Here is a 144179-nt window from a genome sequence, read left to right as displayed (position 1 = left end):
AGCCCGATGTGTGACTCCTGTGGATGCGAGGAGACCATCTATTACCTATTGTGTACCTGCCCTCGCTACGATGTCCAACGCCTCTCTCTGGGGGCAACTTTACGCCAACTGGACTCGAGACCATTCACCGAGTCAAAGATACTCGGACCGTGGCCACACCCGTCACTGGCTCGAAAAGCGATTCGTGCACTAGTGCAATACTTGAAGTGCATCGGCTTAAGAGACCGTTTGTAGTGTCCTTGTGTATGGTGTCCCTCCCACACGTACTCAGTGCTTACTCTCTCCCTTTCTTCCTCTTTCTATTCCTCTTTCCCCCGCCCCCAGTGTAGGGTAGTGAACCGGATGCTGTTCTGGTTGACCTCCCTGCCTTTCCTATCCTTGTTTTCTCTCTCTTACCGAATGGCCACAAGCTCTGCAGCGGTTGATGTAGAATTATGGTCTAAAACGAAACTTCGAGTCATCCGATGGGCGTGTATCGCCACACCACAGCTGCTGTCGATGCCTTTGGTGACACGGATTTTTCAGCGTACACATGAGCACATGTCTGGTATTGTGACCAGATGTATGGCAGAGCAAGTTGCTGCTGTCCCATAACGGGAACCAATGATTTATTGTTTGTTATTTTATTGTACTTTCAAGACCGAAGTATTACAGAGGGGAGTGTTAAAAATCATACTCAAGTAAATAACACAGCAGCAAGAAATCGTTAGTTATTACAGCAAAATTGATTGGTTAGTTCTATCCGGAAGTGATGATGTCTGGTAAGGCCGAATGAAACTTTGAGTTGTCCTTGATTGCAACAACTGCGCAGGCAAGGTGGTTCCATTTCTGAGACGTCCTAGGAATTAGTGATTCGTCACAGGTTCTGGTGCGGCATTTAATGATTCCAACCTTATGGCTATGATCAATGCGAGAGAACCTGTAGGTAGGAGATGACATAAGATTATCGCGCAGGTAGGAGTTGTGGAAATATAGTTCGTGAAATAAAGCAAGGCGAAAGCACTTACGCCGGGCTGAGAGAGTAGCAAATAGCAAATAATTTTTCATGGCGGGTACGCTTGATGTGCAGTTGTAATTGCTATGAATGAAACGCGCGGCACTGTTATGGGTTAGTTCAAGTGATTGAATAAGGGTTTCGAAATGCGGGTCCTAGATGGATGAGGAGTACTCCATTTTACTCCTAATAAGCGTTTGAATTGTATAAGATTAATTTTAATGATGTAGGAGCAGAAGAATAATTTTGGCGAAGATAACCTACCATGCGGTTAGTATTGTTAATTACCTTATCGACGTGCAACGACCAGGAAAGTGACGAGGTTATGTGGACGCCTAGGTATTTATAGGAGGTTACGACCTCTAGGGGAGTATCATTGGCGTAATAGTTCGGCGGAGAAATATTGCTGCGAGTTTTTATTTAGTATTTTTTTATTTAGTATGCCGGAGACATGCAGGCACGCTGAAGGTTGAGCCATCACCCACGGTGGTTTCATGGGGTGATATGGAAGGGCGTCGCCTGATGCTATGTGGGGTTGGTGGCCGCGGAGTGCATTTGTGAAGCTCCTGTCCGGCCACTCATGCAGAATCGACGTGAATGGATGGCGATGGTGTCGTGTGAGTAAGCATAAATACACACGAAGTGGTTTGTGGGACCCGGGTAGCGATAATAGGCAGACGCGGGCTTCCTCAATCGTGCCTTCTTTAGAGGCACGCCGTGACAGGCCAAGGCATATTTTGAGTGCCTGCGCTTGAACGCTCTCTAATGTACGTAAGCAGGAAATGCTTAGTTTGAGAGTATCGGGAGGCTGTAGCGAATGTAGCCTACGAATAGAGTGGGCCGTATTTCACGCCTGCTACGAAGCGATGAACCTGGCAAAACAAGAGGAAATTTTTGCTTCAGCATATTAACATGCCTCGACCATGACAAACCGCGCGCTCAATGATAGTGCCCAGTAATCTGTGGTGGGAGACATAAGGTATCACAACACCGTTAATGGAGAACGAGTAGAGGCAGGCAGATTTGCGCGTAAATGCAACCACAGCGCATTTTTCAGCAGCTAAGAGCAAACCCGGTCGCCGTAGGTATTGTGAAGTAGATGACACAACACGTTGAATCCTCGCAGGCAGTTGTAAGCGTGTCGAGCCAGAAGCCCAGATACACATGTCATCAGCACATGCACTGATGTGGATGTGAGCTGTAAGCTCACTCACCAGTGGGCCAATCAGCGCCACATTAAATAAGGTTGGGCTAAGAACTCCACCCTGAGGAACTCCACGGCATACCTGATGACGAGTAGTCTCTCCGTCAGGCATGGACATGTAAACGAAGCGGCCGCTGAGGTAGCTCATAATCCACAGGTAGAGTCAGCCGCCAACGTCCAAGTCGTCTAGGGCATCGAGAATGGCTTCGTGAAGGACGTTATCGTAGGCCGCTTTGATGTCAGCGGCATCGAGTCGGCGTCTAGGGTTTTCATGTTCCACTGTCGTTACCAGGTCGATGACGCTGTCAATCGAACAACGACCCCACCGATCCCTGTCATCATGTCTCGACAAAGATAATTCCTCTCCAGAAACCATTCGAGCCTCGCCAGCACCATTTGTTCCACAGAGAACGAAATCGCTCACGTGCACAGCGGTAAACACATTCTTGCGCCAGAACAAGCGTTACTTGCGAAAGTGCGCTTCTCGGCGCAGTGAAAATGGCGTTACCTCATGAACCCTTAAAATACGCTCTGGGCTTCCTTTGCCCCACCAATAAGGACGTATGCACCAGCAAAGCGTTAACAACAACGCATCAGAACTTACCCACGACTTGCGTTGTCTAATTCCTCTACTAAAGCTATAGGCTAAACGCCATTTAAATGTCACCAATTTATGGACATAAATCGTGTGACGCTTTCCTTTCAGTATTTTCTCTTTTTCTAGTTCTTCCTAAAGGTTTGAGAAGTGGGCGAGTATGTGGCCGTGTTTGGCGAGTGTCTTCATTTGAATTTCGGAAATCTTAATCTAACTCCTTCAAATATAAGAATATGACGTTCGTTAAACGTACCGCGTTCATGCGAGTATACTTTACACAACGAACTAGGCGCACAACTACAACCTCGGGCATACGCATACTTATGTTGTTGAAGAAACACGCGTATGCTCCGTTGGTTCTTCGCCGGATAATACCCGAAAATTCAGTGCGTGGCCGATTCCCCACGCCTCACGCTCTCGGGAGCGCTAACTTGTGTATAACCAAATGCACTTGCCACTTAAAAGGACATCACAGAGGAAAGTAATTTGAGCTGTATCTGTAAATCACCCTTTTGCGATACCAAAGATGCAATTGACACCGCGAAACGAGGCTTGATAATTCAGAAGCGGCACAAAAAACGATATACAGCTGGCGACGCCTTTAAGCTTTCGCACCAGTACGCCGTGACGTCATGGATTCTGAAAGCGTCTGCACGGACCTAGTTAATTTTTTTATTGGTAAAGATATAGGCTGCATAATATTGTTAAATAAGCCGAATAGTGAACTTAGCATGCCCGGAAAACCTTTTATTTAGCCCTCACAACGGCCTAAAGCACGCAAATATATCGGGACACCTGTGACGCCACACTCACGTACCGGAGCTTTAGGTGGGGGAGTGGGATTGAAGTTGAAGCTTATTTCAGGCGCCCGGAAAAAAAATTGACCTTGATGTTTATTGTTCTAATAACCAACATGTTACCGTGAAATTAAGAGAAGTGTCTATTTTAAGGAATAATTTATCAGTCTAAACTGATTTAGTGTATCTGTTTAGTAACCTTTAAGCGTATCTGCCGAGCAGAGCTTTCGTACCTCGCTTTCTGGTTACTTAGACGAAGAATGTTTTGACTACAACATAGAGTGGTTAACTGACGGGCTAATTCGTGAATCTTTGCAGTGTTCAGCGGCTCACCGTCATCAATGTTTTGCATCAGTATCTGCCTAAGTATACATGCATCCAGTGATTACTGTTGTACCACGTATGTGAGGATTCTGAAGATAAATTCGTTGCTTGCAGTGGGAAAGCTGAAGAGTAATGGTTTGCGGTCGGCTTTTACGTATTCGGTAATAAATGACTAAAGCACTTACTATGACACATGGTTTGCAGTTCTTGGTACAGGCTGGGCACTGGGAATATGGAGGCATTACTTATCGCACACAAAATGGCGGCCGCGTTGAAGCCAATTCTTGGACCGAACAAACAGCCTCTACCAATGTCTTTCGAGATTTTGTCTTGAAAGAACAATACTACAGCTTTTAACTTGTACGTGAATCTTTCTAGCCGCCTATGCCTTACTAGATTCGACGACGCACAGACGCTTGGAACCATGATTACCATTGGCTCACTTCCGGTCTCTAAAGTGGGTGCTCTGCTGACAGCCAACTGCCCAACATCGTAAAAAGTCACAGGCCTGCGTCGAACACGCTGCACAGTCGCAGCGTAAGCTTGAGGAGCGGCTGCATAAGGCCCATTTTCGGCAGCATGTACTAGAGGGTCATCGCGGTGATGTCTCTTCACGTTCTTTTCACGAGAATGATCTGAACTGTCCGCTCGACGTCGACGGCCAGCTGCGGCTTGTGCTGCTCTCTGCACAGCGGTCTGCTGAGCCGGACGTTGCTTGGTTGCAGTCGCACGCGCAGCTCTACACTCTAAAACAAGATTACACCATTTCGGTCGTATCTTGCCACACAACAATAAACATGATCTGTCTTGTCCACATTTCCTTTCTTTAACGCTGCGAGCCCGGTACTTCCCAGTAACGAACGGCATGCGCGTTATCAGCATGACATAGCATTCCCGACAGGAATGTAGCGGGCGCGGCGTTTTCAAGAAAGGAAACGCAAGCAAGGCAGATGACGATTATCGTTGTGTGGCAGATATACACCCCAAAGGGTGTGCCTTTGTCTTAGAGTGTACGATTCACTTCTTCAGCAGCGGTTCGCACCATAACGTGCACCGAAGACTAAACACAGGTATCCAGATTACGCGGCGCACACGTCGCACCCCTTGACCCGTGGCACGACACCATGCTGTTTGTGATGACGTTGATGACTTACTGGCATCGCCTTTGAAACGGGGCGATGACTTAGTCATTTAGCATGCTGGAGTTCACCAGAACCAGCTACATGCAGCATGCAACTGCTACATGCAATTGCTATACATGCAATTGCTAAATGCAACTGGATGGATGGATGTTATGAGTGTCCCCTTTGGAACGGGGCGGTGGGTTGCGCCACCAAGCTATTGCTACTATACTGCCTCGTGTCCTACATAGGTTAAACAATGAAAAAAGAAAAAAAAAACACTACGAACTACCACGCCCAATTTTTCTGATACCCTATTGCTAACTGTGCTTTTGTACGTCTCCTTCTTCTGTAGTTTCCCTGCTGTTCTTCCGCCAATCCTCCAATCGTCTCTTACTAATGTCTATTGCGGACATGTTTGCTTTACCTCAGCTCCCGCTGAACCCAAGGGCTTCAAGGAGGCCAGTGGTGCCTAAATCGACCACTGGGTAGACGTCTTCACATTCCAATAAGACATGCTCCATCGTTTCCCTAGCTTTACCGGAGCAAGCACATGCTTCTCATTTCTTCTTATATCTCGCTTTATCGGTGCTTGTTCTAAGGCATCCCGATCTCGCTTCGAAGAGTAATGAGCTTCCCTTTGAGTTATCATAAGTGGTTTCTTTCCCGATTTCATTTTTTTTTTCTTTTTAAGTAGTTACTCATGGCAGGTTTCTTTTCCATTGCCGCCACCCATGAGATTATTTCAGGCTCTCTGACTTTCCGCTTGCCCTTCTTTGTTGCTGTGTTGCCCACCCTACAGGCCGCATACTTGCTGGTAAGCTTCCTAGTTCTTTTCCTCCACTGTGAATCAATGTTTTTCCTGTACAGATACCTGAACACTCTCCCAGCCCATTTACTTTCTTCCATATTCCTCAGCCGTTCTTCATACTCAATTTTACTGAGAGCTTCCTTCACTTCAAAGCTAGTCCAGCCCATATCACCATGCACAGCTTCATTTGTAGTCCTCCCGTGAACGCCCAATGCGAGGCGACCCACTGACCTTTGGTTCCCGTCGAGCCCTGATTGTACCCCTGATTTAAAGCAAACAACCGCATTTCCAAAAGTAAGTCCTGGAACCATTACCCCTTTCCACATACCTCGTAGGACCTCGTATACCTATTGTATCCCCATAGCACTCTGTGCTTCATTATGGCTGCATTTCTCTTCCCCTTGACTGTTATGATTTTTTCCTGTGCTTCCATATATCCATTGCCTTTGTTTATCCATATACCAAGGTATTTATATTCTGTTACCCGAGGTATTTCTTGGCCCTGCATTGCCACTGTCTGGTCACTGTTATCATTGAATGCCATAACACCTGATATTCTAACACTAAATTTCAAACCTAAATTGTTGTCTTCCTGTCCACAGATATTAGCCAGATGTTGCAAATCACTTTGCTTGTTAGCTAGCAACAGAATGTCACCCACATCAAATAAACCTGGAAGATGCAGATCTACTAGTCTACTCGCCTGTTTGTATGAGAGATTAAACCCGAGACTACTTCCACTAGCACCATCTCCATCCTCACCATGTACACCATAAACAGCAGTGGGGATAAAGGGCATCCCTGCCTCAGTCCCTTGTTGGCATCAACTTTCTCATCGCTCCTCATCCCTTCCCATTCAACGCAAGTGGTATTTTCTAGGTAAATCTACCCCAAGAGCTGTAGACAATCGTCACCTAAGCCTTCCCCTTCCAGAATATCCCACAATATGTTGCGCTCTACGTTGACATAGGCTCCTGTAATGTCTTCAAAGGCCACATATAACGGTCTGCTTTCTACTTTTTATATTTCAATACAATGAGTAAGAACAAATAAGATATCATCTAATCGCCTAAATATTCTGAAGCCATACTAAAGTTCTCCCAAAATGCCATTATTCTCTGCCCATGCTTGAAACTTTAATTTGATAGCCGGCATTGCTAGCCTGTATATTACCAATGTAATAATCAACGGTCTATACGAGTGGATTATACCTCTCTCCCCTTTAGCTTTGTAAATTAAATTCATTCTACTTTGTCGCCAACTGTCTGGTATTCATCTATCTTTCATTAAAGTTTTTTCCACTGCTTTGACCAGAGCTTCCTTACTTTTTCGCCCTTGTGCATTAATGAGCCTCATGGGAACTTCGTCTAGCCCGTTGGCTGCGCACTTAGGAACAATTTCTTCTGGTTTTTTCCAGTTAAAATTTGTCAGCACCAGCTCCTTTTCCATCTAGTTCTCTTTCAAGCTCTCTTTTTCTTCAAGTAACCTCATTTCTTTGGAAAGATTCGGCTGTTATTTTTCAGATGTAATTTATTGCCGCTTCTCCTTTCAGTCTGTTTTCATCTTCGTCTAGGATATGTTATTTTATTGTTGTTGACTTCCTGCATGCCTTATAATTTTGTGTGGTTCCAAAATATTCTAGGTGCGGCCTTCTTTCTCAAGGTAGTCCTTTCACAAGGTAGACTTGTGATATGCGCGCCGACTAGCGTCAATACATGCAAACTTTGCATTGCAGTTGCGTTGTATTACACCAGGTGTCCCGACATGTGGCAGAATTGCTTAGATGTAGCAGTTGCATATTGCTGGACCTGGTTAACTCAAGCAGGCTAGGTGACTATTTTTCAACGCCCTGTATCAAAGGGGATGCCAGTAAATGATCATAATGATTATCATCGTCAACAACATTAGGGTATCGTGCCACGGCTCAAAGGATGTGATACGTGCGCCGCCTATATCCTCGGTACCTGTGTTTACACTTCGGTACAATTTACGGCGCGTTCTCGCAAGCTCCAAACCGCTGCTCCAGAAGCGAATCGTAGAGCCGTGGAACGCGCGCGGCTACAACCAGGCAACGTCAGGTACGGCGGAGCGCAGTGCGGGAAGCATCACAAGGCGTAGCCCGCCGTCGACGTCGAGCGGACAGTTCAGATCGTTCCCGCGAAAACGACGCAAAGAGGCTTCGCCGCGAAGACCCTCTAGTGCGTGCTGCTTACAATGGAGTTCCTATGGAGTCAGCCGCTGCTCCAGCTTACCCTGTGACTGTGCTGGATGTGCCGCGCAGGCCTGTGAATTCTTTCTCTTAACTTCAGCTACCACTGCCCCTGTTTGCTCTCTGATCCACACCGCTCTTTTCATCCCTCTTTCCATTAGGCCTAAGACTTTTCGTTCCCTTGCTTGTTTGGGCGGTCCTATATATGTTCTCAAGCTTCATTGTTAACCTCCAAGTTAGGTTGAAGAATGCAATGATTGTACACTATTCAAGGACAGCGGTGAGCTCTCGGTCATGATTTGGTGAATCCGGCCGTATGCACTCCGACAGATTCTCATTCTTCTGTAAATTTAGATCTCATGATCATGGTTCCTGGTGAGTAATTAACCAAGAAAACCTTACCGCTGTACACGCTCTAGAGGCTGACTGCCGATTATGAATTCTTCGTCGCTTGACAGATTATTCAACATTATCTATGTCTTCTGCATATTATTTCTCAACCTATATACTCAATCAATTGTTGCAATGTGTCCCCAGCATTGCTGAACAGGACAATGCTATCGGTAAGCTGAAGGTTGTTGAGATATTCGCCATTGATCACGCACTTAATCCTTCCTAGTCTAATAGCTTGAATAGTTTTTCTAAGCATGTCGTCATAGGCGGGAAGTTCATTTCTTTCTGGGGTCTAACCAGCTTTCCGAACACCATTCGTCAATGCATACATGACCTTTAATAACAGTTCCACTTGAAGAAACTTTGTGTGGCTTCGAAGAAGTGTTCCCTGGAGTAACGACTTTATATCAGTATTTACAAGACCTCACAGTAAGACGCAGTTCCATTTCACACAGCCTGTTTCATCTCCACAACCTGAATGCCCTCTCACCACCAACAGACTGGCGTCTCTCGGATGACCGATCCGACAAGCGGATTTAGTTGGACACGTTAGGGAGATATATTTGTTTTGTGCCTGTTAAGTCGCACAATTGCACATCAATGAAAAAAAAAAGCTACGCCTTGTGAAAGGTTTATTACACAAAGATACGATCAAGAAATATTTTCCTCGCACCGAACTCGGTTGTTTCTCGGTTGAGCTTCTTCAGATATTTCCTGTCAAGTTCGGAGTGTGTCCTTTACATGGATTTATACGGTAAGAATCTTCCTTCGCGTAACTCCGCTATCACTAACACGGCTTCACCTTCCCGGCGAAATTGCAGCCTTTTATTTCCTGTCTCTCTCTTTACTTATTTCCCCACCCCCCACCCCTTTTTTTTACAGGCTCAGTATAAGCTCTGCTGTGCATGACTGCTATTAAAGGATTTCGAGCGACTCCGGCTTGGCCTCATTTCTGTTACTGAGTGAAATATATATATTTATGACCGCTATATAATATATATATTTATGACAAGTGGCGATTCTTCCATCCCTAATCTATGTTGTAAATTATTAGAAGAGTTTTTTTTCGTGAGGTGCTGGCATTGCCTACTGGAAACAGAAACAATAGTGAGACACATATCATCCATGTGCATTTCACATGCCGTTGATAAAAGCTTCTGCCATAGGGGTCACTGGAGTCTGCAGGTTCTTTAAGGGCCAAAAAGCACGCAAAGCAATTTGAAACGAGGTTTGCACACAGCAAGATATTATTCTCTAGGCGTAGGCTATGCATACGATTAGAAAAAATTGATAGTTGGCTACTTCCTTCGATTAAAAAAAATATAATAAGCTTTGTCATGTGTGTATATTTAAATATAGTATCGGTGCGTATTGTTCACAGCGGAAATTTTTTTAAAATGTTAAAGGCAAGAATACGGATGAGATAGCCGCCGCGGGTGCTTCTAATGCGCTTGTCCTCCTTGTTTTTCGAGCTGCCTTCGCATGCGCGAAGGCAGCATCATACGACTCATAAGAGCCTTCGTCATTTCTCAAATAAAGTACACGGCAGCGTTTCACAACTGGACGTTAGCGGAAAGAAAAAAGCTCAACGCCCTCATACGAAAGGCGTACAAATGTCGTTGGGACTTGCGCCAGGAGTCAGCACCACCAAGTTCTTAGAACTAGGCTTACACAATACGCTCGAGAAACTCGTGGAGGCGCAACAAGTGCCCCCATTCGAGAGCCTATCCAAGACCCACCCGGGTAGACACGTGCTCGAAAAGCTCATCATCACATACCACCCGCAGCGTGGCATTAAAGTAGAAATTCCTAGAACCATACGGGAGGGGGGGGGGGGCGAACAACTATACGTACCCCCTTTGCCTCGTAACATGCACCCCCACCACTACACGGGGAGACGTAAAGCCAGGGCACAACACATGAACCAAAGTTACTCCAACAACAAGGACGCGGTCTTCACCGACGCAGCCCGTTATCGAGACAGGAAGAGTTTCGTGGCGGCAGTTGCGAGCCACCGAGGCAACCACCTCACGAGCGTCACCGTGCATACGGCACATGCCGAAGCGGCAGAGGAAGCGGCCATAGACCTGGCCCTCACACAAACCAAAGCGAGATACGTGATCTGCGATTCGCAAAAGGCAATTCGCAATTTCGCAAACGGGCGCATCTCGCAAGAGGCGTATCACATTACTCCAGCGACATCCTATACAACAGGGAGAGACCGACTTCGATAACCGAAGGCATTTGCTATGGATCCCAGCACACACTGGATTGAGCACCCCCAAGGAAGCAGCTCAACGCGTTTCTCGAGGCCTCACTCACCGAGCATCATCGGAGGAAGAGCCCCCGCGGGGTACTGCAAACGTCTGGGCGTGGGAGGATCGTATGACCAGGTTCCACGACATCACGACACACTACCAGTTACAAAGTCGCGTATACCCATTCCCTCACCTATATATGTTAGACAGGATGCAAGTAGTACACTTCAGATAACTACAAACAGATTCTTACAGAAACCCCCAGACTCATGCACGCCGTGTATCCAGACATGTACACTACAAACAGATGCACATCGTGTGGCGAGGTTGCCACACTTAATCACGTGTTATGGGAATGTCAGCACTTAACAAACAAGTCGGGCAATGCCGGTAAGAGGAACGACACTTTGTTCTTTTTGACGCGGAGACATACGTATTGGTTGCGGTCATAAGGCTGAACCATATGCAAAACATAGGTCAAGTCTTTGCCAATTTAAATGAGAACGTTGCTTCGTTGCTCGCATGTGGAAGAAGCAGGAACTTCATAACCAGGTATCTGTAAGGAGTTAATGCGTTCGGTTCGCAATTAACAAGTATAGGAAACCGGTTCTTCAAGAAAAATTGGCACAAATCCGAGATGCGGGACTTCAAGCCTCTGGAATTCCATTGAAAAATCGTCGCACTTCTAACTTGAGTGCGAAGAGAAAGGCTTGAGTTAGCCATGGTCCTTATTTTAGGCTTGCAAGTACTGGATTCAGTGCGTCCAATATTTGCAATGCGCATTGAGCTGTCGGCGTCTGCAGCTTGTTCAGTAGCATGCGAATCGTATTCATTAGTAATCGCACCATCACAAGCAATTACCGATCCTGTTCAGTCAATTTACCGGCAGGAGAAGCTCGGGGTAGATTACTTCCGTCGGCGTGCAGTGAATAGCCAGGTGGTTGCCGCTTTGGTAACGCAGGCCAGGCTTCGGTGCCCATATTCGTCTCAGTCCCCTTGTCCTTTGTAGGCATTTCTGATGTGCGTGGCCTGGGTGGCAGTGGAGGAGGTGACAGTGGACGCTGCACACGCGTCACCGACGCAGCTTTCCTTGTAGAACGTCGCCGATGGGAGCGTCGTTTCCTGATTTTAGCGGCGGCTTCTGGGTGAAAGTAATGATCTCTTGCCATTTCTTTTAAGTTAGCCATTTCTTTCTTAATTTTTGGGTAGTCCTTTGATGAAGCCTCCTAAGATTCCTGGCAGTTTGGACGCTTCATGACAGTGGCCGCACATTTATCCGCGGCGTGTGGCTCAGCGCGACGGAGGAACACTGTTCGTTCTCACAGACGCTGCTCACGTGGCCTAGTTTCATGCAGTTGGGGCACTGCAGAGGCTTCGGAATGAAAGGCCGGACAGGATGACTAAGTGGCGTATACCTTAACGTGGGACGGCAGGCAGATGCGCTTGAACAGAATGTTCACGCAACGTGGGTTGCCCAGGCGCAAGCCATCAACACTGACGTCATGATCACTCGCTGCTTTAACAAGAATCGGCAAGTCATTGCTGAGGATGGCGAGGTCTACGTCGTATATGACACCGGTGATGACATCAGGGCCCAGCGGGATGTGATAGCGCACCTGCATGCCATCAAGATATGTTACCTTGCGTATGGCGCTAAGAGCACCCGCATGCTGAACATCAACCGCCAGTACTTTTTTTGCGGGTGTCCATTCTAATGTACGTGATTTCGTTTGGCACTACGGTCTCCAGCTGAATCGGGAGAGATTGCCTATTAAGCCGCTTCATGTTACCGTTGGGTATCACAGCAGAAACAAGATGGTGTTGGTGTCGGGGCTCCACGTGGGCCCATCAGTTTGTGTACTGGAGGACGAAGAGGTACTGGTGTTCCTTCTCTTCGCCTTGCGGCTCCGCACAAGTTCGAAGTCTTCGTCTTGAGAAGGGTCCTTGCAGCTCAGCGAGTAGACATGGGTGTCCTCGCTGTCGCTGTCAGTCTGTAGCCCGATCCGCTTCCTGGAGGCGGCTGTCGCTGAAGCCACAGGTTCCGGCAGGCGCCCTGAACGGTCCACGTCCATCGCCACGGAACTAGGCGCTTCGACTGTTAGATACACCGGATATTTCACAGAAATAGCCGGAGGCAGAAAAACAACACTCCGCCAAGAGACACTTCGTCGTCGTCGTTGGAGAAATTCCCGCTACAGTAGTAAGCCTAACGTACCGCTTTTCCAACTACGCCCACTCTATCAGGTCCTATCCGACCTCATCTTTCCCTGTGCTACAAGAGTAGCGGCAATTTTCGGCATTCATCTTCAGTAGGCAACACGAGGAACGCTTAATGCTGGCGCACCAGCTATGTCCAGCGTTATAGAAACCAAAGCTATAGCGACTGCTTACCCAGACGCCAGTACCTACATCAGCGAGCATTTCGTTCTTTCGAAACAAAGACGCAAGGGAGAGCATATAACAGTAAGTGCTGGGCACTCATTCGTCGCGTCCCAAATCACCTCGCCACCCGTATCAACCATGTGAAGCCGCCAGGACTTGTGCACTAAAAACAAAAAATAATCCTGGGGTTTTAAGTGCCCAAACTACGATCTGATTAGGAGGCACGCCGTAGCGGGGAATTCTCTGAATTAATTTTGACCACCAAGGGTTCCTTAACATGCACCGAATGCACGGTACACGGGACGTTTATTTTTTCTCGCATTTCGCCCCTGTCAAAACGCAGCCACGGCAGCGGGAAAGTGATCCCGCGCCACCCACGGCGGGAAGCGTTAAAACCAGCGAGATCGCTGTAGTTCCCTTCCTAAAGTCTGTAACTGACACGTGCCACTTCAGATTGTTGTGCGTCGATTTTCGCTTCGATACATACCTGTCTCCCCTCCTGTCCCTTTAAATCTCTTTTCTTACTTGAAGGGTAGCAAACCAGACTTCTTTCTGGTTAACCTACTTCCCTTTGTTTCCCTTTCTCTGTCTATAGCATACAATTAAACAAGGACTCCACTTACTCTTCTCAACCACCCGCATGACTCACTCGCATGACTAACTCGCATGACTCACCCGCATGACTCGCCCACATGACTCGCCCAAATGACTCATCCTGAATGACTCATACTGAGTGACTCAACTCAACACATTTAAAATTTAACCACCCCTCTAGAGTTTGCTTCGGCTTTGCACGGTCAACTGTCCCGCATGAGCCACCAGCATGACTCAGGTGTCAGTCTGCTGAAAGCATGAGTCATCGCGCCGGTACTCTCATTCAGCCGAAATAACTATAGACCCTTGTATGAGGAAGGGGATGACTCATAAATTGTGAACGCTTCGCTTGACCTTTCAAGCTGGGGTACTTTCTTGTGTGGCCCAGTATGAGCATGACTCGGCTTTCCGCCCCCTCCCCTCTCTCTATCTATATTATCCGTTTATTCCCTTTTTCCCGTCCACTAGAGCAGGGTAACCAACCAGACGCATTTCTGGTTAACATTCCTGCCTTCTCTCTTTATTTCCTCCTCCTCCATAAGCATCACTGACCAGCGTTGCAAACTATATATCTCTAAGGAAGATTGTGCGAAAGAGAATTTATCCTTTCTTTTCTGCCACTTGGCAGTTTTATAGACCGTTTTTCAGTAGGCGCCGCCATATTGTGAACGCAGTGGCGCCACCTATGAGCAGCGTCATACTGGCTTGGGTGAAAGCGGTCTTTTGTATGGCAAGTATACGCTCGGCGGCAGGTTCTGGCGTTTGTTTTCGCGGTCGTGTGGTCTGTTTAGTATGACGTGCGTCTTCTACGTGGTAAACGGTTCTGTGAGACGTGTTGAAGTGGTTTAAGGCCTCATGGCCGGAATTCCTGCAGGCGTTGAGGTGGACGGAACACGCAGCGCGATGTGTGCGCGCATATTCGAGTCTACAATCAGCCTAGGAGATGAATTGTGTATTTCTGGGTGTTCCAGTCACTAATGTGACCTTATTGCAGTATTATCCTCTATTTCTAAGCTGCGGTTTAGGAGCCATGACACATACTTGACGATCATAACAGCGTGAGCGTGGGTACCGTTCTGCTACGATAGGAGCTGTGATGTTATACTCTGACAAGCGTTCAAACCGTTCGATGCAGGTTACATTGCCTGACTACTTGGTTCGATGGATGAGGTTTCCGCCCCTGAATAAAATAGTTTTGGCAAGTGATAGCAGCATACCTTACAGTCTGAATTACGCTTGTCCAGCAAAGAGACTGTTTACGAACTGCGCGAGCATCCTAAGCAGGGGTAGGTGCTAGATTACATATATATTTGTTCTATATACCGCATAGTCCAAGCATACCGCATCAGCGGTTATATATTTATAAACGTTGTGCGGCGTGACTATGCGAGGCCCTATTGCGGCTTTAGGCCGTTTTCTCTTGCTTTTTCGAGAAAGAGGATGATAACCGAATTTCTTTTTCGGTTGTGTTCGTTCCGTTTTCTACGACGCACTCACACGCATTACGGAAATTTTGTCCTCATAAATAGGCATCGCATTCTTTTTATGCGATCCCTCATATATTATGGCTGCATGCATTCCAAAAAGGCAATGCCGAAGCGCACAGCCTACATATGTACCGTGCTGGTTCACCAACCGCAGTGATCGCTGTGTTGAGCAGCGCCATCGGCCTCATGCAGAAAGGCTAGCGTAGACATATGGTAATGTGAAGCCTACTAGACTTGAAATGCGCGAGAACGATGCCGGTGCATCACAAATATTTGATTGCGCCTGCCGCTTAGATGTTTCGTGGTTGCCTTAGGTTGGCCGTGCACGAGCATGCGCTCTTATGCTTTATGTTTTACTCCCTACGCCAAGCGATCAGATATTGAGCTGATTTATCATCTCGGGCTGCTAATACAGAGACACCGGTTTTGTTCGTTGAATTAAAACCGATATAAGCAAAATAGTTCACAACACACACACCGCGACTGATAATGTGCGTACACCGCGGCTGATAAAACGCGTCACATTTTTACTCCTCCAAAAGATATTTCCGCCTACTGTAGCTACCGATGCACCGAAAGGCTTCTCTGACGACATTATATGAACGGACACGGCGTAAATTTCACAAAGTACCATCTAAAAGATCTCAAAATCGTTCCGCAGCACGCGACAGCAATACTTTCAAGCAGCGCCGCGCCGGATCGCCCAAGCCAGAGAGGAGGAAAGGCTATCCGCGCGCCCTATCCTCCTCGTCCGTTGAAACGGTCTATATGATGGACACGGCGAGTCACCAACTGTCCTACCCAGATCTTTGTTCGAAGCACACTTCCGCAATTGCTGGTTCCTTGTTGCGTTTTTTTTTTTGCTTACTTAGTTTCTATAGGTTTAGATTTCTTATGCGCCTTCCTGCTAGAACTTCTGTTGCCAGTAGTAAGCCAAACGTACCGCTTTTCTAACTACGCCCGTTCTACCAGGTCCTATCCGACCTCATCTTTCCCTGTGCTACAAGGGTAGCGGCAATTTTCGGCATTCATCCTCAGTAGGCGACACGGGGAACGCTTAATGCTGGCGCACCAGCTATGTCCAACTTTATAGAAACCAAAGCTATCGACTGCTCACCCAGACGCCAGTACCTACATCAGCGAACATTTCGTTTTTTTTTTTTCAAAACAAAGACGCAAGGGGGAGCATATAACAGTGAGTAGTGGGCACTCATTCTTCGCGTTCCAAATCACCATGACTCGCCACCCGTATCTACCATGTGAAACCAACAGGATTTGTGCACTAAAAAAAAAAGAAAATTAATCCTGGGGTTATAAGTGCCCAAACTACGATCTGATTAGGAGGCACGCCGTAGCGGGGAATTCTCTGGATTAATTTTGACCACCGAGGGTTCCTTAACATGCATCGAATGCACGGTACACGGGACGTTTCTTTTTTCTCGCATTTCGCCCCTGTCAAAACGCAGCCACGCCAGCGGGAATGTGATCCCGCGCCACCCACGGCGGGATGCGTTAAAACCAGCGAGATCGCTGTAGTTCCCTTCCTAAAGTCTGTAACTGAAATGTGCCGCTTCAGACTGTTGTGCGTCGATTTTCGCTTCGATACATACCTGTCTCCCTTCATGTCCCTTTAAATCTCTTTTCTTACGTTAAGGGTAGCAAACCAGACTTCTTTCTGGTAACCCTCCTTGCCTTTCCTTTGTTTCCCTTTCTCTGTCTCTAGCATACAATTAAACTAGGACTCCACTTACTCTTCTTAACCACCCACATGACTGGCCCACATTACTCATCCTGAATGACTCACCCTGAGTGACTCAACTCACCACGTTCAAAATTTAACCACCCCTCTATAGTTTGCTTCAGCTTTGCACGGTCAACTGTCCCGCATGAGTCACCAGCATGACTCAGGCGTCAGCCGGCTGAAAGCATGAGTCATCGCGCCGGTACTCTCATTCAGCCGAAATAACTATAGACCCTTGCATGAGGAAGGGGATGGCTCATAATTTGTGAACGCTTTGCTTGACCTTTCAAGCTCGGGTACCTTCTTGTGTGGCCCAGTATGAGCGTGACTCAGCTTTCCGCCCCCTCCCCTCTCTCTATCTATATTATCCGTTTATTCCCTTTTTCCCGTCCACTAGAGCAGGGTAACCAACCAGACGCATTTCTGGTTAACATCCCTGCCTTCTCTCTTTATTTCCTCCTCCTCCATAAGCATCACTGACCAGCGTTGCAAACTATATATCTCTAAGGAAGATTATGTGAAAGAGAATTTATCCATTCTTTTAATTCTGTCACTTGGCAGTTTTCTATGATGGACACGGCGAGTACCAACTGCCCTACCTAGATGTTTGTTCGAAGCACACTTCCGCAATTGCTGGTTCCGTGTTCCGTTTTTTTTTTTCGTTTACTTAGTTTCTATAGGTTCTATATGCGTCTTCCTGCAAGAACTTCTGTTGCCATCGTCGTGTTTGGGACACTACTGTCGAAGACACTGGTGGACAACGCAGGACTAACCGGAATTTAGCGGGCGCGCCACGCTGCCTTACCGAAGAGTGGGTGTCTCTATAGCGCGAAGGCATTCCGACTGCATAGTGCGTACGCGTCTTACTAGGTGGCGGCGCGCAAGTGATTTTGTTTTGTTCGTATTAACAAGACATTATGACTTGATTTGCCATAAAGTTTGCAAAAACAATGTATGGTAAAAGGTTGCTGGCAGGCAACTACACTACAGTATACAGTCTCATAAAAACTACAGGAAAGAGAAGTATTGAGTCAGCTTTCATGCTTAGCGACTATTCATTTTTCGCACGTCATGTAGCGCAAATTAAGCGATATAATAATACGCCGCTAAAAAAGAAAACATCGCAAGTTCAGAACACCGAGCGAGAAGTGAGTTACAATAGGTAAACGAGTGGTGGCGGAACGTTTTTCGTTTCCGGAAAGACCAGCATGCGTACAGCCAGTCCCAGCCCGGTCCGCGGCCCCGTGGTTCCAAGCCCGGGCCCGGTTCGGACCTGACTTTCATTACTAAGCTTAGCCAGAGCCCGCGAGTGCATGACCATGCCCGGCCTGCAAGCAAAAAGAGAATCTTTTTTTTTTTTTGCTTACAGATTGTATCGCATGTGTCAGTCTCACATTCTCGGGCTCTAGTTAGCTGTAGTGTGTATGAGCAATGGTGGTGGTGGTGGTGGTGGTGGTGGTGGTGGTGGTGGTGGTGGTGGTGGTGGTGGTGGTGGTGGTGATGTTGAAGCAGGCGGGGTTAGTCTGGCATACATAGCCGGCAATTGTTCCGCCTGATCCTCCTTCGAGTTGAGATCAGTGGTGTGTCACCAGGTGTCGATGAGCCCCGTGCCTCGCAGGAAGGCTATCAGCAGTCGTTGCGCTCTCTTCCTGAATGCCGCGAGCCCTCCGGGGAAAACAACGTCTTCAAAGGTCCTGTGCGTGAGGCCGCTTTTTTGTAAGTTGTCGACCATCGCTTTTCTTTCTGGATCAAACTGCGGGCATAGCCAAATGAAATGTTCGATGTCGCCTGTCACCACAGAAAACACAGAGTGGGAAAGCGCGAAGCCCAGTCTTGAATAACCAAGCTGGGGTGTACGCGGAGTCGGTCCTGATGCGGTATAAAAGCGTCGCTTGTTCGCGTGTAAATCCATGAGTCACACAGGATTCGTGTGGATTCTTGTACATTTCTCTAAAGTGAAGGCGGATTGCACCCTTAGGGTTTCGAAAAGCTTTTGGAGCTTTCACTTTTGGGACACATGTCAGCGCTAGGCGTGCAAGGGCGTCAGCTTCCTCGTTTCCATCAATTCCTACGTGTGATGGAATCCACTGAAACCTTATGTTAAATCCCTTGCTCGTTAGGTCATCTATCATTGCCAGAGACTGCCTTGTAAATTTCTCTAGAGGTAGGCCCCGATGTAATCTCTGTAATGCTGACTTGGAATCCGTCAGCACCACGACATCTCGTGCAGAAAAGGCCCGTAGTTTCCGCAAAGCCGCGGTGATTGTGGCGCTTTCTACTGTTGTAGAGGAAACTACGCGATCCAGTCGGCCAGACCATGACACGTCAAGGGATGGTATGCAGAATGCCGCTGCACAGCTATATGTGCGCACACGGAACCGTCTGTGTACACTTGTAGATGGCTTTGAAACACAGTACTCAAGTGGTCCAGCACTAAGAACTTGGCTTCGGCAGTTGAAATGGTGCGTTTCGTTGGTAGATGGGGTACATTGAGGCTGCAGGTGACGTCCGGAAAAGACCATGGCGGGTCAAGGTGACTTCGTTTAGGCCATTCCAATCCTAAAAATCGGAAGGTGTTCAGCGCCGCATGGAAAAGTGAGCGAGTTCTTAGCCGCCGGAGAAGCGCCGTGCCTGCGCGTGACTCGCCCAGCCTTAATAGCTGCGTCAGCAAGGCCTGAGATGCCAAGAGGCGGAGTGGAAGAGACTCTGCCTCATTAGTGACTTTCTTGTTTGAAGCCCCCGTTGGAACTCCCATCGCCAAGCGAAGTCCCTTTCTGTGCACTGCCTCCAAGCGCTCGAATTGACTCGATGATGGTGATATCAGAGGGAGCTGATAGAGAATGAAAGACCGCAATTTTCGTCTCTCCTATGGGAACATCAGTCATGATTGCCTGTTCTGTTAATTTTACACTGGTGCGCATTCACTTACCTTGACCGAATGATTTGATCCTATCAGATCATTGAGCATGCTAACACTATATATATATATATATATATATATATATATATATATATATATATATATATATATATATATATATATATATATATGTGCAGGCGAATTCACGAGCATACATTATCAAATAAACGCACAAGTTCGGAAGGGACACCCGTTGCGCCAGTGGCCCAAAAGAATATAATATTACGTAGAGTTGTAATAGCGTGATCGCAAAAGCTGTAACAGGGAAATGGTTTGAATAGCGGTTTCTTTGTGTAATTTATTGTTGCGTACACGGAGACAATGTTAGTGTTTGTCGAAAAGAACAAAAATTTGAACTTCATCTGCATTTCTGTTTTTTTTTTTTGCTAGATCCAGCTCCTTGCATGTGTCGGTTCAGTTTGGCACAGAATGCCTTGGACCATGCAATGCATAATGTTAGCATGTGCTCTAAAACAGAATTTCGGCCATTTAATGAGCGGGCCCGTGCTTTCGGGTCGGCCCCCGAGCCAGTGCAGTGCTCTAGTATGCACGGGAAAAAATATTTATTCGGAAAATTCAATTGTTCAATGCTGTCAAGTTTTTTTTTTCGTGTTCTTTCAATATTCTGACCATGAGTATGAGCCAACTCGCCCAGCTTTCTGTGCTTTTCTACTTAAGACATTTACGTTTGCTTTAAGACACTATTCTAGAACTCTCTAATGGCAGCGCGACACTGTAGACTTCTTAACGTCCTGTCAGCATACTGATGCATATGTTTTTAAACAGCATCCACAAGTGAACAACTTCTTAATTACTAGCCCAGAGCGTTGTCTGTCATTTTCCTCATTTTCCATTTGCATGCCATTGGGGCACTAAGGGTAGCACTTGCCTCTGTAACATGCCTGTATCAGCGACTACTTCCCATATTCCAGATCAATTCTCCGCAATGCGTGCATTATGGAGAACAAAAAATTCACAGCTGAAGCGCGTTAGATAGAAGCTATTGAATAAGATAATAATGCAGAATAAATTGAATTACGTTTCAACTGAAAAATAAAGCTTTTTTTTTTTGCAGTTGCTAAGCCACTGTGTAGAATTTAGGGCAACTTTCTGGGCCCCGTGCAACGTTGCCGACCGGGCGTATACGTGTCCCTTCGAGGTACCGGCCGCGTCCAATTACCTCCAGAGCAACTCATCTGCCCGGGAAACGAGCTCGAAAAACAAGGTCGATTCACCGATATCTAATCTAACTACACAGCTGTGGGAAACGAAGCGCACACACAGCTGTCGTGGCGACTCGCGGCGGTGTGCGGAATGCCTCAAAGGGGAAAGGGTGCTTGGAAACCGGCGCGGGTAGGTTTGCACGATGCACGAAAGACGAGCGTCCGCGGTGCTGTTTGCCGTGAGCCGCGGCCATTTCCCGCGCGTTTTCGCCCTTGTTTCCGGGTGCTGGTTCGCGAGGGGCCGTCGCGCGTGACGTCCGCGCCGGCGGCGTTGTCACGTCGCCACACAGAGCGAGGCGCCGCGGGGGCCCGTTCACACAAAGTGAATGCGCTGCTATCGGCACGTTGGTTGACAAACAGGAAACGACCGTCGGAGCCACGACGGTCCGCTCTCCGAGGATTCCAAGGTGCAACCCGGGGTGCAGGGTAGACAACCGCGAAATACAGTTTGTTAGCCGAGGTGCCCCCCCCCCCCTCCTCCCGTACCTCCCCTGGTTCTTTTTTGTTTCTTTAATACATGGTTGGCTAGGCGATGTCGACGCCTATAAGTGGCACCGACTGCTAATTTTCACAATAACTGAATACAAAATAACAAAAAAATTAAAACACTACATGAAGACGCACAAGGCAAGGTGGCACAGGAAGACATAAAGGCCTCACAAATGAGGGCGATTGGTCACGCCAATACACCCGATATCAGTTCACGTTGCTGCACTGTAAAACAGTTCACAGAAAGGCACGCTAAAAGGGGTCGCATACAAAAGAACATGTAGGGTCGTGCCATGGAAGAGCACGTGAAGTCCCGGCTTCTCCTGTTTCCGTAATGTCCTCAGGGGGCGGTCAGAAGAAGCGGTTGCGTTCAACCACGACATGAATTTACGAAGCATCTTTAGAGCTTAAAGGAATTTGAACTTTATTTCGCATTCATACAAGGGTAGGGTACACATGACAGGGACAGAGACTAAAAGCCACGTATGCGGCTTGGCTATGTCTGTGTCACCAACCGATGTTTTTTTTTTTTTGGCCACGCTTACCGAAATACGCGTTAATACAACGCATGAACTTGCATATAAGCACGTAGCACCTAACCCTAGCAAGACAATATACATATAAAATATTTATGTTGAGATAATGTGTAAGTTGAAACTTGTTTTTGCACAGCAGAAGACACTGACATGGATGCAGAGACATGCATTTCACACACCTTACAAAAAAAAAAAAAAACACCTAAATGCAAAGCTTACATCACTATTCGCTTAAGCGAATAGTGAACATCAATAGTGAATAGGGAACATCAACAGAATACACCAATAAATACTTTCGTGTGCAATTGCAGCTGAAAATCCACGCTGGTCACACATAAAACACACACGCACACATACGCACACATTCACACAGATGGAAGTATGAACGACAAGTTTGGGCACATAATTGAAAAGATAATAAATCTGTTTATTAGTGACGAGAGCTGGGCAATGATCGCAACGCATGGTGCAGCATTTGATTCCCATAGTTGGTTCTTCGAAAGTGGAATATGCCAAGTTTCTCTGTGACGTGTACTGCAACTTGCACATCATGGTAGTTATGCCAGGTACTCGACAAAATTAACGTTACTTTCTCTTACCGTTAAGAAATGTTTAGTGCAATTATATTATAGATGAATTTTATGGGCATTTGATCTAGTCTACAAAAAGAAGCATCAGGTGTGCGCGTCAAATGTAGAGATTGAAATGGCGTGGACGGCTTTATTTTGCAATAAAAAAGGAATGTTGGCGTCATAGCTGGTTAGGTAGCCCCGTACGAGATGATAATAGCTTACACAAAATAAAATGAGGGAATTATAAAGGACGAGCTTTGCTCTGAATGGTAGCAGGGAGCGTAGTCTTATTAGTACCCGACAACTCGAGCAAACTTGTTAGCAACGATGTTAACATGGCCACCCCACAATATGTTCTCTTACAAAATTACGCTTAAGTTTTCGCACAACCATGCGAAGGTTGCGGGATCGTTCCCCACCTGCGGCAATTCTTTTTTCATCCACTTTCATTTCCACTAATTTATCGTTTCTTTACTTCCTTCACTAAGCACAAGTAATTTCCCCTGTGTTGTCCTTGGTGTCAGTGCATGTAGGCTTCTTATGATATGACTAATAAAAACCGGGCCCCTTGGTTAACCCCCGTTCTTCTAGTTTATATATATATATATATATATATATATATATATATATATATATATATATATATATAGCACGAAGAATATGAAATGAATATATGAATATATGAATATGAAAGAAGCACGAATGCTGGGTTTCTGCTGGTGGGAAATCCACGGCAAGTTCATCATGCATAGAAGCCTGCCTAGTGAGTTCGTTGACATGTGGTATCTTATAGTAACGCTCGCGCGCATGTCTCGGGGGATAAAGGGGCGAGGTCGCGCGCGCAGAATCTTCGCTTCTACAAAAACGATGGGCTATCGAATCGGTCGAGCACGCTCCCCTAAGATTGGAGTTAAGCATCTATTCTACAGGCTGCGCGTAGCATCCGACCATGACCGAGATCATTCACCTCGCTTAAGAAGCCGCAGCGCCGAGCTCACTTAACCGACGTCTCGCGTTGCCGATCCTAGACAGCGAAACTGATTCCTCGGGCCTATTGTTTTCGTTATCGCCGGCGACGTTCTAACGTGTATCGTTTCCTGTCGACAGTATCGCCGTGAACAATTGATAAACGAGAAAACCGCATATTCTCGAATAGACAGAAAACAGAGTCCGTGTCAATCTACGGAGCGCGGGAAAAAAAAATCGTTTCGGTTTGTGCACGTTTACTGCATTGGAAAATGTAGTTGAACGAGGGTGCTCCACAACGAAAACTATCACAGTAACCGCGTACACTATATAAACCAGAATCTCTTACTCTGACACGCCTGTTTAGAGCAAGAGCGATTAATCTCTGCCCCGGCCGCCATTCAATTGTCTGCGCGCAGCTGGGCGAACATCGGCGGCAAGCACGCGAAAACGACAGGCTGAGCGTTATCGGTGTTCTTTCCGCCAATTTCCGTAGTTCCCTGAAAAGCTGACCACTTTAGGCGTTGCGAATTCTGGTCTGTAGATATAGCTCAACTGGAAGGGAAGACGCGCACGAGCGCCTGCTTTGTCAATCATGCCTTCCACTTCTGCACCGTCACGATGATGCGTTTGAAGTGCCGCCAACTGGCTCAGGGTACAATTCTCACCTGTTGTGCTGAGCCGACGCGGTTTGCTTAGGGGTCCTGCAAGAGCGTCATTCAGTCGCTTGCCGCCGCTTCGGTTCCAGCGCAACTTTTAAGAATGAAGAAGAATGAGGAAAAAATTTAACCTGTCTTTCTTCGAACCTTTATTTCTGCATTGGCGTGTTTCTTCTAAAAAAAAAAAATGTCGCTGCTGCCAGCGGCGGCAATTTTACAAAGGCAAAGGAGCGTCCACGCTCTTTTCCCTTTTTTTTTTCCAGGGTTTCGTCCAGTGTTTCGATTAGCTTTCAGTTGCCGCCTGTGATTCATGGCCGCGTGGTGTACGGGCATCTCGGAGCCTACGTCGCTTCAGTGTTCCACATTGGCAAGGCGGCTATAACGATGGCGTTCGCACTGCTAGTCTCACAGTCATCTCGGCTCTCAGCATTGGCCATTTCTTGACGCTCCGAATTCTAACCGATCTGCCGCTGCGCTGAGACCATCCTGAATCTTGCACGCATTCACCCTATCCTTGCTACAAACACCCGCCGTGGTGGCGTAGGGGCCTTGACCTTGCTATTTGAGGCTAAAGCTGGTTGCCTAAGGACAAAAAAACATATCGGAACCAATATTCGCAACAAGATGAGGCACGTGTATGCTGCAGCAAAAATGCGGAGATCACTGAGCGCATCCCAATGGAATGCGAAGGAATTCACCCAGCGAGACCTGTAAGTGTAACGTACGCCTTCCAGAAGCGCTTGAATTGAAAGAGTACGGAAGCATCAACCGGTCAGCAGTCCAGATAAGCAAGAGACGTTTAGAGTATTGCTGAAAAAAAAAAATAAAGCAATAGCGAAATATATATATATATATATATATATATATATATATATATATATATATATATATATATATATATATATATACTGCTCTTTAATGATGCTTGCAGTCAATAATGACCTTGTGCGTGTAATTCGAAGTGGGTGATGCAGTTCTTTTTATCGAGAAACGCATGAGTGACTGTACAACAATTAGGTGCTTATATATTTACTATGTGATTACGATGACTCATCATAATATGCACAGAGAGTCACTCTACCAACTTGAGTTGCTTTCAATAAAGTCTCCAGCAGCTTGGCATAAGGAGGAGAAATAAGCTTTACTTATAGAAATGAGCCGACGATAGAATTGTCAGAGCTTGGCATGAAATTATGTAAATTTCACACCTTCATCGACAGTCGATCGTAATTCAGGGCTGAAGTGGCTATAGCTACCGAGTCACAGCGGCATACGGTAGCAACCAAGGAATCATTTAATGAAGACGCAAATGACGAGGGTGACAAAGCATGTGTCGCGAAAGTGATAATGTAATCGGTCCTGCAGTCATGCAGTAGACTGGCGATTAATGTCGCTGCCGCGAAGTAAGTGCGTTCTTTTTTTTTTACTGGATAATTATACTCGATCAAAATGCTATGTTGTTGAACAGCAAAACCTCCTATTAAGAAAGACATGCCGTCGTTCCTGCATCGGAATGCGGCCGCGAGTCGAACCAGTGACCTGCTCGCACGGCAGAATGCCACAGGCAAGAAGTCATCGTGGCGTGGCATGTTTTTCTTGTGTGTTTTTTTTTTCGTGTGTGTCCTTTTTGTGTTTAACGTCAAGAAATACGCGAGATAGCAAACATGTGGAGGGAAAGAAAATCTAACTGTGATAAGCGAACATTTGCAAACACTGAGAGTACATCTCCCCCATGGTTGATTTTCTTTGCTTCTATCAACATTTGCATCGGGACTTTGCCTTTTTTTTTGCGAGCGACAAAAAACGAGTATCTGGCACATTCTTCAGACTCGAGCCCATCCTCGTGACCATAAAAAAAAAGATTGTCAGAGCATGAGTCATGGTGTGTGCCCTCTGTACACTATACGAGCATGGGGCTGAAACAACACGTATATACAAAAAGAAGCCCGGGTGCCGCCATGGCGAGCGAGCGAGAAACGCGTCGCGTGCGCGTGCAGTATTAGAGGCCACGCAAGTCCACTGACACGTGGTATCTTACACGAGTGGGCCGCGCACACGCCTGGGTCGACAAAGAGCGAGGCCATGCGCCCACGCAGGCATCCCTGCTTCCGCAAGATGGTGGGCCAATCGAATCGGACGATAGTGCAACCCGGGAAGGACGGACGGAGACGAGCCGTACTCTTCGACCGCGGAATAAACTCAACGTGTCCCGTCCGGAGCGAGGGCTCATTGTCGTGGGCCAGGCAGCCGCCATGCCCGCCGCTCGACCGGCACTGTGCTGGCGTTGCAGATCGGGGCACAACGGAGCCACTTTCCGCATCGGCCGCAAAGCTAAATTTTATTTGAATTAAATTCTGGGATTTTACGTTCACGGCGGTAAGCACGATGCGGAGGGCTTGCGGAGGGCTTCGGATTACTTTTGACCACGTGGGTTCATTATTTAGCACGCGCGCTGTGCACGGTGTACGCGAGTGTTAGATGCATTACGCCCCCGTAGTAATGCGGCACGTGGTCGAAGCCGCGACCTCGAGCTCAGCCGCGCAACGCGATCGCCATTGAGCTATAGTCTTAATCCGCTTAAATTGTGAGCGTATAGTTGGCAGGAAGGCTGAATATTCGTCAATGGACACGGAACGTATCTACGCGTACACGCTCGAATAAGGACAACGCTCGCGTGAAGCCGCGCTGCCGACATTGCAGCCTAAAATGAAAAAAAAAAGAACGAGAAAAGTGAATTTTCGTAAAATCAGGCGTGTTTTCGTGCGGAGCTAGTGAAGGTAAACGTCAGACAGCTTACGATGCTGAGTTGAAACTGAAGGCTGTGGCGCACGCCGAGCAACACGGCAAGCGTGCAGCCGGCCACAGATTCGACGTTGGTGGCAAAAAAGAAAAAGAAAAGAAATGCGCACGTTGATGGCTCGCACTGAAAAGTGAGCTCATAGAAACAACTATGAAGTGCACTATGAAAACGATGTTGTTCGAGCTTGTGGTACAACGTGATCACGGGTATTAAAGACAGGTTACAAAAAACTGTCCAGAATGGCGCACTTGGGACCGCGCCTCATCAAGAAAGCGAAAAAAGAAAGAAAGAAAAAAAACTACGGCCCGTACACGTGTGTATACGGTATACAAATAGCACAAAATTTCGTTTGCCCCACACATGTGACTTCGTTTATAAATTATCTAAGCAAGCGTGGGCCAAGTAGGCAAGATCGGTCACAGTATAACCGCGCGTAATACACTTAAGCAATAGAAAATATGCCGCGTGCGAGTGGGCGCTTTGAGTTCTGACGGGTTTAGTTTCGCGTATTGTACCACGAAATGAACTGCCACCCACATCGGTCAACCTTCCATTCTTCTCATTTACAAGTGACCACAGAACGTCTTGGCGGTACAGCAAAGGCATCATTCCGTCACACGCCCCAACACTTCGGATACGCCGCCAGCTATGTGGACAAAAAGGACGTTGCAAACTGACAATGGCGGGAGGGACGCATTCCTTGCCTGGTACTCTGGGCCAGGTGCTTCAGCAGGAGAACCTCTTCCCTTCACACTTCTCTCTTTTCATCCCTTTATTCCCTCTTCCCCAGTGCAGGGTAGCAAATTAGACGTGCCCCCGGTTAACCTCTCTGCCCTTGCTTGCCCCTCTTTTTCTCACACAGCCCCATTTCCTTCATCGGCGCCTTTGCCGCCTTTCTTCTCGGAAGACTCTCAAAGGCGAGCGCCGGCATGTAGACAAAGGCCAAGGGCTGTCCGAGGGTGGGTGCTTGTTTCCCTCGCCATTAGTCCACGCCTTCCAGTCCCTGGTGATTTGATTGGCTTTCGCGTGCCACGAGTGATTCATCGCCGCCTGGTTCGCTGGCGTCGCCGACCACCATTCGCCTACGTCACCGAGCTCTTCACTGGTGAAAGGGCAATAAACACTGACGCTCGCACTGCCCATTTCCCAGTCATATCGGCTCTTGGCGGAGATCAGCCCTTGTGTTGAGTTTCTCAGCTCGAACCAATTTGCAGTTTTTGCCACGTCCATCTGCCCGAGCTGTTGTAGCGTGCGTTTTGTGCAGCAGAGATCCCTGAACATCGAAGACGCCGGCTCGCTGTCTTCTGGACAACGCCGTCTGCCCGATTTCGCACGGAGAACGTGAGTCCCATTTGCTCTTATATGAAAACGTGCTGACGATCAAGATGTGCCGTCGCGGTGATTTGACAGCGTATATCCAATCTCGTATATGAGCGGTTCGATAATTTGAACGTTTATAGGATGTTTGCTGCTGGTAGCCGATCAACTTGATTTGATAGCCTTTGCTAATGCTTCGATAGCACGGTGTATGATCATACTGATATGCGTCTCGGGATTTGTACGTGTGCTCACGAAACGCGAAACGACTGTTAAGGAAGTGTGCAAGAATCGCGCACGCCCGCTAGCAAGATTTGTTTCAGAAGCATCAACATATAGGTCCAGGCACAGGGAACTCGCAAAACGTTGTTTCGTGTTTACTGATGCGCTTCACGAATCACATGCTCAGTTTTAAATTCTATAATCCTAATATGCTCATTGCGAATGTCCAGAACTGTTCTCTCGTTGATGGCCTTATGTCCTCACTTACGTCCATGGATAAGTGGAAACTTTAACGAGACGCTCATGACGAGGCGACTAGATCCGAGTCTACCACTCTGGCGACTCCGTCAGCTGGCCAGCAATGCGTGCACAGAAAGCAAGAAACAAAATATTTTTCTTTCTGCACTGCTCATGCAATTCAGCATTGAATGACTTGCCGCGTATTCATTTTGTAAACTTAAATTTATTCTCCCAGCACCATGTCAACAGTGCTAGTGTTCGACAAGTGTCGTTACATGGTAATCATTACAAGCCACCGTGCAAGCTCGCACACCAACCAACGTATACGTACACGGAAATAACAAAGACATTACCTTCTCTCATCATCACCATGTAGAGACAGAGCCTTTATTGGTAGGAAAGACAGGTAGGCCTGAGCTACCGCGCTCTAGTCTGCTACTCTGCACTGGGCAAGATGGAAGGGTAGCGAAAGTACGGGGGTGGATGGCTATGACAAGTGAAGTGGTGAGTGCTTATGTACATCAGACGGCTGACCCCACTAGAGCCGCTCGTTTAATTTCGTGTCACGTAGAAACTTCAACAGCGCTTTATATGTCCAGCCATTGAAGTTGCAGTGCCAGGCCATGGACCGAGAATAGCGTCCTGCGACAGTGGTCGCCTGCCAACACTGGCTAGGAAATGATCTAACCTCCTTCGCTCCGGCATGTATGCTGGGAAGTCGCATATTATGTAATAAAGCGTTTGGCTCGTCAGACAGTGTTCACAATCAGGGCTGTTCGACTGGCCGGTGAAGTATGCGTAGAGGTGTGTGAAAGCGAGAGACTATGTAAAATTTACACGGAGCGTATGGCTATAGGCGAAGGCTAGAGCCAGTCGCCGAGTGCTCGTCGTACCCTGTTTGCTTTTCACGACGTTGATTGAGGACTATGTATGTATAGCTCAAGCTTACTGAGCAATTCGCTGAACACAACAGAACGCCGTGTATAGTTTAATGTGCACAAGGAGTACATAGCCTGCCCCTTAGTATCCGGCTGCGGGCTTAGGCGGTGGAAATTGATCTTGTCATAAATACCTGCCCTGTCATAATTTTTGCGTGCAAGAGTTCACTATCTCGTCAACCGCCATCACGTCAAGTTTCCGTCAAAAGTTTGTGGGACACCGATGCTGCGAAAATGTTTTAAAACTTTCATGCAGCCAGCAAAACTGTACATTATTGCGTTAGTCTGAACATAGTCACGAACAGAAGTGCAGAGAGCAAATTTGAATTTCATGGTTACGCGTTCAGGCTTAGAACCACCAGAACATTTTTAGCCTTTCCTCAAATCCGCCATCGTGGAAACTCTTGACGCTGACTTCACGTGTCCGGCCGAGGAGGCTGAGCGTTCAGCGAATAGTTCGAGAACCGTCAAGCTGCAAAAGACCGTGTTCCATATAAAAACGACTGTTAGCAATGTTCATCCCAGGTATGCCGAAAGACACGTCTGATTCCGAATGAACCGTCCATATTCCTCCATCTGTGACGAAAGGGCATCACGAAACATTACTGCACGCATGACCGTGGCCTCCGAGACTGACGACTCGAAGGCCACGCTATGGCGCCTATACGTTACATTAGATCGGCGGGACAGTGAAGAGGCCTAAGAGTCGGCTGCCTACGCGGCTTCATTCTCAAGGAGTGACCACGCCTAATTCTGTTTAACTGGTAGTCCTCGCACGGAAGCCCGCGTATTTATTATGAGAGTTTCTCGTCTTCCGAAGCGTGTTATTGTTATGTTGTGCGACAGCGTCCGACAACGTCGCGTTTTATTGAGCAGATGTTATATACTCTGTTGCAGTTTAATCTTCGCTTCTATTTGAGAACGTCCGTGAAATAAACCACAAGAAGAATTTCGCTTATTTTGTTGAACTGAGGTTGCCTCTGGAGCGGAAGGACTTAACGATTTTATTTCAATGCTATTCATTTTCGCGCTTCGTCAGGTCCGAGTGTCGATCCGTCCGTTTTATTATCTGGATATTATCTGGATAAGCTGGCTGTGATAAGCGACGATACCATGAAGATAATAGAATCAAACAGGAGGAATTTGTAAAATATATCAACAGAGGTCCGTGGAATTTTTTTTTCTTTTGCGAAATGACACCGAAGTGTAGGCCCTTGCGTGGAGCATTTTCACTAGTGCTAATATAGTTGCAAAGACATCCCGAATTACTCTACGTGGGTTTGTACGACGAACTGTCCTTCTGCATCCCCACACCCGTCTGACAAAGGGTTCGGGAGTGCGTGCTGCTGCCGTTAGTAGTATTAAACACTAATTCGAATCGACCTAATTGGAATGTGTCAGCTACGTAGGAAACGAAAGTGTTAGTGTGACTCGTTAGGCTGACCCCAAGGAGCAAACAAATATTCCCGAAAATTAGTGTTTAGAACTGAGCTATAAGAGGTTCCATTGTGATGTTGGCTTCAACAGAGGACCGTATACTATAAGTGTGTCATGGTCTCGTCGGCGCGAGTGTGTGCAACACTGCCCCAGTAGTATAGCGTCTATGGCGAGGTTAGCGTCTATAGCGTCTATGGCGGCACATGGCAGCTAGCGCAGCAATGTGCCGAATAGCGGAGATCGATGGGAAGCCGCCGATTCACTAACGGACGCAAGCGCCACCATTTTGCTGCGCGTGTTCAAAAAAATAGATTTTGCACTCACCGCTGCACTGTTCTTGCTCAAATTTTGCAGAACGATCGCATTTTGTTGTCGACTTCGTTTAGTATAACACTTGGCACGATTAGTCACCTGTGTTTTTTTTTTTTAAGAAAGATGAGAAACTGTTTTCACCTATGCGAAAAATGGCGTCTGAAAAGCCGGCCCTGGCACAGACTTGTGTCGCCGCCTGCCGGCAGCAGCAGGAAGGAGCCGCTTCACAGACGAGACGGCATATTGAAATCGGCCGATTTCGCGGCAGCAGCTCCTTCCTGCTGCTGCCGGCAGGCGGCGACACAAGTCTGGGCCAGGGCCGCTTTTCAGACGCCATTTTTCTCATATGCGAAAACTGTTTCTCTATTTTCGTCTTAAAAACAGGCGACTAATCGTGACAAGTGTCATACTAAACGAAGTCGACAACAAAATGCGATCGTTCTGCAAAATTTGAGCAAGAACAGTGCAGCGGTGAGTGCAAAATCTCTTTCTGAACTTTAACTGCACCAATTTTTTTAAAGATTGCTTGTGGCTAATATCGCAATTCTAAAAGCTTGATTGAAATTACTCGATGAGGCCGCCATTACTTCTATGAGAAATGAAAATGCATAATTGAATAAAAACCATTATTACAGAAATTATCTTTTTATCTAATTATTTTACGGAACGTATTTCGACCTATGAATTTAGCTAGTGAGCTTGAAAGGCATATCGACTTCTAACGTATTTCGTGGATTTCACCGGTTCTAGGTTATGCGACGTCAAAGTTGCGGTAAAAGATGCCCTGTTGTTTCACTGACTTCTTTTTAAAGAAAATACTGTTTTAATGCATTCAGGCACGAAAGTAACTGGAATGCCAATGCATTTGGTCGGACATGTTGAAAATTAATATCTCGAAACTAGTGTAGTTCTGAGAATTCATTCCAAGTGGATATCGCCTTGCAAACCCGCTAGCTACAACTCGCAGGTTCAAATATGTGCCGTAACGGAATTAATTAAAAACTTAATTATCGTAATTATGGTAATTCTTCAATTAGGTATTTTGATTTCTCGTGGAAGTAATGGCCGCCTCATCGAGAAATATAGATAAAGGATTGGAACCGGGCTAACTGCCACAGGCAATAAAAAAAATGGCTGTGGCTTAGGTAAGGTTAAGCCCAGGATGCGAAGCATACTAGCCTTTATTTTAGTTGTTGAACCACTGTTTAGCCTGGTGAACTGCTGTTGCTTGGCTATATTTGGTTCGGCTAGACGAAGAAACAACTCATGCATTACTTCTTCGCCTTCAAGAGTGGAACGCGACAGCGTTCCCGTCGACCCGCCAAGGGGTGTAAGACAATGGGCTACAGGGCAGCGACTACGCGCCCCGCATTGGACGCGGTGAGCGTCGAGCAAAGCAGCGTTCGGCGCGGCAACGAAATGTGCGCCTGAGCAAGAGACGCACGCCTTAGAAACAGCGCGTTTCTAAGGCAACACCGCATTCACTAGAGGCGCTTTTGTACCGCTTTGAAGCGTTGTACTCGTGGCTCAGTGGTAGCGTCTCCGTCCCACACTCCGGAGACCCTGGTTCGATTCCCACCCAGCCCGTCTTGCAAGAGTTGAGCCAAAGCCACTTCTCCTCTGTCGTGACGTCACGGTGTCACGTGATTTCATGGTCACCGCCGCGCCTGAGGAGCTGGGTTGAGCCCTCCACTTCTCCTCTGTCGTGACGTCACGGTGTCACGTGATTTCATGGTCACCGCCGCGCCTGAGGAGCTGGGTTGAGCCCTCCACTTCTCCTCTGTCGTGACGTCACGGTGTCACGTGATTTCATGGTCACCGCCGCGCCTGAGGAGCTGGGTTGAGCCCTCGTAATATGCTTCGCATAAAACAATTGTGCAGATAAAAAAAAATGAAAAAAGAAACCGCCCTGTGTATGGCTCCGCGCACCACGAGCAACTACAGCCCTCCCTCGGCCTCGCCAAGAAGCATCGCTGTTCTTGGTTGCCGTGCCTAAAACGTAAAAGGTGGAATGCGTTCACACAAGTAGATGGAGGGGCATTATTAGCCTTGCCATGTTCGCGACGGAGAGCGAACCTATCAAACTTTCAGGTCAATGCCACGGCGAGAAAGATGTAGCGAAGGCTTTCTGGGCCGGTATTTTGCAGCGATGCCTTTTCCGATACTATTCTTTTTCAGACTTTTCGCGCTTGGCCAGTGGTCAGAGCGACGGTCTGCCCACATTATCAACGGGATCGGGCGGCTGTGTGTGGTGGATGATAAGAATAGCATAGAATAATGCATAAGGCATCGCTACAAAATAGCGGCCCTGCTCGCGTGTTTTTCTTTCGCTTCTCGGGGGGCCTGGAAGAAAGCGCGGGAAATGGTTGTGGGAGGGAGCCACCTAGTCCGCAGTTGCCGCGCTGCATGTTTGTATCGAACAGAACGTGAGGTAGCTGTATAGCGGCACGCATAGAAATCTATTAGGCGGCTATTTCGTCGAGAGCGACCTGGGCCGATTGCTTTGTAAGAAAACACGTTGACTGCAGTGAAGAAGACCGAATAAAGAGGCCAAGTATGGCGAAGGGACGACGTCGCGCTCGCAACTTGAAATCGAAGACAACGAAGACGAAAATTATGGTACAAAGAAAGACGATTGCTCACACGTCACCGATTGGATATCAAATCCTAAGTGGGGGCAAAAAATTCATAGCTGATATGTGTTTTTTTTTTCATTGTTAGCAAATACGTCAAAACCTGCGTCTGGAGCTGCAGCGTAAATTGTATATGGCTGTGCAATAGTGGAAGCCGTAGATATCCCTCAAATATCGGTAGACCAGCGCCGCACACCAACTCCGTGAAGGGCAGCGAATGCTATGGGTCGCGTCAGTCAACCGTGCAGACCTGGCAACCAGGAGGGCTTCTCCGTCGTCCTCCCTCTGAGCAACGCTGAGTTAATGGAAGCTTCATGCAAGGATCAGTGGCGCACAGAGGGTGATTCGTGCTTCCTTCATAAGAGCACACAATTAGCTGTTTCTAGTTAAAGAAATTTCAGTTTAGTAAAATTTGTTAAAATTGGGCAGTATGTATTCGACCAGCGCAACCTCGGCAACGTAGCAGGGCTGGCAATTGTATAGTTTTCTTGTGAGTAGAGCCTTTATACAGCACCCAAGCAGACGACGCATGCGCCTGGTGGTTGTCGCTATGACGTAAGTCCCAGCACGGCCGCCTCCGATATATTTCAGTGCGCCGCGGGCACGCCTTGTAAGCCACTCTAGCCTTTTGGAAGTAATGCCGCAGTGGCGCGCATTCTACATCATGTGTCACTTCCGGTGATCGGTTATGGCGACGTTTCTTTTTCTTTTCTTTTTAGGTTAGCAAAAAGCGCCTATTTGAGCAAGCTTTTCATGACGCTTCTGCTCGTATTTCAAACGACAAATTTTGCACGGACACTTCTCCATAGCTACACTATATTGAACTAGCTCTTTTCTTATACAGCCCAAAATTTTGTTGCAGTTGGCATATAATGATTAACCCTGGCCTCTTCAGTGCGAGATGTTGATGAGACGAAATGCCTGCTGAGTGTTGCGCAAATGCTCTAGGGGCAGCCCAAAATACAAGAATCCTTGAACAGTGTTTTAGAGAACATGTCACTTATATCCGTGCTCACACAATGCCGAAATGTTGTTTTGAATTCCGCCAGGCGTTCCGTTTAAAATTAACGTGCGGTACATCTCCGCGAGATTTCAAATGCAGTATTCAGTACCTTCAGTGCATTGTGTGCAAGTCCTTCAATCTCCAACTGTATAACCGCTCTTCCACCACCGCTTTTTGAGAAAAGAGAAATCGCAGAGTCACGTTCCCCCTGAGTCAATTACATTTTTTTTTTCGACCGTTTAACTCTTAAGGCCACAAGTTCACTACGCGCGAGTATAGTCATGCTGCCAACATGGCTGCCGCCCTGCTACCCGCGGTATCGCACCGACGCCATCAACCCCCTCCCCATTTTTTTCTGACCTCGTTTCCTTTTTCGTTGTCTTGTCTGCTTTTCTTTGTCTCTTTTTTCTTTCTCTCCGCGAAGTCGGACAGTGCCGTGCGGCGGCAAGTTTGTAAAATCAAAGACCCCCCCCCCCCCCCTTGTCCTAGCTCGTTTCCCCCTTTCTTTTTTCTCTTCGCCCTCGAATCTCGAGTGATTCGGGGTCGGCTGCCACGAGTGAGTCATCGACGCTTCCGCAACACTAGTCGCCATTTGCATGCCTACGTCACTCTACTATCTCACAGTCGCGCGCACTCACCATCATTCTCGTAGTCGTTTCGGCTCTCAGCGGACGTTTTGGAGCTGCGAGCCGTTTGGCCAGTAGGGTTCCATGGTGTCTTCTGCGCAGTCGCGGTGCAGTTGTTTCGGCCGCACTTTGTCGTCAATTTTCTCGATGGTGCACTGAAGCCATGCTGTACAGTTGTGTGTAGTGCGTTGCCCGGTAGCAAAGACTCCTTCACGAGCAGTCTCAAAGCAGCAAGGCGCCGAAGACGTCGTCTTCTTGCTGTCCACTGCGACCGTCGTCGCCTCCTCTACAACGCCGTCTGCCTTGGGGGCCCACCCACGATGTGAGTTCTTTCGCCCTTATATGCGAACACGCCGATATCGGGATGCGCTGAATGTGCGATTTCACCACTGAAATCGCAGCTTATAGAGTGTTCGATTATATACGTGTTTACAAGATGTTTGCATATGACGGCCGAGGAGCTTGATATGATATAGTCCTCGTGTGTGCTCAACACGCGCAAATCTACGCTGGATAGCTTGTCCGTATACTTCGATAGTGCGCTGTGTGTTTTCCCCATTTAGATGCTTGTATAATCTGTACGTTTCTGTGTCTGTCTTCCCAATTATTTTCTCCGCTGACTCTTCAATTATAACGCAGGCGATCGGGCAGCCATGATTGCGCACCTTGGAAACTATCAATCTTGACCCACAGAAAGCACGAAATACAGTGTAGCAGCTTCAATTGTTGGGAAAATCGGTGGACACTCGATATAAGCATAGCCGAACGCAATACGCAATAGAAGCCCCCGCATCGTCCCTTCAACCCTTGTTCTCGTCTCCTGCTTCTCGTTCACGTTTGCTTGAATAAGGATCAAGGTGTCTATGCATGTTCCAGTGCCCAGTTTCTGCAAAACTCGTCGGAATATTCGTACCACTTCGTGTTTGGATATGTTAATCATTCTCCTCGACGGGATGCCCGAATGAGTTGGATTTGCGCAGTTCTCACCATGCGATGACCATTTATTGGGGCACTCACTACAGGCACGCACGCTTGTCCACGGAAGCCCGCGAGGATGACACGCAACCTAAACTTTCTGGCTACATGTGCTAGTATTTAGAGTGGCCCCACTAATGGCCTTGCTTAGTGTGTGCCTAGTTTCGTTTACCGGCCGCCGAATTAGGTCACACGATTAGGCAGCCAAGAGAAGTGGGCTATTGCAACGGTCCGTGTTTCGAAATTATAAATCAATAAATAAGGGGTCGAGTGTACGCCGTCTCGTCAACTGGAGGAATGCAGCTATACTCGTCAATTTGAGAGTAAACGGCGGGAAGTGCTCCTGCCAGACGATTGACGTTAGACCCGGCGTCCTTTGAACGTGCCAGGATTGAAAAAAGAGCCGCCGCCGGTGGTCGTTCTCTCTTTCCAAGACGACAGCGCCGTCGGGGCTGCGCCATATTCCGTCTCCTAAAAGATGCCCAACCGAGGTAATTCCGGTTGGGGTACGAAAAACTGCGACGCTGAAGAAAAGACGCACGTTTGGGTCGTAGCGCTTTGTGCCTGATGTAAATATTAAAAATGATGAAGTACAAAGGTTCCAATGCACTTGAAAACGTTCTAAAATAAATGCGTCGTTCTAAAATGTGCGTCGCGCACGCCGCGAGCTCCAGTGCGCTTGCCAAAATCGAAATCACGTGGCCTGCGTCCTGCGCGGTAATTGTTTAATTCTGTCTCGTCGGTCTTGTCAGTCTTGTGGCGCGGTAGTTTGCAATTTACCGGGGCGTATATATACCGGGTGTTTCAACGAACACTTTCAAAAATTTTTAGAGGTTGCCTGTGGCAGACAGCACAATTCTGATCCATGAGCTGGTCTATACTCGAAGAGGCGGACATTACTTGCGCAAGAAATTGAAATGCATAAACCACTAATTACCAACATTCACCAATTATGTTTTTAAATAACTAACGTATGGTACATATTGCAATTTACAAATTCCAACCGTGGAGTTCGCAAGGCGGATCCACTTGGAACGAACCAGTTTCGAGATATTAATTCCCGAACATTGCGCAGAAATGCATTGGCGTTCAAGTTATTTTCTGAACGAAACGTCGTTTTATGCATTCGAGCACAAAAGTAACTGGAATGCCAATGCATTCCTGCGCAAAGTTCGAGAATTAATATCTTGAAACTGGTGCCGTTCTGAGAATTTGCAAGTGGATCGGCCTTGCGATCTCCACGGCTAGACTCTGTAAATTGCAGTATGACTCATAAGGTAATTAGTTAAACAGTAATTAGTGCAATTTTGGTAATTAGTCGATCATGCGTTTCATTTTTTTTTTTGTAAGTACTGTCCGCCGCTTCGGGTTGACCACCCAGTTGATGAACTTGAATTGTGCTATCTGCCACACTCAACCTTCAGAAAACGGAAAGTGTTCGCTGAAACACCCTGTATATACACTGCGTGCCACTTACGTCGTTTGTTATAAATGTCATCTGGCTGCGCGGCCTGTGCTGCATTGACGAGCATTGCTGCGAATCGTGTGTGCATTTCGTGTGACAGATACTCCGCTGATATTGCCCCGTGCACGTAACTGCGATTTCCTCCGGACGGGCACTATGCTTGCCCCATCCGGGGACGAGGTTAGCTTCTACTGGCAGTGCCTTCGGGATGTTTCCGTCTCTGCCAGAGACGCTGTCGTGTTGCAGAGTGAGTTTGCCAGCGAAGAGAACGCTTCCGAGTTGGGTGCTGCTACTTCGTGCTGTACAGTTCAGTACAGAACATCTCTGCCATCTTTACTTTATATTGAAAATTGCTGATGACATTGCCCTGTTTCCATTTCACTGCATGCAAAGGTTCCTGGCAAAGCTTTGAAGTTCTTTGCATAATACGGTTTCATATAGTCTTCTGCGTATTACAGTAATAATTTGCGGGGAAAAATACGCAACGTGTTGCGGCAAAGGGGAAAGGAGCGACTTCGAAATGTATTACGATCTAAAAGATGTGCAGAAACCATCAACGATGATTGTTCATGTGAGCAAATAGCCCGAACGAACGAGTGAGCGAACGTTTTCTTTGTTGTGTCCGACCACAGATAATTGCATTTCATGTACAAATCAGCTTCCAAAGATGAGCATTATATCATGGTTAATTAAGGACTTCTACGCACTTTCCCAAAGCTTTTAATTTGATTCAAGCAGAAGTCATGTACAATGACTAATCAAACCGCTGCCCTTTCTTGTTTTTTTTTTTTTTTTTTTTTTTTTACTGGCTGTTTCTCACTTCGTGAAAGATTACTAGGCCGTGTTAGGCTTTCATACGGGGCGCGCAAGATCGACGAAATAAAGGGCTCCAATCACCGCAGCTTCGTCTCACATAGTTCCGAAGGCCTGCCAGTGCACTTATGAGGCGTGTCGGTGCTTGTGCTGCAAGAGGAGACGGTGGGTGCGCGCTTGTACAATTATCGAACGCATACTATGTCCCATGACAGTGGCCTTCACTGTTGTCATGCTTCACCGCAATACATTAAGTATGCTTCACGGCGTAGCAAGCCTGTGCTGCGGCAAAGCTGACATTAACAAACCGAATTATACAGCGTTTCTTAGACCCTTGCGAAGTTTCCTTCTCATTTCAAGTTGCTCCCATTCTTTACCGCTTTTTCAAAAACATGTTATTCTGCATGCATGTGCTCATATGACTGCATTGTGCGGTCGCGCGGCGCACTATGAAAAAAAAAGTATATGATCAACAATTCAGTTGAACCCACATCTTGCAACTTCCGTCAGTAACTCGCCCTCATGGAAAGTAAGATAACCATTTTGATTTTTTCTCGCAGTAGAGGTTTTAAAACTCCCAAATGCAATTGATGCGCGGGTTCTGCGGGTGTGGGTGCAGGAAGTGCGCGACGCCAGAAGAGCGATAAGCGCGAGACGCGTTTCATTTGCGACAGCCACCACGAGATGGCAGCCGCAACGCTACTGCCGAACGTATGGCTAATGTCTGTGGACAGGAAGGCGATAAGTTAGGTCTGAAATTTAGCGTTCAAAAATCAGGTGTTATGGTATTCAATGAAAACAGCGAACAAACAGGGACAATACAGGGCCAGGAAGTACCTCGCGTAAAATAATATAAATACCTTGGTATATGGAGAAACGATGGCAATATATATATGTAGAAACATAGCATCAACGATAAGAGTGAAGGGGAAGAGAAATGCGGTTATCATGAAACACATAGCGCTATGGGGATACAATAGGTATTAAGTGCCCCGGGCTATGTGAAAAGGTGTAATGCTTCCAGGATTTACATTCGGAAATGTGGTTGTTTGCTTGGAATGAGGGGTACAATCAGTACTAGATGACAACCAAAGGTCAGTGGGACGCCTCGCTTTGGGATCTCACGGGGAGAGTACAATTGAAGCTGTGCAGGGTGATATGGGCTTGACAAGTTTAGAAGTGAGGGCAGCTCAACGTAAAATTTATTATGAAGAACGACTGAGCGATATTGCAGTAACTAAATGGGTTGGAAAGTGTTCAGTTATTTGTACAGGAATAACATTGCTTCACAGAGGAGGAAAGGAACTAGGAAGCTTACCAACCAGTAGGCGGCCTGTATTGTGAGCAACACAGTAACAAAGAACGTCAAGCGGAAAGTCAGAGAGGCTGAGATAGTCTCATGGGTGGCGGCAATGGAAAAGAAACCTGCCATGAGTAAACACTTAAAAGGAAAAAAAAAACGAAATCGGAAAAGAAGCAGTTTATGATAACTCAAAGGGAATCTCATTACTTTTCGAAGCGAGATCAGGATCTTTTAGAACACGCCTATAAAGCGAGATATAAGAAGGAAGAATAAGCAAAAGCGTACTGCGGTAAAACTAGGGAAACTATGGAGCGTGTTTTATTAGAATGTGAAAACGTCTGCCCAGTGGTCGATTTAGATACCACTGGCCTCGTTGAGGCCCTTGAGTACAGCGAGAGCAGTAGTAAAGGAAACATGTCCGCAATATGGATTAGTAAGAGGCGATTGCAGGAATGGTGGAAGAAAAGTAGGGAAACGACAAAAAACGGAGACGTACAAAAGCAAAGTTCGCAATATAGGGATCGGAAAATTTAGTTGTGGGAGTTGACAGTGGTTTTGTTTTAATATAGGTAGGTCATAAGGAAGTATAATAGCAAGAGCTTGGTGGCTCAAGCCAGCCCCTTGCTCCAAAGGGGACGCTCATAAAATCCATCCATCCATCCATCCATCCTAAAGCTTAAAGGGGCCTTGGACCACTTTTTATCGAAGTGTAGAAATGCATTTGAAGTGAAAATAGGCTGTTTCAGAAATGCTTTGCTGCATAAAGTACTTCGATGCGTTCAGCAGAAGCGGAGTTATTGGTGACCAAACACGGATTCCGCTGTGCTCCCGTTCCTTCTTCAATGCGTTGCACTGCGATGGATACGGTGCAGTCGGGAGTGCTCACAACGCTCCGCCTTCGAAATGTCACAGTGGCGCGCAGTTCAAATTTCATTTTGTATGTTAACGTTTAATCGTTTCCATACATAGCAGTCAACGCTGCGGAAGCTACGCAAGCGGTTCGGGCAGGAACAGTTGCCACTCCGCACGTCCCGTCCATGCTTCGCTGCGCGCCAACAGCGTTCGCTCGAGCGAGCATGCACGTGAGGCTTCTCGCGGCGGGTTGCAAACGAAAAACCCGGAAAGAACAATAAAAATAAAAGTGATCTAATACAACGCTATAGCAGCCGTAGTGTTTTCTTCTAAAGATTAAAACTCGCTTCATTCAATACTGGGCGTATATAAGGAAACATTTGCACACAACTGCGATCAAAAAACATCGACCTATATCCAAGTGCGAACGTAGCCACTGCAATAACTCCCTCTAGCCTCTACAGCAACGTTTATAAACGTTGCTCTACAGTGTTGACTGCTCTGTATGGAACGGAGTACACGCACCATGATTTCCGCCTTCGGTGCGTATACGGCGCGCTAAACATAAGCCAAACCCAGGCCAAACGCGTTGTCCTCAGCGAGCCGCAGTGCGCTTAGCCAGTGGACTCGTGGCGGCATCCCACGGCGGTCGCGGTATCTACGCCATGTAGCCGACCGCAGGTTGATGCCAGCTATCGGCCAATAGCAGCCGTCTAAGGGAATGACGAAATAGCGCGTCTAAAAGAGAGTGAGGACAGGGCCTGCTGTTGAAAAGAGAGCGTTTGGGAGAAAGGTGGCTTCGCGATCCGTTTGCAAGCTGCGTACGGCAGCACAACTTGTCTGAGATGTTCACAGCAGCATGTCCCACCCGCGGACTATGTTATTTCACCAAGCCCGAGGGGCGGTTCAGGGCCCCTTTAATAAACGTAAGTCAGCGTAAGGCTTTTTTTGTTGTATCATTCATCATAAAGAAGCAATGTTATTCTTTTTGCAAGCAGCGTTAGCAGTAATTACCGTGTTTGTAGCAAATCAGCTTTTCTTTCTTCTTTTTTATATAACGAACCGGCGCTCCCGAGCTTTTTAGGAGACATAACGACGCGACGGGGCTACTCTGGTGATCAAATAACTTTCACCCTCCCGCCACAGCACTGCATCCTCTGTTTAGGTGGCGAAGGTCATTCTTGTGTTGACGAATTCTTTCCAGGAAGCTCTTTCCGCCGCTCAAAGAAAGCCGAAAGAATTTGCTAATCCCCGCACATCCAGAAGAATCAACGCAGTAATCCGTGACCCTAATAGGATGAGCGGTTATTATACAAATGCATTCATTCACCGCGCCCTCCGCTGTTGTGCCCGGCGGCCGTTCAGAGGGGAAGTGCAGTTGTCACGCTTCACGCTACGATTCGTCACACCTGTCAGCAGCCCAAATTAACCTGTCCACGCCGGAGTTAAGGTCCGTGCAAAGCTACGATTCTTGTCACCTGTCAGCCGCACAAACTGGCATGACCACGCCGGCGATAGGAGCCAGCGTGCGTTTCCCCTACCTTCCCTGTTTGTGCCCAGTGATGTGCGTGCGTTTCCGACCTGGTGCACCGAAAGGAGCACCAGCTCACCGATAACATCGGCGCACCGGAAGGTGAACCAGCTCACCGACACCGGGATTGGTCTTCTGACGCCGGATTGGTGGAAACCATGAACAATGACGACGCAGGCATAAAAAGCGGATCCGGATGGCTGAGGAGGACGCTCGGAAACTAACATGCGGGAATGAACCCTGTCTTTCAGATCGACCTAACAGAGGTGAAAATATACGGCGAGGGGGTGAAGTGAGGATGGAAAGGGCTTTGTAATCAGACTTCTTCCTGGTGACCTGGAAGCCTGACCTGGCTACCTTCCTGGTGTTACTATCAGCAGATACGTATTTCCTGCTTCTCTCCTTGCGTTCTTGTCTCTGCCTATGCGCTGTTTCCATCCCGATGTGAATCAGTGTTGATAATTACGAGAAAAATAGAATGCATGCATTTTCCACTTTCGTCCCATGAAGGGCCGTGCATAGTTCGGCATGCGAGTTTCTATACTAACGGAGCAGAAACGCATGGTACGCGACAATTCGCTGAAAATTTCGTTCATATTGCGGGATTATTATATTACCGGGGTCCATATTAACGAGACATGACTGCGCAACTACGGCAGATGAGGGATTTTTTTTTTATCCTCGAGGAAAGCTGTGCATCGAAGGGCCGGCTACACAGGCAGCCTAAGTAGCAGTGATTCGTCATCTCGGTCACACAGATTCATCCCATTCCTTAATATGTTATTCACTATATTTGCAACGAAATTGCTGCACACGTCTTCCCTCTACAGTTACACATTTTGCCGCATGAACGGAGCGCAGTGCGTTAGAAACGCCCAGTTGCGTTTCCGACAGCTGATTGCACAGCGTAGCAGGGCAGAAGCGGTAATGGTTTCGCAATCGTGCGCTTTTGCTGGGGTAAAGTGCGGCGCGCCGCCGAAAGCGCCACCTCGTTTCTCTAGAGTAAACTGCTGCCCTTTCTCCGCGTGGGCGCCGCCATGTTTGATCACATGGTTAGGCGTCCGCTGCTCGCCTCAGCTGGCCTCCGCCGCCCCTTTTTGCAACGGGCGCACATGACACAGGTGTGGCGTTTGTCGCCGACAACGACTGCGTGAACGGCATGAAACTTTGGCCAAAGCTTTAGAAGAAATGCAAATTTCGCATGTCCATGCTTCTGAGCTCATTACATCTTGTCCAGATTCTGTGAGCACTACCGTGTACGGGGTGTGCATAATATATAGAAGGTAGGGCTGCAAATTTAAAGCCAGTTCGTGTGGGAGTACCGCACGGAAGCATCCTAGGGTCTATGCTTTATTGTAGTTATATTATAATGACTTAGTTGCTGTTCTCAATAATGTAAACTTCGTCATGCACGCGGACGACGCAACTATTAAGGTTATTGCACCGAGCTTCGATGAGCTTATCAGTATCGCGAATCAGGCACTAGTAAAACCGTCCATCTGCTCTAACCCAAATTCACTTGGTATAATCATTAAGAAAATGACAGCGGTTCCCTTCAGACCGAAAAGTCGTAATGTCGCTACAGACTTAATTAACTTTATAATCCTATTATTCCGATTGTGTCTACTGTAAATTGTCTTGGGGTTATGTTGGTCGAACATCATATGTCGTGGAACACGCATATGGATTTTAGTCACTGCTAAAATATAATGTGTGAGGGGAATTTTGCGCAGGTTAAAATTTTTTCTCTTTAAAAGCACCGAGCTTCTCTATATGTCCTTACTTCTCCGTCAAGTTAACTATTGTCATCTTAATTGTTTGGGATACAGCGACTCTTACTAATGCCACGACATTAGATAGAATACAAGAGAGAAGGCCGTCCGTAGTGTTCTGGATGTTTCCCACGACATCCCTACACGCCCCCTTCAAGAAAGAAAAAAAAGAGAGAAAGAAAGGAAAAAAGCAAGGAAAGAAAGTTTACTTTGTATGCCTGATATTTAGGAGCAAACATTAATTCGCCGGTATAAGACAGGTATTAACAGAAATAATAATACTTTAAACACCATCTCGAACTTAACACACGGAGATAAGAAGCGAAATAATACACGCAGTTGCGAACTCTGGAAGATGTCACGTGTAAGGACTAACTATACTGACTAAATGCCGTGCTTTAGGTTACCGCTTTGTCTTAACAGAATGAAAGAACGCCGCTTATATGTCATCGCTGCAGCAAATATGCACCTTGAAGCGCGTCATTCATTTAGAAGAGCGAACAGCACTCCAGTAAGCTTTCGCCTGTTCGCTTGTACACTGACAGTCATCGTCGATGGTTCTCCCACAATTTTTTTGCCGTGCTTGTGTTTCGCGGAATATAGTAGAAAGTTCGTCGACTGTCGTTCCCGGATTAGCGAAAGGCGTAGTCGGTGACCGGACGCCTTCTGTTTGCGCCTTGTGCCTGCATCCGGGCAGGTCACCGCAAAGTGTTGGTCGATCCCACAGATCCCGTAATTGGCGGGGAGGCCCGTGTTTCCCTTCGAATCTCGCACGAACGCGAGGCCAGGGCTTGGCTGCCGTCGCGGCTGTAAACGCGGCGCGTTCTTTGTGGGGCAGGATGTCTCGCGCGGAAGTTGGGTCAGGGTCTGAGCGCGAGAGGGACGCCCCCGTCTCCGCTAATTTGCGGCGTCCCGCCGCCGGTGGCGGCAGCGCGCGTAACTTCCGGTTCCGTTCGGGAGCGCGCGTGCCCCTGGCTCCGCTGTGTCCGGTAGGTGCGACGGGGCAAACATTTGGACACCGCCTCTCGAAAGAGTTCGATTGCGCATGGTGCGGTCTACGAGAACGTGCCCGGAAGCATCCCAATTGCATGCGACGTTGCACGGCTGTATGTCGCCGATCATGACGCGAAGTGACTCGTATTTCCTATTGCTGTCGATTGTTTCCCAAGTCAGAGGCTATGGTGATTGACCCTCAGCCCAACGGTGTCCGGTGGCCGTCGGGGCAATACGATTGTGCTTTGACATGCTCTTGACTGATACCGGATCGTCTCGAATGCCTGAAGGCGATCGACTGGAGACGAACACACGCCTTTCCAGTATGTTGGGACTGAATGATCGCATGCGGTGGCCACCCGCGAGCGGCTGCTTTTGATCGGTGTGTTGGCCTTACTTTTCAATCTTGACAAATATGTGCTCACATGGCAGCGCAAAGGGAGTAATAGTCGATTAGGTTTATTCGGTTGTGAAAACATTGCCGCGGACGACGTCGTTCGAGGCTTTGTATAGGGCCGATAAAAATAAGCATTTCTTTGACATATACCAAGATATATCAGACCGATTTGTTGATATAATCCTAACCCGATTCACAATATTGGCATTCGAAGGCTGCAGTGCAGCAACAGGATCGTGAGAATTAGAGAAAGGTGAACAGGCCGCTGAGTTACTTTAGCCGCCCGATACACCTCCACGTTTTAGTAATGGCTAGTGCGCTGAAATCACCGTCCTTGAAGCACGTGTATGTGTGTTGCGATATAGCTATATTGTTAGTTTCGGTTAGTTACTTTTCAAATTGTGCAATCCCTTAAAGACACTTTCACCGTACCTCTTATCCGCAGTGCCTTACTAGTCTCAATATAATCGCAATACTTTTGCATTATAAGCTTCAATTGGCCAACACTATTGACGCGGCCGCTGTGTCCACGTGATCCCTGACGCCACGTCACGCCGACGGTGGCGCTAGCTACTTCACTGACGGAGCTCGCCCCCAATAGCTGAAAGGGTAATGTCGGCATGTTGCCTGTTTAGCTATAGGAAACAAGCCTTTTTAGCTTAAATCTACGACCTCCGGAAACAAGTCCGGCCAACACCGAAGCGACGAGCCTTCGTGCTCGCCGTCTTCCTTGCGGATTCTAGGAACTCAGCAACTCTCGAACGGTGCAGCGTTCTTTCAACCCATTCACGTGGATGGGTGAAAAATTTTGGGCGTTCCTCTTTCCGCGAAAACGTCGTGCAGGCACCTTTTTTTCGTTCGAGGCCGCACCGCGACTGCTCCTCGAACTTATCTCTCCCTCTTTCAGTGTCCATTCTTGCCTTCGTTCACTCCGGACGTCGTCTTCGACAGCGCCGAGTCACGCTCCCTAAAGAGTTGCTGAAAGTATAGGTCTTCTTCACAGTCACTGTCTCACTCTTTGACAGTGCCCGCCTGACGAGCGGCCTGTTGCTGTGATGTGAATTAGCCCCGTCATTGTCGGTCCGCGGCGGCCCGTGTCATGTGAGAGACGGCGAGCAGAAAGGAATAGCGGCGGCGGTGTCACCACTTTCCGAATGTTAGCTTCGCGGGTGGTCTTTGCAGCATTAGAATTTTGACGGTCGCACTGTGCTGGGTGACAGAAGGAGCGCTCGGCCGAGTCCTTCTTAAGCTCGCCTGCGCGTGAAAGCCCTTTACGACATGTGACGAGGAAATGGAGCTTTAGCGGACACCTTCTGCGGTAAGCGAACGTCGCTCTCTTGCATAGTGGTTTTGTCAGGTATTCGTGTAAATATTCTTTCATCCTATAAGGGATGAAGGGTTGAATCTTTCTTTCGTTCTATAGGGTATGAAGAACGCTAGGGGGTTAATGCTATAATGCCACGCAGTTACGTTCCCTGTATCTTTGTGTGTCGCGCCTTCATTTTATCGTACGAAACAATGCACCTCACTGCTATCAGCAACCCCTACTGGTCCAAAAGGTGATAGATAAAGGCCTGGTGAAAAAAAAACGAGCTTATGTACTACCTTATCTATGGAGTTCTCGGGGCTATAGCACCCCTTTGATTTCAGCGTTATCACGACTATGCGCTGCAACTGTTGTAGCTGTACTGTGGGGTTGAGGACGCCTTTAGTCACATCGTGCCACCGATATCGCGCGCGCTATTTAGGATGCCATGGTCGCACAATAGGGATTTATGAATTCCTCGCTGTGGAAGGTACGTTCTGACGATCCGGCCGCAGTTTTGTTTACAGTTAATACGAACCGCCGCAGCCTCCTGTTAAACAACCATACCGTTCCTGCCTTGGTATTTCGTTACTCTCCTTTGGTTTCACGTCAAGTGAAGTCAACGGTAGTATCGATTCATACTCCATTGTCATGTCCAGCTACCACACAGCATTAGAGGACTATAGGGAATGCAGTACGGGATAGATTCCTCATTGCTGTATAGTTGCGCATTGTACACTATTGGTCGCATCTATTGATACTCGGGGCTCAGTATGTAGAACGTAATGACACAAGGGTAAAAAACAAAGGGGGGGGGGTGAGGGGTTTGACGGGGAGTGTCCACGGTCATCGAGTTAGATGTGTTCATGTTTACTTGTGCGCGCGTGACACCGTGTTCGGTAATTTAGTTAGCGAATGTTTACAAGCTTGTACGCCCGACAAAACTACTACCCTTACTTCGTATAGCCGTCCAATAATTTGATATCGCAACTAACTCTTCGCTGCGACATTTTTGTTATCGATCGTAGGGAAACGAAAACAATCGCCAGCCATTTATCGAATTGTTCTAGCACTGTGGGAGGCAGCACTCTGCAAGACGCTGTATACGCAACATGGCTGGCAAGGCGTGCGACAGCTGCTGATCACGCACGTGTACGGCGGCAGCCGAAAGGGACATGGAAAATGACTGAGAAGTGCCGAGGAAACTGGTTTAGCAATGCTATTGTGGGCATCGACCCCTTCAAGGAATCGCCACCTTGCACGGAGCGGCGGAGGTGTGTCGCATTGATGTACCCATTTAGTATAACCAGCGCTTTAGTATAACCAGTATAACCAGTGCCACGCCGCCTGTGGCTCGGCGTGGCATTCGTGAACTCCTATTCATTCCGCATTGGAATGGCCGGCAGCCCTACTTGCGGCACCTGCGGCTGCGAGGAGACGATTGAGCACCTCCTTTGTGACTGTCCCAGCTACAATGTGCCAAGAACAGTGCTCGTAACCGCGCTCGAAAAACTGGACAATCGCCCCTTTACAGAGCAGAAAGCTCTAGGACACTGATCCAGACGGGCTTCGGCACTCAAGGCCTTAAGGGCTTTGCTGAAGTTTTTATGGACATGCGAATTGTGCGATCGCCTTTGAGTGTTGTATCGCGTAGTATCGCGTTACTGCGTGAATTTCCTTTTTTAACGCGATAGCGTTAAGGAGCTCGTGTCGCAGAAAAGCCGGTGTCGTCGGCGTCGGTGTCGGCGTCGGGTGTCGACGTCGGTGTCGGCGTTTGCGGCGTTGACCGTGAGCGATAAATCACGGCAGGCGCTTCATAAATAAAAAGCAACTTCCAAGATTGGCCCGGTGGGAATCGAACCAGGGTCTCCGGAGTGTGAGACGGAGACGCTACCACTCAGCCACGAGTTCGATGCTTCTAAGCGGTGCAAACGCGCCTCTAGTGAATGCGGTGTTGCCTTCGAAACGAGCCGTGGAAAGTTATACTGCGGTGTATATCGGTAATTATGAACATGTAACGTACAGGAGTCACAATTACACGAGTTGCGAAGTGCGTTTCCGCTGCATTTCTTCTGCGCTTTCCGCACACGCAGAGCCATCTTGCGGCAAACACAGAAGACCCCCTCCTCTCAATGTACGGCGCTGCCCCGACAGGAGGCGCGCCGCGCGCGCATTGGGACCGCTGCCAGGCGCGTCGCGGGACTCCCTCTCCCCTGACGACGCTTCGCCGTGCTCCCGGTTTAGATTACTATCTATCTCTCTGCCCGTGCCGATCACGACGTTTGGCTGGCGTAGATCGTTTCCCCCTCAGAGACATCGAGTTCTTTGGTTCGTTCCGTTTGCTCAGGCGCACGTTTCGTTGCCGCGCCGAACGCTGCGTTGCTCGACGCTCACCGCGTGATAGGTGGGCGCTAAGTCCGATGCGGGGCGCATCGTAAGTGATCGCTGTGCCTTAGCGCATTGTCTTATACCCCTTGGCGGGTCAACGGGAACGCTGTCGCGTCCCACTCTTGAAGGCGAAGCTTAAGCGTCCTCCAAATTTTTTTTCTCCTCTTCTTCTTCTTTCTCCTTTTATTCCCTTTACCCCTTTCCCCAGCACAGGGCAGCCAGCCGGTACTTACACTGGCTAACCTCCCTGTCTTTCCTCCTCTTTGTCTCTCTCTCTCGCGTAAAAGGGAAGGAGGGACAAGGACGACAGCGCTGTTTTCGCTCCTCTCCTGTGCCGCTCAAAGCCGTTGAATACTTTCCCGTCGGGTGGGCACTAAGTGGCCCAAGCGGCAGATACCAAATCTTTGCCTTTGTGTGGGTGGCAAGCGAAAGAAAGGCGCCACGGTTTGAAGGGGTGGGGATGCAAAGCAAAGCGAGTTGGGTGGAGGGATAAGTGGTGGCCCTCCCCAGTCGTCGTTTTTTTTCCCGAGCTGGGATAGCGGAAGCGGTTAAAAGCCGCTCGCTTTGCGAAGACACCTGATGCGCCGAAGGGCGAAGCGTTTGCTCGCGGAAGGTGACGTGCTGTACCTTCAGCCCCTACCCCGTCGTCCACACACACGCACACACAACCGAGAACCCGTGGGAAGTCGCACCGGCCTCCAGTGGAGCCGAGACACGCGCGCATCCTCGACTGCGCGTAAAAGCGCGCAGTGCAGCGAGAGTTACGAGCGTATTGTTGTTGTCTGCAAGCGCAGAAATAGTTGTACGGGGTCATGGCTGACAGTGCTCCTTGCTGCAGTTCACATCCTCCGTTGCCTTAGGTGACACGGTTAGATGTACGAGCAAATGCCTGAGAGGCGCCGACTCTTAGGGCAGCACAGCTGCGTCATAATAATAAAACTAATAATATAAAGCAAGACCTTTAACACGGTGTCACGAATGTGATAATTATACTGCAGCGTAGCCAACCGGGCTCAATCCCGGTTAGCCTCCCCTGCCTTTCATTTATCCTTCCTCACTACGGACATTTCAACGCATCAGGAGAAGTCAATTTCATGTCAAACCTATACGTCGAGACGCAGCGTTCCCGACGCCAATTTTTTGAGCACGCTTAGGAAGCATTTAGCGTAGGCTATATAAAAAAAAATAAAGAAATCTATGCGCCTATCTACGGCGTAGCAAGGTGTTATTGCCTGCTGCCTTGCTACTGCCTTCGTTCGGTGTCCTGACGGACAAAACGCCTTCTGGGGTCGGCACAGACTGGGGGGGTGTGCCCGCGGGACAAGGAGGATTAACGGCGGGCGCGTGCTGAGTGCCGGAAGGGATGAGCCCATTTTTGCTTCAGAGTTGGCGCCGGGCCTTCTTTCTGCCGCGCGTGGCATGGAGCGGGTTCCTTTGTGTGGCTCTCGAGAGGCGTCTCGTTTCGAGTGTGGGTGTGCACGGAACGGGCCCGTGGCTGGCGCGTGCCGCTCACGCAGCCTGTGTGTGCACAGGAGATTGAAAAGCGAAAACAAAACATATCGCGAGAGCGGAGATTAGTGAACGCCCTACACCAACACAGCTATTTATGTTGAAAGGGGAAGAAGTACTCGGACGAAAAGATTAGGAACCTCCAGGAACACGAACAGAAAAGGGGGGGGGTAGAGAATGTTTCTTCTTCCCCCCCCCCCCCGACGCAGCGGACGCGTTCTTTTTGTGCTGTGGCTGACCCATGACCATTGCGTCAACCGCTTCCGTCGATCTAACCCCCCCCCCCCCCCATGCTTTAATATAACATACTTTAACACCATACTTTGATAATAACACCACCCACAAAGTTGAAACATCGTGCCACATCAAGGAAAATTATAGCGCCTTATTCGCATTTATTTCTGGCCATAGGGAGTGTACCGTTAAATTTTTAAAAATAATATTCCGTGGGCGTTGACCGCACGCCGGGCAAAATCGGTGGCGGTATCCGCGCCCGAAAGCGCGGAGGCGCAACGTGATTTCAAGTTCGAATGTGTTCGGCTGCGTCGCTCGCGCCACGAGCAGTGACTACAAAGGCTAGTATAGCCTTTGTAGGCTATATATGCGGCTATATCCGGCCTTTGTAGCGGCCTCGCGGCTACAAAGGCCGTTGACACGCCGTGCGGTCGGTTCTCTCCAGATATTACTAAAACATTACATTCGTACGGTCTTATAAAAGTAATACAAGAAAAGAACAATGATGTTTCCTGTGTGCAAATGGCTAGTATAATAATTAATAAATTAGTGGTCACCTTGCTGAACTGTCCGCGATTCAATAATGGTATCAGCACGACAAAACAACCTCACTGTATGCTTTGCGTTAGGTTTCTCGTGCTGAAACCAGAATTTCGAGACCCCGCGTTGCGCAAACGATCCTTGACTCAAACCTCTTCCCCCATTCCACCGAGTTGAGCACAGAGTCGTCCTTCGACTGAAGACGCTACCCTTTCAAGAATTGAGTGCCAAAAACCGCAGTGACTGTTTCTGCCGGAAGGGAGGGAGGAGGGGGGGGAGGGGTTGCCACCCTCTTCCGGCACTAATACTGAGTCCACCGGTTACAAGTGTTCGTTGAATACAATCATCATCGTCATCATCATTGTAGAGCTCTTGTATATCCACCCAAGGGGTCTATATACGGTATGGTCTCACTTGGACTTTATATATACAGTAACTTAGTATACTTCCTTGAGTTGAGGTGGGGGGCTGAATAGATGAACGTTCTAGAATACGGGGGTAGCAGAATGGAAATATAGGACTTAGTGGCGTTCTTGCTATCCTCCCCCTGTAGGAATGCAGCTGCTACGAGCCTATCGCTCGCGTACTCGGTAAATACTCTCATATACAGGTACTAATCAAATTGGCAGCGCGAGCAGCTGAACATTCAAGAGAAAGGCATAGCTTAACATCCTCCTCTTCTTTTCTACTTCTCGCTTTCTTTTTTTCTTCTTTCGTCATGTGGTTTCACGTGCCAAAACCACAATCTAATTGTGAGGCACGCCGTAGTGGCCGACTCCGGATTAATTTTGACCACCTTGGTTTTTTTAACATGGACCTAAATCTGAGTACGCGGGTGTTTTTGCATTTCGCCCTCATCGAAATGCGGCCGCCGTGGTCGGGATTTGACCCCGGGGCCTCGTGCTTAGCAGCGCAAAATCAAAGCCACTAGTAAGCAACCACGGTGGGCATCAACAAGTTTTGTAATTATGTGCGATGCATTCTAAACACCAGACCCGCAAGCGAATGATGCAATTATGGCGCAGTAATTGGCAGTCGCCGAGCAGTGATATACGAGTCATTAATCTTTGTATGCCACGCATGGGGTTATCGTGGCGTCGTAAGTGGAGTGCAAGTATGGAGTGTAGAGGTGACACGGAAGAGATATGCCATCGAGACGTGGCCTGTGCGACGGTCAAGGGCGAAGTGTGTGTTTGTTTTCTAATTTTTATGATGTTGCGAGCTCCTCCGCGCAACAATTTCCCATGCTCCCTCTCTGAGGCCGTCTGAAAACAAATAATTGCTGTAATTGATTAATTGGACGTGCAGATGCTTGAGGAGTCTGCTCGCGGGTGAAAATGCGGCTGTGACTTTATAACGCTGCATAACAGTAAGCCTGAGCGACTGCCTGCCAGTGCTCAAAAACGCGGAACCCAAAATACCACGCTATTCCTTTTGCGTGCTAACTTATAAATGGTATGCTAAATTTTGATGTTCGTGATGCCGTATACTGGCATGTAGACATGCGTATGCACTACGTGTGCGTGATTATAGTGTAGAACGCAGTATATCTATCTATCTATCTATCTATCTATCTATCTATCTATCTATCTATCTATCTATCTATCTATCTATCTATCTATCTATCTATCTATCTATCTATCTATCTATCTATCTATCTATCTATCTATCTATCTATCTATCTATCTATCTATCTATCTATCTATCTATCTATCTATCTATCTATCTATCTATCTATCTATCTATCTATCTATCTATCTATCTATCTATCTATCTATCTATCTATCTATCTATCTATCTATCTATCTATCTATCTATCTATCTATCTATCTATCTATCTATCTGTAATTCGTCTTCTTTCTCGCTAAAGTTACCTGTAACAATTGGATTATTCCGAGTGTTTTCTTTCTGCAAATTTCGTATGAACCTTCGGAAATTCAGCGCGCGTGTACTTTAGAGGAGGACGAATAGAACAGACGGAAAAACAGGGACGTTAGACAGTTTTCAGACCGGCTTAGAAATCAAACATAGTGACCCTGCAAGATTGTGGTGCATTTTATACTGTCAGCGAACTAACCCCCAAATGGATTCCACATGCATTCTCGCACCGCCGTGGTCGATGAATGTTGTCGCCGTTAACATTGACAAGGTGTGCGCTTGCGCATAAAACGTCAGTGCTTGCCGCAAGGGTCGAGTTGCACAATACCCCGTCGGCAACTCAATGGCGGTTTCAATGAGTTCGGTAACGGCCACGATTTCTCTATTGAACCCAAACGGATGCATCAAACAAAGGCGTCGTGCGCTTAGCTTTCACGAGTCACGTACACTGTAGAGTAGCACCACCAAACGGCGACGCAAGTAGGCCATAAATTGTGAGGAGTCATCAGCGCGGTCGTTATCTTAGCCTGTTCATTGCTTGCTGGCTCTTATCGAACACGATTCGTTTTTGTATTGTGGATGGAGTGCTTGAAATTTCATTCCTAGCATTGATTGTCACACGTCGGCTAATTCGCATGCCATGACGTCATCTGCATCAGCCCAGGTCACAACTATTATTTATTTTATTTTTCGTGGTTTGTCACTCAGAATAATAAATGAAAGTTATAGAAACGTTGTATAGTTCCCGCTGCGCGCTTTGTATAAGAGCTAATATATATGCGGCGTAATTCTGTCGTTGTTTATAAAGGTGTGTACATTCGCGTAATTTGGTGCAATTGGTGCAACGTTAAGCCACCATTGACGGCCGCTATGTGGTGATATATGCGTCATCAATCTATGTACACACACTATGCCCACTTATCTTGAAGGCAGATAGCGCGGTACGTGTGGCGACGAAGAGGGAAGCGCGAGTTAACGCTGCGTTAAACACGGAAGTGATGCGCGCGCAGAGCCGAAGCACTTGACGGCGAGAGCTTTCCATGCGAGGAAGCTGCGAATGAAAAATGTTAATAAGCAGAATCGACGAAAGAAGTAAAGAAAGGAAAAATACACACATAAATGAAGATACAGAGGGAGTTATACACCCCCGCATGGCTCATTTACGAGCACGTTTCGTTTCGTTTCGATTCCCTACCGCGGCAGCCCCATTCGGATTAGAGTCGAATGGAGCGAAATTGTTCGTGCGCCATTAGGTGCGCGTTCAAGAAACTCTAGCCAAATAAACCTTCCCACTGATCATTCGCTGGAAATGTTCCTGCAATCTGCCGGGTGTGCATATACGTCGCGTATAGACACGAGGAGATGTGAGGTTCAGCCAAGCGTACGTAGTCAGCCAAACACACCCAAGCAACGCAAATGTACATATATACCGGGTACTTTTTTTAAAATAACATTGTTACTTCATGGTGAACTTGCGATTGGTAGGCGCTTAATGATGACCTTCCTTGCGGAAGTTAGCATTACAGGCAATATACATTGCCGCGCATTTTCAGGTGAAGCTTGTATTCCCTCACTAGTGTCGGCGCCAGTGTTGCTTTCCCGTACGAAAAAGGAAATTGCTTGTCGGGCTGCGGATTCGAACCAACGACCTCCGGGCTTGCGAGACCACCACGCTAACGAATTCAGTCACTGTCGTTTTTTTTCTTTCTTTCGTGGTATTTATTACAGTAGCATTCAACCCAACTCACCAGTTGTGCATAGTCAGAGAATGGAGGGCACAATGAAAGTTGCACAGAAAAAGTAGCGTTCATACTGTGGGTGGAAACGTTGGTTCCACTTTAGAAGGGTGGTAAGGATAGGCACCTCACCAAAATGGGGTGCCAGTGCAGTTGTATATCGAGTGCATCATAAATATGTTTGGTGTAATTTCATCTGGATGAAATGTACCCTTGTAAGTACAACCGTTTCGGCGTTTCGGTCCATCTTCGCGTTTTTCACAGACTGTGCATTCCCATGAGAAAAAAACACATCGAAATGTGCATTACTATCAGAGGTCGGCAGCAGGTATCGCACAGTATGAGCGCTAATTTAAGTCTTTTTTTTAATGTCCGTCGGAGGACATGCCAAAATATGATGGCGTCGGTGGAGCTAATAAAACAATGTTCAGTGGTATCTGGCACAACACAAAGGCGACACTTTACAGAAAAGACGAAGATACTCTTTTTCTGTAGCCATGTTTTTACAGGTGTGGTTTCACTATGAAGTTTATCATCGGTCCATCATACGCGCCCTTTACAGCGAAGTCTTATATGCATGAAGAAGTAGACGCAGCGCGCCCTGCGCCCATCACAGGCGTCCCCTCCTCCGGAGGAGAAAAAGGGTGTTATCGCGCGTTCGGTCGCCTCCGGACCGCCGTTTCCTGCCAGTTGGGGACCGGCAGTCAGATGGGGAAGCCGCGTTTGGTTTGTTCTGCCGACGAGCAGGCTGCGTTGAAGGAACGGCAGCGGGAGCGGGCCGCGCGTCGTGCATTCGGCAGAAGAACAGGCGGCGGTTGATGAACGCCGTCGGGGAGTCGAGGCCTTACGACAACGAAGAGCCGCGGATCCCGAGCTTCGCTTGAACCCCTCTGCACAGCAGTGGAAGGGGAGTCAATTTTTTTTCTTTCAAAATTTCCCGTGATTGAAAGGTCGTAAGAAAGTTTGATTTGGCTTCACTTGCTTTGTAAATGGACGCTATAGTACAGCATGCAATTGTGAAACGAATAAACGATTTGGCGCGTGGAACAAAGCTTTAAACAAACACATGCGCTGTGTAGTCTTGAGAGGAGAAGGAAAGGGTGTTCCATGAGAAGGTAAAGCTCTCACTAAGGACTGAGCAATGAAGATATATGGCGCTGACAAGCATCTGAAAATTGCATAATGCGCGCAACATGTCAATCGAAAAAAAAGAAGCCAGCCTATACAGTCAGCCGTTTCGCTCAAAATACAAAGCAGTCACAATAGCATCTGTGAAATGATGAACTTGAGAAAATATGACAGCAGTATAATAACGAGTATTGTGGGGCGTTGTGATCCGGTTTAGGATTCGTGGTTCGGACTCGGGCGTCATACAGAGGGTCGCTTGCTTTCGCCACCGTGGCACCTGAAGCTTGGGAGCTGACCTGCGCTATAGCGGGGCGTGGTACTAAGTTCGCTAAACTACAACTGACTAAATTATACGAGGGAATATGATGACGGTGTGCCGGTCAATCATAATCGTCGAACTGTTCGCAAAAATTCAACCCATGACGTCGCACCGTTCTGCCTTATTCGGCCTCCGATAGTAAGCGACCAGCCCCGCATGCGACGGAACCACGAGGCGATTGGGAATCTGAAGTCGACGCTGTTCCCACGGAAGTCGTGGACGTTGGCCTCTTGCATCAATTAGCGGGCTCTCCGTGACGGTCAACTTGCAGCGAGTTGAGAAGTCTGACCTCGACGGTTATTAACGCTTCCACCAACCGGCGGTCGCTGTCGCCTCGAAGGAGCTTTGTTGACCCGTTGAACAGTTGGCGCCGTGCTCCGTCATATATATATACATATAGGCGGGCGCTAGTCAAGTGGTCGCTTTGTGGGAAGCATCCGCGGAATGCCCATTGCCGTTTTGAGAGACATAACAGGGGACAGAAGGGGCTTCACACCTTTCGAGGCATGAGTTGCATTTCGTAAAGAGAAAGTACAGGACGAGGAGTTTTATTAACGGTTACCAAATTAAGAACCTGTATAGAAGTTGTGGGTTCGTCTCCTCTGGAGACACGTTATCTTTTCGTCCACTTTCGCTTCCCTTTTCTTTATTATGTTCTACATTTCAGTTTCAACCACAGCTAATTTCGCCGATGCTTTCCTTGGCTTCGTTATCTGTTGGGTTTATATGGTCATGATTCATTAAAAAAAAAATCGAGCACCTCGGTTTCCCTTCTTGTCTCGTTCATTGATAGCGAGGGTACCGAATCGGAAAGCCTTGGTTTCATTAGGTAGTATACGGTGGTTCATTACCCACATGCCTGCTCTCCTAAGTTCACGTGTTACGTAGCACCATCGTGCAAAAAAGGATGTTCCACATTCACCCCCCATGGCCTTGACTGGCGCTGGCTAACATCCCCAGGGCCAAGCCTAGTAAAGATAAATACCAAAGTTAGTGGATGGATTGGTAGCAGTCGCCGTAGCAGAATTGGCGGTGCAACGCACGCCTATAATTAATGCTATAGGGTTACGGGTTCGGCTTCCACCGGCGGCACGTTATCTTTTCGTCTACTTTCTGTATCAAGGCGGCAAGTTGGGCCAGTTGGTTAATATTCACTCTAAGGTTCGTAACAGTGAAACACAAGATACAGACAAAATAAAAGTAAAAACGGCAACACAGCCCCGTGTTGTCGTTTTTATCTTCCTTTTGTCCGTGTTGTGCTGTTACGAACCCTACAATTGTCCAGTCTTATTTCCATTCTTTCCCCCCTACCCTCTATTATTTTCTACATTTCAATTTCAACCACGGTTAATTTTTTCGATGCTTTCTTTGGCTTCATAGTTTCCTGGCTTTATATTATTAATTATGAATCATCCATTGTTGTATGTTTGCTTGATCAACTGAACACATTCAAGCTGTGCAGGTTGAATTCGTGGCGAACGAATTCCCTATTTGAACTGTATCGCGGGCAGTCGCACAAAATATGGATAATAATTTCTTCATGGCCGCAGTGGTCTCAGGTTGCGGTGTCGGCCATCACTATGCCGAACGGATAGGCTTTGGTAAAAGCAATGCCCAAGCACGGTCCATACAAAAGCGCGGCGTCTCCACGGCGAAGCTTTGATGGGTCTCGAAGGCTTAATGTGGAATCAAGGGAGTACAGTCGGGAATTCCTGAAATGTGGCTCATTCCATTGAGACGTGCTGCACTGGCGAGCAAGCAGGCAGAGCTTCCGTGCTGCGTCAGTTCTAGAAAGTAGTATTGGTACGTCGTGGTCCTGAGTATGGGCTGAACGGGCAGCTTGATCGGCCCGTTCATTGCCGATAATACCGCAGTGACTTGGGAGCTATTGGAAAGATTTCATGGCCTGCATCACTTATATGGTGCAACGTCTCTGTAATCTGAAATACTAGCTGTTCTTGCGGTCCGTGTCGTAAAGGTGACAGTAGAAACTGCAGTGCCGCTTTCGAATCGCAGAATACCGTTCACTTGCATGGCTGTTCATTACCAATGTAATGAAGGGCAGTAAAGAGTGCTGCGAGCTCTGCTGCCGTCAGTGTTGTCGTGCGAGTCGTCTTAAATTTGATGGTTGCAAGTTTCGCTGGTATTATTAAAAGCGCAAATGAAGTATTAGGAGCAAACAAGTAATCTCTTCGCATGCACAGGCCTCTTCAGAGAGTGAAAATGATCGCTGTACAGCCTGTCAACTGTAGGCTAGCGAAGTGATGTAGCCTGCTCCACTACGTAAGTTCTGATGTATAATTTCCGTACCATGGCAGTGGGAGGGGGGGGGGAGAGGATTTATCGTACTTTTGCTACAATCTTATGCTTCTTTAGGCGAAGTTGACGTTGTGAAATATTAGAAAAGTATTCGGAAAATATTCGCATTTGCGAGTGGTGACTATTCGATTCGGTCTCCGAATCGAATAGGAAACTGTTCACGATTCACTACTTGAAGGTTGCGAATACTCGCGCACCCCTAGCTATTTCACACTCAACCAGTGTCAGCTGGATTGCTGCCAGTGCCTTCGTACGAGGAAAGAAGACCCTACGCACGATCGCGTTGCATTTTGTCGAGCCGTTGAGCGAGTCCAGGACGAATTCGACTCCGGTCCTGGCAACCGCGACCGGCGGCGGACTGCGCGGTTGCGATCCGCGCGTTGCCGCGGTGGGACGGGCGAGCCCGACGCGTCCCAGACCCTCCTCCCTTGACGACTCGTCTTGTTGACGTCCCTCGGAGGCGCCGTCCGAGTCGCGCTGGGACACAAGCGGGGGCTGCGGCGCGCGAAAGCTGATCCAGTCGCGGCGGCAACTTGTTTTCTTCCCATCTCTCTCTCTCTCTCTCGCTGGCTTTCTTTCTCATTTTCCGGATTTTCTTTTTTTATATTTCTGTCTCTCCACGTCGCGGGGCCCCTGCCTGCTTCCGTGGGCGGCGTATTACATCAGGTCCCGCGCTGGAGGGCCAGGCGCCGCCGCCGCACGATGGGAGGTGTCGGCCCGGGAAGGGACCTCCCCCGAACGGAGCCGAAAGGGCCTGCCTTCCAAACCGCCCGCTCCCGGTTCGTTCGCGTAATGTACCCCCTCGCGTTGCGGTCGCTCGGCGCCAGGGGGCGGCCGTTTCGAGAGGGGCCCGTCTCTCCTCGGAAAGAGTTTACCGTGTCGTCTTAGAATGCGATGTCGACTGTCCCTCGCCGACGGCGGCCGTGACTTCTGAGGAACTTGAGGGTGACAGCGACGCGCGAACTTTCGACCGGGGCGCGAATGTTGGAGGCGGTCTCCACGACCAGACGAAAGAAACGTTGTCTGCTGCACGAACGATCGAAAGAAAAGGACAATCCGTCACGTGTCTCTTCTGCGGCCCTTCCGTGCAAGAGGTCAGCGTCAGAAATCGGCGAGACGCGGTAAGTCAACCGTTGTGCACCAGGACTTGGGGACGTGCAGGAAATCTGCAGAAAGAAAGATGCACGTATACACTTTCTTGGAATTGTTTACTGGTCGGGTTCATCTATGGTACTTTGAGGAACAAATCAGCGCATAAATGTATTCAACACGCGGTGATGGTGTAATCTGTTTCCTCTGAATAAACGTCACTTCTTAGCACATGCGTTTGTCTTGCCAGCTTCACAGGTCTTTGTGTGTACTGCGCAGGTTTTCTCCTCCTAGTGAGAATTTGTCAGCTCAATTTATTTTCGTTCGGGTTAGGTGACGCAGTAGTCGTGAAGTGCGCACCCTGGTGGTCAATCGGGTTCCGTATTTCAACGACGGGAGGCTGACTTGATACGCACCATCGTTGTCTGCGGGGGTCTGCGTTCTTTTTTTCTCTTAGTTTGCAGACGCATTCGATAAAGCTGCAACTGCAGAAACGCCGACGTCCATTTTCATCCCTTACTCGCAAACGCCGATATTAGCCTCCGTTTACTTAATCCGCGGTCTTGTACGTCCACTAGGCATTGCTTTAGATGCAGGGCGCTTGACAGGCAGTTCAGTATAGCGGACTATCATATTGTGATTTAGGGATTATGCTTGTTAAGGAAAGTTCGCGGAGATCGTGTTCAACATATTCAGCAGCTACACTGTAGACCACAGATGCGACTGCCACTTTGACTTAGCTTCCTTCAACTCTTTGAATGGTGCATGACAATCCCGCGGAGTGTTAAGGTACTGCATTTTCTTCGTTATCTCAGAGGGCGAGAGAAGAGATAGAAGCTGTTTTGAACCATGATCAGAAAGCGGACATGCAAGATCGGCGTCGGATGCGGCTTTTCGCTGTCTGAAGTGTGCTTCTGGAGGCGCTATATATATATATATATATATATATATATATATATATATATATATATATATATATATATATATATATATATATATATATATATACCCATCGCCGACGGCTATGGCGAATTGTAACAGCCATGGAGGTTACTCACACTGGCGAGACCTCTCTCCGTACTCTCAAGTAGAAGCGTTTATGTCGCTGTCTTAACTTTGTTCACTATACAGGTGGCGTAGGTAAACGTTCGTCATCTTGGCATATAGATGGCCAGAATAAGATACTCACTCGGCAATATTTTTTGTGGCCTATGCACTCACTCACGCTCGATGCCTACTCACACTCATGGGCATCCTCTCTCGTTCATATATACTCGCCAAAACTCACTCGCATTCATACTCGCTTCAATTGGACGTGCCGGCACCCAACGCAAGCACGTGTTCAGTCGCGATAACCAGTGTTTAGTCACGGCCGTACAATCGCGTCCCGCCGCACTCGGCGACAGTGGCTCACGTTCATATCTGTGCACGCCCACTCAAACTCGCCGTCGCCAAGTTTCATCGATGCTCACATTAACCCGTAAAGTCACTGCCCTTCGTATACGCTACAACGTCCACTCGAACTCGCCTGCACTCATTCCCGTATACATACCCTTCGTCACTCATTCGCACTGGGTATATATACCCCACGTCTGTGAGGTCAGTGTGGACCAAGTATGATCAAGTGTGCACATGAGTGAGTTGGCTGACCAATATAGCCTATAGTCGTTTATAATTCTGATATATACATCTCGGTCGCTTCTAGTTTCCCAGGCAAAGTTGCAATAAAACTATTGGGCCGTCGTCGTTGCCGTCTAGCTTAATGTTCCGTAAGTCTATGGGTTCTACCACGATGAGTGTATATATACGAGACGCACCTGGGCCCGTATTCCCAAATTTTACGTTTGAAGTACTCTTTGCCCTTGGCCGGCAGTCTTCGCTAGTATGTATGTCCACCATTACTATACTGGCTGGCATTTCTTCTTATACGAGCATCGTAAGGACGACGGGCTTGTGCGGCCATCTGTGAATATTAATGCAATTTCTATGAGACCACACGCGTCAGCGAACTCGCCGCAATTCCTTCTTTCCTTCGCTCCTCTCTCTTCCTGTCTTCTTTGTTTTCCCCTTCCCCGGTGTAGGGTAGCCAACCGCACGTTATTCTGGTTAACCTCCCTGCCTTCTGCTTTTCTCATTCCAGCCCTCCTCCTTCTTACGAGCAATGTAGCATCGTGAGAGCTTTTTGTGAATACGGACGCAAAACTTTCCGGAAGAGCCCACCATAGTTTCCAAAGAGGTGTCAAATTTATTTCTCGTTAACCTGGGCGGTATATGACCTGTTGCTGTTTTGCTGACGCGCTTTATACTGACAATACAGCTACAGCCAGGATGAACCAGACTACTGCTAGCGCAACTATATATGCGTGACTTAGCTCGCTTTCGGACAATCGGCCTTTCGGACTATATGAAAACGATTTCTCACTTTTGCGCGCATTGACTTCAAGTTATAAACGGGGTCCGGAAACACCAAATTATTTTCGCGTCACCACTTTCGAATAGAGCTTATATATAACGCAATGTATCGGTTGCTATGGAGTTAGAAGATGATGCATGTCAACCTTCCCATGATGGCGGCTATCCAACTTCGTATCAAGCACGATCAGCGTGGTTAGGCAGAACGATCGGCAAAAAGAGCCACGCCTTAGAATTCGCATGCAGTGCATTGGTGGATATATACGATGGTTCGCGTTTCCTCCCTTCCTCCCACGGAGGCACGTGTTAATAGTCTGCGCAAAGTGTCATTCTCGAGGCGGGTTGCGGCTGCGTTTTGTGTATATATACGCGTATAATGGATTGGCCCCGCGGGTGGATAGACCGGGCGCGGGAGACTTATCGGGGATGCGGTCAGCTTCTCTCTGCACCAGCGGCAGTTCCCTTGCGTAGAGGGATCGCAACCCCCCAGATAACGTAATGGGCCATGCCTGTCGGGCACCGAATTCATCTTCGATTCGCGACAGGCGGGTGTCAGCGCGTTGCCCGCGCGGACACGTGAGACTGCATCTTCCGAGTGCTTCTTTTCGCAGTCCCCGAAGCGGCTCTTAAAAAGGGAGAATGAGAAATACAGGAACGAAGGAAGGGTGAGGGGTGTAATACAAGGGCGAGATTGATGTTGGACTTAGCTCTGCGGCTGGAGTAGATGTTACCGCCGCAAGCGGCCATGTGGCATAAAACGGGCATCTGCGGTTTAGCCTTATGAAGCAACGCTGTGAGGAGGAGGGATGAAATAACGTTTATTACTCGATCCCCATACGCAACTGACGCTCCACGTCCAGGCTTGTTGGTGGGGCGGGGACGACCGGGCTTAGAAACTGCTTTGCGAGCTGCGCCAAGAAGCGACCACTATATGTACGAGTTTAGAGTCGATCGCCTCAGTTTCCTTGGTAGGAACTTAAAACAGTACAATTTATGGACTCAGAGAGAGACGAGAGAGAGAGAAGAAAAGGAAAGGAGATGAAACTTGCGCACATCCAGCAGAAAGAAACAATAAGCGAGAGTGTGTGTATGTACCAGTTTCGCGCATACTTGAAAGTACACACCAAGTTGGCGTACGGCCACAGAAACCTGTCGAGTCTTGGTAAACTGTAGCAACGCACTTGTTGCTTTCTGTACCTGTTACGCGCACGCGATGGTTCAAGGATTTTCGCTTAAGAAAACGGCCTCGAGTCCAACCGATATAACGGTGACCGGTGAGGGTGGTGCTGTACGCTGTAACAGGAACAAATGAACAGCAGCTGCACTCTCAATTGTTGTTTTTTCGATCTCGCAGAAGCCGCACGTAGGTGTGTCATACATTCCAATGCGGAACGAATAAGCTTTGGTAAATGCCACTCCGATCCAGAGGCGGCACAAACGAGAGGGCATATCGGAGCGGAAACCTTGTGAAAGCAGTGGCAGCTTTAAAGAAGGTTGTGCGTGCATCATACCTCAAAGCCGGGTCACAAAATTTTCTTGCAGCATGTGGTCTCTGTTTCTTGCTTATTGCTGTAGTCTGAAAAGTTGGCCACAAAAGCTATAGTACACCAGTACGCCTAAAAAAAATTAAAATAAATGAAAAAGAACGTACCTAAAAAAAGGAAATCTGCATCTTAATAACAAAAGATTGGAGCATTTTACCGTTCGTTTGAAGATCTTCAGGTACTTTGAAGCGATGCTATAGCTTGAAGATTTTTCGCAACAATTATGATGTCTGGTCACTGCTAGCAATCTGGGCTTGGAACAATTATCCCTTTTTGTAGAATTCCCTTTTTTATACACTAGGCACAGTCGTCGCAGGACCACCTCGTGTATGATTTACCGGTCTTTATATACAGAGAAAGCTCGACCGCGGTTCTTTGTATGTAGGGATCCTCTGTATATTTCCGTCGTAGTGCAAGACAACGCTTCCTATCAGATCAGCGGAGCTCACAAGGTACACAGAAAGGTACTGTGACCGCAAACGTTTTCAGAGCACGGAAGCTGCGGAAAAGGACAAGCAGGGCGGTATTCATGCAGAAAGGTATGCGCTGATCTTTTCGATCACATGTGCACAGATGCACCGGTTTTCGTTTCGTTTTCTTCAATTTCGTGCTATAAGAAAACTTTAGCAGCTGGGGATATATAAATAAAAAGAAGTGTTCTGGCACGTAGCATGTTACGATTATTGTCATTGATTAACTTTGAGACAGTGTAGCGATACACTGTATTGCCACCACGAAACACGGCTTGGGGAAGGAAGACGGGAGTCAAAAGAGAAAGAGACAGAGACGTTGGTGATGAGGAGGAAGATGCACGGTAGCTTCAGTGAAGGGCAGTACACACCCAGCGACACATGGGTACCTGCTGAGTCCTAGCACAGGTTCACAGTGACACAATGAGGTCCTTTGAAGAGCGGGCACATACATGCACTCACACTATAGCCAGGGACCTAATTAAGTTGGTCCGATGGTCGGTTTCGAACAGGGTTCGCTCAGCGCAGTAGCCCCATGCTCATTTCATTTCAGCGTGGGCTATATGTACCGTGGGCTATAGGTACACCAATGGCCTAAGTTGGCGGTAAAACGGTAACAACACATAAAAGAAAGAAACGGTAGACACCAGAAAGTGTGTGAAATATCCCGAAAATGCTGATCGCAACAAAACGAATGGAAAAGTACACCAAATAAAGGCACGGAGCCTTGTGCGATGCAGACACTGCAGTGCAGCATTGAATCAGTGCATCTTATAGGGTATAGTCCTCTGGAACATTAGGCTTCAGTTTGGCCTCCCTGAGCACATTGTACAAGAAAAGCAATAAGAGGCGGGGATGTTAACCAGGTGGACGTCCGGTTAGCTGCCCTGCCTTTGGGGAGAGTGAATAAAATCGGAAAGAGAAAAGAGAAAGAAGGGGAGATCTAGACAGAACTGTTGCCGACGCTCTCTCTTCGTTTTTCGACAGCGACACGCAAGACCACAGTCCGCGGACCTTTGCTTCCGAAAACTGTCCTAATTGATCTCAGCCGGCTTGCCGCGTCCGGAAGAGTGGCGCGAAACGTCGTAACTGGAACAACGGCACGGGATGTTTTCGGTAGCCTCTTCCGTCTCGCAAGAGTACATAGCGAGAGTTTGGCGAAAGAACGGCTATATTGCAGGAAAGGAAGCGCGGCAACGCCTCCTAACAGCGACAGAGGGTGCGGAGTTTGCGTTTGCGCGGGCAAACAAGAGGCGGCTTTTCTAAATTTAGGATCGGCTTTTCCTTTATCTGTCCCCATGTGTTGACTGGGGAGGACGGGGGATCGAAGACGCTTCTTGCACGGGGAAATCCCTCATTTTCCGTCCGTTGCCAATGCCGCGTCAGCTATAAGTGGTGTGTTTGTGCGGGCTATCTTAAACGCTTCTCCTTGGAGCAGATACCTCCGTATCTGCCTGCCGGCATCCTGCGCCGCAGAGCCTCGCGATTCGCGCCGCAGCCGGTTGGCGGTGAGGCAAGGCGCGCATTGAACACGCCGTGTCGCTGGTACGAGGAGGTGTTCGATGACCTCTGCTGTCCTGAGGTTGGCGCAGTGAAGTTCACAGATATCCTTTTGAGAATAGGAGTGCCAAACGTACGTTTTATGGCCCCACAGAGATGAGCTTCGAAGCCACTGCGTATACGTGAGACGCAAACTGCGTTTGGGTTTTGCATCAGGCACACGCTATTTCACTGATTTAGCGGGAGCCCCAAAACCTGCCCCAAATGCTTGGAGTCAACCAACATGGGGGCACCCATCGAAGCGATGGCTTTAACCTAGCACCAAACTGGGGACGATTCGTGGTAGCGCGTAAGGTTCGTTTAGATAAGTGTACTCGTTATATGTAATCCGATTGCGTGCCCCAAATAAAAAAAAGAATGAAAAATAAAGGCAGGCAACATATTTAGTTGTATGGTTACCAACATATATGGTTACCAGTTGCACTATGTATACGTATCCGTATCTTCAAGAATGCCTTTTCTTTCACAATAATTTCGCCTGAGTTCACATATAGTTATTTATTTGTGCCTGTGTGTGTATGTGTATGTGTATGTGCGTGTGTGTGTGTGCGCGCGCGCGCGTGTGTGTGTTATCAGTTTTCATTCATCTCCTTGTTCATTCTTATACTCAAAAGCTTCTGAAATGCGACGTTGCCCCCCCCCCCCCCCCGCTCCCGCCCCATTTCCGTCTGAATAGCCAAGTTCTCATACATTCGACTTTGATGAAAAACGATATGATTCGTGAGCAGACGAGAAAAGAATTCAGATAAAGAGATTCTATTGATGAGCTCGAAAGATCATGTTGCGCACAGGCATCTTTTGTAGGAGAGGTAACGGATTGCTGCATACTTCTATAAAAGTGTGCGAGTCTCCATGAACCAGGTTTCAATAGGCCTAAGAAACATTGAAAAGGTGACTGCAAGCATAGTGACAAACTTCCAAACCTCCCATATAACCTGTTGTTTCAATTCTTTCTTTTTTCTTTTTTCGTTCTTCCAAAACATTCGCAATACGAAGCACACTCGCGCCCCCTGCGTAATCCATCAGGAGTTTAACGATGCGTCAATACTGAATAGATTTCATTCGTTAACCGGGTATGTGCGCTTCAGCGGGTATTGTTTAAAACGCCTGCACATAGCGCCGCGCTACAGCAGACGATGCAGCGACTCGCTGTTGTCGCGCGCATCGCCGCGTGGAAAATCCGGCGGCGTGTGACTCGGCGGCCGGCAACCGTTCGTGGCTCTTTTTTGTTCCTCCCCGTACATTTCCCGTTCCGCTGGCATCCGGCGAGCGCCGGAGAAGCAGGAACAGACGAGCGCTCGCAAGGCATCCGGCGGAATGCATGCGCCACGTGACCGCCGCGCAGTCTTGCGGCTATAGCTGTGTGCCGCGTATTGCGTCGCGCTCCACTGTCCGTTGCCAAGGGCTTCGAGGCGATCGACGGTTCTGCACTGTCAGACCTTGGGTACCAACGTTTCCATCGCCGCTGTGGCGCAGTGGCTATACATGGCCGCCGAGGACCAGGTCGCGGGTCCTTCCGCTCGACGCAAAGGTCGATATAGGGTCGCAGCGTGAAAATCGTCTGGTGTATATGGTGCGCTAAGGAACTTCGCGTGAGCAAAATAAGGCCCCTCTTCAGTACGCCGTTCCCCATATCCAAATGAGGTTGTCTACAGGATGTGTGCTCTGTGGCAACCTATAGGTTTATTTCTTTCGTACGCACTTCGTGCGCTATAGTTGGCGGACTGCCACACTTTGCTCTTCGCTTCACCATGCACGCATTTCAACTTGGCGGCATCTGCGCGTCGCCGTTCGCTTCACGCAGCGCATGCTTCGTGCGGGACGGGTTCGTAGCATTCTCTGCACTCGTCGGGACAGATAGTGCACAGCCCGTGCAGGTGCGGAAGAGGCCGGTTCTGAACGAGCAGGAAGTGGCACTGGACTAATGTGGACTATATGCGGCACTTCACGAAATGCACGACGATTTGAAGGGAAATTGCGTTTCCATCAGACTTCCGAACTATAAGCGAGGTTTTTTTTTAGCTATGTCGCTTGCATTAGTGCAAACGCATGACTTGGAAACAAATCGAACCAGTTGTAATGGAATCTGGCTGTTTGCACAGTGTCAGAATGCAAACTTATAGAGGCACTATCGAGGCCCCTAATGCTCCAAATCTGGGACGAGTGCTGTTTGCAGTTGCTTCTGAATTTCTTGTGGGCCAACAAGTTGAGAACTCGCAGCGTCGAATGAGAAGACATCGTATTCTGCTTACACCGCTAAACTAAAGCATGCTATCAAAATGATATGTCGCTTCGCTGCATAACATATTTCATGATGAACTTCAGACTTTCCGAGCTAGTTGTTGTCCCTGCTACTGGTACGAACAAAAGTACATTAGCGAGAATATTCCTGCTACTTAAGGCATTGATAACACTAACGCCGGGGCAAAATACAAAACTAACAAGGTCAAATGAAGCTTATAAGCGTATACCACTAATTTAATTAGGCACCTGCCTAAACCAAGTACACTCCGGAATTTGAAATACCAGCAGCGTAACTAAATATGTACAAAAAGAGCAGTGGTACACTGCCGGGAATAAGGAAGTCGTCCCGAGTGAAGTGTTTTGACAAACCAGCATGGTATCAGTCACCTCTTCCCAATGCGCAATATTATTATCCAAGTCGGCCTAGGATTCGCGCCGTCTGCTTCTTTCTGGAAACGATGCAATCATACATGCGGTACTCTCTTTCCACCGTGATGACCAGCATAAGGGTACACAACAAAAGTATTTCGACATCCGCCATTTTTCTTTTTCGGGCTTGTGTGCAGCGGCTTGAGGACAATCTGCGAACTGTCCGAGGCATTCAGCGCGTGCCGTGACAGAAGACCGTCCTTCGCTTCAACTCTGAATCTGGATCGGCTGTTTCTCGAGGCAGCCGCTAGGCGGCGAGCAATTAATCGGAGTTCCGATAGGAAAAGACGATTGCAGGTTTGGTGGCAGTGACGTGCAGGGAGACCACAAACAATGGAGGCGTAGAAAAACAACGTTCCCAATAGTGGTTCTGAAAGTTTGATGCTGGGAATTCTGCGTGTGTTTTTTTAAAGAATAGGTAGGACATTAGGCAAAATAATAACGAGAGCTTGGTGGCGCAACCTATCGCCCCGTTTCAAAGGGGCCACCTATAGCATTCATCCGTCCATCCATCGCGAATTAGCGGGCAAACAAAAAACTCCCTTCTAGGTGGCTGCAGCCACCGCATTTTGTGGAAGCGGTAATGACTTCTCAACTTGCTACGAGGTGACAGTCACGGAGAGCATGCTAATTGATACAAGGGGCCAACGTCAATGACTTCCGTGGGAATTGTGTCGACTTCAGGTTCCCTCATGGTTTGGTCATACGCGGGGTCGATTGCGCAACATCAAAGGTGAAGTCCAGCGAGTTAGTTGGGCGAAGTGCCGCGAACACTTCGAACCTTTCGATTGGCTGTGACAGAGTAATCTTAATTACCTCGTCTAGTGATCTAGGGAAAACGATGACTTAAAACTCGGATCCTTTGGGGCATTGTAGTGTCCCGAGGCATGTAGTGAGATCAGACACGTGAAGTGCTCCAACATGGAGTGTACTCCCATATCCACAGACGCATGCGAGTTGTAAATATGTAAACTAAAGCAATCGGTTCCTTCAAACTTCCCAATTTCATTTCCTTACCAACAAGCTATTCTCGACGATAGAGACGGACCACGGTATGGGTCCTCTCAGCTCAGCGCAACGCCCCGGTATAGCGCAGGCCAGCTATATGTTTCATGCACTCCGGCGGCTTAGGCAAGCCGACCTTATATTATGTGTGTCCGAATCGCGAACCTCAGAACCAGATCCCAACAGCCACATGGGTGGGCGTCTTTGCTTCCCGTTTTGCGCCTCAGCAGCATCATGTTTGGTCAGTACTGGGAAGGTGGTCACACCCTGATCACTGGTCGCTGGTGGATCGAAGTTTGGACGCTCGCTTGCGCTCTGTGCTCCGTGCGTTACCTCGCGAACTTATTTATAAACACAAAGACTGTCCATTAGTTAGAGATAGAGAGAGAGAGAAAGAGATAAAGAGGAAAGGCAGGGAGCTCATACAGATATATCGGTCTCCGGTTTGCTACCCTACACTGGGGATGGGAGATAGGGGTTATCAAGAGGACAGAGAGGAAAACGTTAAAAAACACGCACGCACGGAGGCTCACACACACACAAGAGGCGTTCCAGTTAAAGTCGTTCACACAGGCCCGTAGATCGCAAAAAACGCAATAGTGCTTGCACGGCCTTCTTCTGTGACGGGTAGGTCCTTTCGATGGTGTAAAATTCTTTTTTCTGATAGCGGTTGGTCGTCCAGCTGGTCAAGTTCGTGGCGAAGGCATTCCCTCTGTGGACTGTATGTACTGCGGGCAGGTGCACAAAATATGGTCAATTGATTCTTCGTGGCCGCAGTGGTCACTGGTTGCGGTGTCGGTCATCCCTAGGCGGAATGCATAGGATTTGGTAAAGGCAACGCCCAACCAATGTAGAAATAAAAGCGTGGCGTCTCTACGGCGAAGCTGTGATGGCACTCGAATACTTATTATAATGTGCGATCAAGTGAGTACAGTCGCGTATTTCTGTCCAGTAGAAATGCTGCTTGTGCTATGTACTCCAGCGTAGTTCCCGCTCCTCCACCTTCCTTCCCCGTTTGTGGTCAGCGAATGAACAAGTCCTAAACCAGAACCTGCAGGATCATGAGCGCGGTGCGCACACCGATAGATCTCGGAGGCTATGGTTTTACGCGCAACCCACGCACCCGCGTCGTTTTAGTGTACGCGCTCGCGCTGCCGATGGGCTCGCTATCAGCTGTTCGCTGCGGTAGCCTGGAATTCCGTTTCTGGGACGGCGTCAGCAACGCGAACAGGACCTGCAAGATTTGCGCTGAAAGCTGCCAACGCGGTCGCTCGCGGGAGCTCCGAAAACCGTGCCGCGAGCTTGCAGAGCTACTGCTGCTGCTTCTGCATTCAACGGCGACGCTGCTGATAGCAGCGTTCGACCCTGCTTGCCCTCCCTCCGGAGAGGGGCTGCGGGGCCCTAGGAGTCAGCAAATTTGACACTCTTCGAGAAACATAAGTCACCGGACTGACGCCGCAGAGCTGAGCGCGTACAGGGAGAGAGGCGGAAAACAGCGTGCGTACGCCGGGCCTTGGGCTCGAAACCGTGCTCGCTTGACCCCTGGAGCGACATACGTTCCCGCTCGAATGACGGCGAGGCAGGAACGAAGCAAACACTGCTAGTTGGCTATAAATTAACCCGTTGGCTTTTGGTGTTCGAGATGCAGCGACTCATCGCTACCATCCATCGCTTCCGGCTTTGATACACAGGGGAAGCTTTCTTTCCATGTTCACAGTCGTTCAGTCATGCAGCACTCGCGTTAAGAAACTCGACTGGAAATCCAATGAATGTCTCCCGTTGTTGTGGATGGAATCTCTTCGCTCATATTCATCCGCATCTCACCGCCGCACGTGGTTGAAAGAAAAAAAAATACTTTCGTAGACGTCTCGTGCGTTATGCTCGCATCTCTACGGTATAAATTCCGCAGTGCCTGCGATAGCGTTCAAATGCGGGCAATTAAAATAAATTGCAATTTCGCCACGCTGCCTTATTTAACAGGCGGTACAGTGCTGACGGCTAGGTCTGCGAAGTGGGAAGCGTTGTGCACGTCACGGCTTTAATGTTCTAAGAAACACATCTCGACTATGAGAAATGCAATGGCGGACGGCGGAACAACACACCGCCATGCTCACCGAAATCTCGCCCAAGGGGCAACTTTTCTATTCTCCTTTTGTACTAGAACCAGGTGACAGCGGGCTGAAATCGAACCGCTTACTTCGTGACCGTCAGTATAGAACGCCATATAGCTAAGTAGTCATCGGCTGCGGGGGCACAACGAGTCGCACGAATTCGCTGCCATGGCTTCAAACATTTTTAACACTAGTCGCCGTCATACTTAACTCGAACACTCCACGAATGCTTTTTTGCTTATCTGGTGGACGCTGGTGGTTTCTTGTGGGGAGTGCCTTGAATATGTTAACTGAATGCGTCTTCCTCCAAGACATTCGCTGTTCGCTTCTTACAACACGTGGTAAAGTTAAACCGCCCTGGGTGCGTCTTCGTTGTTCGCCTTAAGTCTTATACTGCTACAGCTGTACATGAATTCGCCATCTGCGCAAGTGCAGCTTCGTTCCGCAGCAAGCAGTAATTCATGACGTAGCCTTTTCTCTTTTCGAAATCGCACGAGCACCACAAAGCTTCTTCAGTCACGTCCGCCATTCTCGGGCGTCTGAAAAATTAGAAAAAGAAACCTTCAGTAATTTTCGTCTCTAGAGTTTTCCGTCTGCCTGAAGTTACCGCGCAAAGCATCTTAGTTTGCAAGAAAAAAAAGTACAAGTAAAGAAATTGAAGCGTGGCGCGCGTCTTGCGACACAAGCGGCTCGCGCTTCTCCATCGAAGGCACGGCTGTCACCGAAGCCGCACAACGCTACTGCTGACTCAAGATCGGTCCCCGAAACATCGCGACGCGGCCAATCACAGCCGTCGCTTCTCTTTGCACGAGCCGAGCCACCGGTGGCGACAAGGCCAGCCGGGCGCTGACACGCGGTTCAGCGTCTCGCCGACGATGCAGACACAGAGGTCCCGCTGAAAAAAAAAAAATCCGCGCGCTGCGCATGCCCGCTCCTTCGGTGCATCGTGCACACACCCACACACACAGACACGCGCGCGCACGCACACACACACCAAGCCACCGCCCCGCGCTTTTCCCAGCCTCCAGCAGTTCCTCCCAGTGGCCGTGGTTGCTAGCTTGTTAAAAACGCTTCCTCGCCGGCTCGGAGACGTCCGCTATACACGTCCGCCAGCCTCGCTTTTCCGCGGCTGCTGCTGCTGCCGAAACGAACGAACGGCAACGTCGAGCCGTGGTGGTGGTGGCACTCCCGGAACCCGACGACGACTTCGCGCTGTCGACCCGAGCACGCACACATCCGTCGGCTCCCGCTGCACTGTGCCGGCGCCGGAACCGCTCTCGCGGGGGGACCAGCGTGGCCCGAAGCCTTATATGCAAGGTAACCCGGCTTTTTGATTAGCGTCGCCTATCTTGTCTCTTCCCGTGGGTTATCAACGACAGTTCCGCCCGCCCACTGCCTTTGCCGGCAGCGTGCGAACCCTTCGGCGACGCGGGGCCGATATAAGGGGCTCGACGGGTTCGGCCTCTTAACGGCTGCGCCCCTATCAACCTCGGCGAGCGGGCGGTCCTCTCTCGGCCGTCGGTATCGGCCGGGACGGCCCGATAAAGAATGCGTGCCGCCGAGTTACGCGGTTACCCGTATTTTTAGCGTCCGATATTTATCGCTTCTCCCGTGGGTGTCGATGGCGCGCACCTCGGTCGAGCTCGGGAAATGTAGTTTTATCGTAGTTTTGTTGGCACGCTGCTGTCTGCATTAGGCCAGCTTGTACGCGGCCCCAGTGCGCTGGAAAAAAATATAATCGTCTTGGGCTTTCTGTTGTCGACGGGTATCATATACTTGATTGCGTATTCTTGAGGACTGTCTGGGGGAAACATTTTCTTGCGTTGTTCCTCCATAGCTCGTTGCCTTTATACTGGATATATTTCGGTGCAAAAGTGGTGGTTCAGCTTCGCGTTGCGCGCTTGGCCTTGCGACGTGTCTCTGCCCCTCGCAAATATTTTTGCCATAGTCGCAAGTACCCATATGCAGCATGAATTTCGAGCTAGTTCTAATGAGAACTTGTGGCGTTCATTTTTGTGGACATTGCTTTACTAGCGCGCAGGTTAAAGCATGTTCGTCGCAGCATTTGTGGTTGAGTTGATTGGTTCGATCGATTCGGTTGCATATTTGATTCGACGCAACGTAAGAGTCACCGAATAAACATGCCTGCTCGCTCTCCTGACTTGAAGGGACCCATGAATTGATCAATTTGGCTGAATTTCAGGCAGAACGTCTAAATCATAGAACGTGCAACATCTTGCGTTGGACAGTTCTTGGGAATAGACTGCAGTTTAAAACGAAGCCGTAGCGATGACGGGTGTGGCAGAATGCATTTCAGTAGAAGGATACATCGACCTCCCCCAAGTTTCTAGGCTCTGAAAAAGTACTGAAGGACTCTGGTACTGGGTCGCGGGGGGCTGGGATCGTGGCAAATGAAAGATGTGTAGAGCGGCAGGAACGTTGGCACCAACCCGCATGTTGGCTGGCTTTGGTTCTAGGCAGCTACGAGAAGCTTCAAGCTACTATAACTTATTTTAGCCAAAGCGATTAAGAACTTACTGATGGAAGTATTTTCTCTCACTACTATAGCGTGGCTTTAGAAAAGGCTTCCCTCAATCAACCACGAAGTTAACGACAACCGTCATTCACAGCATTGCAATTTTTCTTGACAGTAGCAGATAGGAAACGCTGGAAAAGATGAGGACGAAGGAGGAGTACACAACACGAGCGCCAACCTTGAACAAAATGGTTTATTTGAAACCGCGAGAATACCTATACATACATTGACGATGCCGTATACCTAGAACAAATGCAATGAGCAGGAATATGCCGTTTGTCCTACTTTTTCTTTTTTTGACGCGTACACACTATCAAAGCGCACACTGTACGCATACATAAATTATAGTTCTCTCTGAAAAAAAAAAGGGACGAAGTGCTTTGTGTGTCGATCAGGCCATGTCTTTTGAAAAAAGAAAAGAAAGAGGAAAAAAAAATGTTCGAACTCTCACGTGCTCGCAATTCTAGACACCCATCGCGTCCTTTACTTATATGATTACAACGGTTCAGTAATCTCATTTAGGCAACGGCTCATGTGTCTTTTTGTTTGTATCACGCTGTTTGTTTTTTGTTTTGTTGCTACTTCTTAGATTCGCCCTTAATAGTTTTTGTATTACCGTTTCCTTTGTATAACTTTGTATAACCTACGGTTCTTTTGTGACCACTCCCATCTACAATGCACTTGCGTTTGAGGGTATTTGGAATAAAATAATATACCGCTTGCCATATAGGAAAGAGGTGTCTGGTAAACAACTGCTCCCCTGCGGATCACCAGGCGTGTTCTGTGTCGTTCTTTTGCAGGAGTGTGTCTTGTCCTCTAGTGGATAGCTGACCTTACAAATTGGTTTCACCTTGCCTGGGACCGAAAAAAAAAAGAACATTAACGTGGGCGCGTTCCCGACCTGTGGAAGTAGAAATTTAGTGTCGGGATGGCGGGAAGCCTCGTTAACGTAACTACTAATTTGCGAGTTGCGCAGAGCTTGCACTTGCGTGCACGTGTCTATCGTATCGCTTGCTCCTCATTTTCGTATTATCATGTCTCCCGACCCAGTATGGTGTAGCCGACTCAATGCTCTAGGGATTGCCTCTGCATTCTCTAGCTCATTTCTATTTATTTTGAGCGTGAACGAGGTATTGCTAATAGTTGGAAGAGCAAAGGGCAAGTAAGGGTATGGCAAGAGTACTTCAGCCTGTACGTGTAGTGCAAGCTCGGTAGACAATAATGGTGAGAACGCTGCTGGAATAATTACCCTGCGCAGTTTGCGCGTATTGGATGTAGCGGGACGTGAAGTTACAGCGGCTGCAAACAGACTTATTAGGAGTGTTTTAAGTTGACTGCATAGTGCTCTATACCGTTACCGCTATAGTACGGTTGCCGCGCACGTACCCGATAGAGCTTAGCTAGAGCTTACCAAACTGGCGCATGGCCGAAACGGTGGTGATGATGTTGTACGGCTAGAAGTGCGCGCCTACTGAAGCGCTGCTTCAGGCGAGGAAAAAAAAACTTTTTAGTGTGCAAAAAGCGCTCTAACGTTGTCGATTTCTGGGTTTACCGTTTCTGTAAAAACACAACTTCCAATCGAGCATTGTATTTGCAAGCGATGCTCGAACGAAATTATGCGTCGGTTTTCCTGAAAAATGGAGGCAGACATTGGAGTCAGAGATGTTCTGACCTTGCCCATCCAGGAATGGAGGAAACGGGTGAGGCTGCTTTAACCCCTTCGGTTGATAAGAGCTACTGGCTTATCTCTTCGCAGCAGGCTCCGAAACGCTTCGGCCTTCCTAAACGACATTAACTGCGGCTATCTCCGCAAAGAACCTCCCGCTCGCTGTCATCCTAACTCTGTTCTGGTATTTTTAAGGGTGCGGGCCAAAGACGGGCCTAACTAGAATCGCCACAGCTCCGTTCCCGTTTCTTATCCCCCACCCCCCGCACTTGTACATGCAGAGCCCAGCGTTCGAGGAACCGATCCATAACCAGGCCGGCCTGTAGATGCGCAAGCTAGTGTCTTCCTCTCCGCAAGACTCCGAAGGCATGGCTGACAAGACCGGCAATCAACAGCAGCGGGAGACTTCCCCAGTGATAATGCAGTCATGGATAAAGGAAGAGCGCCTCGACGAGGAAGCCGCGGGCGGGTCTCCCGTCAGTTCCAACCAGCAAGGCACCCCTACCCACGCGCAGAATGACTATGCCTCGGGATCCCCGCCGCAGCCGCCGCAGCAGCAGCAGCGGCAAGGCGAGTACTCCCCAGTCTTGGGCACTTCTCCGGACGCGGGAAGCGGCAGCGGCGGTTCGTCGCCCCAGGCGCCCAACATCAAGCGCGAAGTCATCGAGCCCGACCAGCAGCAGCACAGCCCGGGCATGGCGGCTCCACGGAGCGTGGCTCAACCGTCGCCGCCCGTGTTCTACCCGGGCAAGTACGGCGGCAGCTTCGACGATGGTGGCTACTACCCGCCAGCCACGTCCCTGGCAAACTTGCACATCGTGGACGGTTCGGCGACGACCGTGCTCCGGTACCAGCCGCCCGCTTCCAGCGCGACCATGCAGGTGTCGCCGTCGCCGTACTACTCGCTTCCGGTGACCTCCACGATGCCCAGTTCTTCGGGGAACGGTTCGCGCGACGGCGCCCTTCTTGAAGAACAGAACGCCACCTATTCTCACCTGACCCCGGCCAGCACCGATCCCCTGGGCTACCCGCCCAGCAGCCCGTACAGCATGCAGTCGAAAGGCTACCAGCAGTACTCGCCCCCCGACTCCAACTCGTCCCCTAGCCCCGTCTTGCTGTCGCCGTCGAACAATACCATGTGGACGGCTTCGCCGCAGCCGTTGCACCATCACGACGACTTCGTTACGTCGTCCAAGCAGGTCAACAACGGGTTGGGCGCCTCTTCCTGCCGGATCCAACATTCGGCCCACCTCCAAAACCACCATAACCAGCAGCAGCAGCATCAACAGCAGCAACAGCACCAGCAACAGCAGCAGCACCAGCAACAGCAGCAGCAACACCAACAGCACCAACAGCAGCAACAGCAGCAGCAGCACCAACAGCTGCACCAGTCCCAGATGAGTCCTCCGAGGACACCGCAGAGTGGAACGGGTCAGCAGATGGGCAACACCTACTCGCACTTCCTCCAGGGAATGGAACACCATGTGGCACAGCACTCGGCCATGGTATGGAACCACGCCATGGATGCCGGTCACGGGGTCATGGCTGGCTTCCCTGCTTATGCCGCTCCCAATGACAAAAGGGGCATCGTCGGCGAGTACCGTGAGTGCACATTCACTTTCTTCCCGCTGTACTATAACGTCGATGCCAACTATGTAATCTGAATAGTTTATTGGGCTAGTTTGACAGTGCTACTCAAACCTAGACGACAAACAAGATATATATATACTCTCTCTCTGAAGCATGGCCAAATACAGAGCAGTAAACAAACAAAAAAAAGGTTCAGTTAAGTAATAAAGTAAAAAGCAAAAATTCGCACTGACTGTGGAGGTATGTATCGTTTTTATTCTGTTGACATGATTTCATAGGAGAGGTTCGCGTCCTTGGCAATAAAAAAAATGTCACAAGATGGGTCACAAGTCGGGCTTTTTTTGCATTCTCAATTATCATTGAAAGCTATGTGCAACTTCGTCGGACCTATCAGGGTGACTCGTGCTGTAGAACAGCCGTCTCAAGTGGTAGGGGTGATTTACTTGCTTCGGTAGCAACTCTACGAGTTTTGGATGACATTTAGATTCTGCTTCGACTGTTGCCCAGTTCGAATCAGCCTAGATAATTTAGAGGGCGATAACGTCTGATCACCGATTGGGCTGCGAGCGTGAGCATGATAGGACACTTGGGGAAACGGTAAACCAGGACGCATTAGTTAGTAATTAACGTGAAACTGTCGTTTGGCGAACCAAGAATGTGTTCAGCGGATTAGGTCGGAATTAAGGGAGTAAGTTCAATTCTCCTTCTGAAAACCCTGCGGCGATCACATTGTGGCGCGTGGACTTACGAATCCTTTCGCAAACATGCGTTGTCCTTTCGCAGAACATATTTGTGTGTTAAAGTGTCGATCATCTGTCTAATAACCACCAAGTAACTGTTCTTTTGTCAGATGCTTTCACAAAATGTGATTTAACAGCGAACTGATTAGAAGAATACGTTTAAATGGGTGCGCCAAGTATTTAACCTTTCTTCTGTTTTTTTTTTCTTTTTCTTTCTTTTTACCATGCAAACACTTCTCCCTCAGTAAAGCCTATGCTTGGCATATCAGGAGTGCCGTGTTGTACAGAAAGAGGGGGAATCGGGCACGTTGGAATGCGCAACATTAAAGGCTTCAACAGCAGTGCACAAGATCAGTATAAGTTGTAGGAAGGGACGCCACACGGCGCTTTCAACCGAAGGTTACTGAAGGAAAAACGAACATGATATAATGAATGTATCACATGGTCTCAACCCCCTTAGCGTACACAAATAATCGTTAGTAAAAAAAAAAGTTAACAATGCAGTTCAACAATGTAGTTCAGCTTGATGTACGACGACTTCTTTTAACGTACAATGTACAATGATTCGAATGCGAACATCGGAGAGAGTAGTTCATGCGCTGCACTGCGAAGAGCAAGATGCGCCAAGGATATCTGCGACCGGCCATCTCCGGTGTGTCAGAGACGCCGCTTGTGGCTCATCGCAGTCGGTCGCCAATACATCTCCGCGGCTTTTCCTTAGCGCTGGGCCGCGAAAAAAAAAAAAAAGTCCACGGGCTTCGTTGTTCGCATTTGAATCCTCATGCATAGTACCTTTGAAGGTACGTTAAATAGCAGTAATAAAAGGCTAGCATTTTAAAGGCAAGTACGACACAACAGAGCAAAACACAACACACACCACCAATCTGTCTTCGTTTTCTGCAGTGTTTACGGTCACAAGCCATGTTGCACCAACTTGCCCAATGTAGCACGCTTCAGCAGCGCTCGAGTGTTAGTTCATCACTATTTATTATTCGTTTAACGTGAAAGCGTAGATTTTTTTTTAATTATGGGGTTTACGCGCCAAAACCACTTTCTGATTATGAGGCACGCCGTAGTGGAGGACTCCGAAAATTTCGACCACCTGGGGTTCTTTAACGTGCACCTAAATCTAAGTACACGGTTGTTTTCGCATTTCGCCCCCATCGAAATGCGGCCGCCGTGGCCGGGATTCGATCCCGCGACCTCGTGCTCAGCAGCCTGACACCATAGCCATGAAAGCGTTGATTGACAGTGCAGGAAAGCAGGACCACAGTTGCCCTTTCTTTTCGAAATTCGCGCCTAATCCTCGGTACCCTTTAGTCAGTGTGACGTTGCGTATTTCAATGTATCTGTTCGCTTTAAAAAAAATTGTTGCTGAGCTAGTTGGTTCATGACTTGACGACAAAAGTGTACGGCGTTAAACAGCCGAGGACGAAGTGAGACATAAACGACATAGACGAATGTGTCGTTTGTGTACGGCCATCTCTGTGTCACTTAGTCATCGTCGGCTTAGCGCCGTACCTTTTGTCCCTATGCTCTTCGTAGTTGGGCCGTTTGACGCGTAGTAGTAGTAAGTGATTTTGGAATGAGAAAAGAAGAGATAAGTGTAGTACCGTAACTGTCTCTCGCTTAGGAGGTCACCTCACCAGTACTGCATGAGGGAGGGGTAATGGGAATAAAAGGAGTGTCGAGAAATAAAAGTCCGAGCACATGAGAGGTTACTGAAATTTCAAGTTGTCGTGTACTGCAACCCTTCCTTATGCTTGTTATGCTTGTTATTGGTGTAGCATCGCGTGTCGTAAAAAGTGGCGTAAAAAAAAGGTTTCATAAGAGAGCCCGAAAGGATCTAGGGCTCTAAAAGAGTATAGCGTCCTCGCCACGCCCCGTGTGCTGGTTGTAAATGTTTTGGGTTTGTGCAGAGCACGGCATTTGCTCAAAGTGGCATCATATGCTTCACGTCGTCAAACATGGTGACACCCATCATACAGGATGTTTCACGTAACTTGAACCAATTATATAAAAAAAAAGTGGTATCCGCAGCTGGATGAAACGAACGGCGTGTGGTTTGCCGCCACGTGGCGCTGCTTAAGAGTATTTTTTTAACATTACACTTAACTAAGATTTATTCTGCAAAATTTTTAATATTCACATTAGGGCCAACTGCCTTTCGTTGAGTTGTAGAGGGAGTTCCGAAATTATCGATCCATATTGTTTTGTGGCAACGTACATGCTGCGTGGAAATTTTTTTCGGCGTTTAAGAAAGCCCGCGAAATATGAAATGAAACCACGTGACTGCGCGCGTGCGCTATCATATTACAGCGCTCTCTACCGTGCGTCTATAGTCTGTCGCTTATCAGGGACGACGGCGCCTCCTTTCCGTGAGCCACCGCCAAAGATGCTGACGCACTGTGAAGCTGATGCCCAGATCCGGAGCCGCCGACTTCGCCACGGTCCGCGCGCACGGTTCTTTCGCACGAAACGCGGTTGAGAGCGCTGCAATACGATAGCGCATGATCGCAGTCACGTGGTTTCATATTTCGTGGGCTTTAAACGCCGAAAAAAATCACCCCGTAGCATCTACGCGGCTACAAAAAAAAACAAAAAATGACCAGGCTTAGCTTGGTTAAGCCAAGAATGCGTTGCATATTGCGCGAGTTGGGGCCCAGCTTTTCCTCCGGCTGTCGCGACGTCACGTCACGTGGTTGCGCTAAAGGTCAATGGTGGCTGCCCGGCCGCGCCCAAGGGCTGAACTGAGTGATTGCAACATGCAACGCATAAAAATAGAAGCAACTTAATAACAAACATAGCAAACTTAAGAGAATAGACCCATATATGAGACGCGCAGCAATGAACAATGGCTCATACCCTCAATAGTGGCTGCCCGAAGGCACCCAAGGGCTGAACTGAGTGATTGCAATATGCAACCCATAAAATTGGATTGGTCGTTTCTGAATCATTTCTACAACGCATCGAAACGCACTTGGCCCTAAAGTGAACATTAGAAATTTTGCACAATTCATCGTAGTTATTGAACTTATTAAACGCAATACAAGAAAGATACTCTAAGGAGCGCCACATGACGGCAACCCATGTCGTTGGTTTCATTCAGCTGCGTCTAGCCACTTAAAAAAAAAATTTGGTTCAGGTTACGTGAAACACTCTGTATACTTGTTCTCATTGAAAGTCATCAAAAGAGACTTATTAAAGATCTCCTGTATTAGGAGCTAGGGCAATTCTTTCGTGTCTGCTTAATTACTCGAAGCGCTTGATATTACTTGCACAAGTCACACTGAAATGTTGTGTAATTATTAAATTTACTAATTCGCAATTCCTTTTAACGCACATGTCCAAATTGTGAAATTCAAGCAGAGCTGTGATAAAGTAATATCGAATTTTCAGAAATCATGTGTTTAGCGTCGGTGTCGAGGAATATGTTTTCAATTTCTGCGGTGGTATGCACTGATGTTCCAGTTAGCCCTTACCAATACTGTGGTAAAACACTGTTGTGATAAGTCGTCAACTGGTGGAACAGCGTAGTTATCCACGGATTTCGGGGGCGCATCTTTAGAAAATAGCGTTAAGCATGTGATTTTATTGCGATAGCAAATATATGGACACGCACCTTCGTTGGCGTCGCCGTGATGTTTCGTAGGCTATGGTGTTGGGCTGCTGAGCACGAGGTCGCGGGATCGAATCCCGGCCATGGCGGCTGCATTTCGATGGGGGCGAAATGCGAAAACACCCGTGTACTTAGATTTAGGTGCACGTTAAAGAACCCCATGGTGGTCGAAATTTCCGGAGTCCTCCACTACGGCGTGCCTCATAATCAGAAAGTGGTTTTGGCACGTAAAACCCCATAACTTTTTTTTTGATGTTTCGTATATAAAGTCCAAGGGCGATAACATCTTCGCCGCGCGCCGTATGCTGTATGTACGATTGAAAGCGTGCGAGTGGGAGCCGATGATGGTGACTCAATCTTGCGCGTGCAAGGAAGGAAAGCGGGTAGCAAGCGCACCATCTTCCGCCGTGCGCAAGGCACCGGAGGGATGGGAGGGAGGGGGCGGGGCGTTCTATTTTGGCGGCGGCTATGTATGGCGCGGCCGCGTGAGCCCCATCTCGAAGGCGATCTGTAATGGGAACAGAGTGCGCCGACTACTGATAGCTTCGTGTGCGCGTTGTTCTCGCCGCTTAGTTCGCAGCACGAAGGTCAATGCGCTCGCTGCTGCTGCCGCGCTCCCTCACTCGAGCGTTTTGACAGCGTGTGCGCGCGATCATCGAGTGAGACGCGTTCATGTTGACTTGTACGCGCGTGACGCCATGCTAGTTAATTTAGTCAGCCGGTGAATGTTTAGAAATTTATACGCCCTATAGAACTATCCTTACTTATAGCTGCCTACAAATTTGCTATCGCAATCGATTGGTAGCCTTTCAGGCGGAGCTGTGACTCCCCTCCCCCCTTTTAAACGTATGTACGTTCATTACCGCTCATCTTCAGTTCCGTCATTGAGATTAGCGTCAAGGTTTATAATTACCAAGTTAATTAATGTAACTTTGCCAGTCAGCTTGTTACGTCACACTGTAGTTCTCGCTCCGATACATGACCACGTGGCTCTTGGAGAAATCCAGCCGATGCGTCAGAATTCCCCGCCGTAGTGGCTCAGCTGGCTATGGCGCTGCGCTTCTGAGCTGGACGTGGTGAGTTCGATACCAGGGCGCGACGGCCGCGTTTTGATGCGAGCGTTTTTCACCGCAGTTGTAGTGGTGGTGGTGGAATCGTAGAGCCTGCGACTCGTATGCGGGATGTACGTACTAGGTTTGAATTTTTATGTCGTCGCAAACCCACTTGTTCCCGGTATCACAATCCCGGCACCACCGGGATTATGTTTTTATTTATATATATAAAAAATCGTCTCACATTCAATATTGTAATTGTTATCTGCTCAGTCAACGTGAGTTACCTATCTTGAATTGCAATGACCGGCGACTCTTCAAAGCGTTCGCTACACCATTGTGTGCACTGCGCTCAGATGTGTTTCGAAACAGAAACACTGGTGCATGGAGCGCGCGTTCGCGTGAATTCTGATATATATATATATATAGTGGGCGAGCGGTGCGTGCTCCGGCCGTCCGGCGCCTAATCTGGGTCGTTCGCGACGGTGTTTATTGCACTGGGCCGATGTATCTGCAGACAGTCGATAAGGCACGATACGGGGGGCTTGCAGGCTAGCTCGCGGGCGCGCTGATAAGGCGCACGTATACGCCCGAAGCCTTGGCGCGCTCGCGCGCGCGCAGAGACTCGCATCCGTTCCTTACGAGAAGGCACGCCGCGTCGCAACGCCCGTCAAACCGCAGTAGCAGCGGCGGCAGCAGCAGCGGTGGCACAGGGATCCATGTTTCATCTCAAGCAACGGTTGGTGCAGCGAGGAGGTACGGCCGAATGACGGGCTCTCTTTCTCGCGTTTTATTGTGATTTTGTTTTTTTCTTCCTTCGTTTCCCGGAGTCGTGTGTCGCAATCGGCATGGCGACCCGTGGGGGGTGCGTTATCTTTGCAGTGCAGCGTTCCTTCCCGTGCTGTGTGTGTGCCGTTCGAGTCGCGCAAAGCGCGCGTGCCGGTGGAAGCGACGATGCTAGGAGAGTCGTCGTATGTAGCGCAAGCTTTGCGAAACTCTGTGCGAGCGTTTCGTTAGCGAAACGGTTCCACTTATTGTGCGGCGCGTGCCTCTGGGGTTTTCGTGGGCTCGTCCCAATTAGCCTCGCACTGTGGAGTATACTCGCGGCCGGCATTCGCAGCAAAAGAAAAATCCGAGGGCTGACTGCAAGCGACCACCGCAGCGGTGATCGTATCGTTATCGTGCCGATTGTTATCGTGAGTGGCGGGCGCCATAGTGCCAGCCAATGAGGGAACGTCGTCACGCAAGCGTTTTCGAGATTGCGCGTCCCGGTTCGTTGCGGCCCGCTATTGCTACTATTTAAGCTATGTAGAGTGTACCGTTATGTTACGCTAAACGTTTGACACCTCGACGCGATATCGCTTACAATCGCAGTTCGGCGAAGAAGGCGTGTGATAGCGTGCCCGATATGAACTGGATTGCAGTTTTAATGCCACCTGCTTTCCGAATGCACTAGAAATGGAGTTGTATGTGTCTATAAGGGTACCGCCTAGCAAGTTGCTGTTTTCCCAGTGCAGCACGCGAAAGAGCGAAAGGAAACCATAGAATATGGGGACAACTATAATAATTAAAGGTAGGAAAACGTTGACATCTCAAGAAAATTCGGCTTTAATTTCAGTATCTGCATTTCGAAGTCATCGGAAGTCCTCAATACAGAAAAGAATTTCAACGCTTTAAGACCGACACGTGAATCTTTCTCGCCTGAAAAAAAAAAAAAATGCCGCGGCATTTTTTTTTTTCCATAACCTGGTTGCAATAACTTTTAGACAAACTAGGATATCTTTTTTTTTCTTTCTGTGAAGCTTCGCTTGTAATCAATATCAGCTCCCCGCAGTGACCGATATTTGCCCAAACCTTGTCGGGGGAAAATGCAGAGGACCGAGTGTAGTTCGCTTAAGGGCAATTCTACGCTTGTCTCCTGCGCATATAACGGGCTTCGCACACGTATCTCCTTCTCTGTCTAACCCTCAAGAAGGCAGCGCCCAGAGATACACAGTTGTTATTCCAAAGCTCTCTGCGCTTCGTTATCTCGTAACCGATATGGCAGCGGTCTTGAAAGCGCTGCCCACAGGATGGCCGTCACGAGCCGCGGTCGTCCAGTGCGATTGAACTGCGATAAGTGCTCGAGGGACGCGGTGCATTTTGCTCTTATTTCGTCGCAGTGCGATGTGATAAAGGCGCGTGTCGATCTTGCATCTCGACCGATGCTTCTCGAGTGGAGGGTGGAACAGATTCGGATTCATCTGATCACTGCGGTTAAGAAGTGCGGACGGAGGGGATGTCCTGGGATGAATTGCGCCGACCATGGCCGCTAGGTAACCGATGATTATTGCCCATGCCTGGGAGTTTCTTGAGACTTGCAAGCTTCATCTTCCAGAAAGTTGCCGAAGGAAACGACGCCGATTCTTCCGTAATGTCGGCATGTTCACGTCTCTTAGTCTGTCGGCTGTCGTATTGTAGGTCGCCGTATATCCTTCTGATACCCGGAAGCAACAACGCCGTCATAATCTCATTGCAAGTCAGTTCTTTTTTACTGACTTGTATGTTACGAACGCGAAATAAAATTTTTTTTACATATCCCGTTTATAAATGAAAAAATAATACCTCCTGGCATGCATATAGACAAAGCGACGATCTCGTCGTGTTCGATATGGTGAAAATCGCTTTTGTTCACATAAACAGCTGGATGGAGATGCAACATCGTGCGGGACACGTTACCGTGAGTTAAGTTTTTTGATTGTTGTGTTCTTTTCTCCTTGAAGTCGACCAAAGTCTCTTCAAGGTGTTTATCGGCGTTGATGAAGCAGGAGGCAGGTTGGAGGTAACAAAACTTGAAGATATATTGCAACGGAAATATTTACACAGTCAAATACAGAGTTAGCAAAAGAACACTGATACAAAACACACAAGTAAACAGCGCCTTACTCTTCTACTTTTCTTAAGTTAGAGCCTAGGACAACTGTCATTACATACGACCAACCGAGTCTCACTGTTCTACCACTAAGTGGTTACGGCCCAGACTAGCGTTGCATCGTACGGAGTCTTACTGTTCTATCAGGTTTAGTGATTACAGCCTAGACTGAGGAACAAGCACCTCGTCTCGGTTGTTATAGGGGAAAGAGACAAAGAAAAAGGGCGGTAGGGTCGTTAGCCCATCCCACGGACGCAATTTCCAATGAGAGTTGACAGTTTCTTAAGCCACAACCCAAAGGGATGGGCTTACTCTCATAAGTGAATCTATTGGAAAACCACCCTGTTTTCCCACTTCCCACATCTTCCTCTCCCCCTCCTATTTCCACGTGGTCAGTGACGGCCTCGTCAAACACGCCAGGCCTGCATGATTTATTGAGGCCATCTCGCACCTCAGCGGCGTTTCTAGCCAGCAAGGGTGGCTCGGGCGCTGGTGTCCCAACACCGCGTACCGTAGCCCCCCTCAGGGTTTTTCCTGGTAGAAAACTAATTACCGCTGGCGGCATCCGGACTCGGGTGCTCTTCAAACGACGCCGCGCCCCTCTCTACGGCGCGCACTGCATGCTGTAACACGACACAAAGCGGGCTCTCCCCAGCGCTCAAAACAAGATGCACGTGGCTGCCGTCCGAATGCGTAGGGGGGTGAACCCCCCGCTCCGTACGCGCCAGACGTGGTCAACCTTGCTGGCAGCTGCGTCTCTAATTAGCAGGGGACTCAAGAGCCGGCGCCACAACGTCGCGTATACAACCTTTGTCCGCTCGAGCTTTGTCCGCGTGGCCCTATTATGACCATCGGCGGAATGTCAACAAAGCCCGCGTAAAAGCATTTTCTCCGAGTCCCGCGCCCCCCGCGGCGGCGCGCGCCTCGGCTCGTCACCCAACACCACGCGGGCCGTCCGACCCCTCAACCACAGAAACGATTGCCGCCTGAGGCGCTGGGGGGTTAGACGCTTCCCTATTCACAAAACGCACGGGCCACTCGCGGCACTTCAAAAGTACATACAAAACAATCATGCAGCCCTCCGCCGTCCATTCTGCGTGTTCGAGAGATGAGCGGCCTAACACGTTCCCCCTAAAGAGTATACTGGGCTGATTTTCGCTCAGTGATACGATAAATCACTGCCGCGATTACGTAATGAACATTCTAACCACACCCTAGCCTAATTACATCACAACAACAAACACTTTCATATAACAAAGCAAGAAGAGAGTAAAAAGAAATACACAATACATGTCATCAAACTATCAAGCACACGATTGCAGTTCCAAACTGTAAGAGCACTCTAGTGTCTCTGGGTCTTGAATCGGCACTCACAAAGTCCGCAATATACAGCGCCAAGTGAGCAGGAACATTCACGCCCATCCAGTTGGCATGGCAGTATAGTATTACGCTGGCTTCCATGAGCTGTTGTGAAGCCTGGACAAAGCATCCGCGTTACCATTACTGACACCCTTCCGATGTCGCACTGACACGTGATATCGCTGTAAAGCCAGCGCCCATCTTGTCAATTTTGCCCCGTGTGGAGTCGAAGTTGTAAGGTACGACAATGGATTGTGGTCGGAAACAACGTTTATCTCGGCACCAAAAAGCCAGTAGTCAAACTTCTTTAAGGCCCATATAATAGCAAACGCTTCCCTCTCAATTGTCGACCATCGCGTCTGAGTCGGCGTGAAGCGGTGGCTGGCAAAGGCATTAGGCCTCTCCTTTCCATCGGCTGTCATTTGCGCCAAACAAGCGCCCGCCGCCGTAGCTGATGCGTCTGTGAAAAGCCAGTAGGGCTCAGATGGGTCCGGAGTGCTGAGCGCAACGGCCTCGCACAGGGACTGTTTCAGTGTCTCAAATGCCGTCTGAGCTTCCTCTGACCAGGGTATGCTATTGGGTACCCCTTTCTTTGTTAACCGCATGAGCGGGCTCGCCACCTCTGCATATTCTCGGACGCACTCGCGATAGTAGCCGCACAGTCCTAGCAGGATGCGTATCTCCTTTTTAGTGCGCGGTGTCGCTACATTCTTAATTGCAGCTATTTTCTCTTCGTGTTCTGGGGTTGAGAATCTTGGTGCGCAACCTAATTTCTCGAGCATCGACTGTGTGAGCTGTGATTTGAAATTAGTGCCCTGGTCGGAACAGATCATTTCCGGAACGCCAGTGCGACTAAAAATTTCAATCAACGCGTCGCAAGTCGCCTTAGCTGTCAAAGAGCGCAGTGGGACAACCTCTGGCCACCTTGTGCAAATGTCCACCAAGCATAGCGCGTACCTATGGCCTCTCGCTGACGGTGTGTCTAAGGGTCCAATGATATCCACGTTGACAATTTGAAAAGGGTGCTCTGGCCTAGTGAGAGGAGTTATAGGCACTCGGTCCGTGCGACGCCTGTCAGAGCGAATTTGACAATCATGGCATGAGCGACAATGCTCTAATACCTCCTTCTCCATGCCAGGCCAAAAAAAATTATACCTAATGCGCGCTTTAGTTTTCTTCGGGCCTAGGTGCCCTCCGCATAGTGACTCGTGAGCCAAATGCATCACCTCACTGCGCTTGTCTTTCGGAACAACTAGTTGTCTCACTCGGGTGCCTACTACTGAGTCCCAGTGGTATAAGAGTCCATCAGAGACGAACATGCCGGATTTCCCACTCCGAGCATCTTCCCACCCTTTCTTTAAAGTAGCGTCAGCTAGCTGCAATCTGCGGAACTCTTCTCTTTGGCTTATTGACGCATCCCTCTCGTCACCAATTACCTCAACTTCCCCAGAAACACCTTCCTCCTCCAAAGTAACGTTGCAGGCCACTACCTCGGCTTTCTCATTTGATCGCTCTATCCTCTGAGTAGGCTCGGCCGGTGCTACAATGGATTCCAGAGAGCTGCTGGCCCTGAATAAATGTTCCCAATCTTCCTTGGTCAACAAACAATCTGTGCCCTCGACGAGCTCATTAGTCAACGCGCAGAGTAGGTCAATGTTCTGGGGCTCCGCCGCCATTTGCGGGCTATTTAACTTTACCGGCAACGTTGCTAGCTTTGCCTCGATAGTTTTACCAAATGCAGACACCAATCTTATTGTGCCTGATGGCTCCACGATACTTTTCGGAAGGAGACTCTCGCGTATGACAGTTATTTCACTTCCCGTATCTAGAATCGCATCTGTGGATACGTTTCCGCATGAGATAGGGATCAACTGCAGGTTAGTCATGCCTTCGCCTTTGTGTTTCAAGGCCTCTACCTTTGCAGTGAGGACTCCATTCGGTATCTCACTTCCCGTCTCGTGGGCTATCGACGCCCTTTGTGCCCTCTGCCTTGGCTCGATAGCCTTCTTTGGCTGATTTTCCTTGTCACTAGACATCGGGCAATCCTTAGCGAAATGGCCTGAGCTGTGACATACGTGGCACCTGAGGGCGCTTTTCCCTACGCGTGTCTGCCTTTGCCCCATCTCTGCCACTGATGACTTTGAGGCGTATCCTTTGCCTTTGGCTTGTTCCAAAGTTTGTAGTACTTTGGCAATCTCAGGTGGCTTAAGCCATCCCTCGCCTTCTCGTAGCATCACGTATTCAAGACCCTCTATACTAAGGCCCGCTTTTATACGATCCGCAACCATGAGTTCTGCCATCACTTCTACAGTGTCGGCTCCTCTTACTTGAAGGTAGTAGGAAAAATACGTTTTCATTCGCGACGCGAACTGTGACCACGTTTCCTCCTTCCGCTTCACTGCTCTCTCAAACCTTTGCAGATACTCTGCCGGAGAAAGCTTCAGTTCCACCAACACTGCCTGTTTAACTGACTCGTAATCTGTACTCTCTTCCTGGTTGAGGTTACGCAGTAGGTAGCGAACGCGCTCAGTTAGAGCTGGCATGACTAAATGCACGCGACTCTCATACGGTACCCCGTAAGTAGCAAAAAGTCGTTCTACCTCCTCAAACCATAAGGGTACATCCGCGTCACACGGCAGGCGGAACCCTTTCAGCACTTTTGCGCATTGCTCGACGGAGTCGAAGCCCATTCGCCTCCGATCGCCCCGGTCCGACTCAGCGCTGGACGACGTGCCATTGAGACGTTCAGCATTCGTCCTTGCCTGCAACAGCCTTTCGTACTCAATCTGAAGTTGTATACAGGTAGTCTGAGCATTGAGCCTTTGAATTTCAAGTTCAAGCGTTCTTGTATCATTCGGAATTTGCAAAGGCTGAGATGCCTGCTGCGACAATTCCTGGCTCTGACTGGGTTCTCTCATTTCATTTGACTTATCGGAATTTAGCCTATCGTCATTTGATAACTCCCGATTCCGATCCATTCCCGCCACCGTCACACCCTCAATTCCATTAGACTCCATTGTCTCTGCGCCCCCGCGTGTCCTCACCATTTGCTCTACACATCAACTGCCATGCCAACTTGAGAAAGACGCAAGAAATCCTGCTCACCCTTTGCTGAATGCACTGTCGTTTTCGGATCTCCTCCACGGTGCCGGGCTTGGCTGCTGTGGGATCTTCTCGAAGGTGCAGGAGGTGCTCGTTGGATGACTTGATCCCCTCACCACTGGTCCAGCATTCGATGTTGTAGAGCTCGCCGATCCTGTCGGCTGCGCCAGTTAAGTTTTTTGATTGTTGTGTTCTTTTCTCCTTGAAGTCGACCAAAGTCTCTTCAAGGTGTTTATCGGCGTTGATGAAGCAGGAGGCAGGTTGGAGGTAACAAAACTTGAAGATATATTGCAACGGAAATATTTACACAGTCAAATACAGAGTTAGCAAAAGAACACTGATACAAAACACACAAGTAAACAGCGCCTTACTCTTCTACTTTTCTTAAGTTAGAGCCTAGGACAACTGTCATTACATACGACCAACCGAGTCTCACTGTTCTACCACTAAGTGGTTACGGCCCAGACTAGCGTTGCATCGTACGGAGTCTTACTGTTCTATCAGGTTTAGTGATTACAGCCTAGACTGAGGAACAAGCACCTCGTCTCGGTTGTTATAGGGGAAAGAGACAAAGAAAAAGGGCGGTAGGGTCGTTAGCCCATCCCACGGACGCAATTTCCAATGAGAGTTGACAGTTTCTTAAGCCACAACCCAAAGGGATGGGCTTACTCTCATAAGTGAATCTATTGGAAAACCACCCTGTTTTCCCTCTTCCCACATCTTCCTCTCCCCCTCCTATTTCCACGTGGTCAGTGACGGCCTCGTCAAACACGCCAGGCCTGCATGATTTATTGAGGCCATCTCGCACCTCAGCGGCGTTTCTAGCCAGCAAGGGTGGCTCGGGCGCTGGTGTCCCAACACCGCGTACCGTAGCCCCCCTCAGGGTTTTTCCTGGTAGAAAACTAATTACCGCTGGCGGCATCCGGACTCGGGTGCTCTTCAAACGACGCCGCGCCCCTCTCTACGGCGCGCACTGCATGCTGTAACACGACACAAAGCGGGCTCTCCCCAGCGCTCAAAACAAGATGCACGTGGCTGCCGTCCGAATGCGTAGGGGGGTGAACCCCCCGCTCCGTACGCGCCAGACGTGGTCAACCTTGCTGGCAGCTGCGTCTCTAATTAGCAGGGGACTCAAGAGCCGGCGCCACAACGTCGCGTATACAACCTTTGTCCGCTCGAGCTTTGTCCGCGTGGCCCTATTATGACCATCGGCGGAATGTCAACAAAGCCCGCGTAAAAGCATTTTCTCCGAGTCCCGCGCCCCCCGCGGCGGCGCGCGCCTCGGCTCGTCACCCAACACCACGCGGGCCGTCCGACCCCTCAACCACAGAAACGATTGCCGCCTGAGGCGCTGGGGGGTTAGACGCTTCCCTATTCACAAAACGCACGGGCCACTCGCGGCACTTCAAAAGTACATACAAAACAATCATGCAGCCCTCCGCCGTCCATTCTGCGTGTTCGAGAGATGAGCGGCCTAACACCGTGTTTATGCTGCACAGCCTGTATTATCGTGATAGCATTAAGGGCCACGTGTCGCGTAAAATCCGGCGCCGGCGTCGGCGGAGTTGTCCGTGAGCGAAAATTGCCGTATACAGTTAGTCGGATACAACTTCAGAAAAAAGGCGAGGCCCCGCCCAGATGACTGAAGTGGCGAAGTCACCGGCCGTCCGGCGCATGACGTCGGTCCAGAGTGCGCGCCCATTGGTGAATGCTCCTGTGCATTCGCCTGGGAGGAGTAAACGCCCCCTTTTTTCTAAAGTTGTATCCGACTATAGGTATATGCATAAGCCACGCCTTTCTATGTGGCATGCGGTATATGCGGATTATATTTCCACACCGTTCTATCACTAATGTTTCTCATACGTTGTCTTACATTCTCGAAAAAGTTATTCTTCTTAATGTTAAAATGACTGCTCGCAAACAAATGACATGAAACAAAACAACGACAGCGCGTGCCTTTTATGGTAAATCACCTAAGACTTAAATATTAAAGGTGCCAAACAAGAACAGAAAGCTAAATATGATGTAATTTTTTTGGCGCGGCTGTGCGCTACCCCGGCGATCGGCCCACGCAAGAGGCCACGTTCGTACCGGACAGCTCGCCTTCGTGCATAGCGTTCACCACCAGGGTTTACCGGTAAACATTACGGTCACATAAGCTGCAGTTGCCGGGAAGCGTGAGAGGCAGTCGGGGATCTTCGAATGCTATCAAGTATTCACTCTGAAAGGAGAAGTTTAAGCGCCCTTCCAAGTTATTTACATGTAATTTCCTGGTATTTTAAGACACACTTTCTGATCGCTTTTAGTCGTCTCTGACGACGTTAAAGCCTGTGCCGATTTACCGTCAATTGTCTCGAAAGCTGGCTACAGGAATATAACTAAACCACTTAAATACACATCCGCAGGCGTCTTCCTTCATATTTGGTACGAGTGTTTCACGTAATTGCTTCCGAATCAACATTGAAAAGGATTAAAACAAATGCGCAATGTAATGCACGAGGAGTCTCAAGAAAATAGACACGGTTTCTTTTTTCTATCCCACTATTTCTGGCAACACGATCTAAATGTTGAAAATACTTGACTAAGCAGCAAATCATTATGATGTACGACGCAAGGTGGAGGGAGTATCGTTCACGGGGACGTGTGCACTGGTGGACGAAAATTTTCGTCCTGAACTGGTCACTTAGCTTGTAATATTGCCACTAAGGAAAATGGTGATCCGTCGTGAGAAGTCGCGTCCTTGCTATGTGCGTCGCTATACGTGCCAATCCCTAATCAATACCCGCCGTGGTTGCTTAATGACATTGGTGTAGGGCTGCTAAGCACGACGTCGCGGGATCAAATCCCGGCCACGGCGGCCGCATTTCGACGGGGGCTAGATGCAAAACACCCGTGTGCTTAGATTTAGGTGAACGTAAAAGAACCCCAGGCGGCCAGAATTAATCCGAAGTCTCCCATTACGCCGTCATAATAAGATCGTGGTTCCGGCACGTAAAGCCCCATAGTTAAATTTTTCTTAGATCCCTAATGAAAGCTATCCTAACTGCCAATCACGAATCAAAGCGAAGGAGTTCGCCGCACCCGTCTTGCTGCGTCAGATATCAACCGCGCGAAGCGCGCTCTCTCACCGTTCACCGTTACTTGCGACGCGTATATTCGGGCACATCCACATTATTCCTGACTATTTGAGAATGAAGTTTTTAAACGAAATGACCTGTCAAAGTCCGAAGGAAGTGGCACATTGTTGTTTGCTTTCTTCACGTATTCCTTCCATTTAAGGACAACCGGACTAATTGACAATATGGTTTTTCTTTTCACGCAACCGGCTCCCTCCGATCCCCTAATTAAGTTGTCATAAAAGAACTTCGGCTGCCGTAAACGTTCGCGCCACATGACCGGTTTCGAAGGAACCAATTCTGGCGGGGTTTCAATGGACATCACGAAGCCTCCTTCCGGCCATTTAAGCCTTCTAGGCGGCAGAAATAAAATTAAGAGACTTTTAGATTACTTTTAGATTAGTTTAGATTACTTTTACTTTTAGACGCAAGCGTTGGGGCCACCTAGCGCTTGGGGCCACGGCACTGCGCATGCGCAGACACCTACGTAGGTGTCTGCGTATGCGCATTACGATAGCACCAGAGGCTAGGGGGCCCAAACGCTTGCGTCCCTCTAATCTAAAGCTCTGTAATAGTGGCCGAAGTAGGACTTGACCGTATAGGCTGTTTCTAACGCGCTGTACGGAAAGCTATAACACGGGGCGGCCCGCTTTGATAGAAAGATAAAAAACAGAAAGGCTCATTTCAATCAACTCGATCAACGAGAGAGATACATATATAACGCAGCTCAAGCACACGGCCTATAGACGCAATCGCCGGGCGCTACAGCATGTCTGGATTGGCTCAATGCGCCTCCAAGACCGTGCGACGTGCCCTACGGCTTGCAGTGCTTTCGCAGTCATTCGCGCCCCAACACGAGCTGCCCCGTATACGACCCTGTTTCACGATCGAGTACCGGCGAATGCACCGCGCCCATGACAGTGCGCGAAGCGCTGGCGACCGCTACCGGGGTCCATGCTCCTTCGCGGCTACGCACGGCTCCCCTTCGGTCGGCGCTGACGTGACATATTTATTTCGTCGCGTGACACCCATCCCCACGCGTGCAGTTCAGTCGCCGACTCCGTCCGGCGGCAGCGTTCAACTTGCGATTCGGTAACGAGACACTGGCTGTTGAAGAAGCGCCCTGCATGGGGTCTCCCTTTCGCCGTCCCGCGACTTGGGTGTAGCGGTCGCAAGGGGGGGGCGGGGGGGGGGGGGCACTGTTTGATTCATTCGCCGCCCCGACGCGGGCCGTTTCATGGGCCCCGAAAATTCGTCGTGCCGTCTTGATCACTGGCTTGACACGTTGCGTGTGTGCGCGTGCCTTTACGATTGCTGTTTGCTTTCGTGGCCGCGGAGACGGCGATCGGCGCCGCCATGCGTGGTGCTTGGCAGAAGTGTTCGTTTCAAAGGGATCTTGCGGCGGTGCCGCAGGGCGTGAGATTTGGCCCCGCGGCGCTCGTGTGTGTAGAGGCGGCGTCTTTTCGCAGGGCTCGCCGATCTGCGCGCATCGTGTCGGGGCAATGGTTTCGGCCTGTGACGTGTCGCCAGTTGGCATGTTGGCTAAATGGCGCTGGTTCACATCCTGAGGCTCGTTATACCGCCCGCCAACCCGTATACGCATGCGCAAATATCGATAATACAGTGGGCGTGGAGATTCGAACTAGCAGAAGGGAGCCTGAAACTGAGGAAGTACGCGGCGATGAGTGCGGGAACGTGGCACGTTGCAGCCGCCCTCGGTGCATGACGTGGGCCTACCAGGGCGCGTATCTTGAGAAGCCTGTAGCGTTCATCGCAGCTTTCCTACCGTCTTATATATTTGTATTCCACTCCCGTATTATACAATCAGCGCAAGACACTGCAAGCGCTACAATAATGCGATACTTCAGTCCATTTATTTGTTATCTAGCAAGTTTCATTTGCAGTTCGCTGAAAAAGAAATGCTAGGCCGAGAACAAGATGCTGTGATGCAATGGCTTAACGATCTCCCCCCCCCCCCCCCCCGTCAGATATCAAATGTTCCTAAATGCAACATAGGCGCGCCAGCTTTGCCTGCAGGCTCGTGCCAACTTGCACGTGTGTTGTCTGTACATTTTAGCAAAAGCAGCGCTCGTACATTCGCGAAGACTTCTACTATTTGTGCCCCCGGTTGACCAAGAGTCCGCTTCGCTGCGATCGTGTCAGCTTGTTCCTTCGCCGTGGTCCACAAAACGGAATTGGGCAACGTCATATGAGCGTGTTGATAGGTCTTACTGAGAGGCCACCTGAATGCGCTCATTTGAGGAAAGTCGTCAAGCGATTCCGAGAATGTGTCGTAAAACCAAGAAACAAACGGCCTCACTAACTGCTATTGTATGCTAGTTGTCTGCATGACAGGAGAACTTTTCACAATTAGTGCTTTCTAAACAGAAGTATCATAAGAAGCCAACAAACAGTGGCACCAAGGTCAACACAGGGAAATTACTTGTGCTTGATAAATGAAACAAAGAAACGATAAATTAATGGACATCAAAGTGGACGAAACAGCAACTTGCCGCAGGTGAGGAACGATCCCGCAGCCTTCGCAGGTGGGATCGTTCCCCACCTGCGGCAATTGTCTTTTCATCCGCTTTCTTTCCATTAATTTATCGTTTCTTCATTTCATTTATCAAGCACAATTTCCCCTAAGTTGGCCTTGGTGTTTGTTGGCTTCTTATGATATTACTAATAAAAATCGGGCCCCTCGGTTAACTCCTTTTGTTCTTGTTCTAAACAGAAGTGTGTTTCAGTCGGATAAATTTATTATTGTTACGCGGGTGAGTGAAATAAAGGGAGATCTTGCTGGCCTTGACGTGTGATGATGTTTCGGGAACTCACGGTGGCTGGTAAACTTGGTTTCGTATACCTGGCCATCTTATAGCCGAAGCCTGAGAACGAGAGCTCCAAAGAAAGCTTACAGAAATTTACCGGGCAGAGAAGGAGGAAGGGGGGGTTATAGGCGAGTTATTCGCAGCTTTGTTTCGCGGAGTGATGTGTCGTCTCGGAAGACGACTACGATAAAAATCTCAGTGCCCTTCGATTCTGTGAAGAAGGTTGACCAGCGAAGCTGTGCATGTGGGCCCCTTAATGGTGAACTCACCTCCGCCGCGGGTCGGCCTGGCATTGCACTATCTTCGCGATCGGCCCAGGTATGGGGAGTGCTTATCGCCTGCTTCACCTCCACCGCGGGTTGACCCGGTATTGCACTATCTTCGGGATTGGCCCACGTTTGGGGAGTTTTTTGATTACGACACGAAAATTTCCTTGGACGGTAGAGGTATACAGCTTCGCTGTAAAACGCACCCACTAGTGGCACAGACACATGGAAGCAAGTTTGCCTCAAGCGGCGAACGCTAGCCTGTGCTTGTTCCAACGCCCGAGTTACTGCCTGCTGATATGGTGCTTAGTCCTTGTTTTTAATAAATCGTCGGCAGCCACAAGCGGCTGTGCAGACTACGGAGAATGCGTGCGCAGATCAAGTGAAACGCTAGCTTTTAAGGCTATAAATCGCGGCATTTCTTTTTCTTTCTCATCACCCTGCAGAAGAGAAGTACCACTAAAAAGCAGTCAGTTGGGTTAGAGAAAAAAGAAATAAGTTCAGCAGTACGTAATAGAAAGGTTAACTTTCACGTAGTTCACATCTCTCGAAAGTAAAGGGTGTCCTAACAGACTGAGCCTTCCAAAACAAAACAAAACAAAAAAAACTTTAATTTTTTTTTTTTATTAACCGCCTTGAAATGCATAGAACTACTCCAAGCTTCTGCTTTCCTCGACTTTTCCCGACTCTCGCATCGTTTATTGCAAGCTCGTATTGCTCCGGAAAGCTTTTCGCGTACTTCCGTTTTCTGACGCGACACTTGGATATGAAACTCCTGCGCCGTCAGCATCGTGCCGAGCAATGTTTCAAGCTCGCTTTCGTGCGCCCTTCGATGTCTTTTTTCGAGCGCAAGAATTACGCGGTCGTCGTCCTCGTGATGGAAAACAGTCGGAACCGGCCGAAGAGCGGGAAAGCAAACCGACAAAATAATAATAATAATAATAAAAAGAAAGCAACACGCGAAGAGAGGGCTAACGACGTGTCTGACGATTCACATAAATATTATGCGTTCCCTGCGGAGGCGCGAAGGCTGTCCAACGCGTGCAAAGCGCGCGCGAACTTGAAACCGCGAAACTGGCGGGCGCATGGTCGTAAAAAGAATGGCGAACTGCAGACCACTGCCGGTCGGGGCCTGCGCGGTAGCGTAAATGACAGGCTGCAGTGCGAGAAGGCATCCTCCTCCGGACACGCTCGCGTCTTCGAGCTTTTAGCTTCTTGCAGGCACACACTAAAGTTGCACGCGTTGATGTCTCTTTCGCTAAGCAGAACGCAGTCGGAAGAACGACGGATAACGCCGCCTGCTCACACCAGAAATGCTTTATAAAAAAGCACTCAAATAAATAGCTCTCTCTACCACAATGAAACTCAAGTTTGCGTTGATCAGTTAAGATATGCTGTGGTAGTATAAGTACGCTCCCGCAATAGCTTGCTGAACCCTCTCACTGTGGAAGGAGGTTTCGTTTAACGGTGCACGAATGTAATAGAAATGCCCGAACCGACACCGCCGTGAAGTTGCCGGAACTACTCACCTTGATATCATTAATTTTTATGGCATCTAAACGGGTCTAGTTAGTTGTTCATCGGTAAATTAGAGATTGCATTGCTTTCCAAGGGAACCAATGACCCAATTTGGGAAGCTCCAAGAATTTTGTGCCCCGCCAAGGCAGGCAGAATAGGAATATGTCCTTTGATATTAGTGACGTTGCACTGACGTGTAGGCCCTGATGTTCGGCTGTGAAATTCGAGAAAGGGAAACTGCGGGACTCGTTTACTGCTCTAGTATAATCAGCTGTCTTTCTTCAACACTCCCGAACTCTCGCGCTATATACAGTATATATGGTCTGGGTAATAATAGAAGGGTGATAGAGCGTTGTTTCCTCTGTAATAGAAGCGTAAATCTAATGACAGGCGTCGTATACTCAGAAATTGCAAATCTGGACTCTCAGGATATTATATCGAGCCTGTCCCTCACCTGTTTGCTTTTTTTTTTTCGCACTTGGTCAGTGGTCCGAAAGGCTCTGCGTCTCTGTTGCGAGCAGCATCGACCTGTGGGCAGCGGTGGATGATAAGGAACGATTAGAACCAGGCGAAACAGACTCATTTCGTTGTACCGGCCCTATTGTCCGCAAAACCTTCTCGGAAGCTCGGGGTTAACAAGCGTACTTCCCACTCAATCGCGTATCATATGCTGCAATTACGGAGCGGTGGAGCTAACAAAAAAGCGATTCTCCGAAAAGAATGGCTTCACTTTGTTTTCGTTTTCGCGTTGCCAAAATGGCATAAATATTCGGTTACACGCCTTCGCTCGCGAGCCGAAGAATAACGTGGCAGCGACCTCGTCTTCTTGCAACGAGGTCGCTAGTGCGACCCCGGACACGCGCATTTTCCATCTCACCGGCTCACCCAGCGTCGTGAGAGAGCGAGCCTCGTCATGGCAGAGTGGCGACCGAACTCTTCGATCACTGCCTACACCACGTGAGTCGTCTCAATGTGTCCCGGGAACTAGCTTTTTTGTTTCGTTTTCGGCGCTTAGCTTCGGGTGACGTGGAGTGCAATGGAATACACCGCACGTCGCGAGCTGCAGCACCATTAGCTCCAGAAGGCATGCATTGCAACAGGCTGGTCGTTAGTATGCACACTGTACGGACGCACTGCTCTGACAATTCTGCAGTGGGCAGAATCATGAGGAATTTTTTTTGAGAAATGAGCCTGTCCTGCAGTTCAGGAAGTTGTTCTCGAACATAGGTCCAACGTTTGGCCCCTTGTGACGCTTCGGCAGATGTATGTGTAATATTTTGCGGATCCTAGGCACTGTGGGAATCGACGTAAGCGAAGCCTTTTGTGCTGTTTGCTTTGATTGGCGATAATTAGCAGTGATGTTGACGGGCGAATGTATCATTTATTCAGCGTTTAGTGCAATACGAGACTGGTGAGTTGACGGCAAATGATACCTTGCTTGCATCACTGCTCTGTCTCAGCGGTACACAGAATGCACACAGAGCACGTTTGCTTCAGGCGTTGTTGTGCGCTATTGTTCATAACCTCCGATAATTTTAGTATTGCCATTGCCTCACACTGCACATCGCATCGAGGAGAAGTGTTAAACTTTGCTTGGAACTATGGGACTGTACATGCCAAAACCACAATCACATTATGGGCTTCTTCGATTTTCGGAGTTCTGGCAGCCCGCTGGGAGCCAGACGGCAGCCAGCTAGTTCCGGTTCTGACAGGAAGTCACGTGGGCTGGGATACCAAGACAACCCGAACCTGCGCGAAGTTTGCAAAATCGAACGCCGGTACAGCTGGCTAAATGTAAACATGCTACCAGCATGGCAGCGCCCGTCGAGGCCGACGCGCGCTTGGCGTAGTCGGCCCATTTGTGCGTTGCCAGCTTGAAAATATATAGTTGTATTCAGGAATACGATCACTTTCGCGCGATTTCGCGCGACTGGGCGCAGGACGCGTACTCGGCCAACCTCGCCTTGCGCAGCGCAACAGATGGCCTCCGACGAGGCGCATGACAAGACGCGAAATCGTGATTGTACACTCGAAAGCGATAGCTGGAGGATCCCTGCTCGCAGCGATCACGTCGACCACCGGCGACAATGATGAGTTGGCGTTGTGTCATCACAAGACATGAAAAAGCAGGTTAACGGGTACCTCTCATACGCATAAAATTTCGCGCCGAGCTGTTTGGGCTTCGATTTCAAAATGTTTGTTGTGGCTGATAGTGCTTTTCATTTAAGGAGCTGGGGACGCGGCTGGCGCGTGAAAATGCACGTCGCCTGTGACCAGCGAAACGTTTCACACGAAAAACAACATTGGTCGCAATCATGAGAGCAATAAGCCAATGTACGTCTGTCTAAATGTACCGAGCGCAATCAGTGTATTTGTAGATCAACGGCCTGCAGTTAGAACACATATCGGTTTCGAGCTGCCACCTAATCATACGACGGAGAGATGGAGCGAACACGGGCTAACGGCAAAGCCTTCGCTAACTGCAGAGAAAGGAGAGATATACATACGCGAAATATGTGAAAAGGAACGCCACCAGAGAAAGACGAAACCAAGATGTACCGCAATGTGTGAATGAGCGTCTACAATTTGCGTGGAACACGATGCATATAATATGCACGCATGAGAGCGCGGCGCGCTGTTCGCCGCGAAGAAGCAATCAGGGGACACACACACACAAAAGCTTTAAACGGTTCACCACGGCTCGTATCACACCGCTTCGCGATGCGGAACGGAGCGTTAGCACCTAAAAAGATAACGCTAGAAGTAAGGAAATCCGGAGATGACCGTATACACTTGGCTGAGCGAGGTAAATTTAAGTCCTCAAGCGCCGGCGTTGCAATCCGTGAAGTCCCCGTAAAGATGGCGCCGAGCGCCCACCGCCTCTTTTAGTCGTCTGCTAGCCAGAGAACTTCCAGAGAGCAGCCAGACCAAAATCGTCCTGGCAGGTTCTGGCAGCCCGCGGGTAGCCAGAACCGTCCAGCGCGAGCAAAACGAACGCCCGGCGGAAGTGCGTAGCGCGGTGGGCGGAGCAACGCGAGAAAAACGAAGACGCTCTGGCTGGCTCTGGCAGCCCGCGGGTAGCCAGAAGTGGAAAATCGAAGAAGCCCTATGACGCACGGCGGAGTGGCAGACTACGGATTAGTTTTCACGCCCTGGGGTTGTTTACGGGAAACCTAAATCTAAGTACACGAGCGTTTTTGCATTTCGCCCCCGTCGAAACGTGACTGAAGCACTCGGCAGCGAACCTGCGACCTCGAGCGATGACGCAAAGCCACCATGGTGGGCACAGAAGTGTTGGAAGTGCCACGCCCACACGCTACGGTGCTTCAATGATGTCTTGAGTCTGCACGCCGTGCGCCATTTGCCTGCTTGGCAATTTTGCACGGTGTTTAAGTTTTTTGTCAGAAATAGCAGAAACGTACCGTACCATACCTTGAACCTAAATTTATCTAGTTTGTCCGCAACTGCCGTGGGTGCCCGCCCCTTTGTCCGCGCATCGAGGCACCCAAGTAGTGGCGTTTCCTGGCCTTCTCACGATGCCCTTTTCCCTCTCCCGCCCTCCCCCTTTGTGTGCGAGTTGCGAACGAAGGCTGCGATTAGTGTATTGACTGCGTCGGTTCTACCGGTTTTCTGCCTCTGCCTCCTGTCCTGCCACCTTTCTACCGTTCTGTATAGCTCCCCTATGGATGAGAAGAACGGGGTTAACCGAGGGGCCCGATTTTTATTAGTAATATGTTGGCTTCTTTAGATACCCCTGTGGATGGTTGCACGTTAGCAGAAAGGCATGCGCTGCAGTTTCTGCAATGCTTTTGCGGGAGGTCACGAATAATTACAGCAGTCGAGAGGGTATTGTGGTGATGCAAGGTACAAGCGAGTTTCTCCTGTCCCCTATCCTCTCTGCAATCGCCGTGGTTGCGTAGTGGCTATAGTGTTGGGCTGCTAAGCGCGGGGTCGCGGGATCGAATCCCGGCCACGGCAGCCTCATTTCAATGGGCGCGAAAGTAGAAAACACCCGTGTACTTAAATTTAGGTGCACGCTAAGGAACCCGAGGTGGTCCAAGGCGCGCCTGATAATGAGATCAAGGTTTTGGCACGTAAAACCACACAGCTTCATTCACATACCCGCTCCTGCATGTATACACACGCCCTGAACCCCCGCCAACCACACACACACCCTGAACCCCCCCCCCCCCCCCCGACGCGGCTTGCAAGGAAACTTTCAGCAGCAGCAGCGAAAAGGAAGAAGCAAAGAAAGTTTCGCCTTAAAGAAAATGCTTGTTATAGTATGTCCCGACCAGTTTGAGAAATGAAAACGCAGTTTCAGCTTGAGCTCAATTTGAGTTTGAGCCTTTGACACGGAAAGGGAAATCCGATACTCGAGCGCGTTGCGGGCTGCGGCGGTTCTTGGCAGAGTTTTGGTTGCACCGCCGATCCGGCGAGCTCGTTTGTGAAATTGATGGATGAGCGTCGTTCCCACTTTTTTTTCTCTCTCTTCCCCTCTCTGCGGTTTCTGCAGCGGACATGGACTACTACGGGGGCGAGGGTCGCGAGTGCGTCAACTGCGGCGCCATCTCAACTCCGCTGTGGCGCCGTGACGGCACGGGCCACTACCTCTGCAACGCGTGCGGACTCTACAACAAGATGAACGGCGCCAACAGGCCGGTCGCCAAGACGCCCCGAAGAGTGGTGAGCAGACTGGTGAGCAGGGCCGGCTCGCACACTCCCTCTATACTCTGTGCTCCGTGCATTTTTTTTTTAGTAATAGTAATGATAATAATAAACCATTTATTTACCGTGCCCACGAACAGCAGTAAGCACGGCTACTAAGACACAGGCTAAGGCTGTTTTTTTTTTAAACTTTTATGGCGTTTGATGAAGGGTTTTATAAAGTCTTCAACCTATCGAATAAACCTTTCAATAGCGAGCAGCGCCGTTCTTCTTTGTCTTTTCTTGTGCGTTAGCTTGTGTCCCAGTAGTTCGAGCTCTGAATTTAGCCATCCTTCCATACCAACTCGCCCATTTTTCACTTCTGAACAATAAGGTTTCAATGCTGGCGCACACATACAATTTAAAAAAAATGTCTGCAGGGAAGAATAAGTACAAAAAATATATATGCAGATTCCACGCACTGTAGGAATCGATGCAAGCTTTCTGTGCTGTTCGCTTTGATTGGCGATAATTAGTGGCGATGTTGACGGCATATGTTCGATTTCTTCAACGTTGCCTTGTGCTCCACTCTTGCTCGTCTGCGTAGTACGCAGAACACACAGGGAGACACCGTTTGCTTCAGGCGTTGTTGTGCGCCATACTTCATAACCTCTGAGAGGGTTGATTTGAGGGTTGATTGTCTCACGTGGCACATGACGATGTGATAGAAGTATTAAACTTTAATTGAATTATGGGACTGCATGTGCCAAAACCACAGTTGGATTATGAGGCACGCCGTAGTGGCGAACTGTGGATTAACGTTGACAACGTCGTATTCTTTAGTGTGTCCAGAAACCTGAGTGTAGGAGCATTTTTCTTTAAATTTCGCCCCTGTCTAAATACGACTGCCGCGGTCAAGATCAAACCCGCGATGTCGAGCATTGTCATAGCCGTAACCACACCGCGGCGGGCACAGAAATGTTTATTTGACGTGCAACCTCTTCCGTAGCGTCGCCTACACCCTGCGATGCGCTTTACTGCCGCTCTGCTTCTGTACGCCCTGCGTAAGTTGTCCGCTTGACGAATTTGCAAGGTGTTTATTTTTCGGAAATAGCATAAACGTACCGTACCTTACCTTGAACTTAAATTTATCCCGTTTGCCAGCAACCACTGTCGTGTCCTCACGTCACCTATTACCTATTTCCCTATACCCCCTCCCGCTTGTATCAGAACGGCGAGCGAAGAGTGGCAAGGCTGTTGTTCATTCGTTTTGCAACTGCGTCGGTTCAAGCCTTTCTTTGCTTTCTCACCCCCCTCCTGTCTACCATTCTATCTAGCCTCCCTCTGGACTTGCACGTTAGTAGAAACGTAAGCGCTGCAATTTCTGCAATGCTTTTGCCGTTGGTCACCGATGATTGATTTCAGCTATCAAGAGGCTAATGTGGCGACGCTCAGGGACCTCCAGAGTGGCGTTCTGCGCATTCGACGCGGTACAAAGGTCCAAACGAGTTTCTCGCGTCACCTTTCGTCTCTACAGCGCTCCTGTCATGTATACACACGCTCAGAACCATCCCCCGACGCAGTATGCCAGACAGCAGCAGCAGCGGGAAAGTCGAAGGAAGAGGCAAACAAAGCTTCGCTTTAAGAAACAATGAATAAAAAGAAAATTGAATAAAAATGACCAATGAAAGAAAAGTTAATTGGTTGCACATTAAAGAACCACAGGTGCTCCAAAATTATTCCGAAGTCTCTTACTACGGTGTGCCTCAAGATATCGTGTTTTTGGACATGCAAAACCCCAAAAAGAACAACCAAACCTACAGCCTGTTGTCTACTAAGGATACTATGCTTACTAAGGACTACATCTACCGGCATCCTTTTTGGCATCGGTGGTGTACACCGAAGCCTGCGAACGGTGTACACGAAGCCTGCGAACACAAATTATAATCTTAAATTTGGGTCTAATCTTAAATTTTAGTTTGGGTCCCAAAGATGAGAGCCAAACGGCGGCTGTTCCTCGATGTGCCACCATGTTCATCACTTGGAAACTCCGTAGTCCCGTGAACGTCTTCCGCACTGGCGATATGGGCGATTCTTCTTTACTGTGTAACTACGTGCTTCCTGCGCATGCGCGTACGTCGACGCGTTTGCATCGCGGACCGGTCGCGGAAGCCGCGAGCTGACAGCGCTCGACGAAGGCGATGACGCTGCGGCTGTCCAAACACTTCGCGGCGCGGCTGCGTGTGTGTGTAACCGAAACCGATCGCGGCCCGCACAACAGTTTGTCTTTGTCCCGACCGCGCTGCGCCCGCCCGGCGTGAGTGATGACGTTGGCTTTCGCCGACGCGAGGCTTGTGTTGCGCTGATCCGTTATTATCTTGTCTCGCGCCGCACCATCCGTTATGGGCGGGTTCTCGCTCTGTTTCTTGTCCAGCGTCGATTTGGCGAAGTTATTCTCGCCATTAGGGCGAACGCCTCGTTAAGTGCGTGCTTCCTGTCTAATCGTGGCGCGCTGATAGGCGCAATAAAGTTGTGGCATTAGACGAGCCCGGAGAGGCGCTTCTTACACGCGATCCGTTCGTGCACCGGCGAAATTTGTTCAAGCTCCGCTTTGGCGTAGTGCATTTCTAGGTCTTACTGCACTTGACAAAGTGGGACGTGGCTCTGAAGCAAATGGCGTAATTATATATATAGTCGTGTAAATCCATTCCGCTATCGATTCCTCCAATTACATTTCAAATTTGAACCACAGATGGTTTCCCCGATGCTTTCATTGGCTTCATTTACTGTCAGCGGACGTTTGTCGAGTGAGATCCTTAACAACACCTTGCAAAGTGGTGGATGCGGTGTAAATCACAGATGCGGGACCTCAAAGAGCTGCGAGGTAATGCTAATGCAGTTCACTCGCATTTACCGCATCCCTTTATGTTTTTATTTACAATGTTCCGTCAACGAAATGCCGCATTACTAATCGAGTTAAAACGCTAGTGCCTGGTGCGCTAGCGACACCGAACTGATCTAATCGCCATCCGTTCTTCCTAACGATGTGGAAATATACTAGTTGCAAAGATTCATGCGGCGATCAAGGCAGAGAACACTGCATCGTTTCAACTAAAGTATCGGAACTGCGCGGTCACCGTTAGGAACCAAAACTCGGAGAAATTTGTTCAGAGAAACTTGGAGGATATTTTTGTTGTATAAGTCTATGCAGACTGGTCGTATGCAGCTTGTAGAGATGCGACTTTTTCGTCTGCAAAAATATTTTGACTTTCTGTTGAGAACGCACACAGTAGTCCGTGGACCATATTAGACCAAACTGTATTACTGACTCTTATCTGTGTGCAGTGTATATAGTCTACAAGAAGGCAATGCGCTCACCAAAAACTGTATAGAAAGTCTACGTGATAATTCGTCTACTTGCTGCTTTCGTGCTCACGAATTTCGCACTCTCAGCGCCACGTTTATTTTAGTTCACCTCTGCCAAAAGCTTTCAGCGGCAGGCGATGACCGACCCGGTGTCAGTCTGTAGGTGCAACGAAGTTGAACCAATATTTGTTTGTTTCTTTCGTGTCGCGATTTACGAGAAAGGTGTAGTATAGTCACCTGACTAACATGACTCCCAATACGAAAAGAGGTACTGTTAAAGATTAGGGCCTATAAGAGAACTAGATGTACGAAAAAAATTAATAAAAAGGTACCGCCTTTATGTTTATGACGATGCAACAGGACACACGCACACAACAAAAAATAAAAAAAATGCAGACTTTGAAAACGAGCTGCCAGGAAAAAGGAACTCTGGTCTGTTTATTCGTATACACTAGAAAAAAAAAAAAGAAAGCAAGTGTCGGGAGACTTGACTGCCCCTACTGCATCAAGTCGGCACTGTCCCGCTCAATTTGGGACTGTTGGCCACCTTACTTGTAATGCATGCTGCCCGTATTGGCAGCAGTGTTGCTCACTCTCATTGCCTTCTTGCGCGTTGCAGTCCGCTGCGCGGCGACTAGGTCTGACCTGCTCCAACTGCAGCACAAGCACGACGTCGCTCTGGAGGAGGAACAACGCCGGCGAGCCCGTGTGCAACGCCTGTGGCCTCTACTACCGCCTTCACGGGGTACGTATACACTAATGACTTGATACCAAAGGAAAGGGGAAGGTGGGGGAGGAGGGCGGCGTAGATGGGAGAGTTCCAGCTTTACCGTAAACGAATTACCGCTGAAGAAACGCAGGTTACCGGATCCGTAAGCGAGGCTAATGGAGAGTTCTAGTGTGCCTGGTATTACGGTATACGCAATGGCGTTTGCGTAATGCTGACGTACTGGCTGCTGGTAGCGATAAATTGTGATGCCTCGTCTAACCAAGTCTAACAGACCAGTTATTAAAAAAAAGAAGAAACATTTAGAAAGGCAGTGGGTTCCTGATTGCGCCGCCGCCGAAAATTTACACCAGGAGTGAAGTAGAAGTACAGTTGAATGTTTCATTTTTTTTCACCGAGCACTGACTGAGGGCCGAAAACATGATAGCGAGGTCTAGCCTCTGTGGCTAAAATGAGTAATGGAACACCGGCCATGGCCTCACTATGATAAATACTGTCCTTTATTTAATAAAATAGTGACCCGACGCTCATCAGACAACCCCAGGTGCTTAAAGAAACACTGCATGGATGAATTAAGGTTACGAAGTATACTGTGCTGGTCGATTGCAGTTCTTGAATACAGGATGGGAGGGGTCTGCTTACCTTGGGCATAGGGCAAGAAGGAAAGGCAGCGATGACACTTTTTTATTCGTGCTCGAGCATTCTGTGACGTCACTGGGTGTGGCAGCGTCTTGTAGGGATTAACGTAAGATTAAACAGACCATATTCCATTTCTGAACAAAAATATTAAGCGACCTTTTCTCGACAGGGACAACACAAATAACCGAGTGTGCCACTATGTATATATCGGTTATACCATCGCATGATCGTTGCCAGAAATACCAAGAAGTTTTAGAGAGCCGATTTAACAGCCAAAAATTGAGTCAGCGTTTCTCATTGTTGTGCCTTTATAGCCGACGTTCGCGTCCCGTTCGAAGTTTGTGGCGGCCTTATATACGGCTTAGTGTGTGTGTGTGTGTGTGTGTGTGTGTGTGTGTGTGTGTGTGTGTGAGTGTGTGTGTGTGTGTGTGTGTGTGTGTGTGTGTTAGTATTTGTCTGTGTGTGATAAGCTCAGTGCACATGAGATCGGCCACGATGTCTGGTTCTTTATTTTTGCAATCTATAAAGCTGCTTCTATGTTAAACGCGTCGTCCGAACTAGTGTAGTCATACGTTTCTTTTTATAGTGTCGCTGTTATTCAGCAAGGTGTAGGCGACGAGCGTGGTAAGGACTCTCGCGCTACGGTCCAGCCGTTTTCACTGCATCGCGCGTAGCAGTCGTAGCCTTCTGAATTGCGCAGAGCGTCCGCAGGGTATACTTACACGCCTGAGCTAAATCAGAAGAAAAAAAAAGGGAAAGGGTGAGGTCGAGCATGAAAAGCGATCTTGCACATTCAGTTTCGCCAGACCGGGTGTGCGCGCATTTGACGCGAGTCTCTGACTGACGTTATCAGGCCGGGCGAGCTGCCTCGAACCTTGGGGTCTCCTCTCGGTTTTGAAGCGACCAGAAGCCGAGTCATCCAAGCAACAGGGGACGCCAGTCCGTGCTGTGTACAACCGACCCAACCCCCTCCCCCTTGGGAGACTCGGTGCTTTCTGCGATAACCCGGAGCGTCAAGATTTTGATCATAACCGCATGCTCCTGAGTAAGGCCGCCGCGTCTAGGATGTCTGCGACGCCAACGTGTCGCCGGGCAGCTCTGTGTCGTTTTCTTCTTTTGGCAGCGAGCTGGGAACCGACTACGTGGTTCTTAAGCAAGCCTTGTGCGCGCAGCTGAAGCCACAAGCTTCGTGCATTAAAGTAGTCGAAATTGTATTCAGCTAATGCTGATGCACGCGGCAGTAACGATGTCATTCGGGCAGGCATTCTTCACGCGCTACGTTCAACTTTGGTTAGCCACTCACAATCACACTAGACCGAATACTTCTTGGCATGTAGTAGTATAAGTAACGGAAATACCAGCTGTGACACGTACTTGACCCTTGGGCCAATGCTGCATGTGGGACGCCCGCAACGAAGGCATGTTTAACCTTCCACGGAGACATATCGTGGTCTCATTGAGATGCTTTAGTTCGTTGAGTTTTGAGGTGTGTTCCTTGAAGGTCGGGGTGTGCACTGTACGTATCATTTCATTTTTTCGTCATACCCATCTGGCAACCTATTCAAGGTTCATTATAGAAATTCTCTCTCTCTCTCTCTCCCCCCCTCTCTCTCTCATTCTACCACGTAGCTTAGTACCAATGAAATGTAGTTTCGAAGCTGAATGCTTTGTATTCTCGCGTGACGGCTTTTATTTAAGTTTTACATTGTAATACGTTGCACCAAAATACACTCAAGGGAAGGAAGAACAAATTGCCCGCAGGATCGGTGCCTCAGGGCACATGTCCTTCTGCTGCTGAGCATGTGGACGCGGGTTTGGTTCCCAGACGCGTAGTCCGCATTCCGGTGGCGGCGAAATGAGAAATCGCGTCACGTGGTTGAGACTTTAGAGCATATTTGGAAGTAACCCAGGCGGTCGAAATTGATGCCCCCTCCACTCCCCCTATTAAGGCATCTCTTATAGCTACAGTGTTTCTTTGCGACGATCGAATAACATAACCTTGCGAGAGCGCCTTAAGCTTCTAGGCGCAAGCGTTACTCGCTGAAGGTAAACCGGTGTGCCACGACTTAAAGGCGTAATCATAAGCCAGTACGTTCTTACTTGCCCGGCTTTCCCCCGACATTTCTTTGTCTAATGCATTCACGGAAGCATCAGAATGCATCACGCCGTTTCTCTGCATGCATTAGACGATGAAACGTCGGGGAAAAGCCGGCGACGAAACTCTCGAGCGTTTTGAATTTTATCAAATAAATCAAATCGAAATCGGAGCAAGCGCAGAGGTGGGAAGAAGAGAGGAAAAGACAAAGGTTGGTCAGTGTATCAGCTGACTACTTTGTGTTGGGGAAAGGAATAACAGAAAGGCTCAGAGCAAGACAAGTGGACCAAGCAACAGCAACAACGGGGCAGGGGAGCATAACAGCAATTATTGCCCTGACAACGTGCATATATATATATGCTCAAGATATCTTGGCGGAAGCGCGATAACCGTAGAAGTATTACAGGCGGAGGTGATCGTGTCATCGTAACTTGCATTCCGCGCTAACATCACTCTAAGAAAACGGGTCCTAGAAAACTGATGCTGAAATGTAGTCCTATAGAACTGTATTCGGGCCCATGATGACATTGACTAGTGCAGTTAGGCTTGCTTACGACACTAATCCATAGAAGTGACTCGGGGACGCGAGAGGCCAGCAAGCTAAACTTGGAATTGTCGTTATTGAGCTCTAGATATCACGTAGACTATCTGCTATTTGCAAGGAGCAGTGGGCACCACGCGATTACAGCACTTCAAGTTGCGTTTCTCCTGCCCTGTTTCATATCGTACTTTTTTAGAAAGCGCAGCCTGAACTATCGCAACATAAGTTTGTCCAGAAGTAGATTGCCCAAACACCGGCTTCCTCCCTGTAGCGGCTCATTCTTGGTTTATCCTCCCCAAGGAATCCTTTTGGTTTAAGAAACTGTCGTGTGATGCCTCTTCGGAAGATCGCGTTGCACATAAGGTGTAAGGGCAGTGAATTACGTGGAGCATAAATGAGGTGCTTTCCCTCATAACAGCACATGATTTGTACGTAAGGCTGGCGCTCTTGCAGGTAGTTTCAGCATAGCATATTCGCTGCGCTTGTACTGTTACCGCCACATCCAGGTGTGAGATCGGCGCACGCAAACGCACGCCTGGCACTGGGTAATTGTCGTAACCGTAACCGTAGAGCGGTACATATCACGAGTTTTCGTCAGGGGTAGGGGAGAGAGGAAGTACAGGGAGGCTAATGATACGCTAGTCCGGTTCGCTACCCTGCACTGACAGAAAGAGACACGAGGACAAATAGATGAGAAAGAATAGGAGAGAAAGAGCTCTCGTTGCGCGCTATTCAAAATACGCAAAAGCCTGTGTATCAGAGTCGCAGTGAAGTACTCGAGCAACGCTTTTGTTTCTTTCCGCGCCGGCGACGCTCATGGCCACAGTACAACGATCCTCGTTTCCGAAAACGGTCTTTTTTCTCCTTATCGCCCCGTTTTTGGACGCTCTTTTTTTTTGTTCTTAACGGTCTTGAATTTGGCCGGTTTAATGCCCTCGTGGAGGTTCACGATAACGTCCTAAGCAACTCACGGGGTATGTAAAAGAAGCCGTACTTGAAATGAGGGAAGGATTGATATCGACTTTCTGCCGTTCTTTAACGCGCCCCTGAAGCATGGCAAACGAGCCTTCATGCTTTTTCGTTCCTATATGCGAATGAGCCTGCCGCGGCGTCGTGTGCAGCAGAACTGCCGTTTAGCCACTGAGCCGCCGACGTGACAGTATATAGGTTATGATGGTGTTGCACCATGCAGTGGGAGGATTTACCTGGCGAGCCCAGTTGGCAATTGTTTTCGCACATAGGTGCGTGTGCTTCAGCAAACCTCTATCAATCCGGTAACTCGGAGGTATGCAATCAGCACGCATATAACTTTTTTTTTTCTCCCGGATTACTCCGGGTCTTTCATGGAACACTGCGTCTTCAAAGCTCCCGAGTGGAAGACCCTCTCTTAAGCGGCGAAACAAATGCATTTCCTTCCTTTTTGAGCTTTGAGCAGCAGCCGGGTGGTATAGCCTTGCGCGAAAACTCAAGAAGATCTCAGTCCACGCATCTCCTCCCAGGCCCCTTCTACATATATACGCGGTGCAGTAGCCTCGCTTTCGGCGTTCAGCTAAATCCTCGTCGGGTCGTATATACGGGCTGCACTCGTGAAGGCCCTTAATAGGGCAGATAAGGGCGGTCCCCCCTATCTCGACCGGGGGCGTGCGATGCTATTTTATATCGCGCTCCCCTGGCCGCCACCGTCGCCGTCTATCAGCCGGTCTCGGGTTTTCGCGGCGCCTCTGACCGGCTCCCGCGTCCACGCGTCGTGTTTACGGCGCGCGTGTCGAGCTCGGGTTTTGTGACGCGGTGTCCGCGCCGACAGACGCTTGCACAGCGTCATTCTTCGTATTCCTTTCTGTTGTTTTTCGTGGAAAGCAACCAACTTTTTTTTTTTGCGTCGAGGTTCGGATGTTCTTTTTTTTGTATATTTTTCTTGCCGCATTGAGCTGAAGGGTTACGACGAAGCGAGACTGGTGACCATTTCACGTGCGCGCGCATTTCGAGCACCGCGTTTTCATCACATCGGTGCTGGTGTTTGTATTACACTAGCGTTGGAACAGACGGAGGCAGCAAAAAATGAAAGTAGCACCATGTTTTCGTTACAACCCGCCGTGGTTGCTCAGTGGCTATGGTGTTAGGCTGCTGAGCACGAGGTCGCGGGATCGAATCCCGGCCACGGCGGCCGCATTTCGATGGAGGCGAAATGCGAAAACACCCGTGTACTTTGATTTAGGTGCACGTTAAAAAACCCCAGGTGGTAAAAATTTCCGCAGTCCCCCACCACGGCGTGCCTCATAATCAGAAAGTGGTTTTGGCACGTAAAACCCCATATATTATTTTCGTAACATCGCTGCTAGTGTTTGCATTGGACCAGCGTAGCAATGGACCTGATTTCCCTTTCCCCGGGGAGGTATTTTGTAAGAGTCCACCTATAGTGGACATGCCCATTTCATCTGCTGTTGAAGTTCTGATTGGCTGCGCTGGGCAGACACATCCGCGGCAGTGAGCCGAAATCGCCAATAAGCGCTTAAGCGTAAGACGAAATGGATACGTCCACTACAGGGGCACTCTTGCTGTATAACTCCCGTGGCCACTAAAGGTTAACGCGTTGCGCCAGCTCGGGTATTTTGTTTCTTTACAGGGCCACTAAAAACAATAATTCAGATTTTTTACGTGCTAATACTTTGATCTGATAACTTGGCATACATTTCCGCATTAAGTTTGACTACTAGGGAGAGCAGGTTACACGCTGATGTGGCAGGGATCCAGCCTGTCAGCTCGCGCTCACGGGCGCAATTCCATAGCCACTGAGCTACTGCCGGTGGTAGGATGCGCTTTGGTATCGAGGCAATGTGCGTTACGCTCGTGGGAGCACGCCTGCATTGCGGAAGCAGGCCAAACGCTCTTGGTAAAACTTGAAGACAGCTGACGTGTAGCGGCAAACTGCCCCGAGGGAGCTGCGCGTTGTATACAGGCGAAGCAATCGCCAAGCCTCGATCGACTACCGAGTTAAATCCGCCTGGTCCAACATTACCACCACCACCACGCAGGCGGTGCCCTGTGGCCTGTGGTCTCAGAGGCGTGCCACTCCGCTCGTCTGGTAGCAGATAAGTTCAGACCTCCGACACTTTCTATGTTTCATGTACCCGCTGTGCACGGAACGGGGGTTTAAAGCCCTCCTATAGACAGGACAGCGAGACCTTTGGTCGAGGCGCTCGAACGTACCGGCGCTGAACCAACAGCCGAAAGGCAAATCAGCGATGGAGAGAGAGAGAGAGAGAGAGAGAGAGAGGTGGAGGGAGGGAGGGAGGGAGGGAGGGAAATAGAAAAGAGTTCCCCAAAACAAAAGTTAAAGCAAATGGCCGCGAAGGATCGTGTGTGAACGTGGAGGATGGCTTTTCCCAAGAAGCGGCAGTGGTGAAGAAATAACGAGACGTTAGGAGGGCAAAGAAAAAAAAGAAAGAAAGAAAACAGGAATGAAGTGTAGAGGGCAGAGGAAGAGGTTGGTTACGAGACGCAACGTATCCGCTTCAGTTTCAGAACGTCCTCCGCGTCGAGCTGGACGGGCTGAGAGAGGTCAAGCGTGGCGCCCCGCCGCCGTGCGTGCCCGTCGCGTGACCAGCTACAGTGCGCCGTGGTTGCCAGCTGAAACTTCAAGAAAAAAATGGAGAGAGAAAGAGAGAGAGAAAGAGAAGAAACAACTTCGCGACGCCTTTCGTCAGCTGCTCGCGAGGCGTAAACATATTTTCGGAGACACTCGAGCAGCTTCAGCTGCGGCAACCGACTGGCGCGTGCGGTGACGCCCGCGTAGGATGAAGACGAGCTGCCGAGGTCCAGTTCTCCCGGCCGGTGCCGGTGACAGTGCCTTTTTCTTTTTTCGAAAGTCTTTAGCTTTGCGGAGGCTGGTCGGATTCGCTACACGCAAGAGGCAACGGGATATACAGTCCATCGACTTTTAGTTGAAACAATAATACATTTTTTAAAGGGATGCTTCAGCTGAATATTAAGTTGTATGAATGAAGTACGTTTCTGCAACACACACGCACACTACGAGATGGCATTTTATGCTGTGAGTGGAAACGTGCCCCGCCAGACAAGACTGAAAGAAAGACTGCGTTGCTACGTGCGCGAAGATGTCCGCACAACAAGATACGGGTCGGCGTTTATTTACCAAAGTACTTGTTTATTTACATATTTATTTATTTATTACAGTCTTCAATTTTTCATAAGCGCTTTTGTCTCTTTGAAGTCCGCGACGTCACACTGACGTACTGGTGCTGATCGAGGTCCTGGCGCGAAATTCAAGATAGGGCAGTTTGACCTTCTGTTGCTCAAGGAATCGTAATCACGAGCAGTAAACAGTGCTGAACAGGACGAAGAGAGGGACACAGACAACAGCGCTGACTAACAACCAAATGTCTTTATTCTTTCAGTCCTCATATATACTCTAGTGCTATCTCAAAACACAAACGCAATAGAAAATTCAGAATACGATGGCTCAATAAATTGCGATCGATGAGATAGGAAGGCTATATCCGTCTGAAGGAGAGTAATGGAGGGGAGGCTTACACATGCTGCCTCTATTGTGAATATGAAAGGCTTCGTAACTAAGACGTGCGTGGTCATCGCGGTATTTTGACAAATAGGTCGCATCTTTAAAAGACGGCTTGCAGCCGAATTCATTGCAATGCAGTGATAATTGCCAATCTCTGGCTTGTTTTTGAAACCTGTTTAAGTGTTCGTGCAACAATCTTTTCTATAGCGGTAAACGGGGGGCGGTTCATCAATGACCGCATGCGCGAACACTCAAACAAGGTAGACAGATAGATAGTTGTATAGATAGTTCAGAAAACCAATTGCGAACTAATCAGTTATCACGCTTACTTTTATTCTCTGTGCGAACGTACCTCTGATGGCCGGAAAACAATGGAGACAAGTTTTAATTTTCTTTGATGTGAAAGGGAGTTTAGGCTTAGCGGGATGAACAACTTTTTCCGTTGCCCCCGTTGCCCGTCCGCAGGTGAACCGGCCGCTGGCCATGAAGAAGGACAGCATCCAGACCAGGAAACGCAAGCCCAAGAGCGCAGCAGCTGGCAGCGCGAGCGGTGGCGCGATCGTGAAGGTGGAGGCAGCCGCAGCCGCCGCTGTCGCTGCGGCGGCCATTGCCGCTCACAGTAACGTCCTGCTGTCGACGGGCACGGCCGACCAGACGCCGCAGCAGCCCCAGCCAGCGCACCAGGACCAGGACGGTCAGCAGCACTCGCAGCAGCAGTCTCAGCTGCTGGGCTCCACGCGCATACCCGAACCTGCCATGGGTGAGTACGGCAGCGAAGGACTTTATTCAGAATAGAGGGGGATGTCCAGGACGCACCCCCACCGACGGCTCCCCCGAAGTAACGAACGCAAATCTCGAATGCCATGCCTTTGTTTACTATAAGCGCCGGGAGCGATTGTAGCATTAAGAAACACGATGGTCGCCGTGTTTTGGGCATTGCATAACTGATCGTGTGGCCTTAACCAAAGTGAACTTATAAAACTAAAGGTGGACGAATATAGCAACCTCTTTTTTTTTACATACCATATTGACCGCAAATGAAGACGGAGACAGCGGAAGAGAACACAAAAGCGACACGGGTAGAATCTTTTTTTTTGTTCTTTTCCGCTGTCCCAGTCTTTATTTGCGGTCAATATGATATGCAGTAAACACGAACTAGGCCAAACTGAAGTTCTTCTGCAACCTTTTTTATAGTGAAGCTGTTTATGGCTAGGTTCTGGCGGATCTAGTCTCCGTGGGCGTAGACCAACTATTTTTCATTCGTGAGCCGACCCGCGGCGGAGGTGAAGCATGCGTTAAGCATTCCCCATACTTTGGCCGATCCCGAAGTTAATGCAATGCCGGGCCGACCCGCGGCGGAGGTGAAGCAGGCGTTAAGCACTCCCCATACGTTGGCCGATCCCGAAGTTAGTGCAATGCCGGGCCGACCCACGGTGGAGGTAAAGCAGGCGTTGAGCAATCCCCATAGGTTGGCCGATCCCGAAGATAGTGAATACCACCAGGCCAACCCGCGGCGGAGGTGAAGCAGGCGTTAAGCATTCCCCATACGTGGGCCGATTCCGAAGATAGTTCGGGATCGGCCCACGTGGGAAACGATTCACTGGGGAAACGGCGCCGCGGTAGCTCATTTGGTAGAGCATCGCACACGAAATGCGAAGGTTGTGGGTTCGGTTCTCACCTGCGGCAAGTTGTTTCTTTATCCACTTTAATTTGCATTAATTTATCGTTTCTTTATTTCATTTATTAAGCACAAGTAATTTCCCCTATGTTGTCCTTAGTGTCAGTGCTTGTTGGCTTCTTATGATCTTCACATAGAATATATTCAGCATTTGCAGTCTTGCCAAGTACTTGCCTCGCTTATACTTTTCTATACTGCTTGTGTTCAATGTGTAGGTTAGCTTCTGACCGAGATAGTGTGTGTTGTCATGCCTGTTAGGGAAGCATTGTTTCTCATTTGTAGAATATTTTGTGGGTCTCGTTATGTGCTGATTTGTGGGTAATATAGAAGCTCCTTATAACAGGCCTAAGCACTTTCATTCGTTGTTATTTAGAATACGACAACCAGCACATATTTGCAGTGGTGTGGGCAGTGCTTAGCTCTACAATTTTTTCACGAAGGCAAGGCTTCATAGCTCGAAGTGAGGAGGCACTCTGTATGCTGGGTTTGCACAAGTTGGTGCTATTGGACAGTCACGTTTTTTTCTCGGAAGCTATACAGCAGTGGACATTTTGAAACACGAACACTGTTGGTCATATTGTGCATTCGTGTTGACGTGAATCATTTGTGTGTGGATTGATTTGTTCTGGGAACACAAGTCTGTGAAGCATTGGTAACATGTCGAATTTTTCTACCGAACTTCCTAGATAGTCTCCGCCCGTATGGCCACTCTCTGCATGCGAATCTGAAGTTTGTGCATCATGTTGGTCTATCCACTTCGATTGAGTCCCTCTCTTGCCTTTGCAGCCGATATGAACAATCTGATGAGCAAGAATACTTCACTGCCACACATCAGCCTCAGCCTACCCTTCAACTTCAGCACAGCTGGGCTGACGACTATGGCGCCCACTAGTCAAGCCGGTAGCGCTGGCATTGCTTCCGTCAGCCGCGTGCCCGCAGTCATGACGCTGTCCTCACTGATGGCCTACAGTGCCGCCGGAGGAGTTCTGCGGCAACAGACCAACGGCCACTATGTCTCGACGTCACTGCCAGCCCTGGATCCCATTGGCGCAGCCCAGTCGGCAGAGCAGAGGGCGTCGAATTTAATGAGCCTTTCGTTATGAAGCGGGACTCGCGTGAATTGACTGAAGTTGCTCGGCTGAGAGTTGCTTAGGGTACATGCTCACCAAACATAAATGAAATGTGGTTCCTGCGATGCAAATGCCTTGTCGTACGAGCTAGTGGAATGCGACGGACTCTTTGTGTGCATGCGCGGCTGTAAAAGTGCCTCCATTGTGCGTGAACGCGAAGTGCACCCTGTTCCCAGCGATGCGGCATGGTGTCGTCCTAAGTTTAGTGTTGCTACATTTACGCTGCAGAAACGTGTTTCATTTACTTTTGATGTGCATAGTGCATCGAGCAGCGGATGCTCTGTAACTCCCATGCGCAGTGCACCCGCTATGCTCAATGGCAGGCAATATATGTTTACTGTGCCTGAGCAGCGATGTTGCCGAGGACTTCGTGCTGTGAAGTTTTTGCCCAGTGATTCTTTGCTACTCACACCCAGTCACCTATCATATCCATTTCATTCGTACACACCACGACGGCTGGTGCGTTGTGGTGCGTTGCATCTGATGTGCCAAAAAAGTCCCTGCTTGCTTGTATTTTGGCATCATGACCATCGCCTCCGGAAAGCTGCTCACATTGAAAGGGATATGTTACAGTGACTCATCTTCAAGGGTCTGCCGAAGCAATAGATATCACTGAACGTTTTCTCGGCGTTTTTTCTCTCATTAAGAGGGACTGCTACAAAATGCTGAGCCATTCCTATTTGGGAATGTGTGTAGTGAGGAAGCACTGGGCTCATTCTTGCAGTGCCTGCTTTTCTGCATAGATTTGCTTAATAACAATTCCTTGTCTACAGACACCTTTATCTTATATGTGGTGCATTGAACTAAGTTTGGACACTTTGCAGCATTAAATTGCCATAATTTCGTCGATGGCTCATCAATGAGAATTCAAGTTTTGTGTTCTGCACTACACTATAATGATAAGTAACGATAAGCTGGAATTGTAGTCATAGCATTATGAGCATATTGAGAGTGCCATTGTAGGAAGCTATGAAGCCTCACTTTATTACATGGTTTAGCAAAACTTTCCACATATGAGCTACCATACTGTAAAGAGCAGACTTGCTATGAGAATTATGTTACTTGGAGTAGCTTGAGTGATGTACAGTGATTTCAAGCTCCGCAAAAAGCCTGGCCCTGTATATGCACTTGTGGTCAATAGGTTTTAATGAATTCTATGTATGAAATAACACCTTCATCACTGTAGTCATGGCAAAAATGGTTCAGCAAAGGGAGTTCACCTGGTCACAGGGTATTACACAAGGCATTTACCTATTAGTGCCTTCCTTTTAGCTGCATTGATGCTGCTGTTGGTTCTTCTGTTATACAGAGCTACTGCATTGACAGTGCACCGAATCACAACAATGCTGCTTGCTTTTGCCATTTCTTGTGTTCTATATCCCTGTCATGGACTTGTTAATAGTTTCCACATGTGCCTTACATAGTACCTTAATCTCTCGTTCAAAGTGACAATCAAAACCATTCGTCATAGAATGGCCATGAGGAGTGCTTGTATAAGCTCCCTCCCTCTACATGCAGGCTTTGCTGTACAGTTGACTATGAAAGCCTGTGATCAGTGTTGTCAGAACTAGTTTCTTGACGTTTGGTATGTAATACTTTATTTGCATTGATAAGTTTACTTTTTGTTACCTGATGAGTTGATTAAGAAACTGATAATTTCAGGACAACAAAGAGCCTCTTAGTTTTTCTACCTTTGAAAGCAAAACTGCATTTTGCTGTACTGTGCAATATTTTGAGACCTTTTACTGTGCTGATTAGGCCTTGGAACTCACAAGATGCAGGAAGCTGAGTGCATAAGGCTCTTTGAGAGTACTGCTGTTTGGCTGGTATTGGCCAGTGAAAAGGGATGCATATGCAGTAATTTTTTGTGATGTTACATACAGCGAACAGTGTGCCTTGACTTCTCCTCAGTGTGAATATATTATTTCATAGTTCCTTACCAAGCTCAAGTAGCGTGAAATTTGTTCCTGAAGAGTTAATATGAATGTTATTTACATTAGCATACTTAGGAACAATCAGTGCCAAAGTTGTTTCAAGTTGTTTCGTTTGTGTATTGTTACAGCAATTTAGAAATTCAGATTGGAAGTAGATTTCTCTAGCTTAAGCTGCTTTAGAAACGCTTTCAGCAGAACGTTTAAAATACTGCGCTTGAGCAGGTAAGGCACTCGGAAGCTACTGCAATAGTTGACACACACAAGAGAGATGTTGACATGCTGCAATTTAATATGCCTCTGTAAAGTAGAAGCCGCATCGCAATGTACCACTACAATATGCAAAACACTGTTTGCATGTTTTGAGATACATGCTATTGCTTTGTGCTAGGACCATTTCATGCCGAATTGTATGTGGCTAGGACAGTAACACCAGAAGCATCACCATTGTCATCAGTGCAATCAAATTGCAATACTCGAAAACCACCTTTGTGGATAGTCTGAAGGTGCATGTGGAGATTGCTCAATTTACATAGGGCTCATTTAAGGTGTCGTTGAACCGAAATATGCTGTTGGACATTTTATGATGCACCTTTGTGCCTGGTCTGTTAACAGCTCTCGGGCTGTTCATTTACTTGTACAGTGGACATATCTGCTATATGCACAATGCTGCGCCATTCAAGCTGAAGTTGCAAGCATAGCGAGTAGCATTAACCAGGAGAGATACAGACAGGACAGATTCATCTTTCCAGTTTGTCTATCTGATGTCGTTGCTTGCACGTGTCGCCCTGGTGAAGTTAAACTAGTATAACTCGGTCACAAACTCCCGTAAAGTTAGCTTTCTTGTGAACCGCACTGTGATGAATGTTGTGATGCGGTTGGAAGTGACCGTTTTGTATTATTGCGTTTTGTTTGTTCATGTGTTGGCGACTTGCCTAAGTACAATGTGGTTTCATTTTACAGTAACTAAGTGAACCCGTGTCGGAGTACACGTATCAATACAGTCAGAACAGAGTAGTGCTGCGCTATTCCCAAGACCAACCGAAATCAAACATGCCGTAGTTTGTGGATCAAAGGGCTCGAAACAGTCGTGAAGCATGCGCGAGAACATGTGAACAGCATAAGGGATCGAGGTTAGGCTAATACGTGTTACATAACAGGCTGCAATACGTTCAACAGAGGGGTTCGCCACGGTAAGGTGACGTCGGTAGTCGTTGACACAAGCCTTAATGTTTTCCTTTCGGTTGAACGTTTTCGAACTGTTAACGTCTGGACGAGAAAACCGCGCGTAAGACGACGACAATGAAAGATCAACAAATGCGCTGACTAACAACGCTGTCTTCATTGCAACTAGGCTATCTATATAGAACCAAGACAGCTCCCCCGCATGCGTCGAGCATATCGTCAAGGATAAACAAATAATTGACAAACAGTTTTATGTAAAAAACGAGAATCATCGATAAAAAAAGTCGTTTTCCCTCAGCAATGGTCTGCAGTGTACTTTAGACGGTCCACAATAAATCCCATTCTCAGAATGTGCGCTGTAGACCGTTCCTGAGGGAAAACGACTTTTCTTTTTAAGTCGGTGATTCACCTTTTTACATCGAACTATTTATCAGTTTTTTTATCCTTGACGATATGATCGGCGCATGCGGGGGTTGTCCCAGTTATATATATATATTGCCTTGTTGCAATAAAGACAGCGTTGTTAGTCGGCGCATGTATTGTTGATCTTTCATTGTTCTCGTCTTACGCGCCGTTTCCCCCTCCAGATATGAACAGTCAGAAAATGCTAAACGGATAGGAAAACATTAAGGTTTGTGCCAACGATGAACGGTGTTGTTTACCCGCGACGAACCCCTTTGTTGAACGTATTGCAGCCTGGTATTGAGCCCGTCAATGATATTTATTCGTTGGTTTGAACAAGTTGCTTTACGCACAACGGGAGAAGGACATACGCCTTGCTAGGCTACTTAAGAAGCTGCACTACTGAACGATCAAAGCTTGCCTGCGACACCGATACGGCCTATTACTATGTTAAGCTCTCCGTTTATTGTAAATACAGGCTCAGTGTAAAAAAAAAAGAAAAAAAAACTTGGCAACGCGATTCTTGTCGAATAAAGGAGTTGCTCGTGCATTGTCCGCTCCATATCGTTCTTTTTTTTTTCTCGACCTACTGAGAGCTTGTTGCTAGGAGGCAAGACGTACAGCAAGTTTGCGACCCGTTGGTCGTGGCGATTCGTGCTTACTCTTATCTCAGTTGCAATCTTAACGGCACTGGACGCACATCTCCGTGGCTTTCTTTTTTTTTTATGGTTTCCGACCGCGACGCGCATCTATTCACGCTGGGCTTTCACTTGTAAACCTCGCTCTTTCCACGGGCCCATTTCCGCAGTTTATTGAGAGAGCACGTGGGCGCTCGTTTCGCATTCACAAGGATCCAGCCTTATCTGCTACGCTGCATTACCACAATTACGGGCCATCCACTTACGGCGCAAGCGTTGTGCATGTGCGTCGAATTGTCTTTTAGAGTAAGTGTCCCCCCCTCCTCCCTCGTTACAGAATGAATAAAATAAAACGCGGAGGGGGGAACCTGGGCGTATTGCAATACTAGTACCTGTCTCGAGAGTGTGTAATAGTTTGTTTGGCAGATTGGTTTCATCGATGTACTTACGTTTTTTTGCACCATTGTTCTACTGTTGTGTGTGATTTTCAACATTTATTTTTTCATGTCGTATTTGAGGGACTCATTTTATGTACATTTTCTGCTTTTGTATTGCGTTTATATGTGATTTGGCTAGCTTGCCATCCCGTGCCAAAAAAAGATCTCGCTATGTCTTGGTATCGTGTCGTCGGTGTCGTTTAGATTAGGGTATCATTCGGTGCCCCGTGCAGGAACACACACAGAAATCTTGAGGGTGTGATGTGCACTGCTGTTTTATTTCTTTCTTCTTGCGTACGAGCTGTTTGTTTTTAACGTTCAGGTTTAATGAATGAACAATTTTGGATTTAGTGAGGGTGCATTCTTGTTTTCGTTGCTCAAAAGAAACGGGTAATAGGTCTCGCAGCATCGTTTATACTAAAGATTATGTGTGTGCTTGTTCATTAATCCCTTTCTGTGTGGTTTCTGTTTTTGTTTGGATTCATTAAAATTTGGTCAGGAAGATTGCTCTCTTGTGTTTTCTGCCTGCTCAAGGTGAATGAATGTGAATTGTTACATTGCCACGATGAGCTGTCGTCAGCGTCAAGGTTTGACGTAACACAGTGAAGGCTTTTTCTGGAGCGAAACTTCAGTAAATTCAAGCGCACATTCAAAAGAAGCTTCTTACGAAAAAAAAAAAATTCGGCGGGGACGCTTACGACTGCTTATGTGAGGGAATGCGAAAGCATTATAGTAGCTTTGGTGATTTTTTTTGTTATGCGCGTTCCTTTGCGCGCAAGCTCTCGTCTGCGGTTTAACTGCGCGTAGGTAAGGTCAAATGACAACGCACCAGGCGTCTCAACGCGCTCGCTAGCCCGCGGGGAGTTCGTAACTACCGCTTGAACAGTTTTGAGTCCCCTGAACACGAATATCTGGTTCAAAAAGGATGGAAACAAACGCAAACGGCTGTTTCTTCAAGGAAACGCGCACCAGCGCCTCAGGGCATCGCGCGAACGCTGCTGTTGCCCGTGATTGGTCGGGGCAGCTGTGACGTCATTCGCGGCAGTCGCCGGTCGGCGCCGCCGTTTCGGAGCGTAGCCCGCTGCTCTGTTCTGGCTTCATAGCTGAGTTGTAAGCATTATGGAACGTTCTCGCTGTCTCGGACAGCTTGTATTTTCGCCGTACTACATGTTCGAACCGACAGCCGATACGGAAAACGATGGCGGCAACGGCGGCAACGACGATGTTGAGTGTGCCAACAGCGAGAGCGATGTGTGCACCTTCTCGCGCGTTAGAAATTTAAGCTGGTATCAGGCACGTACCCAGGATTTTTTTTCGGGGGGGGGCCCACCCCCTCCATCATCATCAGCATCATCATCATCATCATCATCACTGTCGTCGTCGTCGTCATCGTCATCATCATCATCATCACCAGCCTGTTTTATGTCCACTGCAGGACGAAGGCCTCTCCCTGCGATCTCCAATTGCCCCTGTCCTGCGCCAACCGATTCCAACTAGCATCCGCGAATTTCCTAATTTCATCGCTCCACCTAGTGTTTTGTCGTCCTCGATTGCGTTTCCCTTCTCTTGGTACCCATTCTGTAACCCTAATGGTCCAACGGTTATCTAACCGGCGCATTACATGACCTGCCCAGCTACAGTTTTTTCCTCTTTATGTCAATTAGAAGATCGTCTATACTCGTTCGGTCTCTGATCCAAACCACTCTCTTTCTCTCTTAACGTTATGCCTAGCAATCTTCGTTCGATCGCTCTTTGTGCGGTCCTTAACTTGCTCTCAAGTCTCTGCCCCATATGTCAGCACTGGCAAAATGCACTGATTGCACACCTTACTTTTCAATAATAATGGAAAGCTTCCAGTCAGGAGCTGGCAATGTCTGCCGTATGCGATCCAGCCTATTTTTATTCTTCTGTGAATTTCCTTCCTATGATCAGGGTTCCCTGTGATTAATTGACCTATAGGTAAACATACTCCTTCACAGTCTCTAGTGGCCGACTGGCGATCCTGATCTCTTGTTCCTTTGCCCGTCTATTTATCATTATCTTCGTCTTCTGCATATTAATATTTTGTTTAATATGATTAATATTTTGTATTAATCATTTGTTGTAACTCGTCTGCATTGTTGTTGAATAGAACAATATCATTGGCAAACCGAAGGTTGCTGAGATATTTGCCGTCGATCTTTACTCCTAAGCCTTCCCAGTTTAATAGCTTGAATTCTTCTAAGCGCGCAATGAATAACTTTGGAGAAATTGTGTCTCCCTGTCTGACCCCTTTCTCGATAGGTATCTCCCTGCTTTTCTTTTGTATAACTAAGGTAGCTGTAGAACCTCTGTAGATATTCTTTCGTGAAGGACGAGTCAGTAAGACGAGAAACTATTTACAGATTATATTTACAAAAACGTTGCAGCGCTGACCGGTTAGATTCACAGCGCGAGCCCAGTTCGTTCTTCCTCCTCTTTTCTGGAGTTATGGCGCCTACGCGCCTCGTTCAAGCAAACAAATACCACACGCATGTAGCAATATTTTCCAAGCTTTTTACGTAAGCGTTCTGTACTCCTTGATTACGTAGTGCCTCTACGATTGCTGGTATCTCTACTCAATCAAATGCCTTTTCATAATCTATATAAGCCACATAGCGAGGCTTATTGTACACTGCAGATTTCGCGATAACCTGATTGATGACATGGATGTGATCCAGTGTAAAGTATCTCTTCCTGAAGCCAGCCTGTTCCCTTGGTTGACAAAATCCAGTGTTGCCCTTATTCTATTGGAGATTGTTTTGGTTAATATTTTATATAATACTGGGAGCAAGCTAATGGTCCCATAATTGTTCAATTCTTTAACGTCTCCTTTTTTTGTGGATTAGTATAATATCTGCATTCTTCCAGTTTTCTGGGACTCTTGCAGTCGATAGACACTTCGTATAAAGAGCCGCCAGTTTTCCAAGCATTATGTCTCCTCCACCTTTGATTAAATCGACTGTTATTCCACTTTCTCCTCCCGCTCTTCATCGTTTCATGTCTTGCAAGGCCCTTCTGACCTCATCGCTAGTTATAGGAGATGATATTTGATGATATTTGGGGTTTTACGTGCCAAAACCACTTTCTGATTATGAGGCACGCCGTAGTGGAGGACTCCGGAAATTTTGACCACCTGGGGTTCTTTAACGTGCACCTAAATCTAAGCACACGGGTGTTCTCGCATCCGTGTGCTTAGATTGTTTCTGTATCCTGTTCATTACTGTTTCTAAGTGAGCTATCGTGACTCCTCTGGGTGCTGTATACAGGTCAGCTTAGAATTTTTCCGCTGCTTTTACTATATCTTCGAGATTGCTGATGATATTATCCTTCTTATCTTTTAGTGCATACATCATTGTTTGTCCTATGTCAGGTTTCTTTTTTACTAATTTCAGGCTGCGTTCATTTTTTATGGCTTCTTCAGTCTTTCTCATGTTATAGTTTCGAATATCAGTTATTTGTTTCGCCTTGTTGATCAGTTTGGACAGCTCCGCGAATTGCGTAACGCTGTGCGGCCGCCAGTCCCATACAACCGCGTAGAGCGCAGGACTCTGCGATTCTAGACGTACTGCGCTCACCGCGAAAGGTTAGAAAAACACCCACATAAGCACAGCAGAGAAGTGGCTACGTGAGGCGGTTCCAAACAAGCAATTGTTCTCCACTTCCGGCGGCGTTTTCTCTACTTCCTTTTTAAATAAAAAGATGTTGATCCATAAATATTCTCATAAACAACGGTTAACTTATTTATTATTCGCTTTTGCTAGCAGTTTGGTTGTTACCTTGGCTCTCTCCCTTAGTAGATCGCTTAATTTCTCAACTCCTTGCGATTTTTGTTTCCAGTTGCCAATTTTGCACGAAAAGTGCTATACAATTAGGGAAAAACAGACGAGGTAATGGGTGACAGTCATCTTACTTATGGGTTTAAGGGTTATTGCAGGGTTTCATGATGGACGCTCTTTCACATTATTTTATTTCCCACCTTATCTAACCCATGTCAAGTGTATATGGTTCCGGGCATCTGCCAGCGTCGCAGCGAGCCGTAACTCAAGGAAATAATGAAGCGAAGGGATAAGTTAAACGCAATTGGCGTTTTCTCCAGCCGCAACTCGTTCCATGAGAGTACAGACCAGCTGAGTAACAGCCGCATCCCTCTCGTGACGGTTGAATAGATGGTGACAATTGAACGCATCTCGAGTTAATCGCGCGGGTGCGGAATCTATGAGAAAACTGTCCTTCACATTACAAGAGACGCCGATAACTACCGCCATCTAAAAGGAGTGAAAAAGGCAGCATAATGCTGACCGATGAACAGCTGCCAAGTCTCAACATTGATCTGGCGGCGCTTTAGGAATGTGTGAGGAGTGGTGGCGTGGGCGGGGAGGGGGGGGGGGGGTTATGCCACTTGATTTCGGGGGGGGCCCGGGCCCCCCCGGGCCCCCCCCTGGGTACGTGCCTGGCTGGTATGTATGTTTTTTTTTTTCATGTAACTGCACGTTCCAATGACGGGAGAAAAATGCGCTAAAGTGTCACTGGGAACTTGCTGCGCTAAGAATGCCGAAGCACTAACTTCTCATTTGATTGTAAACACGGGTGCAATTCCGCGATGTCAAGCACCTTGCCGCTGCTTGTCTAAAGTCCCGTGGTTTTTTTAGTGTTGATACACGATCGCGAACATTAGTGCCACGTTTCAAAGCGCGCACATGCAGTGCTGCGAGGTACAGTCATGGAAGTTGCTCATCATACACATCCAGAGATGGCCAGAGGTATCATATGTGCCATAATCATACTATGGTTCGACGACTTTGCGATTGTGGCTCGATCAAGAATCGGTATGCGTGCTCCATGCTAGTGTTGACATAAAGATATTAGGCAGGTTTAGCACCGCCATGTGGTAAACACGATAACTGCAACCGTACGTCGAATGTCACTAGGCAAGCCTATACTCCATTCCATACCTCACGTGCAACGCTGTGGAAGCTACGCACGAAGTGCGTAGCCGGGCTTGAGTCGCGGCGATTTAACTGGAATACCGATTGCCCGCATCGTTGTCAAGCTCCGATGATAGTCACTGTCGCGGAAATGGTCCGAGCACAGCACAGTTGATTTCGTCGGCACAAACTTATCTCTCCTCACCGCACGGACCCACTGCGCTGCAACCTTCTTGTCCTTCGGGAACCTGTGAAACACCACATCGTCTCGCCTGCCTGTGTTCGCGCAGCCGAATGCTGCACAGAACGAGGGCATGTTGGGCGCCCTTGGTTGTAGGCACTCACGCAGCACAGAAAGAAAGAACAGAGTACGAAAATCGCGAAAGAAAACAAACGAGCGTTAGCGGCGAGATCTCTCGTAGCGTCGTTTAGTAAAGCGCAGAATGGAAAGAAGCATGCGCCAGCACATGCCAGCACGCCGATCCGGCAGCTCGGTCCCCGCGAATGTCGTCACTCTCACTGGTTCTCTCCTCTGGCAACCACCTCACCCGGTGCTCCGGGAAGCGATGGGGGCGTGTCCGCGGGGGTGATTTAGAAAGCGATTTCCGCCCCTTATATTAACAAAACAAAGAAAAAAATTCGGAACCGTAAATTATTAGGTCTGTTGTTCCCAATCCCAGCAATTCATGGAAATTGAAAACCGTTTCAGCTTCCCTTTAAGCACTGATGAACGTGACCTGCTGCTGGGTGCTCGCGCTGCCAGCGTCGTTGCATTCTACTACGACGGCAACTGTATGCCATGGATGTACATATTCGCAAATTTGTAGGTTTTCCTTCATGAAAACAAAATGCCGCACTCACCTCCCCGTCTTCGACCTGGAGTTGTTCTTGCGCTTGCGAAAACGCAGGCAAGACCGACGGAACAGCGCTACGGGAAAGGATTGCTTTGAAAGGCACTCTACGCGACTTCAGTAAGTCGCCGTTGAGCTCGTAATCCTCTGGACGAAAGTGCAGCGAGCACACTATGCGATTTTTCGTCTATTTGCCAACGCACTGTGGCAGAGGTACGGCACTTAACCGCTTCGAACGGAGAGGTTCACTCGTTGGCACGCAGTGATAAGTAACGTTGGATTCACTGCTGCAACTGCCCTTGGCCAAGTTCCGCGGACCGTTCGCGCATCCCACGACATCACATAGACGTGGCATTCTCTCTGCTAAGAACCAGCGCAGCACGACGCGATAACGAAACAACTGGAACTCCAAAGCGCGCGCGGCTCAGAGGCGAGCGCGCAGAGTCGAGCGAAAACGAAACCTTTCGACCACCCATACTACTGAAGGGTAACGTCAAAATGTTATTTTGTCTTAGAATCGAATAGAAGTAGACAAGGAGCATTTTCTTCCGTCTTATAATCTAATGAAATGATCTTTTTAATACGATTAGTTGAGTACGAGTGACACATTATAATGAGGAGTGCCTTCGTCATCAGGCTAGTACCGGAATGTCGCTGGGGGGTCTCAAATCGTGTCATGCGTTTACCTCAATTTCTCGGTTACTAAAGCTCTGTTCGCGATTATATTGACGCCTTAGACGTTGTAGAGCATTGCTTTATCTCTTTACCTTGACTTTATAGTAACCTTTAGTGTCCTTTTAACGCTGTCGCGTTAAAACTGGCAAAGGTCAAGAGGGAAAACCTGCAACATCCGCGATACAGCCCAGACCTGTCGCCTTGCGACTTCCGCATTTTGGAGCAACTGAAGAAACATCTCAAGGGAACCAGATTCGTATCGGACGATGACGTGAAATAGCCAATTACATACTTTTTTGAAACAGAAACCCAAGAAGTTTTATGAGACTGCGATCACGCGACTCGTTAGTCAGTGGGACAAATGCCTCAATGGGCATGGAGACTACTTTTAAATGAAGTACCCCATTTGTCATATATTCGCATTGGCTCACTTTCATTTCAATCACCCTCGTATATTTTGCAGAACTCCTGCTTTTTATATGTGCTCTCTTTTGCGACTATAATTTCGGTGCAAATACAATACATCGCGACCGCGGTGACAGCTGCTCCTGCGCGTCATTGGAACAAAGGACAGCGTCATTGAGATTTTCCCCTGGCCGCTGCATATGTACAAAAATCTAAACAAGGTTCGTGAATGACGAAGTTTCATTAAAGTATTTGTCCTCAACTTGTTCATTTCATGGCCTTTACATTTTTCATACCAGCGGCATGCACTGCTTTGTTGGTTTCGAGCTGATATAGCTCTAAAGTTCGTGTGTTATTTTCTTTACTTATTAAATAGACGGAAAACCAGGAACCATTGGTATCAGTTATATCGGGCACAATTTTTGGGACATACGAGTAAATTCTTTCATGAAAAAATACATATATTACTTTTCTTGACATTGCGCAGCGTTCAAGAATTCGTTTGCAGAATCTTTGGCAATGGCAATGTAGTTATTATTCAGGCATTTGATCTATCGACAAATTCCATATGGAGGAGGCCGACCTGCAACGTGAGCCCCTCCCCCCCCCGCTACCCCCCCCCCCCCCGTCGGACGAAATTTCTGGCTGCGCCACTGTTACTAGTATTCTGCTTTACAAGCAGGGAATGAACTGTAGTATGATTGTATTACTATAGTGCTACTACCCACGTCGGAACGGGAAGAGTTGGCAGTACTGAGTATACGTATACTCTAAGCAAAAGAAAGCATTGTACATGTGACGAGCAGTTACTCAACCAATAGACTCCCTTTTAGAACTTTAATGCGCCATTTTGTTTCTTAAAGTGTAGGCAATACCAACAACAAAAGCAGTCACGCCAAATCCTGACAGGATAGCAAAGAAAGCTTTGAAGTTAATGGCACCGTTGTTTCTCCCGGTGAAGCGGGGTAACTTTGTAAGCGTAAGAAAAGCCTCGCTTTGGAAACTAAAATAACAAGACCACCTCATATCTTGATTTGTACTTTAGAATCTTCGCTGATGAACATTTGAGTCTGGCTTGTCATCTTGATTTGAATACTGACTTAATATATGACGAACACATGCTATCGGCTATGACCTAACGTCGCTTGAACAAACAGCTCCTTGTACTCTCTCGGCCAAGCTACAAGTGCCTACTTCGACAACTGTTGGAATCGGTTGAATGCATTCTGCCGAACTTCAGAGCGCACAGTGAAGACAGGACCATAAACAAGAGAAATATGGCAACACTTTTTTAAGGCGCTTCGACACTGAGGTGCACGTTAGGATGCTATAGCAATCTCTGTGAAAGCAACGCCAAACTCTCTATTTCTTGTTCGCTCACTCTGAATCAATTCACTGAAGCTCAAAACTAGCTTTCATTCGGACTCTACTGATAAAGTGCAGTTGCTGCACTGTACCTTTCACACAAAGGACGATCAAAGTGACACGGACGAACACGTACGATATGATGTCATACCAACTAGCTCCATTTGAAGCCTCACCATAACGATAGTTAAGCAGTAAGTTTCCCAGCAGCATATCTCATAATTAATACTGTTTATGCGCATAATTTACAAGAACCACAAAGGGAAACGAACGGGACAGGTGCTCCTGGCCCATTCGTTTCCCTTTGTGGTTTATTGTAAATTCTGCGCGTAAGCAGTAGTAAGTATGGAATCCGCCGTGGTTGCTGAGTGGTTATGGTGTTAGGCTGCTGAGCACGAGGTCGCGGGATGGGGCGAAATGAGAAAACACCCGTGTACTTAGATTTAGGTGCACGTTAAATAACTCCAGGTGGTCTAAATTTCCGGAGTCCTGCACTACGGCGTGCCTCATAATCAGAAAGTGGTTTTGGCGCGTAAAACCGCATAATTTAATTTTAGTAAGTATGGATTACCAACTAGCCCGTACCAACGCTTTACTCTGTAGCATTTATCAGCCATATCTAACGGCAACCTTACTCTTGAATAGGCGTTTTTTTCAGTAAGCGACCCTTCTAGCGGCCGCCACTTCAACTAAATTTCACGGGCAAGAAGCGCACGCTCCTGCCGCTTCTCGCTTCAACGCAGTGGTAGCGTTTTACCAAGCAGTCTCTCCCAGCAGTCTCCCCCTGCTTTTTTTTGTCGTTTGTGTGCTTGAAGCAGCTTCTCATCGTCCTGCTATAGCGGGTGCGCATTTGATCATGTGTATCGATAACACAAAACGATGACATGCCAATGCGACGTGCCGGCCGTTTGTAAGCTAGAATTTAGAAATGCGCGAGCCTCTATTCTTCTGCAGCATGGCCAGTACTTGTGCCAACTGGTGAAGACATATGTGAGCGTTAAACGCGTCGCGGCATGACTTTCTTCAGGATAAGCTGGAGCGCCGTTTGGAGTGGCTCGATCTGAATGAGGCGCTAAACATACGCATGCACGTGCTTGCCCTCAAGAGCGGGAAGTGCAATCAGCTTATCATGTTGAACAAACAGCCTGCAAAAGTTTTGCACACGTACCGTGAGCGTACTGCAAGGCATGTGTTGTTTTATCTCGAAATATGTATCGCATGGAATGGTATGGGGCCCGGGCAGAAGGTAAGTGCAGCATGTTGTTTTGTCAGGCGCGTACAGCTTCATGTGCCTGCGAAAAGTAAGTCTCGCAAGATACGTACAATGCGACATCGCGAGTGTTTCGCTTTGGTCTCGTACGATGCATTCCGATGGGCTGTGTGGAGACATTCCTCTTTGTTTGGCCCCACGTAACCGTACAGCTATTTCTGCCTGCATGTGGTAACGCGTTCTTTAGCCAATGGCAAAAAACCTGCGGTATATGCACCGAAGTCGGTTAAAACATCGCCGAGGCTTCCGAATCAGTCGTAGGTCGGCAAGTGCTACTCGAATGTTCACAGCGCTGGTGTGCTGTTATGTGAACGCAGGCTTGTCTAATTGAACAAGAATCGCGTGATGACTCACTGGTAACATATGTGGTACATTTTTTTAAAACTGACAGTATAAGCGCCACACCAGTGCGATACGTTCAACATTCCACGCGTGTTTTGTGCGATCGACGGTACAGCAAGTGCCCGGCATGAGACTTGCCGCAAACGCTGAACCCATCGCTTGAGCGTTAGTTCACGGAATCGTTTTTGTCGACAAAACCACCTGCAGTCTTTTTCACGAACTGTTTACATGTTTCCTCTAACAATATTCTCGCCCAGAATACGAGCAAAATTATTGTTCAGTCCTTCAAGCTCAGGAAATTGCCGCGGATCATGCAAGCGATCGTGTTCCCGCTTGGCACACCTTCCCTACGTTAATGGCGGCGCACTTTGGAACGCAGCTGGGGCGAGGGTACGCGCATGCGCATAGCTGAATTGGGAAAAGGCCCATTTGACTGCCTTCCTCCGATGATTTCTGAGCAACATTTTTTTTAAATAAATAATATTGTACCGATAGTTCAGGGATAAGCAAGATATCTTTTGAATTTGATTCTATTCTTCGGATAACTTCTGGGCAATCTTTTAAAAGTAAATAAATAAATAAATAAATAAATAAATAAATGGACAAGAAGTAATAAGGAAGCATTACTGATTGCTTCCTTATTCACACACAATATTTCAGAAGAATGTAAACAAGGAAATTACGACCCTGCGACGGCGAAAGAGAAAAGCACTGCCACATAAATCAAAGCCACACTCAAAACTAGCGCTTTCGTGCTTTTTCTCCAAAAGCTTTCAGACAGCGCCGAGAGGTGGCACGACCACCGCGCCGGCTGCACCAAACGCATGCGTGAATCTCTCGCGCCCACAATAATTCAGTTGCATCGGCTTAACCTGCCGTTCTGAACAAACTACCTGCTGATACAAGCCGCGTTATTGCGCCGACTTGTATTTATCACGCCTCCCGCGTGATGTAGGCCATAGTTATCTCTGCTGAGCTATATGTTGCTTTATTATATTTCCTTCTTCATTTTTTATTCTTGTTTTTGGCATGCCAGGTAGTACTACAAGGCCAGCTCTGACAGGACAATAACTTTTCTTTTATCAACTTTTAAACGCGAATCATTTCGTATCAAACATTTGTCACTTTGACATTATGTAGCTATCTAGCCGCCTATATCTTGGTGTTCTCATGGTCGTTTCGTTAACCAGGTGTGTACAACCAAAATTAGCATTGTATGAGAAGAGTGCACGACGAACATAAATGACAGGTCATGACATGAATATCAGAAAATGTGTGTCATGAAACAACACCTACGTCTTGGTGTTCTCATGGTCGTTTCGTTAACTTGCTATGTAGCACAACTGGCATGGTACGACAAGAGTGCATGATGAATATAAATGATCGGCCATGACATGTGACTATCATGACACGTGCACCATTTAGGTCATGAAACAGCTTCCGGCGTCTTGTTGCTCTCGTGGTTGTTTCGTTAAATTGGTTGCACCTCAATTGGCATATAGGACAAGAGTGTATGACGAACCTAAATGATAGGTCATGACATGAATGTCATGACATGCGTGTCATGTAGGTCATGTAGGAGCCGCCTACGTCTTGGTATGTACGAAAATTGACATAGTACATGTATGTACGACGAACATAAATGATCGGTCACGACATGAATATCATGACATGTGTGTCGTGTTTTAGGCATAGATAATGAGGATGGGTTACATATTGACTTAATTATACTCTTAGGCCTCCACTGTATTTGGCACGCCAGAATGGCAGGATACCGTGTTGATAAGGATGCGCGGCCTCCACGAATGTATTTCCGGGACAACAAGCACTGGTTTTTCGCTATCCATAAAGTGGCAGTGGAACCACCCGAGTGGCTCTTAAGCCACTCGCAATGTCATTCACGCAAAGCAACAAACAAGGCAGCATTGCGTGAATATTAAGTAGATGTAGCCAGCAGGATGCTGGTTGAATACACATTCAGCAAATGTGCGTTGTACTTTGATTTTTGTTATGCTGATTGTTGTCTGTTGTGAAAAGTTATGTACCAAAGCCAGGCAGTAAAGAAACAAAAATGTAGGCCATGAAATAGGCGCCCACGTCTTGGTGCTCTCATGGTCGTTTTGTTAACTTGGTATGTACCAAAATTCGCATAGTATGACAAGAGTGTATGACGAACGTAAATGATAGGTCGTGGCATGAGCGTCATAACATGCGTGTCATGTAGCCCATGAAACAGTCGCCTATGTCTTGATATGTAACAAAACTGGCCCAGTATGACAGGAGTGTATGACGAACATAAATGATAGATCATTGCATGAGTGTCATGACATGCGTGTCATGTAGGTCATGAAACAGCCGCCTACGTCTTAGTATGTACCAAAATTGGTATAGTAGGACAAGAGCGTATGACGAACATAAATGATCGGAGATTACGTGCATGTCATGACATGTGTGTCATGTAGGTCACGGAACAGCCGCCTACGTCTCGGTATGGGCCAAATTTGGCATAGTATGACAAGAGTGTATCTATCAGATCATGACATGAATGTCCTGACATGCGTGTCATGTAGGTCATGAAACAGCCGCCTTGGTGCTCTCATGGCCGTTTCGTTAGTTTGGTATGCACCAAAATTGGCATAGCGTGAGAAGAGCGTGTGACGAACATAAATGATAGGTCATGATATGAATGTCATGACATGCGTGTCATGTAGGTCATGAAACAACCGCCTACGTCTTTTATTCGTCGACGGGATATGCTGCATTCGTTATTCGGAAACACGATTGAGAGCTCTGCAATTCAGGTGCGTGCAGTAGTGTCATTGTTCTGTTTTTTTTTTTCGTTTTATGAGCTTTCTCCATAGCCCAGAAGAAAGAGCCACGTAAAGGTTAGCGTTATGGAATTGCTTGGTTGTTTCTGAACACGGTCCGCAACAACTCAGCATACAGCTTATTCTCTGAAACAAGTATTTAAAATTTCACGTCAGTGAACTCATGGCGGGTCATACAGTAATTACTAGAGGGAACTCTGGCGCTAGTGTCTACGAGAGCTGCAATGGGGGGGGGGGGAGGGGGGGGCTTGAGCCAGCATGAGAATTATGGGAACTAGGTGAATTTGCCCAAACTTCGTACTTCTGGCTTGAAACGGCTGCCCGACTTCGTAAATTCCCCATTTTCAACAAAGTACTGCGTAATAACGAATTAAATAAAGATTATTAGAATTGTCCGACGGCACGATTCGAACAAAGGACCTCTAGCACAGAAGTCTGACGTTCAGGCATTTACGCCACGGACGCTGCTTTTTTTCTTTATTGAACCGTTACGCCACGATTGCACGCGTCGAGAAGCGGCATAGAACGCCCTTATGAATTTCTTGAGGGCAAGCCCGCGTGTTGACATGCGTGGCGCGTTTCAATTCGGCCACCTCGAATGGTTATGCCACTGCACTTAGTTGCGATTGCGCGTGTTCGAACCGTGTTCTGCACCTAGAAATGCATAGATCACTTTGAATTTTATGATAACCAAGACAGATAGAGCCACAAGAACAAAGCCACAAGAACGTTTGAATCCCCAAGTACGAAGATCAGACAAATCCATGCACTTCCCGTCATTTTCCTGGTGGCTGAACGATCGCAGCTCCAGAGTTGCCTCTAGTAATGATAATATGAAATTCTATGAATGAACTCAACTTATCAGCCATTTAATTGTGCTTGAAAAGAAAGATACGCAGGCAACGGAAGACGACTGCGAACAATATGCCACTGGTCTGATTCGTCTAAGGTGTGCCAATCTTTTGAATGGTTTGGTTGAAGTTGCATGAAACGCCCAGTACATTCCGGAAAGAGCACGCTCATTATATACTCGAATGACGGTATGTGACAGCAGCGAGCAAGTAAAGGCCACAAAATAATACAGTCGCTTTTATGGCCTTGAAATTGACGCACCGTGTTGTTACGGGAGGACATCGGCACGATGAAAGTGGAATTATGTTATAAATATGTTTACTGAACGCGAAAACATGACCGTGCTCCGGTCGGCTACCCTTGCAGTTTTTAGTCGCGGATAGTTAAGGTTAAGTATATATAAACCAATAAAATATTATGAGATACTGTACCATTATACTTACGCGAGCCAAATTTCAATGTTATTCTTTACTCTCGATCGCCAAAAAATAAAACTGAGCAAGCTGTCTTAATTTTTTCTAAATTTGTAATATTGTTCGGGGTTTATGAGGTAAATACTTCTCCATAGAAACATGTACGCTGTTGTACAAGCATGGCAAAATTTTTGCATTAACGTGAAAAGAGCGCAACCACAGATACAGCCCATGCCCCTATTGCGACGATTCAGTTCAGTGGCCGTCTTCGGCTACAAGCTCACGTATCATAAACCACGCAGTAGCATTTGAATTGCGATGAAAAAAATTACGCGTATACTGCTTAACCCTTCAAGAACTACACGTGTAAATACCCAAAAAATAATGATTCCATAACAAAATCATGTTTGTAGCACGCAAAGAATCCAAAATAGTAGTAAAAATAAAGACACACATCAGCTATAGAAAAACAAACTGAACAACATGCGTAGATGAACAATGATAATTACAATAATAAAATAATTTGAGAGTTACATCAGGATTCTTAATGCTCAATGAGAACCTACATATTTACGTGGTGAAAAAAAATGTTATACGGGTTGTTTGTGCACATAATACAATATCAACTCCAGTTTTGTTGTTTGTTCAAAATAGTAGGTGGCGCATTTGATATTTCTTTCTCTGGTGTAATGTGTTTTGGCAGTGATTTTCCCACCTTCCGGATTTCATTATGTGCGCCTGCACCTTCCAAATTTCTTAACGTATCTTTCCAAGTACTTGGCACAATTTTTTTGACAACATTATCAATGTGGGTATTCAAGGTCACATTTTCCAGAAAGTATTCCCTAAAATTCTACTACTACTGACCAACTCTACAATTGTCTTTCATATACACAAGCGTAATACTGTCATATACTTGTTTGCTTTCTTGGTCTATACAATTCATGACGGACGGACGGACGGACGGACGGACGGACGGACGGACGGACGGACGGACGGATGGATGGATGGATGGATGGATGGATGGATGGATGGATGGATGGATGGATGGATGGATGGACGGACGGACGGACGGACGGACGGACGGACGGACGGACGGACGGACGGACGGACGGACGGACGTACGTATGTATGTATGTATGTATGTATGTATGTATGTATGTATGTATGTATGTATGTATGTATGTATGTATGTATGTATGTATGTATGTATGTATGTATGTATGTATGTATGTATGTATGTATGTATGTATGTATGTATGTATGTATGTTCTGAGCGTCCCCTTTGGAACGGAGTGGTGGGTTGCGCCACCAAGCTCATGTTATTTTATTGCCTAATGTCCTACCTATGCTAAAAAAAGGAAAGAAGCCACGATGAATTCCCATAACCAAAGTTTCTGAATCCCTATTGTGAACTTCATTATTGTACGCCTTCGCTGTTTGTCATTTTCCTACTTTTCTTCCACTAATCTTCCAATCCCCTCCTACTAATCTCTTTTGCGGACATGTCTACTTTCCCGTTGCTCTCGCTGAATCCAAGGGCTTCAAGGAGGCCAGTGATTTCTAAATCTACTGCTGGGCAGATATCTTCACATTCTAACTAAACATGCTCCATCGTTTCCCTAGCTTTACCGCAGCAAGCACATGCTTCTTCTTCCTTCTTATATCTCGCTTTATAGGTGCGTATTCTAAGTCATCCTGATCTCAAGTGACTCCAAGTAATCGCGCGCCACCTAGTGGCCGCGCCGAGAAGCAGCCGATCCAAGTTGAGGCTTGAAAGAGGGTCTAGTACCACGGGACGCGCTGTATGCCTCGTAGTTCTCAAATTGTCATAATGCTGCGGCGCGCAAGCCCGAAAAAAAGCGCATGTGGAAAGACTTTTGCTGTGTACACTCAAAATTACAAAATTGCACCCTTTGGGCTGTATCTTACCATACAACAATAATCGTCATCTGCCTTGCTTGCGTTTCCTTTCTTGAAAACGCTGCTTCCGCTACTTTCCTGTGGTGAATGCTCTGTCATACTGATAGATAACGCGCATGCCATTCGTGACTTGGAAGTACCGGGCTCGCAGCGTTAAAGAAATGAAATGCGGACAAGACAGATGACGATTATCGTTGTGTGGCAAATATTGACACGTGTACTTATCTTTATCGGGTGACCACGTTTCGCCGCCTAACAAATGTTATCGCACAGCGCGGGATGCGCCTGCATGTATCCGAAGTTTCTGGAAAGTTATCGATGCTTCTATCCGCTGTCTGTTGTCGCCGAACCTTGTGTTATCTGATTTCATCGCTTGACGTGAATGGTGTAGAACTTTGTGGAAGGCATGCGGGTCCCAAAGATTAGTCTGGAACATTCGACGACTGCTGTATAAAAGCCGACTCGCTTGACCCGCTGATCATATTTTCGACGATCGCCGACCGTGTTCGCCGCTATCGTTGTGCTATAAGTGTAGCCTGTTTTGTGGGCACAGGTTCGCCCAATAAAAGTTAGTTTTGTCGTTCACAGTATTGCTACTGTGTTCTTCAACGTCACCACCACGTGACAATATACACCCCAAAGTGTGCAACTGTTTTTAGAGCGTATGGGCGTGTATACCCTTGAAAATATTTACACCTTTTGGGGCTTATCCTATCCCACAACAATACATTCTATACGAAAAGTTTACGCCCTTTGGGTGTAAACTTTTGGCTCTGATACAAAAACCGGGTAAAACCCCTTCATCGTTAGGTTCTTCCCGCCCTGTCAGTCTGTCATGAGTCACCGACAACATCTGTATGACAATGTGAAAAGGACGAAGACACCGGTCGACGAAACGGAGAAGGGACCCACAGGCGAGAAGCACCTGAAGCGCGAGAAGCGCGAAGCAAGAAGAAGAAATTAAGAAAAAGGAGACGGGGGCAGGGTGGTGGTGAGCTGGTATTGCTGAAGTGGTCGAGAAGCAAGACAGTGGCATCTCCAGCTGTCCTGTGCAGACGGGAGGCATCAGCTTCAGGGACCACGGACCGGGGAGGGGACGTTCGGGAGCTGGCCAGCGACAACTCCAGCTCCTGAGCCTCGACGGCGTCGCCGTGGCTGTGTTACGCGGCCCCGGTCCTACCCCACGCTGCCGTAACCAACGTTACTAGACTAGGTTCAGTTTTCAAACTCCCGTGACTGCGTGGACCCACCACCCATCTCGTGGCGCTGCTGTCGCACTTTGCTCGGTCAGCGCGGCGCGGACAGGGCGACGAAGCACTGTCCGTTGTTTATGCGTTTTGGCGCGTTGCGTGTTTTGCTGCAGTCTCGGTGCATTTTTGCGACACTCTTATGCGTTTTAAATGCCCTGTGGGTTTTGAAGAGTTTACGGGCCGTATCATCCAATTTTATTTACTGACGCGAATGCATATTTATGCACCGTTCCTGCAGCGATAACTTACTTTGAATGTGCAAGTCTGCTCGCAAGGGAGCAAATCTCACGTAGGTTGCAACATTGCACTTGTGAATGCGGTGCTCTGATGAAAGAAATAGTGCTAGCTTCATTTTTTTTATCCCGAAATGAAGCGCTGAGAGTGTGTATATACCGTGTTTCCCAGCTAACTTCAGCCAGAGTTTTAAAATATGCGAATGCTGCGTAGCTGGGCACAACCAAGGTAATGTTTGCCGTAGCTTTGAGATATTCAAATTATAAATCCGCCAAGTTAGGTAATGCGTAGTTAATTCATTATTAATTAAAAGTTATCCAATAATTGTTAGTGTACTTGTTAATTCACTAATGAATAAATTAGTTCATCTATTTATGTAATTCGTTGCCACCACCAAAGGTCCAGGTTTCAACGACCGTGGGTTCGAGTGCCTTAACTCTATTTTAATTAACTGTGCCTTAATTAACTTCGCCTAATTCACTGAGCCTTGACTGGCCTCGTGAACTGCCTCGATTGGTTCGCTTGGGCTCCCGTGACTTTCTTGGACCATCGTGTGGTCGCGCTAACATCGCCTCATGCGTTCGCATTATTATTTAATTAGTACTAAGCAGCAACAGCTGATTACAACTACTAATCAGCTACTTACAGCTACTCATCAGCAACAGCTGATTAATATAGAGCGCAGTGCACGGCCGGGGCTGCTGCGGCTCTGGACTAAGGACTCCACAGCGCACTCTGGGGCAGCGCAGCAGCATTTTCACAGCTACGTAAAGTTTTTTAATCAATCTCCTAAACGCGAGACTATACAAACATTTAAAGACACATCGGTGAAAACACTTGCTGAGTACGTAAGTTGCGAAGTCTGGACTCAAGCCCCTTCGCCAACGCAGAGCTGCGAACTAGGGTGGTTGCTTGGGCTAGTTGGTAATTCATAATCAAAAATAATGTACAGCGCAAAGTACAAGGACAGTGATAGACGTTTTAGGCCCATTGTACTAGAAATGAAGTGAACTAGGGTGGTTGCTTGTCTATCACTGTCCTTGTACTTTGCGCTGTACAATATTTTTGATCAGAGCTGCGCCCGCGTAGAGCTACTTGCGGTGCTCCCGCCCTCTGGCGGCAAACCAAGACAAGGGGCCACCCGCGATGTATGGCGCCTACGGAGAGTTTGACAACTGAACCTAGTCTAGTAACGTTGGCCGTAACCGATTGTTGTCCCGTCCCACGAGGGCAATCGTCTGACCACGTCAGTGGCACAACGGCCGACTAGGCCAGACTGCGTCTGGTGCCACACGGGTCTTTGCGGAAGACTACAACCTCATCGCTCTCGTCGGAGGTCAACGCCCACGCTGCGTCGGAACCACGCAAGCCAACGTCCTTTGTCACGCTGGGTCGGAGTCCGACACGACTGGCGACGGTCAGAACGTTGGTTTGCCCGTGACGTCGGGTTGGTTAGTCGAGCGGAGGAACAATATGTAGTTGAGGGCTTGTTTTTTTATGTGTACAGCTAGTTTCTGGAGTGTCTCGTGTGTGTACAGTGTGTCAGGACAGTTTGCTGTTTTTTTTCTTTCGTTATTTTTCTTTCGCCGAGATAAATTTTCTTTAAAATATTTGAATTGTGTCTCTGTCCGTTTCTGGAGCGCTGAAGTTCATGACACAGTCTGACAAGTTGTCTATGCAAACTTATGGAAAATATGATAAACGCCAGGCTGCAGAGGTGGACAGAATGCACCAACGCACTACCCGAAAATATGGCGGGCTTCCACAGACGCCGTTGTACGATGGATGCTATTTTAGATCTTGTTACATATGTAGATCATGAGAGGAGCTGTAAAAATCACCATTTAGATGTTTCTAGACATAAAGCGTGCATTTGACACAGTCAGACACACTCACGTACTACATGCCTTAATTCAGTTGGGCACAGTTGGCCGAACACTGAAATGGATGGCGTATTTCTTCAGAGACAAAAAATCTATATTGAAACTGCTGATGGCAAAAGCACAGAGCGTAAAGCGAACCAAGGCGTTCCGCGGGGTAATGCACTTGGTCTATTGCTATTTAACTGTGTTATGGCTGAATACACCATATTCTGCCTGCTACCTTGAATTATTCACTATATTCAGACGAATCGTACATGTGGCACCTGACTCGAGCACTCAAGCCGTTCCGCATATGCTACAAACTGGCCTGACACTAATTAATGTTCTTTTGAGAAGCAGAGGTATGATTATTTCACATGAGAAAACTGTTGTACTTCCTTTTACAAAGAAATGCCTCAAGAGATTCCAGCTCGCGATAGACTCTCAGCGTCTGCAACTTGTGCGACAAGTTCTTGGGTATTATCATAGACAGACGGCTATTATGGGCTCCCCAAATGAAATCATTAGAGCAGAAAGTCAACTCCCTAATCAACATTGTTCGTCGATTTGCTGGACAGAGATGGTGTAGTTCAACCTCTTCCTTACTGCGCATTCACTCGGCAATTATTAGGGAAAGAAAAGCATACTCTGCTCCTCTGTTACATTGAATATCCTGTAATCTAGAGGAAACAATTCAAAGCCAGAAGCCAGAAGCCATTGCATATGTCTTGGTGTTCCGCCTGCATCTGCCAGTGCTTTGGTAATTGACGAGTCCCGCCAACAAACTTTTCATGCCCTAAAGTTTACGGAAAGTTGACGTCACTTTTTTTCGTTTGGCGACACAACAAGCTAATCATCCACTATGCCAGGGCCTTTAGGGTAGCATTGCTGCACGCATACATGAAGAAATACGGAGGTGGAAAAGCTCACTGCCTGCTTACGAACACTGGCCTACATGCGCAAATCGTCTCCCATGGCGACTAGCAAATCCAGAAATAGTACCTCCAATTCCTAGAGTACGTCGCAAGTGTGATATGCCCGTAGTTGCGATAAAGCAATTAACTTTATCATATCTTTACACTAAGTACGTAGTTAGAATTCACGTGTATACCGATGGATCATGCCGGAAACAAAGCTCTGCGTTTTATATACCTGCATACCAAGAAAAAAGCGCTTATAAGCTTTGTTAATTTACAACGTACTCAAAGGCAGAACTTAATTACGCAATACTTCCTGCTTAGCGTTGCATATGTCAGCAGTGAGAACCACTTCGCTGGGTAATTATGAGTGACTGAGAAGCCTCATTGCTGCGCTTAAATGAAATCAGCTAAAGAAACGTAAACAACACATTGACATACGAAATACAGAAGAGATACGCCATAGCGAAAGATATACGACACAACGTAACCTTCCAGTGGATTCCAAGTCACCATGATATTATAGGAAATGTAACAGCTGATCACATGGCACGTGCAGCACACCAAGAGAATGAATTATCACTACTTTCTCTAGCTGAGAGGGATGCGCGATGTCTACTGAACAAACTATGGGGTAAATTGTCCAAGGAAACTTGGTTCATATATGATGCACAGAACTCTCAATTATATAATATAGATAATGTAATAGAATTCAATATTCCGTTTAAAATTAGTCGATCCATTAAAGCAATAGTTCATAGGCTTCGACTAGCCACTGCCTGTACTATAAGCTTCATGTATAGGATAAGAAAAAGTAACAGTGCTACATGCTCATCTGAAGAAGCTGAAGAATACACAGAACACCTTCTTCTACACTGTAAAAATCACGATGTTACCCTCAGGAACCACTTGAAAAACTACGTGGCTTATATAGATGGCCAGTATCCTTACGAAAAACTTTAGGTCCACGGCCAACAGAAAAACTTCAACCCATCGCTGCGCGCGCCTTAGTGCAATTTTTGGAGGAGCAAAAAGCACCACAAGAATACTAAGTCATAGAATACTTTTTGCTTGCATTGTTATTATTAACAGGCACTTTTAATTACGTGTTCAGTATGTCTTCGTGTTCATGTAGCATTTGTATTTGTTGCATTCAGAGGGCGGCATTCATGTGCCCAACATATTCTGTGGGAACATCTTGGTTTTGTGAACACTTATGCTGTGTGAACCCTTCTGTTGCGCGAACACTTATTTATATTGCAATACTAAGACTTAGTACGTGAATGTTCGTTCGTGTGTTTATTTGTCCAGTTTGGTGATTGTCGACAACTTTCCGACGACAACTATCACGTAGGAGGAGAGGAGTAGCCAGCGCCACACATAGGCACCAACGTCTCCTTAAATACATTTATTTAAAAAAAATGTGACTTCTTTACTGTTGTGGAACATTTGGTTTGCTCCGTTCTTATGAAAGTACTGAAGGCAGGATAAAGTTGTTTTTTCTGTGTCTGCGCCACGCACGGGCGTCACTGGCAATTTTCACGCACGTGTTTATCAATGCCTCTCGATACAGCATCAACTTTCCCACGACTAACACACATCTATCCTGCTTTGCACCTTGTGTCACATCAAATAAAAATGACCACGCTTTTTCTTTTTTTTTGC

General features: G+C 48.0%; 1 protein-coding gene across 3 annotated transcripts; it reads left to right on the top strand.

The window, feature by feature from the left end:
- The first annotated feature begins 60196 nt into the window (after window positions 1-60196).
- Window positions 60197-122883, top strand: LOC135906846 (uncharacterized). Of its 3 annotated transcripts, none has more exons than XM_065438447.2 (6): window positions 60197-60382; window positions 76609-77929; window positions 102945-103126; window positions 107061-107186; window positions 115446-115740; window positions 117445-122883. In XM_065438447.2, the coding sequence occupies exons 2-6, from the start codon at window positions 76654-76656 to the stop codon at window positions 117759-117761; spliced, it is 2196 nt and encodes a 731-aa protein (XP_065294519.2). In that variant the 5' UTR covers window positions 60197-60382; window positions 76609-76653; the 3' UTR covers window positions 117762-122883. The 3 variants fall into 3 exon arrangements, with proteins under 3 accessions (XP_065294519.2, XP_065294518.2, XP_065294520.2); XM_065438446.2 differs by lacking the exon at window positions 60197-60382 and adding an exon at window positions 71961-73442; XM_065438448.2 differs by lacking the exon at window positions 60197-60382 and adding an exon at window positions 71966-73442 and having other exon boundaries at window positions 102945-103114.
- The last annotated feature ends 21296 nt before the right edge of the window (window positions 122884-144179 follow it).

This window comes from Dermacentor albipictus, chromosome 5 (assembly GCF_038994185.2).
Source record: "Dermacentor albipictus isolate Rhodes 1998 colony chromosome 5, USDA_Dalb.pri_finalv2, whole genome shotgun sequence".
NCBI lineage: Eukaryota > Metazoa > Arthropoda > Arachnida > Ixodida > Ixodidae > Dermacentor > Dermacentor albipictus.
The sequence above is the reverse complement of the archived record's forward strand: the minus strand, read 5'-3'. Positions and strand labels throughout refer to the sequence as shown.

Coding starts and splice junctions, on each gene's coding strand:
- LOC135906846 (XM_065438447.2), top strand. CDS start 76,654: ATGCGCAAGCTAGTGTCTTCCTCTCCGCAAGACTCCGAAGGCATGGCT. Junction 103,127..107,060: donor GAAGAGTGGTGAGCAGACTG/GTGAGCAGGGCC, acceptor TGCGCGTTGCAG/TCCGCTGCGCGGCGACTAGG. Junction 115,741..117,444: donor CATACCCGAACCTGCCATGG/GTGAGTACGGCA, acceptor TTGCCTTTGCAG/CCGATATGAACAATCTGATG.